The sequence below is a fragment of the Dermacentor silvarum genome, chromosome 7 (assembly GCF_013339745.2).
Source record: "Dermacentor silvarum isolate Dsil-2018 chromosome 7, BIME_Dsil_1.4, whole genome shotgun sequence".
NCBI classification, from domain to species: Eukaryota; Metazoa; Arthropoda; class Arachnida; order Ixodida; family Ixodidae; genus Dermacentor; species Dermacentor silvarum.
In genome coordinates this window covers 100,924,707-101,068,885 of record NC_051160.1, presented here as the reverse complement: position 1 = coordinate 101,068,885, position 144,179 = coordinate 100,924,707, and the positions used below count along the sequence as shown (strand labels likewise).

Below are 144,179 nucleotides of genomic sequence, written 5' to 3'. Positions count from 1 at the left end.
AGGAGTGCGTCCCAAGGGCGAATGTGCACACAAACCGGCGGCCGCCTTCGGTGGCTTCTTCTTCTTCTTCTCTTCATGCTCGGACGGTTCGGAGGTGTCGTGCTCGTCGTCCGGTGGCATGGATGCCTTTGACGGGGCAGCCTTGCTTGAAGCGCCGGGGCCGCTCGCAGGCCTCTTCGTCTTGGTGACGGCGGTCTGAGAGCGCGCTTTGGCCGGCGGCATGCCTCTTGCGCTCTTGCTCCCGCTCTCCGTGAAGACCGTCGACTGCGCCGGGAAAGAAAGAATCGTAGTTTCTCCCGAAAGGCGAAGTATGGGCAGCAGTAGCCACCTATTAGAATGCTACACGAAGTTAAGGCTGATAGCTTTGCGGCAGTATAAATGGCACTAAACATTCGCTTACTGTAGTGCTTCGGTAACGATGCAAATGCAGGACACGGGGCAGAGTATAATACAACCTGCGACGATGACAGGCTTAGTAACTAAGCACGCGTATCGTCATCAAAGAAACTATCAAGCGGCACGACGTCACGCACCACCCTTTGCAGGTGAGAGTTCCGTGATGCCTCCCTACTCTCTTACAATTTCGATGTAAACGCAAATGCAGGACACAGAACAAAGTAAGACGTGAGGAGGACAAGCTAAATTAAGCACTGTTGAACGCTTCACGTAACTGTTTTTCTTTTGTTTTTTTTTTAATCGTTAAGACAATTTTAACGCATTGGCATTCCCAGAGGGCTTCACACACTTAGCGGCGACTATGTATCTATCTACTTTTGTGTCGAAGTACGTTTGCACCGAACCGTTCTCCTACCTATCTCGGTCACTGGGTAGTCAGCGGTAGAATGCGTAGCGCATCGGTCGGCTGTGCTGAGGCAACAGGGTTCGAAACCGACAATTGGACCAACTAGGGTCACTGCGCATGCGCCACTCGGAATGTGCCGCTCTACAATCACAAAAGCGATCCCGTCGATTTCTCCGATGCTGAGCGAAATCGATCCCACGTCACAAAGGTTCCTCAAGCACAGCAACCCGACGCATCCGCAGGCTGTGCCACAAATGCACTGGGTAGCTGCCGCTCTCCAGTGAACGCCTTTCACGCCAAAGCTGTAGCGACCTGCGCCGTGAATGCACTCGGCATCTGCCGCTCTTCAATGAACCTCTCGTCAACCTGGGTCGCGGAGTATGCGCCACAGAGTGTGCGGCAAGCGAGGGAGCAGTTCTCAGCGTTCGCAGGTACCGGTGCGCAATGCTTCTCGTCTCGGAGGCCACGCGTGGACTTCTCGGCAGCGTCACTAGATGGCGCAGTGTGTCCACGAAGAAGCGCGAGAGAGGAGCCCCGGTTGCCGCGTGACGGGTTTCTAAGCGTTCGCTCGTGCCGGTGCGCCACGCATTTCGGAGGCCACGTGGAGGCTTCGTGGCGGCGATGCTAGATGGCGCCGAGTGATCTTAAGGAAGCACAAAAGAGGAGTCCAGTTGAAGTACATGCCTCACGCGTAACTCGTTTCGACGGTGGCAATACGCTGTGTCGCTGTACTGATTCAATGCCAACGCATTACCGTCGACAGTAATCGTGAGATGGGTCCTGCCGAATATATTTAAAATCAACCAGTGCAATTCTACTTCTTTAGGTATTTCACACTCAGAGGCGGACATTTGCACTAAAAATCGACAGGAATATTTGGCTAGTTAACAAAGTTTTGCTAATTAGCTCTCGAACTTATAACTTTGTGGCGCATATTCCGATTTACGAATTGTAGCCGGCGACTTCGAAATTCATATCCACTTGGAAGGAATTCAGATGATGACACCAGTTCCGTGATATGCGCTCCCAAAGTTTGTGAAAAAATCTACTCGTGTTCTAGTACTTTTTGAGCTTCTGTTTGTAACCAGGCGTTTCGTTTAAAAAAGTGAGTGAAACAAGAGTGAATTTTTGCCGCGCTTATCTCTAAACTGGGGCTAGTATCAAAAATCCATTACAAGTGAATGTGCCTTGGGAAATTGTTGGCTTCAATTCGTATATTTGAGTTATGTGCGCTAAGGTATTTAAGTCGATTAGGGACATTTCATAAATTTTTATTTGTTCATTTTGATTTCCAGTGTGATTATTGTCTGCCCGTTCGAGTAATTCAGCACGATGAGTAGATTTGCGCACGCCACCGGCGATTTAAAAAAGTCTGTTAACGTTAAAAATGCACCCGGTTTAAACAACTAACCCTACTTGGCGTATTAATCTAAAACATGAAGCAGACGCCGCGAGTGCGTTTGAGTGTCTGTTCGATATCGCTATGAAATTCTTCCACTCACTTGCTAGCCTTCCCATTTCATCACTTAGGGGATACCGAATCACTTAGGGGATGCAAGTTACTCGTTGTGCTAGGTCGCAATGGAAAGGGAATGGCTGCGGCGTCGCTCACCGGTGATCGGTTTTGACGAGCCCAAATGCCGAGGCCAAGTGCGCGCTGAGGACTCGGCACAGCTCCGTGTTCTGCAAGGGGCCGCAGGAGGGCGGGTCGAACCGTTCGGTAGTTCCTTCAGCTGCTCCTGCTTGGCGAAAGGCCTCTTCTTGTGTCCGCAGAGGCAGAGCGGTGCGATTTCAGCTGGCGACTTGCAGCTGTTTCTCTTCTTCTGGCAAGAGCACGCGGAACGCGCCCACGGGACGGAATCGGATGCTGAGCGAGCTAATTCTAATGATGATATCGCAACGCCATGGTCTGTCGCTGCAGCGCTGATCGGTGTGTCCGCTAGTTGTTGTAATCATGTGCATTGGGGCTAGTGAGCTCTGAATTTATATTTTCGGCATATTCTAGGCGTCTTTCCCTTGTTAAGCTCGTCATCTTGTGTGCGCACGTGCAACTTCATTTTTACAGCGAAGCTGTATATGGCTAGCCGATTCGTCGTCCGTCGCCTGTACGCAGAAACTATCATCATCAGCAATGGTTCGAGCATCGTCGTCTTCCTCTGCAGCTGGCTCGTTGGCGCCCTCGGCGCAATCGCGTGAACGCGCTCGTGCGACTGCTCCCGCGTTCGTCGTCGTCTGCTTCCACAGCTGGCTCCAGTTGCCGCTCATCATTCCAGCGTAGAATTTCACTTCTCTTCTGTCGTCGTAATGGGGAGGCCGCGTTTACGGGGGTATGAGCCATTTCCTAAGGAGGTATGACCCATTCATGTCTTACGTGACGGACAGATCTAGTTTTGAAGCAATTTAATTTTGAAGAATCGCAAGCGGCAAAGCGACAACGGCGAACTGCGGGCATCGTTGTTTTCTCCGTCGTAGCTGAACGTGTGTGTAATCTGATTTAGAAACACAAAGGCGTAACAACAATTGAGAAAGACTTTATTGTACCGTCGGGTTTAACCCGGTGATAAACATCGCGGCCGCATGTTTAAGCTTCGCTACTTAACCATCTATACGGAGTGCTTGGGCGGTGATTTTTTTTTCTGCCAAGGTATTTCGAGTGGTTCAAGAAAATTCTAGGAGCGTTTTCGCTTCTGTCACGTGCCCTTGAAATCCAGCGATCATCTTGCTCGGAATTTTTTTGTTGACTAGGGTCCGCGATTCTCGTTTCTGCATCTTGATGTTGCCTCGAACGCACAGCTGGACGTCGCACGGGAGTCGTTCTTTGCAGTTCTTTCCAGAATTGTTGATGATGATGTTGAGTCCTTTTCAACGTGGTACATGCCCACGAGAGGAATTGGTGACGCAGATGAGAAATTAAATGGGTATCTATAAATGACCAAATTTTGAAACAGCAAGAAAATAAACCTACTTACTGAGAAACTATAGCGAACTTTAAAAAAAGTCGCAGTTTCGCCCGAGCGGCGAAGCATCGATTGCGATAGCAAATTAGTAGAGAGCTATACGAAGCAAGAATAGTAGTTTCATGGGCCGTATAAAGCTGTAAACATTCACTTACTAACGAAATAGACAAGCACGGTGTTACGCGCCCACAGGTAAACATGCATGCACACATATCGCTCGATGACCGCCGCAGTGAGAAAGCGCGCCAGCAGCAGCGGGCAAATTGACCTTCGCGCTAGCTGTCTCTCGTCTCGCTTGAACGCGAACTAAACGTCGAAAGCACAGCGCATACGAAGCTACCGGCACTCGGCGTATGCACTTTGTCCCCATTGCAGATCGCCTTGAAGATAAGGCCCGCACGGGCGCGCACTTCACCCACATCGTAGATCGCTCTCAAGATACGGCGGCCGCGCGGCCGCGCTGTGAGCAGCAGCCGACGGAGAAGAACGCACCCCCCTCCCTCTCTATCGCCTCGCCCCCGTGCCTTGCGCACGAAAGAAGAACACGCGCTTCCGGCCTGCCTTCCTCCCACGCGTGCGCTAAATTGAGCCGCGATTGCTAGCTCACCCGCCTACGCTTTCACTCGCACACACAGCGTACGGCGCGCGGCGACAATTTTATCGCCGTCGGACTTTAAACGGAACCTCACGGCGACGGCGACAGCAGAAATGCGTTTGGAGTGTCCATATAATTGCTACCGGAATAAAATATAGCAATTAAAAGAGCATGCGACAGAATCTCAGCAGATAGATATAACCCCTAGCAATGTAACCGGCTTGGTGCTTTTATAAACCTATGGGTGCATTGCAAACACCCATGTGGCATCAGCCACACAGTACAGCTCCACATGATAATAAATTTTCAACAGTCATTGAGAACGCAAGATGGTGGAGAGGGAGTCTAAGAGATAATTTTGCAGAAGCGCTTTCATATTCCTTCTCTCTGCGTCACCTCTTCTTTATAATTTCTTCGGCAGAAAAGTTTTTACGTTAATCTGTGATTCAGTTCTACGGGATCATGGATCATGCAAACATAGAAATAAAGATACCGGCAAACGGCGGCCTCAAGAGAGCTCCTGAGATTTGAGAAAGTCTCCTTTGACAAGCCACGAGGGAATTGAAAATTTGCGAAAGTACGCCCCATTTCCCCCTCTCCCTGCGCAGGGTAGGAAACCGGACATTACGATTCGGTTACCTTCCCTCACTTTCCCTTTATCTATCTCTTTAATCCTCTCTCTATTCCTCTATGCGCAAGTACATTGTGCAAACAACGTACGTGTCATGATTTAGTATACTTTGATGGCGCCTCAAGTGCACTCAAGCGCATCAGGGGAGTCAGCTGGAACCAGAATGGCCTGGGGAATGACCATACTGGTTCCAGCTTTAATCCCTCCGCTGCCGCTGGGTGCGCTGAAGATCCTGCGTCCACTACTTCACTATAAGTTCCGATGCGCTCCTGAGGCTTTCATTTGACAGTATTACTTATTTTCACTCGCTCAGTGATCTTATGGAACCAAATCATACAGCAAACGTAAACTTCTTTCCGCAGTAGAGGAGCCAAATAAAGAAGGGCCGTGCGCAGAAGAAAAGGAAGTGGAGGACCCTACTGGAACGTACTGTAAAGAACCGTTGTAACCGCTTTTAACATTCACCTTTCAGTTAGTCTGACTGCTCGCTCGCATGGTAATCTGGTTATTGCAACATCTGCCTTTGTTTTTTGTGTGTCTTTCACTTTGCGTTTCTTGTTTTCAAATACGAATTTCCTTTCGCATACTCACTGCCACCCGATTCTTGGCCTACCCCCTTAGTCGGTGTGAGCCATGACTAAGGTTCATCATCATCATCATCATCATCATCATCATCATCATCATCATCATCATCATCATCATCATCATCAGAACAATTCCTGTGCCGCACCCCGCTATGCGTTCTAATTAAAACGTAATCACACTCTCGGTTCGATATACAAAGCGCAAAGTGATAAGTTTTGTAGCCTTTTCCTTCAGCTTTTTGATTTCTTCCTTACCTCTGTATTAGCAATAGAGTCAACCTATAGTATATTTCTGGGTCCTATTTATGCACTCACTTGTGTCGTCGATTTGGTTGGGTCCAGTGCTCCAACGTACAATTGCGTATTACGCAAGTAGGTATGCAACGAAGCATGCCTCACAAGCTCTAAAGAAGCCAAACAAGCATTGTGCACCGGATTCGCCTTGGTGTCGCATTCACGAAGCGTTATAGACATATGATTGGTTGTAGTGACAATAGCCCAAATTGTGAATACTGCCAGGTACCAGAAACACTTGATCATATATTTAGCGTTTGTCCCACGTACGCACAAGAACGACAGAAACTAGCCTTTTCCATTGTAATCGTCGATAAGAGGCCGCTATCAGACAAGTTTCATTTAGGTCCTTGGCCCAATGCAAACACCGCAACCCTGATAACCAGTGCCGCTGTAGCGTTTCTACAAGTCATTGGGCTGGACGCAAGGCTTTAGAGATGCCACAACGTTGTGAACTCGTATATGCGCACCTCCTCCTACTATCATCATCGTCATTCACCAGCCCTTTTCCTCACCGTCCCCTTTCCTCAGTGTAGAGTAGCAGACCAGAGAAAGTTACAGCTCAGGCAGACCTGTCTACCTTTCTATAAATAACTTTTTCTCTCTCTACAGTATATTTCTTCCGACATCATATAATAATCAATGGATGACTGCCGACGTTACTTTACCTTCACACCTCGGTTCCCTGTTGAGTGTTGACAATTACCAGACTGGACTGCTCACTCAGGTCAGACAGCATATTCCCTTTGTTGTCCTTGTCTCCATCCACGTCCATCATCGCTTAACTCTCTGATGTGCTCATATAGACAGTCTACTAACTTGCCATTTTCTTGTCTACCAATATTGCCCTTCCATATAAGTCAGCTACTGCGAGACTATTATTTCATGCAATCATTCCTCTCACCAAGACATGCTCCTGACAAGAGTATCTCACCTCCGTTCATCTGACACCTGTGAAATCTGTATGCTATACCAACGTTCTTTTCTATCTACTTTTCTTCTGTCGCAAACCTCTCTCAGATTCAGCCATGGAAAAGCGTGTTAGCTTTGTTTGAACTTTCAAGCCACGTTGGTGGCTTTTAGTTCCGCTCCGTTTCCACGTATTGTCGTGCGAGCAAATAAATTATCGAGAAAAATTATTCCAAATCTCTAAGCAAATTTATCAAACACCTTATATTTTTCTGTCTCCTTGCATGATTATGTACCTATCTAACCTGTGCCCCGCTCTTTGGCTTTTCTTAATATATGACCTCTGTTTTTGTTTCCAACAACATTCATGCTGTTCATAATTTTAGTAACACTTAGGGAACCGCCGCGAAGGCCCACGGGGTCTCTCAAAGAAGCTACCAATCTGCCCCCTAGTCGCCAGTCAACAGCTCCTCCTAGCATCTAGTAAAAATTAATGCCATCACGATTGCAACTACCTTTGGACCTCATCCGTCACAACTCTCTATTTATATCTACCATCACGAACTGCATGTCGCTTGCAAATTAGGAGGTCTTTATTAGCAGCGACAACAGTTATTTTCTTGTTTTTTTTTCGTTATTTTTTTTTTTACTTCCTATACTTGACCTGTAACTTCTGGTATGATGCATACTGCAATCCGTACTTTCGGACACAAATCCCTCAACTCATTCACCATTCTCGAAATTTCTTTCGCTCACCAATTCCTTTCCCCTCCAAAACGTTACATAGCCCAGCCATCACAAGACGATGTTACGATCTGCTTTATATTTACAAATGATGATGATGAGATGAGGTAACACTTGAAGCGGGTAGGGGCGCATGCCACCAAACTCACCGAAATTTCTCGAGAAAATTTAAACTGATTTCCAGCTTTGCACATATTTTGTAGTTACGGAGAATTTGGAACACTCACGGACTCTTCACATGCCGTGTGCTGCCTAAAGCTTTCCTTACTTTTTCTCATCGTTCTACAACCCGCTTCTTGGCAAATCCCCGATGTGGATTTGTGCCGATGCCTGCAATCATCGTCATCAGCATCACGTTATTTTTCAGACGTTTATCCGCGATATCGAAAAGAAGAAGAAAAGACCTGCCACCTCAGGTAACCTGTTCTCTTTTCAAACAGAAGCCACTAGAAAAGCTTAGCGTTCCACGCATCTCGACGTAGTTAGCCGTTCAAGCCCTGCTAACTTCGCTCTCTGCAGACACGAGGTTCCGTGGCTTAGGAGATGCACAGCAATGCCTATACGTGCTTGCGCATTTCGACTGTTGGTCATGCAGTGCATCGAAGCCGTGCTAGGACCAGACTCTTCTTGCGATATAGCGTTCTAGTGTGGCCTTAACGTTACAGTGAATGGCCTAGCTGCGAGGTATCGTGTGGGATGTTGCGCCATCAGATAGTTTCAGCATGCATCTACCTACCGCTCCGTCATTCATGCCGCTGCGCTACCTGCTTCCGTTTTGTGCATGTGGTGCTGTTGGCTAGCACGTTCTGCACCACGCTCGACAGCTTTGACACTTACGGAAAACAGAATTCTTAGACCCTGGTCCCAATCGACGTTAGCCAGAGTTACTCTAAGGTGTGCTTTTGTGAAGCGTCGCGACTGTGTGAAAGACATTCTGGCCGTTGTAAAGTGCCTTCCCCTTCACCTTCACTCTCCACCTTCATCTTTCCTTCTCTTCTAATGTGATCTGCATTTTTTGTTAACTTCAAGCACTTCTCGGTATGTCCGTCCCTATCTAACTGCATGCTCCAACTTGGATTACTTGGTATGTACCCCTGGGTATGTGCCCGAATCGACAAATTGGCAATAGACAACTTGCTCCATTGGGTGTGTGCAACTGGACACGTGACACTAGGTGTGGGAACGTCCTTGGCCAATTAATCCTCCCGAATGAGCATGTACCACTGGGTAAGTGCCCGGATGGGCAAGCAGAACAAGCGGCAAGGAGTTTAAAGTCGGTAACAGAAAATTGATGAAGTCAGCTATACAGAGAAGCGAAAAAGACAGCATCAAAAGCAGCCGCGAGTTCGGAGAAAGAAGAGAACACAGTGGGACCAGAGCGTGCATTGAGCGAAGAGCCTACCTACTACTGGTGATGATGGTAACGGTAACAGAAAATTGAACAAGTCGGCTACAGAGAAGTGAAGAATTTGGTGATATGGTGTGTGGCTACATTGCTTCAATGCTATTCGCATTAATGTCGACATTCAACGTGAGACGGGTTCCGCCAAATTTTTTCCCCCATTTTTTCTATCCTCTCCCCATCTCCAAGTGCAGAGAAACCAACGGGACTGTTACTCCGGTTAAGATCTCTTCCTTTCATCTCTTAATCTCTCATATACCTCGAATTTATCTTTCCATAGCACACGCGGTGCTGGCAGGAGGCAGAGACGCTTGCGGTATGCGGAGACACTGCTGCAGTATAGTTCTCTGCTAAAGCGTCTTTTAGCTATAGCGCGTGCTACACTCGTATTGCCGTAACGCTAAAACACAGGTAGACCCCTCCCTGCAACAGATTGAGTACTTCAAATTATTATGTGCCGACTGGAACGCCGTTTCTTAGTAACGCACATGCACACGCAGGACAAAAACGTGATGGGTCGATGTAGCAGTGGGCGAAGAAACACAAATGTGCACAGGACGTGGAGAAGCGAGAGCTCGTAAACAAAAAAGAAGCGACACAATCACACACGATTTAGTACGCACGCGCACGCTTGATGACTTGAAAGCGATGGTCAGGCTACACGCGTGCATTGCGACGTACTGCGTGATGTTCTAGAGGGTGTCCTGTTGGGCTAGTTGGTTGCATGCAGGATGTTTCAGCGAACACTTTCATTTTTTTTTATTTGCCTGTGGCAGATACCACAATTCTAGTCCGTGAGTTGGTCTACTCGAAAAGGTGGACATTACTTGCACAAAAAAATTGAAATGCATAATCGACAAATTAACAAAAATCACTGATTAAGCTTTTAACTAATTACCTTATGACACGTATTGCCATAAGATAATTATGATAACACGTATTGACTTATGGAACATACAGCCATATTCGAAGGTAATAGCGCGAACTAACGGGACAAGTTCAGCCACATGGTGCTGCTTTCGTTCTGAATACATGAGCTTACAGGTAGACCAAGGAACGTCGCTTACAGCGACATATGAAGGAACCATGTCTAAGTGCACAACCATATCGTAAAGGGGAGGGGGGGGGGTGTTTCAATCACCCCGCCTCTCCTGATGATTATTGCAGCGGTCGAGGACGGTATACGACATCGCGATATCGGCGTCCGGAAAGAGACAAGGCTAAAAGCAACAAGAATTCTGCCCAAGATACCGACCCACCGAAACAAAAACCTGCCAGACGATGAGGTGAAGGCTCCACAAAACTTCAAGAAGGACAGAAACATCGTTGTCTTTCCAACGAACAATGGTAACAACACTGGCATCATGGATCGAGGAGACCACTAGAAGAACGCGGATGACCTTCTTAATGTGAAGCGTACACCAGGATCAAGAAAGAGCCATTGTCACAAACCCAAAACCCGATGAAAAAAGTTCTCTAAAGTTTTCAGGCAACATCCAGAATTCAAAACCTTTTACTTGGGGCTGATGTGCAGAAACGGCTCCGCCCCAAGCTTCTATGGTCTCCCAAAGATTCACAAAACAGGAACAGATTTCACATGTTCACCCCTACGAGCCCTGTAAACCTACCTTCACAAGAAACTCTCGCCTCTCACTGGATAAACGGAAACCTACATTCGCCACTCAGGGCACTTCTTGAAAATGGCTTCCAATGCGAGTCTAACTGACGACAACGACATAATGGTGTCCTTTGATGTGCTTTCGCTGTTCACTAGTGTGTCTGTGCCTCTCGCGCTTTCTGTGACACGGTGTGCACTAGAACATGACCCCACACTGGAAGAATGCGCTTTATTAAACACATCTGTCGGCTATTGGAATTCTGCCTTTCAAGCACTTACTTCTCATTCAACAACCAGTTCTACCCACGGAATAATGGAGCTGCTAAGGTTCCGCATTCTCCGTCACAGTCACCGCACTTGCCATGGAGGACATCGAAAAGCGGGCGCATTGCACTTTCACCTTCAAATCTTAAATGTTTGTGCGCTACGTGGACGGTTGTTTTCGCGTGGTGAAGGCATCCTAGGTGAACAATTTTCTCGCGCACTTGGAGCTCCATAGAGCCTGCTATACAGTTTACAATGAACCGCTAAAATTCTGGTTCTCTCCCTTTTTTAGTTGTCTTCGCGAAAAGAAAGCGACCGAACTTGTCATTTTTCACATTCAGAAAACCGACACATACAGAACGATGCCTTCACTTTCATTCTAATCACCCCACCTGCCACAAGTTTGCTGTAGTGCGAAACCTCTTCAGGAGAGCCGAAACAATTTGCTCGTCCCTCACCTTCAGGAGGAGGAAAAGAACAGTAATCTGTGACTTTGAGATGAACGGTTGAACAAAGGCATTCATTCACGGGGACCTCTGCCAACGGAACGATAATAAATGAAAGACGGCGGCAGGCTGCCGATCCCCCCCCCCCCCTCCCCCTAGCTACGGCGCCGTGTCTAGATACCATACGTTCGAGGCGTCTGCGAGTTTGCATAGAGATTTAGATTAGGGGGCCCCAACCCTTGCGTCCCCCTAATCTAAAGCTTTCTACTAGCCTGTGAGCTGCGAGGCTCTGGGGTTGACGTCGCTCACAAGCCTCTCTCCATGGTCGGAAGCCACCACTCTCGTCCAAAAGGCCGCTGTTCAGTCGAAAAGGCGCACGGAATTTTGTACAAGCTTAACTGCATAGGATGCCCCGTGTCGTATACTGGCGAGACTAAAAACTTCCCGGAAAGAATTCAACACAAGAATGACCTTAATTCGCCCCTTAAACAGAGAACTCAGTGCGGTGGCAGAAGACTGCGAGTTTTTGACCACCACATTAGCTCTGACGGCGCGGTCGTCTTGGAGAGAGAAGACAACCACCAGCGGCGGCTCCTTTTGGAATCCTGGCATATCCAGAAAACGTCGTCTAACATCAATCGTTCGTCGGGAACACTTCCCGCTGTTTAATTTCAAGCTCTGGAAAACGTGTCTGCGTTCGTCCTCAAATTATTAAAAAGAACGTATAAAGCACTGCTACGCCTCACACCATCTCATCCCTGAAGCAGCCGGTCGGGCTTCGAAACGTCAGGTTTTGAAATTAAAATAAATTTTGGGTCAACTTTTAATTGCTTTTCAGTTAAAATGTCCCGGAACAGACAAGTAACTGCCAAATGTTTATCTTTAAAGCAGTTCTTTATATACTTTTTAGTAGAAAAGGAACTATTGTGACAGACGGAATGGAGCTAGCCAGGCGCGTCTTCAAGGAGTCCTAGCTCTCTCAGAACGATACGAATCGGAAGCCACTGTATCCTGGCATTCCCATGCATAAAACAGTTCCACAGCACCATATTTCCCTCTACGCAGTATAGTGAGAAAATATTATGGTTATTAGCGGAAAGACTGAAGACGGAATTTCACTTTTTGAACTTGGCTACCAAACCATGCTCATGACGTCTATCTTACGTCACAATTTATACGGTATTTTATTGTGTCTTGCTCAAATTTATGTCTACCAATGTTGCCAGTATCAGTCGTATCTCGCTTTCAAAAGCTTTGCTTTTCTCACAGAAACAAATGTTAACTAGACCTGACTGAACGATGCCAAAATCTGACGTCACGGCACACTGGTACCGAAATTTCAAGGTGGAGTCGCCACCTGTCTGTCACTTTTGCGTCCTATTCTCGCGTACCAAGCCTCCGACCTACCTATAAGTCCGACCTAATCTATAAGCTATCAGATAAACCTTATGTATCAATCAAAGTATATTGCTATCTCTTTAAATACGTTGCTCAATATTAAAGACCCCTTTTAAGATTTGTCGCCGCTGTTGCTCACATCAAGGGTGTCCGCTCGGATCAGTCCCAACTCAAGGCATCCACCGACCACTTCCGGTGTCACCTGGCGGCTTTTCGATGAATGTAGCGTGGGTACCAGCAACCCCGGCCAATCTGGGCACCCCGGCGCAGGCGCCGCAGTTCGACATGGCCTTCGACCAAGGCGCGCCCCCGGCCGCGGCCCCATTGACTGCCGGTGAGAGCCTTGGGTAGAGTTGGTGGGTAGAGTTGGTACCAGTGGGTAGAGTTGGTAGCGACTACGTCGCTTCGGTCCATGCGCCTTTTTAGAAATATTGCTCGAGGGTGGGTTCTGGAGGCAGGCAGTAAGAACTAGAGCTTCACGATGAATTACGCTAGCGAATAAAGTAAGCTTCCAGTGCTTCCTCAAAAAGAAAAAAAAAAAAAAACGACATAAACGTCTTGCTTTCTTCTTTTTCTATCGTTTAAGTCTTGGCGCGTTTTATGAGAGCAACAAAGATCGGCCTTTTGTCCAAATGGCCGCTAAAATTCCTGACACTAAGGCCTCCCCGACGCGACCGTACAACTCTAGAACACCACTTTTCCTTCACTTGCCAAAAACGTGTTTTGCAACGAGAGCGAGGTGTTGCCCAAATATTTATTTGTGCCGCACTGTCATGTTCCGAACTTTCTTTAAAATTGCCTAATGCTGTTTGGCCCCGTGGCTGGGGAAGTCGATGAGAGTGTGTGTGTATGTGTGTGTGTGTGTGTGGGGGGGGGGGGGAAGGGTAGAACGGGGTAAGGGTGGGGCACCTGCCGACTGCAGTAAACAGAATTTGCCAGCTGAAATAAACAGAATTTCATGTAAGCTGTCCAAATTTTTACAGAAGTTGCTCCAAAGCGAGAAATTATAAAATAAAATAAAGAGTCAGGATCACGACTTCAACTTGGCAATAAAAACAAAAAAATATTCCTTGCAATCTGCATCGAGTGGGAGATCTAAATCGGACAAAATTTGTATATTATTACACCGCTCCGTATTATAGCAAAACATTCACGAATTTGACTTTTGCAAAAATTACATAGGCAGCGTAACCAAATCAAGTGTGCTGTGAGCTCATTTATTATACATATATTTATCCACTGGAGAACATCTAACACATTAAGTTTACATAATTGCAGTTGTTTATTCACCTATTTTCTCACATTCTTAAGAAAAGCTCAGGGCTGCAAAGAAATCTGCTTGCTACAAACGGCAGAACGTATATTTCCTTCTCAAGCGTAAAAGGTTTCATTGAAATCATTCCACTCGGTTGTCTCTTGGCAGCCTTTCGTAGCTTCACTCGTAAATTATAGCAAAATAAAAATTGCTCACGAGTTACACATCGACTGCCACAAATAATACTTTGGCTAAATTAGTTATAAATAGGTAGTATATACTATTCATGGAATCTTCGCCGAGTTGCAGGGCTGGCGATTGTCTTATTATAGCAGCCTTCAAATAACTCCTAAGCCCACGAAGCCCGCGCCTGCAGTGGTTAGCGGGTGTGACGTAAATCCCAGCACATAGCCTCCAAGATTTTTCAGCGCAGCATCTGCAGCGGGAGCCTCCAATCTCGGAGGCAACGCAATGCCAAGGATCCGCGCGGGTTCTCAACGCTCTTGGTCAAGCCTAACTTCCGTCGAGCACGCCGTAATTGCTGCGTTTCTTTCTCTTTTTTTTTGATTTTAGTACAAGCGCTCTTGCTCGGGGCGGTGCCGCCGCCTACGAGCAGAAAAGAGAAGTACTGCATTATGACACTAACGCGCACCGACAGTGAACGCTTCGGTGGTTTCAGCACTACGACGCCTCGATGCCAGCATTCGAAGGGACGCTGGCATCAAGAAGCACTACCAACGCCACCTAGGTGGCGTTGGTAGTGGCGTTCACCGTACTCAGCACAGCGGAGCGTGGCCTCCGCAATTAGCTCTGAAAATGTTTCTGAAGTTGATCGCGGAGGCTGCAATTACGACGCGCTGTACGCGCTGATTTGACTCGGTGACGATTCAGTTACGTGCTTTGTCTTGCGCGTTGTATTAGTGTGTCAGTTACGTGCTTCGTCTTTCGCGTTGTGCTAGCGTGTGCAGCGTAGTGCAGCTTCCATATGCACGACGGTTGCTCATGGTCATCGACGTTGGTAGTCGTGATGGAGGAGACGTGCCACCAGGCGTCAGCGTGGGTGCATCAACGCCTAAGGGCTTTGAATTTTAGGTATCAACAACGCCTATTTTTTGCGAGATTTTTGCCACGCACCCAGTCCTATTTCGAACTCAAAAATTTGCGCGGGGGCTGCTCAATATCTGCCCTATCTGAAATTTTAGGCTTCGTACGCGGTCCAAAATTTAGTTGATATTGGCCTTGAATAAGAGCTTGAAATTGCCGCAAATTCTGCAAAATTATATTGTAGTGCGTTATCAAAATGCCACCACTTTCGCTGCTTGCCGCATGCGCAGTAATCGGAAAGAACACACTTAATGGCAAAATTCTTTAGAACAACTTTATTCTCAAAAATGTAAACGCAGCACCGTGGTGCCTCTCTTTCACCATATCCACTAATGTGTACTTTCTCCAAATTCTTCTTTTATTCTGGCAGGTGAGGGGAAGACGACCACTGGGTAAGCAAGGACATTGGTCATTTTAATTTATTTTATTTATTACTGCAAGCCTGATTACCTGAGCTTGATTCGGGAGGACTGTGTGTTACAGAAGTGAGTATAGTACGTCATTCGAGAGAATGAACAATACTGCTGTCAGGACCAATTCCATCCATAAACTATACATGTAGGCGTAGAAGAACAATGGCAAACAAATATTGCCATAAAGATTAAACGTAAGGTGAACACAATAGACCGCAATAACAGAACGATATAGTAGAAAGAACACAAGTGTCGCCAGAACACTGCCTAAAAATAGGGGGGCGCGGGGAAGGGATCTGAAAAAGTTTCAAAGGTGGGTACACGGCTATTATGAGGGGGGAAGCATGCAAATAAGTCGCTGCTTATCGCTAACCGAACATAATATCAGGGTCCTTATAATATTTAACAATGCGTTTGCACACACGAAGAGGAGAATGAGCGGTGGAGGAGAGGGAAGACGACAACTTTGTTTTTGGTCAGGCGACCTCGCCCCATGTAGTGCTTCAGTGCCAAGCCTTCTAAATCGAGATTTCTGGAGACAGATTATAATGTCCCCGGGATTTCCCTTTTGCTATGACACGTTATCGGCCGACTAGAGTGGCCCGCGATCCTGGAGATGGTGTAATAGTAAACAGCACTTTACTCCGGGAAAGTCCAACCAAGCAAATGCGCCAAAACCCAAACCCTAAAATAAAGTAGGCATAAAAATGTTTGTTTTTTTAAAAGCGTTGTGCATTTGAAGACGTAAATTTGTTGCAAAGAGGATATTGATGCAGGAAGAAGGCAGGCGCATCGGTATGAACTGGCGTGTATTTACAGAAGATGTAAATAGCGCCCAAGAATCAGCAACAGGTTTCGTCGTTCTCCTGCTCGAGCCACCTTCGTTCTTTTCCCCATAACATCAGCCTCCCGGCAGGGCAGCTCCGTCTCGGTGCACCTGGTTATGGAATATCCCTTAAATTGCGTATATAGGGCTTGAGTGTGGCAACGTGAACGACATCGCTGCTTATGTCTAGAAGAAGTGAAGACTTGCCTGCCGGTGCAGTCTTTTACGTCGCATCAGAATGTTGGCACAATATCTCGAGCGGACCAGAGTAACGAGAGAGGGGTTTTTCGGACACTCTGACACGTCACGAAGGTGTCCACAGGAGCACAAGAGTACCAGGGGAGAAGTGGATGTCTCGGTGCCGATGATCGTAACGACACTTTTGGGAACTTTACGGGACAGTCAGGCAATAACGAGCGATTAGCCGGGACTGGGCGGTCAGACAATAACATCATGGGCGTAAGCGGTTGGGACTGCAATTTGGAGGTGAGTAACGTGTCCATGTGCAATGTAAGGTCGCACCCTAACAAAAAGTAGAACGCTGAGAGTCAGGCGGTGTCGGGACGGGACATAATTACAAGCGATGGTACTTTATGGAAGAGCGACGTCCCAGTCACGCTGATCGTTGGTAACGGACATGGCAAGCATTTCAGTTAGCGCGCGGTTGAGGTGTTCGGTCAGGCCATTCGTTTCAGGATGGTACGCGGTAGCGACCTTGTGCTCGGTAGCAAAGGAGCGGAGCAGATCGTCGACGACCTTCGATAGGAAGTAGCAGCCATGATCCGTAAGTAATTGGTGATGGTAGCCATGGTGTAGGATTACATCGGGGAATGGGAAGTCGGCGCACAAGCGCGCGGCGAGCGAGCGCTTTTGATGCAAAAGCATCAAATGGCCCATTGAGCGAAAAAGCCGGCGGCGTCTGTAGCAGGGGAACGGCACCCGAATTCCCATTGGCTGCGACGCCACGTCACGAGCAGGCCTCGACGTGCTGGCTCGGGCAGCACGTACCGCACAGTTGTTAGTACAGCCATTTATGTACCACGTCTCTTCTCTGTTCGTCTTCTGACTGGTTTAATTCTCAAGGTACATTCACGGCCGCTGCTGGATTCACGCCAAACTCGAAGGACCGCTCAGCGGCGTTCAAATGGACTTTAATGCTTTCGCATTCGCAACTCATAAGAAGTGCGTAGGTGTCCTCGGATTTTCGTTTGGCGAAAGCAAAAACTCAGCACTCTCTCGTCAGTGCACCCGAACTGTAAATAGGCCAGCATGATGCTAGCCAGGCAAGCTGCGCGCACTCTGGTCTAGCAGCTTCAGCGTGAGATAGGACATGTTCTATTCCGGCGCCAAAGCGCGGCGTACGTCACCGGTCACGCTTTCAGGGGGCTTTAAATTGACATAACTGCACAGTGCAAAAGACGAGGACGGAAGACAGGACACAACAAAGGCGCTGACTTTAACGAAGCTTTACTTACGAAACCGCCAGAAATATATACTTTAGACATGAACAAAAGTAGAACTTGCGCATGACGTCACACTTCTCATGATCCCCTATCGCATAACAGCCAGATACTTAATTTAGTTTTTAGTAATAAGGGCAATAACAGCATGCTGATGCAAAGGTCACCCAACCGCTGTATCAGCCTATATAGAATCTCACGGGTGAGCTTATCTCAGTGTTTGGAAATTACGATACAATGTTCACACAGCCATTCAAGGTCATCTTGGCGTTCACTGCAGATACTGTGGTTGTGTGCCTGCATTTGATAAATGTGTCGTAATTTCCGAAGACGGAGATCAGCTTACTTGTGAGGTTACAGAGGCTGACAAGATACAGCGGATCGGTGACCTTTGCATCACCGTGCCGGCACGTCCATTGCCCTTATCAAAAACGAGATTAAGTATCTGGCTGTTATGCGATAGGGAATCATGAGAAGTGTGACGTCATGCAAAAGCTTTACTTTTGTTCATGTCTAAACTATATATTTCTGGCGATTTCGTAAATAACGCTTAGTTCAAGTCAGCGCCTGTGCTGTATCCTCCTTTCCCAGACCATATGTGGTATAACGTGGCCGTCTGGGGACAGAATTTGCATTGCGGATCTATGTCGTCGTAGAATCTATGTTTGATAATACATAAGGATTTGGAAAGGACAATGTTTGTAAGCGTCTCCATGCTACCTGCGTTGCCTTATCTAATTTGGGGCGCGTAGCAAAGGATTGAGTCCATATTCGGAACGCGCAGCGAAGCATTGACGGAACGCGCGGAGTGATAAATTGTCGTGACCGAACTTTTTGTAGCTTCCACAGCGTTGAACCTGATGTCTGAAAGGGAGTATAGGTATCTGCCACTTGAATGTGCTGCTCTACAATGACGAAAAAAAAGATCCCTTAAATTTATCCGATGCTGAGCGGAACGAACCCACGTCACAAGTGTTCCCCAAGGAAAGAAACCCGATGCATTAGCAGGCTGCACCAAGAATGCACTGGGTACGTGCAGCTTTTCAATAAACGCCTACCACGCCAACGCTGTCCAGAAAGAAGCGCGAGAGGGGATCTCGGTTGCCGCATGACGGGTTTATAAGCATTCGCACGCACCGGCGCGCCATGCATTTTGGAGGACACGCGCAGGCTTCGCGGCGGCGGCGCTAGAATGGCGCTGAGTGTTCTTAGGGATTAGGAGTTCCGCCGCAGAAAGAGGGAGTCCGAAAGAGTGGTCCCACTGCAGTGCCCGCTTCACACGCGCCTAATATCGACGGTGGCAATACGCTGTGTCGCCTTATTGATTCGGTGCTAACGCATTACCGTCAACTGTCATCGTGAGGTGGCTTCTGCCGCAATTTTCTTACTATATCCTTAGGTCCTGGCCATTGCCACGTTTTCTCGACAAGACGAGGTGTCTTTAATTACCATTGCGATGTTCATACGACGTCTACGAGTCACCTAAACGACCGTTTTCTTTATAGGAGTGGTAACAAGATACCAAGATCACAGATACACCAAATGCGTCTGAAGTCGACTAAGAAGACCTTGGCTTCAAAAATGAAAAATTGTCATCCACCCGGCAGGTGCACGAAGCTGCAAAGGAAGCCCGTGCGGGTTCCTCAAAAGCAACGCTTAGTAGTTGAAGAAAAATTCGTGCTAGTCCGGTGGTCAAACCTGAGACCAACGCCATTGTGAGACGGTCGCTCTACCACTTGAGCTAACCGGGAGGCTAGCAGATCGCAGGGCGAGGCCAAATTAATAGGCAAACTGAATATGTCAATATTCATTGGCAAATTATTTCGCAAATTCACCAAATCGTTTTAGACGTTTGGTTATCGGCGTCGTTCGTTTCTTAATTGTTATTAAGGTAGCGTGACTAAGACTATCACATAGGGAGATAAAACAAAGACAGCACTTGCTATTTTGAAAGACTACACACGTTTGTCCCTAGTATTGTTTGATGGTGTATAGAAACACATCTGTTTCGACGTGTTCAAAACGAACACCTTAATAAATGTATTTTCGTACCTTTTACAGTTTATTCACGTATCGGGTAGCATCGTGTATAATAAGTGATTTCTTCTGTAGTAATGTTTCAGTTAAGGGTAAGCCCTGTCGATATTTTCAACTGACCAGTGGTCCTTGTCTCCAAACTCGCTCTGTTGCAAACACTATATACAACTCGACGCTCAATCGTCTTTCAGCAAAACGTGTTGCTGTGGTTTCTCAGTCGCGAAACTTGTTTCTCGTTTGCGTTCTCCCTCCTCATCTATAGCGCTATGGTCCAGAAGAGTGCCGTGAAGCGAACCGTGGTCACTATCATCCTGCTTGCTGATCGTCTCAGCGATAATGGCCATGTTGCTGGTCGCCATCGTCGTCAGCGGCTTCGGTGAGATGCACCAACAGTTTTAACGCGGACAGCGTTAAGGGCCCTGTGTCGCAGAAAACCCGTCGTCGGCGCGGGCGCCGCATATTTCCCCTTCTAGCCCATGGCATAGAGAGAATGGCCTCGACTTTGGCAGCACTGACGCCATGATGCAGCGTACAAATGTCTATACGACATTCTGGAACGCTTTACAAGTAATTTTCTACAGAGCTCTAATTATCGGACCAAGATTAAACATTTATTGCATGTCATCCGCAACATACTTTGTACTTCAACGAAATATAAGCAACCTGCCTCGAATAGTCCATCGAGGAGACCGGTAAAACAAACTACTACACGCCTCGTATACAAGACGTGCAAAAAGATGTCGCTTTACGAAAAACAGAAAGGTAATTTAAGCCAAGAGTGTTAACAAACTATGGAAAGAAAACAAGAAATTATTATGTATCCGATATTTTTAATGAACTTGATGCAACACTCTATCATATAAATTCAAAATGTAAAATGATGAAACAAGTGAGGAAGTGGTATTCAACTGTTTATTGTAATATGTGATTTTCTATTTGTATGCTCACGTGACTGGAAAACGTAGTATTTATTCTTTTTGTGTTACAATATTTTCTTTTAAGTTGTATAATTTTGAACTGTAATTCTATAATGCTTCATATCTCTATTGAAAGATGTACCATCTGCTGCCTGGTCTTCTAACAATTGTTGCACGATGTGCATAGATTGACCAGCAAACATTATCTGTGAAAATGTATTTTAAATAAAATTTGATTTCATAAAAGAAATATGGAGAAGACGAGTCATCGGTTCTTGCATTTAACCCCAATCGAAATCTGGTCGCCGCTACCGCTATTCGATCCCGCTACTGAATTCGGACTTATAGCTCAACGCCATAGCCACTACGACACCACGGCGGCTAGTAAATATTTTCTAATATGTGTTCTCTGTTCAAGTTATTGGTATGTGATCTACCGCTACTAACTGTATAATTGTGCATTTCTGTATGTGAAAAGTTGTACCACTTCTACAGTGTTCTTCTTTCTGGGGTTTTACGTGCCAAAACCAGTTCTGATAATCAGGCACGCCGTAGTGGAGGGCTTAGGATTAATTTTGACCACATGGGGTTCTTTAACGTGCACTACCAGTCTTACAATGTTGGCATGCAGAATATTCTATATATGGCCGATAGTTTCGCCCTGCCATTCAGTTTCTTCTGCGCATACTAGAGGGCTTAATAGAGAGAACCGGGGCGAGGGGGTGGGGGACAGTGGGGGTAGTCGCCCCCTCACTCAAAGCTGCCCCCCCCTCTTCTCCCCTCCCACCACCCGTGAGACTAGCGAGTCCTTTGACTAGTTAGAGGGTGCTGCCTTCCTTCAACAAACGAAAGAAATTTTCTGGAAGCTTGTGACTTCTAAGACTATCGCTGTCGATGGTTTTTCTGCGTCGAGAGCGCTATCTGTTTTTGTCTGGTTCAAAGTATCGTCCATCCCGAAGTGGCTATCGAGGAGGGGAAGGCTGGTGCTCTATCTTCTGCAGCTCTTGCAGGAGCACGTCTCAGTGCCACGACTTTCGGATGCCTCTCGTTCTTCAGTGGGTAACATCTAAAAAAAGCCTTCGGCGGCGTTTGCAGAGGGATCCACCACAGCCGACAGTGCACTTGAGATGCCGCACCAACCGGATGGCGGAGTCAAAAAGGACGGAGTCCCCGCGGCCGAGACGCTCGCCCAGCCTAGGACAACAGGTTCCATCCCTTTTAGTGATTTTCAGACCTTTCCTAGACTATCCTTTTTTTTTTTTTTTGCGAATAGCCATTGCTAGCTATGTACCCTTGTTTTCGATAACGCTGAGAGGGGGGGGGGGGGGGGAGAAGAAGAAGAAGGAGCCTTGCGTCCTATTACTTTTGACAGAATTCGCACCGAATACATGCTGTGACGCAAGGATCGAGGACCGCGTTAATTTTTCTTAATCGATAATCGGATCCTTCACCAAATTGGCGATTGTATTTAAAATTATTTTATCAAAGCCAAATTTGCTGTGTATACGTAGATGGTACTTATTCCTTTTTTAAAAATCAGACTCTCTAAAGTTAGTCTATTTCCAAGTCAATCACTTGCCGAATTTCCACTTTGCCCTGTCTAACTTTTCTTTTTAAGCTTTTTCTGCCCTCCCTTTATCCGCCGTCTTGGTCAGTCCCGCGTAACAGTGGCGTAGCCAGAAATATTTTTCGTGGAGGGCACGCACTTCTCCGGGGACGTTGAGGGAGGGGAACTGGGCAGGCCGCATGCTGATTTCGGGAAGCGAATGGGGCTCAGTCCCTGGGTAACTTCCCTGCCTTTCATTTATCATTTTCCTCTTTCTCTCTCGTCAGGAGGGCAGGGGGGTGGGGGGATGTGTCCGATATGCCACCGATGATGATGTTTATTGGCATTCCCCTTTGAAACGGAGCAGGCACAAATAGTCCCCTAGACTGCTTGATTTAATCAGGTGTTACTACATCCATCGCTACCTGGCATTTTGCCTATCTCGATCTTAACTTTCGTATTTAATATATCTACTACTATACTGTACTATCACCCACACTTGCAATGACTCCGGTTCTATCAATCTCTTCCCTGCTTTATTTTTCCACCAATGCTCTAATCGTCTCTTACTTATCTCGACCTCTGACCGGGGTCGGTCAGCTCCTGGCTACGCCACTGCTCCGTAGTGGGTAAGCGCCATGGGATAAGAAGCAATCAAGCAAGCTCAATCAGCCGCGTAGACGAGGCACTTTACCGAGAAGCTCCCACCGTTGCTCGTAAGACGACGCTTAAAACTAAAAATTAACTAAAATCGCACTATCACTTCCTAAATCTCCAGTGTTACACGTTCCTTCACAACGGATAATCAAGCTGCAATACAAACAGCTCCTTCGTTCTTCTTTCTGGGGTTTTACGGGCCAAAACCAGTTCTGCTTATAAGGCACGCCGTAGTGGAGGGCTCCGGATGAATTTTGACCCCCTAGGGTTCTTTACCATGCACTACAACGCAAGCACACGGGCGTTTTGGCATTTCGCCTCCATACAAACAGCTCCTAACTCATGCGTGCGTGTGTATGAGCGCGCTCGTCGCACGCGCACGTAGTTACGCGTGTAGTTTAACGTTTACAAATGTTAAGCGTTATTGCTCGGCGCATGAGGCATCTGCATGCATCAGAACATTCTCGATTGTTGTAGCCGATGCTATATCTGTTGTCTGTGTCGTCGCCGAACCTCGCATAATGAGTGAATGCATGTGCGAGCAACGGTAATATATAAGTGTTGCGCATATATGGGTGATATACGAATATATATATATATATACACGGGGGATTCACGGTTACTCGAATGATCCCCCGGTGCTTCGCCCACTCATCATCATTCACTTCGTGGATATGCGGTAACCTTAAAAAATTTTGTTTGTTTGTTTGTGTTGCTTGTTTGAAGTAAACTGAGAACAGAATTTGCAATTTTCTTTTTCACTTTTGCTTAACTCGAAATAAGTCTTTTCTTACAACCAGCACACTCCGCTTATCTGTGTCGCAAAATGGTCTCCATGCAATGTTCTGCTCGATTGTTTTTACGCATCTACTCACGAAACGACACGAGCTATTTGCCTTTTCTCTAGCAACCAGCACGGCGGGCCGGCATTGCAACGCATTCATGTGTTTCGATATGCCTGTGTAGAGTCTATCGAAAACCATGGTGCCCAGAAGAGTATGTGAACATATATGTCGCTAATAAAAACGTTCTCACATTTTGCGTTGTGTTGCGTCAATTCTAGAGATTGCAAGCAGCTAGACAAGGACACCTCTTCACTAACTGTCTATATACTGGGCGCCAACATTTAGTGTACACACAGAATTACCTACTATACTGTGCATTGCAGATGTTTGTGTGATCTTACATTGCCTGTGTTGCCTCCATCAGCCGAAATATATTTGTATGTATTTAAATGGCCCTAATTATTGGCATAGCGCTTTGATGCGACACGAGCCACCTTTCAACTTGTATAGACGTACCTGCTTCAGAACGTCGTCAGATCAAGCGCGGCGTAAGCGCAGCCATTTTAGGAGAACAGTTCGTCGTGAATGCTCGTCAATTATGACGCAATGGGATATAATACTTCTCTACAAACATTGAATAATGAGCGCGAATAACTGTGCACTGTCAAGGTTTCTCTATCACAGAGAAAACGGTAAGTTGAATATGGTGAGTGGCCCCACAGTTCGAGCAACCTGGTAAGTGTACTGATCACTATTGTTATTTCGCTGCAGGTAGTGTGTTCTTAATTCGGCTGTACTAGATTCATTGGCATGCAAGATAATAACTGTTTGGGGCATTTTTTTTTTTGTTGCAGCACTTTCGTAAGTCTACTTTGATGCAGTCGCTTCTGATGAGAGCTTATAGGAAATCGCATTGTTGAGCCCGTTGTTTTACTTTTGCCGCCCGCAGCACCAAATTCGTCGGACAGGTAAGCATGAATTAATATTCTTTTAATGTGAAAGTATTGTATGTCCCCATTGTTTTGCTGATTGATAGTTGTTGGCGTAAACATTTTTTTTAAAAGAAGAAAACGTTGTTTAGTGTACGATCTGATACGCCAGGACTAAGGGTCAAGGGCATAAGTTTTTGCTGTTATTATGAAGAGAGTTTTGCCAGCAGTGCCCCATGCTGAAACAAGCAGACTTTTTACTATCGTGCAGACTTTGTCGTATGTGAAATCATGGCTCATTTTTGCGTAACTTCTACTTCATGGCTTTTATAGGCTCGTACAGATAACTACAGGATCTAGAAGCCTGAAAAGTCTCGTCGCCTTTTCTTTTTTTTTCTTGCCGAAGAGGACGGAACAGGAAGCGCTGCCACTGTATGCTTGTTGGCAGTTACAAGGCCAATCAAAGTATGGCAGTTCCTTATAATGACCAGACGCAGTGGTTTTGTGGATACACATAATAGCATATTGCACTACGTCCCCAAGAAGATGGTACTTAGCGATATTTAATAAGTCCCCTTTTTCTTCTAGTTCGTATTTCCCGCCAGTTCGTATCTCGCTCCTCATTCCGCAGCATCTACAATCCGCAGAGCCTAGAGCATGTAACAAATAAAATTACAATTGACAGACGGACGTACACGTGTTGAAAGCAAGGAATGTGCTTCATGAACGTGCGATTTAAGCATTTTGGATTTTTCATGCGTTCAACGTGTTCAACTTGCTCCCGCAGAGCGACGCTTCAGTCGCTCCAGAAGGAAACATGGCGCCGCCCTTATTTTAGCATGGGCTGCCCTGTGCCATAGTCTGCGATTACCGGTTCGTTTTAGCTATTTACTAATTGTGAGCTCACGCAGAACGCGCACGTGTGTGTCACGCGCGTTTCGGACTGTAGTGCAAGCCTCGTCATTTCGCAATGAGTATGTTCAAGGCGAAGATGTTGTCAGGTAAGATCAGTTTGACGCTCCGACGGGAGACGCTGTTTGCGTGTCAGGAGCCGATGCGTCCTTGTATTGATAAGCGAGTGGCGCTGTCGAGAGCTGGCTGTGCGAGGTGGTGATCGAAGTAGGGAACTACCTTATCAGCTCACTGTACGTGCGTTTAGGTTGCGTGTGCCGTTGAAACAGTGGCGTCATAAGAAGTCGTGCCATTCGCGATGCTTTAATAATCTTGCTGTTCTAGCTTTCAGCGTCCAAAGCCAGCGTCGAACTGAAAGTGCCGTCTTTCGTAGTAGGAAACTTCACTTTCAGTGCTTGTATGGCTTCTACCAGCGGGCTGATGGAGTGCGAATGAAGTTACTATCAGCAAAACAGATGGGAGATTTGTTTACTACTATTACGAATAATAAAAACATGTTAAAGTAGCAACTGTTCTAAGAGCGTTTACTCCTGCCGTGTTCTTTTTGTTTTACCTTTCTATTTTGTGTGCGAACACAAATTGTAGCGTAAATATATTTGTTATGCGTGATTTCTTCTAAATAATTGAGCACACCAGTCATTGGATAACTTGCTGGCAACTCTATCGGCATCTTTTCTAAGCTGCCTAAAAAACGATAAGAAATTGGGAACGACGTTATTTTCTTATGCAGTGCATTGGCGTAGTAAAATTGTATAAAAATAATTTCCTGTTTGTGTCGTCATTGCTGTCTGTAAACAACCAAATCATGATGTCGTACCAGTAGTCTAGTTCTCTTATAAAAAGGCTTGTTAACAGCGCTTAATAAACTTGTGAAGTGTATTTACTAATTGAGGGCGTCGCCTCACGAATATTTTCCGGCAAAAGAAGTTATAAATTGTCTTGTAGTTGTAGGCAGGTTGTACAAGTTCTAATTTGTCTTGTACTTGTTATGGGCATTGCTCTCTTCAACATCAAAGTACGTTCAGTTCAGAGTTACTGGCCATTGAAGGTTGCCTACTCCATGCCTTGATGTCCTTTCGCCTACTCTTGTGGTGTAGTAGAAGCCGTAGCAGTGCATAGTGATTACTGACAATGCTCCACCTATGTCTGCACCAGCAATCGGAGCTTTGATAACGGCGCAGCAGTTCTGTTCCCCACAGAAACATGGTGTCACCAGTATTATAAGTGATGAGATTCATTAGTTTTGTTCATCAGGCTTCGCTGCTTTTGTTCTCATTTTAATGGCTGGTTTTAATATAGCACACTAATGCTGTCACTAAATTTGGTAGTTGACGCATCACATTCCCTATCATTCCCATTGACTATACCGGGATAACTTTCATAGCAATAGACTGCTTACCTTCGCACCACACGTATTTTCAACATTCATTGCCCCGAGGGGTGTAAGCCAACAACTTTGCATCATGCAAGAATAGTGCATCTATCAAGTAAGACATTTTGTAAGGTATTGAGTGTCTAATGAAAATTCAGGTTGCTCTAAAGAAACAAAAGAGCACTCTATTGAATCCTTGTTGTGCCTTATAGTTTCATAATGCTGTAAGTAGTATGAGAGAAATTAATATGAAAAAATTTTTGCTGTAAAGTTCATAAAAAATGTAGGAAAAAACGTGAGCTGGTAAAGGAGGAAGCTTCAAAGAGTCGCTCTTCGCCAATGCTTGCGTGTCCCAAGATTCTGGGTACCTTCGTCTTTTATTTTTTTTGGTACAGGAACTGCGCCGCAGAAAATCTCGCTTTCGCCTCGTCACGGTACTTATCCCAGCCTCAAGTTCTTGTACAGAATAAATTTATTCTCGTCATTATCCTTCAGTTGTGCACACCAACAAAAACCAGTTCGAACTGGCTTGAACTTTTGCTTGTTTTTTTTAACTTCAGGAATGATCTGGAAGTGAACAATTTCTTTGCGCCAGAGCACACACGCACACACACAAGAATTATCACCTGAACACATTGTGCAATTTTTTGCATGCTTTACTCAACCACTACCAAAAAGTAATTTATCAAAACATGTTTAAGTATTTCTACTAAGAAGAAATTAATGGCTGCTCCTTGGCTTACACAGAGGTTTTTCCACAGTGACTACACAGATGTCATGATTGCAAAAGGCACTGGAATGTGCAAGCAGGCAAGAGGACAGACAACTGAACCTTCAGCAATGACAACATTGGCCATTATTGAGGCAATTGTGGAGCTCGAGCAGAAATATAGCTGAAAACGAATGTGATATGCCCAATAGGTACAGATGCAGCCATTTCAGGCGGTCATGTTATCAATAAATTGTTTGACGTTCTGATTTGTTCACATGAAATTACCTTGCAGGCCCAATTAGGATACATTAGGTATGGGTAGCTTTTTCCCGGGACATCAAGATGGAAAGAACATGTCGATTTTTAACAGAGAAAGCACTGTAGGAAAGAAAACACATGTTCTTTTAGTTTCTGTAAAAGAAACGAGCAGTGCAAGGCAAGAAGTTAACAGGGCAAATTATCATGTAAAGCAGAATAACAATAGCACATGGCAAAACTAGTTATTTAATTCACGATTCCACTTGCGTGTGATAAACTAAACGTGCGATAAATTAAGCCAGTGCACATAATGAGAAAACAGTGGAGTAATAAAAAATGTACACATCAGTAAACAAACATAAACAGAGTACATAACAAGGGTATGACCAGTCAATTAGCAGATGTCAACTCCTTCCGCATGCTTATAGCCCACCTCACCAACTCTGTGCGATGCACAGATCATGTCAGCCAACCAGAATAGTGACCTCCATTGTCGGCCTCTGATGGCCCTCTGTGCTACGCTGACTATATGGACGCATTGTGGAAACATTAGTAGCGCGCAATAGGCAAGCCCTTCTCTGGAACCGGCTGCCAGTTAAGGCTGATTCACACTAGCCCGGCACGGCACCAATTTTGGTCTGCCAACTGTTGGCGACAGCGTTTTCCTTCCTTTAAAGCGTTGGCCACAGCATTTTCCGTCCTGTAAACAGCTCAAGTCATCAGTCGGCAGACTAAAATCGGTGTCTTGTCGGCCTAGTGTGAATGAGCCTTTACTGGCTGCGCTGACAGGAGCCTTCCCTACAGTGCACGGAATTGGCGAGACGGAAGTATAGGTGTTTGGTGGAATTTGGTGCTGGTTTGAGTAAATGGATCTTACTGGGAAGGGGGGGGGGGTGCATTACTTGAGTGCATGGGACAAGGACGGGCAGAAGGGTTCAACACTACATTTAACACAGGTGCACACGATGCCGATGTCATCATGTAATCTGTGAGAAGCCATGTAGGTTAATTTGGGGACAGGCTAGATGGGCTTATATCGCCTGTCTCCATTGGTGTGTATCATGCAAAGGCCTCGGAACATGCTGTGTAACACGTAGTGAGTGTTTACTTAGTGGATGGGGTGGTTTCTTGCAGCTGTTATTCTTTGTTGGTAATGTTTTTGCTGCTGTATCATCTCTGCTCTGAAAAGGCGAACATCGAGTTAGGTGAAAGTAGTGAGGTCAAGCTGAACTGATAATGTTGGTGTTACAGAAAGCCCAAAGCATCATTTCTACTGCGAAGAAAGTTTTTGTGAATGAAAAAATGGCAAGCGTAGAACAGGATTAGTTCTGCTACTGCAAAAATACGGTACCAGTTCCTGATGATGCACATTGTCCCATTTGTATTTGGTAACTAGATGTCAACCAGCAATAATAATAATAATATAAAACATGTTGCACTGAGCGAACAAAGAGAGGTCATGTGGTTCTGTGTCGTATTTACTTTCTAAAAAAAATTATGTACCATGGATACTGCTCACGTTGCTGACATATATCTTTTTTGGCAGACACAAGTGAGGACGATACGGACAATGACCATGACTCGCCCAAAAAGGCACAGAGTTTTCGTCCTGCACAAGGTATGATGTGTCTGCTGCGTTGCGCCAAACATTGTGTATTGATGCAAACTGTTGGAAGCCAGATTTCTCAGTTTTGCCGACTTTGAATAAGAAAGAGCACGAAAATTAATGGCTTCATTTGCACATTATTAACCACTCCGAACCACAGATGGGTTTTTGAAGGAATTACCGATTTGCATTATATGTTAGGATAATAATATTTTGGCTTCAGTCGTTATATGTTTTAGCACTCTTATTTTAGTAACAGAGCTATTTAATGATGCGATGGCCGAAGATAAGCAACTGGGACACAAGATGTAGGCAAAAATACGCGTCTCTGAACTAACAAATAAACCTTTATTATGATATGCATCTGAAGGCAAACTTGTTAGTCAACCACTGTGTTGTGTCACCTTCGTCTCATGTTCCATGTCCCCAAGCGCTGGTACCGCATTACGCCAAACCAGCAAGCCCAATGCCTGTTGAGAGCTTTTTAACCAGTAATGTGTTTGTGAAGGAATTACCAATGCTGGTTACATGTTAGCATATTGCTTTCCTTGATTCACTCGTATGTTTTAGCAATCTTGTATAGAAACGTGCGAATATTCAAAACTTTCGGATAACGAATCAAGTATTGTTCTATTTGATTAGGTCTTTGAATCGAATGGTCGCTATTCATAAGTACGTAAATTATAAATTACCTTTTCAATGTTTCAAATCACTGACTGTCTGCGTGCAAGCGTAAAATTGGAGCCACATTGCAATAAATTTCATCCCAGTGCAGCCATAGTACTAGACATAAAAACACGTAGTGAAGCATGCTACATCGCAGAGGGAGCCAGACATTTCTGGCTAAGCTGCAACCATTTGCACTCACCAGTGGGTCTTCAGTATGCTAATAAACTGATTATTGCTTGCAGTGCTACATTGTGATTTTAATAAACAACGCGCTTCATGACGTACGTGGTTGTGCATTATTAGGGGCAACACACGAGCATGCAGCCGCACTGTGCGGTGTGCTGCATGATGCCGCCAGGAGAACTACTTGCGCGGGCACGTTGAGAGCCAGAGGCGGCGCCTACGGCGTGTCGTCTGCTACTCAGCCGGCGCGTCCACAAACGCCTGTTTTTCGTGTCACCGTACGTAAAGCGCTGAGTGTTTTATGGCACGCAGAACAACAAGCTGCCTGAAGCGGTAAACATGTAGTCCGAGAATAACTGTTCTTTATAGTGGTGTTGCTTGTTTCAATACTTGACAGCACACCGTATGCGTGATGGGTGTGCCTACGTGCTGCTCGTCTCAATTTACCTAATGAACTCGTGAAAAATATTAACACTGTCCAGTCCAGCTTTTCTATCCGTAGCGCTATGTGTTAAATGGGAAGGAGCAATGTAGTCGGCGAAGTTTTTTCTGAGACTGGTCAGTGACACAATGTAATGGTGTGTTAATGTGTACTTGTATTTTCATGTGAAGTAGTTTCGATGCCAAACACAACTTAGCCGTCCATTCATTAATACAGGAAGGTTGCATTGCTATAGTAAAGAAATAATTGGCATTTACAGTTCCTGATTTTACAATAAATGGATTGGCTGAGAAATTAGAGTGTACTAAGGCAAGGAAAACAGCGAGAGAGACAGGACATGCAAGGAAAAGGAGCAACGAAAATATTGTATGAAAGGTTCATGGTGTAATCTGTGACTCAGCTCCTCTGACTTTCGACATGTTATGAACACGGTCAAGGAAAATGCCACGAAGTCTCGCATCAACGCACCACATGTAGAACAGGTATTCTGAGAGGACTTTACTCTTTTGAGCAGTGTGTTGGACGATAGGCGATAACACCCAGCACTTCATGTACAGTGATACGAAAGACTTTTCTTTGGGCTTGCTACACCGGGATGTAAGCAAATTCACGACGCCTGCATCAGGTGAGGCTTTGCGCGTGCTGGCACAGTAGTAGACGACGTGCCGTAAGCTACCCCGCCCCGCCTTTGGTTTTCTACGCACATGTGTAAGCAGTTTGTCCTGCGGCCGTATCTGGTGCTCCACGGAGTGCGCCTGCGCGCTCGCATGTTTCCCCTGAGAGTGGATGAGTAACTAACATTGGGAATGTACTAAGATTTGAAAATCGCTTGTTATTTAACTGAGAGCGGCTGCCCATTAGTTGATGAGTATCCAATATTCGATTTGATTTGATCAGTTTCTGTCACTGTTCAATTCATATTCAGTTTGGTCTCAAAAATTACTACCATTTGCACACCCCTGCCCTTGTATTATAATAACAACAGCTGTTTAACCAATATTGAGTTTGCGAAGGCACTACCAAACTGGTGTTGCATGTTGGAATGTTAGTTTATTTGACTCACTGTTGTGTATTGTGCACAGTAGGGACAAAATGCAAGGTACTTTGTAAATCTGGTAATCACATGAAAAGAACTTGCAGTTTCTTTCTGTAAGTACAGTACTTTATTGTCTGTATTATTTTTTATTGCAAAGCTGCCTTCACTAAGAAAAATGAATGGTAAATTTTGTTGAATTTCGCAGATACTGCAGTGTCCTTGGGCAGCAGGTCTCATGCAGTTTTCTTTTTAATCATCAAAAAAGTATTTTCGGCCTGTTGAATAGATGGCAAGTTCAGAGAAAAAGTGCTAGCCACTGCTCACACTTTAAAATTTATTTTTTAGACGCCAATAAGCATTAGCCTTGTTTTGCTTTTTTAGGAGTTTTGGGAGATATGCTGCTGCCGTCTGACTTAACTGTAATGCTCACAAGTGCAAAGCAAGTATCAAATAGATAAATAAAAATAAGTATCTCAAATGTATAAACTTTTGGCTCACCCAACATCCAGCTTTGTGAGTGTTGGCCACTGGATCCTAGGCAGGTCGACATTCAGTACCTGTAGACAGCAGATGTGGCCATTGTGGCTTTTAAATGCCGCAGATGGTGGAATGATTAATTTCATTTGCTGTCAGCAAGTGGTGCATGCCAGATCATGCTCAGTACTCGAATCCAGTGGCCAACACTCCGTGGCGCTGACAGCTACGCAAGCCATACATTCGCTCTTGCATTCAGGTTAAAGGTGTACTGATACATATTTTGGAAGCTGTACAAGCTCTGTCACGCACTTCTCACATGAACAAGGATGACAGTTAGCAAATACGATGTTCATAAAAGATATTTTAATTTGATACTAAAGTTGGTCTTTGATGAGGCCATATGTCATAAACAATATTGTGATGTCATGATGCATTGACATGCAGCAAAATTTGCTGACATCGTGTAGCAGTAAGGATAGGTGTGGCGACGTTGTGGGGGGGGGGGGAACCATTGCTTTGCACATCTTTTTGGGCTGCGTTAATGTGTGGCAGATGGAGTGAGCCAGTGTAGTATCTTGATGTCGTGATGCAAATACCTTCGGTATAGAGAAACCGAAACTGGTTTGTAGAAACTACGATTCATGTAAATTATTTCGGTTGCTCTGTTGCTCGCCAGTGCGTTATTTCCTGGCGTTTAGAGGGTTTGAACCTTCATCTAACACACATGGAAAAAAATGACAAGTCAGAAAGGTCGTGTCAGGACTCTTTTTAAGATTCACGGCAGCATTACTGTAAGGCATGAGTGGTATTAAGTAATCAGGTTTTAATGCTGACCTGTCGCCCGGGTGCATTCTTATATAGTTCCAAAGAAGCAAGCATGCTCCATGCCAAAGCTGTGCGGCGACGATGAGGACGAGGAGGAGGAAGAGGAGGAGGACGGCAGCAACACCGACGACTGGGACGGCAGAACCGGGAATGATGAAACGGGTGAGCTGAACTTTTCCACTTTGGCAAATGATGGGATCTGTAGCATCATGCTGGAACAGGCTGCAGGCCATGCTGATGTTTTTTTAGTTATTTATTCTTATCGGCGGTACATGGGGGTGAGGACAAAAGGAGGTTATTGGTGCACTGTTGCTGAGGTGGAGACTATGCAGATGAAGCGACATGCTGCGGCAGCAACAAGTGGACAGTGTGACAGGGCCATGCGCGGAACGGAACTGTCCTACCTTTATTTCTCCCTTTGCCTAATACCCTGCCACAGTGTACAGTTAAAACTTGATATAATGAACACAGATATAATAAGTAACAATGGAAATGTCTTGATGATACAAGAGTAATGAATATATCCTTATAACAAAGATTGGATATAACAAAGTAAATAAGAAAACAAATCATCTGCTTGTAACGAATATCAGAGATAACAAAAGCATTTTCGTGTAGGATTCGACTTCATTATAACAAGGTTCGACTGTGTGTGCACGTGACATGGGTATGTGATGTCAGCAGGCAGGTCTTAGCAGCTTGCTTAGCGCCCCCTGCCCGAGAAGGCGTGCCTTTCAGGACACAACTGGCTTCCTGACAGGGTCCTGCACCTGCTTGGTGCAAGGGTAGTGTTTTTCAGTTCATACGAAGCAACAACATTCATTGCGGGAAAAGCGAGAACATAGCAAAATACAACCACATTGATAGACATTATCAATCCGCGTAGTTAAAAAAAAATGCCTTTGAAGTGAAACTGTAAGCTCAGTGTATGAGTACAGGAATGATATTTAGCCCTGACATTCACAACATTGTTGCCCAGTTACTAAGCAGGGTACTTCATCAGTGTTGAAAAGTGTCATTGGGCCCTTTTAAGTTTGAATGCACTGATCTTTAAAGAGCCTCTCACCAAGGTTGGACATTGCATCCTGTCTGCAAAGTAACAAACCTATGCACGGAGCAAAAGCAGGTGAAATTTCACACAAAAGTGAGCGCACCCTTCTTCTCGAGGAAGCCCCGCTTCCAGCCAGAGAGCCAAGGTCATATGCACAGATGCCTCTACGCAAGACACACTGCCTGCAACGTCACCGACCATAGCACATGACTTCGGTAAATCATTCAGTGCGGAACATGCAATGCCGTCACTGGAAGTTTGCTGCTCAGCAAAAAAAAGGGAGAGAAGGGCTGGTCACCTGAACGTGATGCGGTCCCTGTGCTACGGTATGGAAGAAAGCAGGAACAGAAGGCCGCTAGTGGACACTAGTAGAGGCAGTGGGGGGGAGAGTCTCTGTTGGCGACGCTTGCCTCCTGGCAGCATAGTAACACCAATATTTCAATTTATTCTATATGCTGTAATAACAAACCGATTTGAAAAATTATTTCAATAAAACACTTCTTAGACATGGCCTTACAACTTCCGGGTTATACCAAAAATTTGCAGTGGGGCCTGGTGAGGGGCCCTCTAACATACATAGTATTGATATTTTAGAAGGCTTTTGAACCTGGTTCAATGATAAGGTGTGCAAGATTATTAACATTGAATTAATGGAAATCTTTTTACATGTTGTTTTTATGTGGCTGTGTGTGCACTGAGACTTGGAATCAGTCACTTTGGATTTTATGACCACTATACGTCGAGACTAATGCCATACGACATCAGGTGTATCACTGAAAAATTGGGATGCTACTGGTCACTGTTTTTAAAAATTTTGTTCTTTGTTGTAGCATTCTTTAGAGCAAATAGAAAACATCCTTAAAGTTATTGGGAAAATACTGAAGGTAGTCTCCAGTGCCTCGAGCCTGCTTTTTTTCTGTTATTTTCTTAAAGCTCTCAATATAGTCATCTTTCTTAGGCCTAAATCAAACTGCAGCTCTGGCCTTGCAAGAAAGTTGGTTCCCTAAATAGATAAACAAAAATTTATATTTTGTTAAAGATCCCCTCGCTAAGTTTAGGCAACATGAACATACAAGCATAGTACAGTTAAACCTGCTTATAACGAACCTCCATATAACGAATTCCTGGATATAATGAAGTTTTTCTATTCCCTGCCATTACTCCATAGAAGCACATGTATTTGAGACCTCTACGTAACGAAGTGGCAGCGGGAGACCCCCTCGATATAACGAATTTCCCCCTCCGACAACCTAGAGATTTCGCGCCAAATTTTGTCATTTTTGCGCGAGCAGCAACACGAAGCACCTTCTCCGCCGCAACGGAATGCGAAGCGAGCGCACGTGTGTGTGCGTGCGTGTGCGTGCGTGTGCGAGGCGGCGGGCCTGCATCCCTCAACCCGGCGATCTTGCTGCCGTGGGCGTGATCTTTCCCCCTCCCTTCATTCAAACCTGATCCTGCCGCTTGCTGCAGCTGGCCTAGCCCGCCAAGCCGGCACTCTCTCCTTTTCCAGTTGATGTTGCCGACGCGCTGGTACACGCTGTGACACATCACACTCGATGAGCGCGGACACGCGCTGTCAAACGCTGGCGGCGGGTGGAAGCGCCGCGGGAGAAGCGAGCGAAGTGACCTTCGTGCTGTTTATCGCTTCAACGCAAACTGAGCGCCGAGAACAAACAGCAAGCACAAAGCTACAAGACTCTGCCCCAACGCTGATTGCTTTCAAGATACGGCCCGCGCGACCGCGCGCTGCCGCGCAGTACACAGTTGATGCCAGAGTACAGTACAACGCCGCCCTGCTATCCCTCCCCCTCGCTCCCTCGCTGGTGCCTCAAGCGCAACGGAAGAAGGCGCGCTTCCTCCCAGCTTTTCTTGCGCGCGCGAGATTTAGACGCGGTCGTCGGCTCCCCTCGCATGTTTTCACTCGCACATACAGCATACGGCGCGCGGCAACTGCGTTATCGCCCTTGGACTTTATAAGATATAACTATGAGCTAAAACCAATTTTAGGGCCACAACGCGTCATAGACACCATCTTTGTATAGCAAATACGGATCTCAAGGGCCATAATTTTGCTGGCGGAAACCGAAAATACGTCATAGTTGTCGCCCCCGGCACTCTGGGCGGCCAATGCCATCGTCAAGCCACCAAGCCAAGTGACATGAAAAGTCAAAATGGCCGCTCGGGCCGGCGCGGGGTGGCAGTTCGCAACGTATGATGCGGGAACAGTCCCACAGTTGCGACGCAACAGCGGGGTTACCAATGCATTGGACTCTATGGGAGCTGTGCGGGGACCGGCCGAAAATGAACAGCTGGGAAAACGCAGCCCCCGGGAACGTAACAGCGGGGTTCTACTGTAACACTACGACGCTACGACGCCATCGTGACGCTCGCTCTTCGTTTCCGATGCCTCGCGCTTGTGCGAAACGACACGCGTCCACGCATCCGGTAGCTAGTGTGACATCCCAAGGATGAGTGCTTCGACGAAAACGGGTGTGCGTTACAATTGAGGGCGCGTTAAAATCGAGTTTATACTGGTAAGCGTTTCTTTTTCGAATTTTCGTGCCGAAGCTGCATATAACGACATCCTCTTTATAACGAAGTTTTTCGGGAATTTGTCAATTTCGTTATATCCAGGTTTAACTGTAGATCACACACTGATGATTGTGTCTGCAGAGTATCAAACTGCTGCACAATGCAACAACAGCTGAAATGTAGAACAATAGCTCGTCGTGCACCTCTCCTCTTGAGGGAGCCCTGTTTTCTGCCGGTGAGTCAAGGTCACATGCATAAACGGCGCTACTTCAGATGCACTGCCTGCAATACGGCTGATTATGGCAAGTGATTTTAAGTAAATCATCCGATGCGGGATGCACAAAAGTGCCAGTGGAAGTACGCTGTGCAGCTGAAAAGAAGCAGAAGAAGAAAAGAAGGGAGGCGGGACCGTTGACATAAATGGGATGAACTCCTTTGGCTACAGTATGGGAAGAGGCCTGGAAGGGATGTTATTTGCAGACGCTAGTTGAGCCAGTGGGAGAGAATGTCGTTGTTAGCTGTGAAGCTTGCCTCCTGACAGCATCGGGACGTGACATTTCTTCTATCTCCTCTACTAATGAACCAATTAGGAAAAATTCTTGCAGTAAAGTGCTCTTTAGCATTTTACATGTGGTGAGGGAAAAGGGACAAACTTCAGGTACAGCCACTGCATTACTTTTTGTACTAGCTGCCATGCCAGGATGCTGTGTACGCTCGGATCACGGTTTATTATGCTACATGCTACTCTTTGGTTACTCAGCTTACTGCGCCCATTTTTGTAATTAGCCGGACATTTGCTGGCTTCTTACATGATTAACGCATTGCCACATTAAAGGAGTGTCTGGGAGCAAGCGGCATTGTTGGCCGTCAGCGCTGAGTTTGTTTGCATTTCCCATACCATCCATTTTCATATGTTTCCATCGAGGTTCATACCGTGAGCATCATGCGGCGACTGCATCAAATACAGGCATTTCTGAGGTCATATACTAGTATTTTGTGTGTGTGTATGTGTGTGTGGCCACAGGTAAATCAATAAAGGCTCCCCACAGCAGAGAAGACAGTGACAGCGGTGACAGCGATGACAGCAACGTCAGAAACACTTGGACCCAGAGGGGTAAGGACGGTGCTTGCGGTGGCCAGGCTTGCGTGAGTGGGGCTGATTTCGTGTGTGTGTGTTTTGCGGGCTTGTCAAATGCCTGGGTGGTGCTCTGTCTGTTCTATTGCTACTGCTGCTGCTGCTGGTGTTGTCGTTCCGCCACGTTTGTGCATTCTTCACCTTCTGCCCACCCTCTTACCCCCCGTGTGTGCGTCAGTCTCCACTCATTGTCTGAAGTGCTGTTGGTAATGTTCATTTTCTTGCGCTGAGTTTATTAACCTGGTGGTGGTTGGAAGCCCTAATGGTGTTGTGCCCATTACTGCGGTGTGTCTTTCTCTCGGCACTGTGTCTTTCAGATTTTTTCATTTCTCTGTGCTCTGTGTGACATGCTATATGAAAGATATGTGACTGAGTGTTGGGAGTCAGTCATTTATTTGTCTTTTCAAAGCAAGCAGCAGTGTTTAGTGGGGGCACTGTTAGCATCCTTTCTTTCCCCACCAAATTATTTGTTGTTCTTTTAGTCATAGTAGCATAGTTGTGACCTTGCTCTGTAGACGATGTTAAGATAAAGAGCACCATTGACTACTCATTTTAAAACTGTCACTTGTGTAGTTAGCGAAGTCTCCAGCTTGTACAAAGAGCATTCTTGATCTATGCCTGATGTGCCGATATGAATTGTGCTTATGGGAACAGTTAAATATTTGCTGCATGCTGGCACTGAGACATTTGAATACTGTCAAGCCCACTCATAATGGCTTCGAACTTGCAATTCGTGTTTGGTTAATGTGTGCAAAAATTACAAAACTGATAACTTAAAGTAGGCCATATGCACTATCTTAAATAGAAAATACATGTGTGAACTCGGAACTCTGTTATAGTACCCTTACAAGTACACTCTTTAGGAGCTTGTAAATTAACCCTCAAGTTATAAATTTGACTGATCTAAAAATAGGTGTGTAGATTGCCTTACACAGTTTAGGAAGTAATCTTGTGGCTGTTATTTACTATAGGAATTTGAATTTGACAGCACCTAAGAGGGGAGTGTCAATTATGCTATTATGAACTTGAGAAAGCAAATTTGGGGTGAAATATGCATGTGGCTTTAATTAACACCCTATAGCATATGATTTTGCCCAACAAATGTAATTTGTTTATATTCTTCTGAAAACTTGTGCTTCACAAGTACTGAACACTCTCCATGCGTCCATGCGTGTCCTCATGCGTTGCCTCCGCATTCATGCGTCTCCCATGCGTGTCCTCCGCATTGCTACAGAGACAATAAATTAACTCAACAAAAATTGGTGCAGCTATACATCGTTAGCTATTTCACATTCTGCCTCAATCTTAGGCTTGTGCAAATATTCAATATTTCTGAATATTCAATTGAATAATATGATATTCAGTATTTGCTTCGGTTGGAGTTTCAGTCTTCAGAATTTTAAAAGTATTCAGAACGAACGAGTGTAAGTTTGAAAACACGTACCAGCGACCGTTTCAGTTCCAGTAAGCAAGTTGCATTGCCACTGGCACAGCTCATTGTCGAGAAAAGCCAAATACGTGCGAACAATTTGTTTAGTTGCCGGCCACTTTTTTTGAACCTGGTCAATTATTCTGACATTCCCACGGCACCGCCACCTTCTCTAGTGAGCCAGTCTGTAATGGCGACCATGGTTTCGGATGCTGTAGGGTGTCTCGCTCGATATTTGGGAGGCACGCAAGATGTCGAAAAAATGGCGGTCGTGAAAAAAAGTACCGTGCCACTCAGGCTGTACCCGGTACACCCATTTTTGTCTACTAAGTTGTTTCTCTGCTTTGCAAGAGCCATACGGCTGCTGCGAATACATCTTTTGCTGACTCGGCACCAAACCGTAATTTTAGTTGCTGACAGCCAGCAAAGCAGAGCTGGCTAGGCCTCACAGCTGGCCAAGGTGGTGGGAGGTGGTAAATCGTCTTCAGGAGTGTGCCGCTCACCAGATTGCTAATCGGTAATAATAGGGCTTGAGATTACGTGCACGGGCTCTGCTGAGGACTCTAGAAGCTGGTGACAAGCCGACAACTGCAGCGAGTGTATCTAAGAAGTTCGTCTGTGCACCTACAAAGAGCACCTACAAAGAGCACATACAAAGAGATGTCATGCCAGGAAGACATAGCTAATATGTTAGACTTGATTTCATTAAAGAGACACTAAAGGCAAATAATTATTCACTATGGAGTGTTACATTGCTTTTCTAGAAATCTCGCAGCGTTTATTTTACCAAAGAGAGGACCTAGCTGGAAAGAAAGTCGCGCGCGACCTGAGGGACTGCACAATTATTCGACAATTTGAGCAAGATGGCAATTCTGGCTAGTTGGTTGAGTTTGTGTCGAAGTTTGTAGATGCGCTAGGTAAAACATCTGAATACTAAAATGGGATAAATGCAAATAGGACGAACAAACAGGACAGGATGCCACTGTTCATCCTGCGTTGTCAGAGCCTAGACAGGGTGCTACAGTTGCATGAAAAATGCTAAGTAGCAGAAGTGATCCAGTGAAATTGTCAAAACTGCACTTTCTTTAATGGTGAAATGCAATTTAGTAGCTTTCTTGAGATGTATGTTCTGACTAAAATTTGCAGATTGTGAAACCAGACTTCACAGCCGTGGTGTGTCTTATTAAGGCGAAAGCCTTATATGTCTCATCGTTCAGTCAACCTTCAACGTCCCTGAGCGAAAACCATGTCGTCGAAGCGAAATTGTACATGGTGACGACTCGGTGTAGTAATTCACTCACTACACCGACCCAGCATAGTGTCTTACCCATATGCAAACGCTCATGCAACAATTCTGATGGTGTGCGGGTCACCGTCGTCATTGTCTTCTACGAGTAAGCAAGCAACGCTCATGCAACAATTTTGATGGTACGCGGGTCACCGTCGTCATCGTGTTAATTAAGGCACAGTTAATTAAGGTAGCGTCAATTAAGGCACTTGAACGTGCAACCTTTGGTCGGAAAAAACAAGTAATAAGAGGTAACCACGCATTCGAATGAGGATGTCAAGTAATTTAATGAATTTCTCTTGAGCGCCTTCACCCTCTTTGGCGTATGCTAAAGTGCCTGTCAATTTTTCCATTTGTCATTTTCTTGCTTGTGAAGGCTTTGTAAAGGTAACGTTTTGGACATAACGTTTTGGTTGCCATTTTTGCTGAGAAGAAAAATTGTCAAGGAGGAGAGTGAGGGGGGGGGGGTTGTGACAAGTACTGTATGGTAAAATGCAAACAAAATGCAAACAAAATAAAGTGGCAATACCTAGAGTACAAACTTCGCTTGATTGAAATATATTGAAAGGCTTTATATCGAAAAAATCACATGCCACTTCGCTGCTGTAAAGGTGGATTACCAGCGAAGCAGTTTAGCACACGACGTAGAGGTGACACAGAATTTAGATCGAAGGTATGAGCAGATTTCATTTCTCTTGAGCAGCGACGGCAGTCAACCCGAAGGACGACACACGCACACACACTTTTAATTTAATCGCCGGTCTTGATCGGCGGCATACATTCGCGTGGAAGAGTACCGCCACCTCGGAGAGCTGGAGGAAAGTAGACACGCATGGCGGGACCGCCACACCGGGAGAGCGGAAGGAAACTAGGCACGCAAGCGCTTGGAACGACGACAAAGGGAGGTCGGTGCGAGCGTACACATGGCTGAAATGGGTGGCACAGTGGCAAATCTTTGAGAAAGCATAATTGTCTACCTGAGAGTCTACTGATTTTGAAAATGGTGCGTATTGATAACTAATCTACTGAAAATGCATATTCAAGTGATGAGACATATAAGCTTTTGCATAGAATGAAGCGATTTTGCATGATATTCGAGAGCTGAGTTTTTGCACATGGCAGATGGATTGGTGGGCACAAAAAATGCATAGAACCCTAGCCATAGATAGACAGCTTCGCTGTAATATAAACATATTTTAAATTAAGAAGAGACCAGCGGTAAAGCCAGTAGTCTGCTGAGCATTGTTTCCGTAGCCCAGGATTGTCTAGGGGCAGAACAACGAACAATGTGAGTCGATTTCGCTTATGTGGCTTGAACTGGTTGTGCCAGTTGACAGGATAATTGCCAACCAAGGGGGGCCACCGAGAAGATGATTCTACGAGAAGCAGAAGTTGCATTTGAATGTGTAAGAGAAGCAAGACTAAACACGAAAGGATGGACCCCTTAGTCTCAAAACTTCGAATAACACGACAGTTTCAAGACACTGAACAGTATACAAAAATCGGAATGAAGCTCCTTGCAACAATTCAGTTGTTTGCTATGTGTAAAGGCCTGACAGAGCTCTTGCGATGACTCTAATGTGCCAGTTTAGGAACAAATCTGAAAGCTAGCAGATGATGTGCCGGTGCGGCTGTCGAATCGGCAGTGGGCACCTTGAGGGAAAATTTGGCTAAATCGTCCGGTTGGCAACCGTATTTGGTCACCTGGAAATTCTAATCTCGCACTTTAGCTTCACTTAATTAATATTTGCCTTTAGTGTCTGTAATAGTCACTGTTTTATGCTGCAAGCCTTCATAGGTTCAGGAGCCGTTGTGGGTTTGATCGGTTTTGTGTTAACCATCAGTTTGTTGGCGAGTATTGGGGCATACACACTTTCATCTTGCATGGAGATGATTGGCATCCTAGTGCTTTGTTTTGTAGCAGAAGCTTTGATTCTTTGTTGCAGGAAACTACAAGGCCCCTGAGGTGGCAAGCAAGAAACGCAATCGTTTTGTACAAGGAGGCTCTGAAGGTGAGCAGTGTCTTGTTGGCCAGTTAGACCTTGGTCATGCACATTGTGTCCAAAAAGACTTTCTTACGCATGCAGGTTGTTGAAGGGACAGTACTGAGAAACACTAAAGCATTGACTAAGTATTCCTTCAAAACTCGTTATTTTCTTTTATTTTCTGGTAAGAGGTTCATTACTGGAAGAGAAAATGAATGCTCAACTTCCATTTTCTTAGTTTCACGCTAGAACTCTAGCCCAGTATGGCAGTGTGCCGTTGTGTATTTCAAAACATTTTCTCATATTTGCAGGAAACTACAAGGCCCCTGAAGTGGCAAGCAAGAAACGCAAGCGTTTTGTACAAGGAGGCTCTGAAGGTGAGCAGTGTCTTGTTGGCCAGTTAGACCTTGGTCATGCACATTGTGTCCAAAAAGACCTTCTTACGCATGCAGGTTGTTGAAGGGACAGTACAGAGAAACACTAAAGCATTGACTAAGTATTCCTTCAAAACTCTATTTTCTTTTATTTTCTGGTAAGAGGTTCGTTACTGGAAGAGAAAATGAGGGCTCAACTTCCATTTTCTTAGTTTCACGCTAGAACTCTAGCCCAGTATCGCAGTGTACCGTTGTGTATTTCAAAACATTTTCTCATATTTGAGCTATTATTGCACAGTACAAATTCTTGGAAACTTGCCAAGTCCAGTGTTTGGCTATTTTAGAAATCGGTGTAGTATATATTGTAGTTCAAAAAATTAGCCAGGCACAAGCAGGTAGCATCAAAATGCACCAGCTTAACGATGAGGCAGTGTGGGAACTTCAAGGCGATCTCGCCACCCGCCTTTCATGTTTTTTCTGGCTTGCCAAGCCTTCTGTTGCGTTAAGAGTAGCATTTTTGGTACTGCAGAAGGATAATTTACTAATACAGTTCAACTGACTTTTACCTTTAGTGTCACCCACTAAGGTAGCTTAGTGACTATGACGTGCTGCTGAGCTTGAGGTCGTGAGTTTGATCCCAGCCATGGTGGCCACATTTCGATGTGGATGAAATGCTAAAATAACTTTCCTTTTAAAGGCAGCTGGGTACTACTTTCGCGGTCCTGACATCGTGCGAGATAGACTAGCGAACGTGCCGATTCTTAGCGTGGTCAAAATGGTGCTCGTTGAAAGCAGCAGCAGCAGCCTACTGACGCCACCGCAAGATGACGCATATGCCGCTATGTCGCCTACGAGTCTTGATGATGACAGCAGTGAGCAAAAACGAACCTGAAACCGCAAATTTTATGCTGAAAACTTTGGGATCCGTATATAATACCAGGCAGAAATTTTACGTGGTAAAATTTAGAAAAAAACCTCGTATTATACGCGGGTTTTTATGGTAATCCTGAGCCCCTCACTACGGTGTGCCTCATAATCATATTGTAGTTTCGGCACGTAAGACTCCTTGATATTTTTTAATTTTCTTTAGTGTTCCTCCAATATGTGCTGGAAAAGTTTTGAGACAAATCTGAGACACTAGTATGAATAAAGTTTAGTAGTTGTCATAATGAATGCAAGCAACCAAACCACTTGAGAATCTAATGACATCATGTCCGACTACACTTCTCGGCCTGCAAAGAGGGACATTTCTTGTTGTGCCAGCGTAGATTATGTCTGGCTTATGTGTGTGTGTGTCGCTACTTCTTGTTTTGTAAAATGTTTTGATTACTTCTTTAGTAAGCTGGTCATGGAGTGTACGGTCGAGTATGATTTGACAAGGTGATGAGGGGTTTTGAGCTAACATGCCTGGTACTGGCTAGCTAAGACCTACTGTGGGACACATAGCATGTCACCACTACGTTATACACACAAAGCGTGGCCACAGTAGTTACGTTGACTCACTAGCAAGGCATAGCGATGACTCGAGCACTTGAATCAGGCAGGTGCAATAAAGGACTATGGCAGTGAGGTGGCAAACGCGGTCCACAGGTGAAAGCTTGTAGGAAGTCCACTCAGCCACCAAGGGCTATGGTAAGCTAAGTTCTATTCAGAGGGAGGCCATATTGCTCAGCGTCCGATAACCAAGAACAGTGCAGATAAATCTGCCAGGCAGATTTATGATGCTGCAGGAGAGATGCCAAGGTGACAGCGAGAAAAGGCCTGCTCCTGGGGCCGGGGTTTGTATGCATGGCTCACAACGTAACATGAGCCATACCTGTGGGCCGCAGGCTCCACATTGCACCGGGGCCAGTGGCTGTAGGGAATATACGCTAGCCCGAATAAGACCTAAATGGTGCCTCCTCGGTGATCGTTCAAACTGGGGACGGGAGTCGAAAGGGTTCCAGCTATGCATGAGTGCTTTTGTAGGTTGTTTTTGCCATGGGAACTAATATCACTTTTTCATCTTGGCATTTGCTTGTAGGTGTGTATGTTATTGTTGACTCTTTTACATTAACTCTTTCCCTACCATGGGGAAAATAGGTGTTGTTTCTGAGTTATGCCAGATTTTTTTTATTCTTGGAACTACTGCACTAAATGTTTTATGTATAGTATAGACCACTTATAACGTAACCGCCTATAGTGCAGGACCGGATATAGAACGGTGTTTTCAGACCCGTTAATTTTCCATTAGCACTCCATGTATACACGTATCGCTTATAGTGCAGTTGCGGGAGGCGAAATACCGGTTACAGTGTGGCTGCCTGGAAGTTTGACAGTCAACTGAGATGGAAAATGCTCAAGCCGCAGATATACTCCAACGTCACACGAGTGCGCACGTCGAGCTCCGCGACGTCACGGTGGCAAACAACCGGCGCGTCTTGCGCCATCGGGCATTGCTGGCGCGTGAATAGCTTCGTGAATATTTTTCGCCCGGCGCACCAAGCCGCGCTGGCCACGCATCCCAGCATTCCTCACGAGGTGCGGGTAGAATGACGTAATGGCGGGAGCACTTGAAAGCACGTTCGTCGCCGTGGCTCTCTGTGCATTAACAAGCATGGTGTCACGCACGCACAAGCACAGTGCACGCAGTGCAAAGCAGTGCACGGGGGGACTGTACCCCTGTCGCAGATGGCTTTCAAGATACAGCGGCCCCTGCGGGCGGGCGTGCGCGCTCAGAGTAAACGCACTCCCCCTCCCCCATCCGAGCCTTGCGCGCCACGGAAGACAGCGCGCTTCCTTCCCGCTTTCCTCCCTTGCGTGTGTGAGATTGAGACGCAATCACCGGCTCACCCTCGCATGCTTTCAGTCGCACATACAGCATACGGCGATGATTTTATCGTCCTTACACTTTATAGGCACCGGGCGGCCGTCGTAAGGCGCCAGCGGTGCGCCGGCGATATGCTGGCGAACAGCGCCGCGAACGGCAGCTGTCGGAGCACTGGCATGTGAAGCAGACGACGGGGCGAAGGCACTCGGTGCTTCCAGTGATTTGGCACTGTGGGTTTTAAGGGCTGACGCACCGGAAAACGCATTTTCGTGTGTCTGCTTTTGAGAAAGGTCATCACTTGTACGAATCAGATCACATTCGTGGCATCAGGTAGTATATAAAGCAGAAAACGAGAGCAAATTGCGATGTAAATGCGCCACGTGAACGGAGCTCACCGCGGCAAGCTAAGACGTGGAACTGCAGCAGTTATACTCCAGATGTTATTTTGCTGTGCGCTTTAACATTACCGCGTATTTAATCATGGAAATATGCGAATAACACAAAAATTAATGGCAGAAAAAAAAAAGAAGACATACGTCTTCCTTATTCTGTTTCTTGAGCTGCTTCGCCGATCGCACATGTGTCAGTAAGTTCCCGTTTTCTGTCCGTTGTAGTTCTTTTATCGTTGCAATGCTTCCCCATTCTTAATTGCTTATAAACTAGCCCAACCTTCAGTCACGGCCAATTTTGTATAGCTTAGCGCGACGGGAGCCGTCGGTGGCGGCGAGTGTGAACACGCCACTGCGTTGGCATTCGCTGTCGATGCACAGCACAGTCGTGTGCCGGACGCAACCAGAGTTGGGAATTGCTAGGAAGGAAAATGTACATTAAAGGAAGACTGATACACTGATAAGACGGCAAAATGACTACAAATCTGAGAGTTCGCCTTCGGTGCCCAAGCTCTGGAGCCGTTACACTGCGGAGGCGAAGACAGGCAAGTGGGACACGAAGCTCTTGCGTATGAACGGCTCTTTTATTAACGTTAGAACAACTGGAGCATAGCAAATCAGCGTCGGAAATGTACAATGCCCAGCGATGGAAGCACTGGCAGCGCGCGGCTGCCGCCGTTTTTCTTTTTTTTTTTTTCGTGCCACAGGTGAGCGCCGTGGGACAAATGCAGTCATAATGCGTTACGAAGGTTCTCGCTTTCACTCTACACCACAATGCATCAGTTTGGTGTCTCCAGCGCTTACAGTCAGTGCAAAAAGCGCTGGCGACCATGCGCTTCGAGTATCGCGTTTCAATTGCTGAGCACTGAACGCGCTGTTGCCTACGGACCGCACATATACAGACTTTCCGCCTGAAAAACCCGATGCCGCAATGAACAACGGTTAAGTTGAATGGCCTAACCAGCTTCAGTCTTGTTTCAGTAACTGTTGGTGCACCCAAAAACGCAACATGTTTGATCAGACTTGGTTTCACGGCAACGCCTGCTGCACGCGGCTCGGCCGCCACATGCCATTACATTCACGGCGCCGCCACATGAAGGCGCCACCGGTCCAAATTCATCCCGCGCCCGGTGCCTATACAGAACCTCGCGGCGACAGCTACGGCAGCTAGAAATGCGCCTGGAGTGTCCATATAGTTGCTATAGCAATAAAATTGTTGTTTTGGTTATAGTGCGGTACCGCTTATAATGCGCATATTCGCGACTCCGGTGACTTCCGTTATAAGCGGTCTACACTGTAATACATTAACAAAAGCAGAATGAATGTACTTTTCACGCATAAAGGTTTTATTAAGGAGATGTATGTCATAAAAAGATATAAATTGCCAAAATCAAGATTGTGTGATAAAATTAAACAAAGTTTGTAAAGGCATCCTTGTATCTAGTAATAAAAAAGTTTTTTACGACAATTATGAGATATACAAAATATATTGCCATCTAATAGGCACTGTCTCCGGAAAAATTTAAATTTTTAATTGAACAAGCATTCCGTTACAAAAAATTTAACTGCAAGCACTACAGTTGTGTGTGCTGGGCTCTGGCCACCAATGTTCCTGGCTGGTTTGCATCGTCGTGGCTTTCAATGTCAAAGTCCAATGAAAAGTCAGCATACTCCGACTCGCTGCTACTCGATGCATCGATAAGATCAGCCGCAGAGGCAGCAGAATCGCGAGATCTGCTATCTCCAGAAGAGCGCACACCACTTCCGAAGCTGGACAGTTTTCTGTTCTGCTGCGACGGTCGTGAAACTTCAGAGTGCATTTAAACATCACCGCCATGCAGGAAAAATGTGAACTGCTTGGGAAACAAAAATATAGTGCTCCTCCTTCACGTCCGATAGCACAGTGTGTCCGTGAGCGGCGCGGAAGGTCTCCAAACTGGCGTTTCAATCCATCGATAGCGGGCTAACAATGCCCAATGGGCGCGGTACGGAAAGAGTTAAGATAATGTTCCGTTGCCAGCGTGTTGGCGCGCTGTCTTTCTTTGGATGCTTCATTTTTTCTCGGTGCTTCTAATGTGGTTTAATTACATTTCATACTACGCTACTCAAGATGCATTTGCCATAAAATCTTGCGCATCGTACAGATTTGAGAACCGTTAACAACGACACTAGAATGGGCTATTATTAACAAGTGTGAGCTCTGCTACCTGTATGAGTGGGCATTGCTTCCTGTAGATTATAACTGCATGGTAGTACTGAATAAAAGAAGACAATGGGACAGTGCTCGTAGCATCAAACACCAACCAAGGTTTGCAGCAGAAATGCATGTCACATGAGTGAATTCGTAACGTACTACGCTGGGAGGTTGGGCCGAATGTTACATCATGCAAAATTAAGATTATCACCTGACACAACTACCTGAGAATGGCGCCTCTCCTTGCATCTCTAAGGTGAGATTCAACCGAGTCACTGATGCTGTGGTTGTGTGCCCTCGCAGGTAAATACACGAAGTACTCCAACAGTTTCTCGAATGATGACGACGAACCAGCTGAAAGTGGCTCGGGCGTTTCGATGGGTGAGTACGTTGTTGTCGCCTACTGAATTTTTTTTGCCGTGCATGGCATTCTGCCAACTAGCAGTCTGTGCAGAATGTGTGTTTAGTCAATTGTGCATTGTAGTTGCGGGAATGTGGCAAGAACAGACATTGAAACGCATTAACTTCGCAGGCATGGTCTAGTGACTGTTTTCGCGAAGGCGTTCTGTAACCTCAGTGGCTGTGACTTTTCGCTGCCGAGCAATGAGTCACGGTTTCGATCTCAGCCGTGGTGGCCCCGTTTTTTGCATCACTGTGGCAAATACGTATTTTTGGGAATTGGCCAAGAATGGGTATATATATACCCAGCAAGACAATGCACAGCATCCACATATTGGGGGAAGAGGTAAAAAAAGCATTGCATTAAGAGATAGCAGGACAGTAGCTTGGATTATAGAGCAAACACAGGTAGCTTATGTTTTAGTCGAGTGGGGTTGTGCAGGCCAAGTTTGGTGGTGGGCATAGAGGACGTTACCGGTGGTCAGTTAGAGTAATAGAACGGATGCAGGGGGAAGGGATATGCAGTTCAGAAAAGCACAGGATTAGGCGAAATTTGCAAGGCATAGGATGGGAGTCGATGGTTGCAAGGCAGGAGGAACTGGAGATCATTGGAAGAGGCTTTCAACCTGCAGTAGACTATAAGCAGGCTGATGATGATGATAATAATAATGATGACTTTTATGAATTTAGGGGCAGAGTGTTGGCCTTAATAGTGATGGCACTTTCTCCTGGCCAGCCTACATATTTATTAATTTTTCTGATTCATTTTTTTGATAATTTGCTTTTTTTCTGTGCAGGCAATTACAGCAATGTCTCAAAGAAGCTGATGGTAAGCATGACAGGGCGGTGTTCAGATTAAAAATTTTCTTTATAACCTGGTGCGCAGAAGCGATGATTTGAAAAAAACTGCATGCTAGTGCATACTCTTCCTAATGATTACAGGCGTTATGATTTTTATATCGCCAAGTATGAAGCAACTAGCCCAGTAAGGGGCATAGTGAGGTCTCGTTTATTTTAACTTGAATTATCGGATGTTTTTGTGCATCGATTAGAATGGAGTCGCAACACTACGCTTCCTATATGTCACCATTTAGAAGGTGCACAAAACAATGGTCTTCGGGCTGCATATGAGGTCACTGGCAGGAGCATTAACCCAGAGCGCTGGCAATGCACAAGTAGACGCCATTTCACGGGACGTGATAGAAAATTAGTAAGTAACGCTAATTAAGTAAAGTGTTTGACCAGAGTCCCAAGGTGCTACAGAATTCATTACAGAGGTAAGATTTCAAGAGCTGCCAACCTGTGATGGAACTGAAAGGTATACAGATGAGACCCTGGGAATGTTAGCTAGCGCCACTCATGTAATGCTGAACTGAGAGTTATACATGTTGGCTTATGGTTGATAACTTCTGTGAACCACTGCTACAATTTTATTGGACGAGGGCTTGGACTCTCTCACTTAAATACCTTCATATGTTGTGCGATAATCTGTTCAAATAAGCAAACAAACAAGAATAGTAATTGAGTGAATGAGGTAAATGTTAGACAGGATTGGCACTGCGACTGTTAAGTTATGGTACCAGCTTTTGTAATGCAGTGTGTCCCATTTATAATTGATAATTTGTTGTTAACCACTAACAGTGAAGAATTGTTACATTTTTAACATGAAACAAAATCAGCTTCACTAATTCTGTATTGTATTTTTAGAGAAAGTGTGATCAGGGGCTTCCTTTGCTCATCACTCTGTCAACATGTATTTTGAACCTGGTGGTCTCTGTGTGTGAGGTCTTGACCAAGTGCGTGCATAGCTGTAGCGGTTGGCAGAACATGATTTTCTTGAGGCCGTCGGCACACCTATGTAAGGGAGCATGTTCATAGTGAACAATTTTAATTGCACAAGAGTCATGTAGCCCCCTTGTGATCTTTTTCTGCAACGAAGTCACCTCTTGCCATAACAACATACAAATTTCTAAGAGGGTTATCTAACAACATAGACTGTTGATAAAATATGCTAAAGACAAGTGCAGAACAGTTTTGTGTTGTGCAGATTATCAAATGTTCAGCTTGTGAGAGGATACAGCACCTCATATCAAGGTTGCGGTCTTCGTTAAGACCAACATTTTTGGAATGTTTACTTAAGACACTATTAATTCGCATTTCCACATTTCGGCCACATTTCGATGCAAAATGAGAAATGCAAGAACACCTGTGTACCGTGCATAGGGCGCGGGTTAAAGAACCCCACGTTGTCATTATTAATCTGGAGTACCCCACTTTTGTGTGCCTCACAATCAGATCGTTGTTTCGGCATGCAAAACCCAAAAATGTAATTTTTTTTAAGCCCTACTTTTGATAAGACAAACAGGTACCCAGGGTCTCTTAGTGCCAATAGAGTCTACTGCATGGCTGTAGTTATGTAGCCCTTTAAAAATGTATCATGAAAGCCGTAATGAGATGTTATTGGACTTTTCATTTGTGGCCGTCAGGAAAGCATGGGCTACAAGGCTGGCAGTGGTCTCGGCAAGGACAACCAGGGAATTCAGGACATCATTCCTACGTCGAAGCAGCGAGGCCGACGCGGTCTGGGTCTCTCTATGGAGGGCCTCGAACCCAGTACGGATGTCAGCTGGGACTTTGATAAGGAAGAGGTGAGAAAGGACAGTGTACTCTTCTGCCTACATTTCCCACATTTCAGAACGTGTTGTCACCGGAACAGCATCTTTGGAAGACTGGGCACGCTATCTGGGCGAAATATATTTACAACAGTTGCCTTGTCAACTCGGTGGCTATGACATTCCACTGAACACAAGGTCGCGGGTTTGGTTCCCAGCCACGGCGGCTGTGTTCTGGTAGAGGTGAAATGCAAGAATGGTTGTGTACCGTGCTTTGGGTACACGCCAACGAACCTGAGGTGGTCGAAAATAATCTGGAGCCATGGCTTCCCTCATGGCCTACTCTGCAGCTTTCAGGACGTTAAACCCCAAATTGGAGTAATTTTTAAAGCAGTGGGTGCTCAGAATTGGCTGCCCTGCAAGGCCTCGTTCCAACTAGCAGAAATCCTTGCCCACGAAATTAAATGTCAGCCTTAATTTATATATATATATAATAGAAGCTTTCCTCCAGGTATTTTTTTCTAAATTAGGTTAGGTTTCTAATTAGGTAAATTAGTTACAAGCTGGCTCCTCAGTTACCATTTGAATAAGTTAGGAAATTAGTTTGTCGGCAAGGGTTTCTAGTTGGAACAGAACAATGCAGGGCAGCTAAATTCCAGAGTTACTTTTTGCAAATTATTCATTCACTAATGGTGCCACAGCTTCGGGCATTTTGGAGCGCTGGTTAGCCAAATTGTTACTTCCAACAACTGTGTTTCAATATTTCTAGTTGCGGATTCTTGCTGCTCACAACCAGAGGAAATGCTCGTTTTTGCCTTGTTTATTTTCAGCACCTCTTTACTTGTGCAGTAAAAAAACTCTTATAAACACATACGCTTTTGTGCTCCGGATCAGGTCGATGTGACGGAGCGGTTGGATTGGATTCCCGAGTGTGAAGAAGAGCCACCGGACATCAAATGTCTGAGGGAGTGGTCCTTGGAAGGAAAGGTGAGGGTGACTTACTGACGTGTAAAGTGCTGCTTGAACTGAAATGAGCATGCAAATGAAGATGGGGACTAGATAAGTGATGAGAGGGACAAACCTTTGGGCATTTCAAGGTGAACAGGCACAGCATCTCGGAGGGTGACTTGTGGGTATACTTTCATTTACGCGAGATTACACATGACTGACACCGCTGTCGTCTGTGGACGCCGAGGTGTCTACGGTGCCTTACGAATCGCCGGCCTCGCCCCTGTCCCGTCTCTCTTCCACCCCTCCGATACACGAGTCGACTGTGCCTACATCGGAGGGGTGGAAGGGAGCAGGGAGAGAGGGGCACAAGGCTGGCAATGCAGCAAAGTCATGCCGTGTGGGGCGTGTGGCACAAAGGCGGGTGTGGCGAAGGTGTGTGGCATGCAGGCGGATGCGGTGGCTCACATTCTTTTCTTTGAAAATTTTGCATTCGTTTTTCTTTCGGTGCACACACCCAGTAGCCAAATTTAACTGCTATAACCAATAACGCGGCATGGCAGCATTGTAGTAAGCGGTCTGTTTCACCATAGAACCCATACAAAAGATCATGGTGCATTGGCTGCTAATTGCTTACTACAATGGCAGAACATGTTGTTGGATATATTGTTAAAACCAGTAACATTATAAGCGGGTTTGACTGTATCTTAGATTTGACCGAAGTGGTGGACGAAAATCACAAGCCTCAGTTAATGGGGTTCACAGCTACAACTGGTCCAGAAAAGTGTTCAATTTAGGGTAATCTAACCCTCATGTATTAGTAACAAGCTTTATTTAGCAAGTTTTCAATATTTTGTTGTCTTGTGTTCAACTTCAAATTATTCTTCTGTCAGAGTTGCTTCCTGTGTCATCTGCAGTGTTGCTGCAAGTTATCAGATGTTGAGTTGGCCTTGATAAAGCATTTCTTTTCCATGGTCACCTGAGAAACATATTAACTGGGTTCTACTGTATACCATATGACCTTTAAAACATTTCCTCGGCATATGAAACTCCTGATAAATGGAACATATTTTCACATTCCCATGATGTTCTAGGTGTCCAGATAGCACCATATTGTGCACTGTCTCTGCGACAGTGTTAAGAGAGATCTGTGCCACTTCGCAGGTCACACGCCGTTGCATGGCCAAGGTTTAAATGTCATACGTGTGTTCCAAGTGGTGACCTTGTCTTTTTCTTGCCTTTCTCTTCTTTTCTTTTGACAGAAAAAGCTCACCATTGATGATGAGACCTGCTTCTGTGATGAGGAGGTGCTCAAAGAAGTCCTCGACTGCAAGGTAATACAGTGTAGACCGCTTACAACGTAAGTCGCCGGAGTCGCGAATATCCGCACTATAATCGGTACCGCACTATAACCAAAGCAACAATTTTCAAGGCCCGCACATATGCAAAACATGTGCACCGAGCCGCCACGCGTATGTGACAGTCGAGGAATGTGTAGAATATTTGCATTCAATTTACAGTATAGAATCTCGTTAATTCGAAATAATTCATGCGGCGGCGCCTCCGACCGGCATTGTAAAAGCTTAGGAGAGACCCCTCAATGTCGCGCGCGAACAAAACAAAAAAAGAAAACAAACAAAAAAAAACGCGGCGGAAATTTCACTCTCTCTCAAATGGCAAGGTTGCCGATTCTGTGTTGTGCCAGAAGATGCGTGTACGTGCCGATGTCTCAGCCACGCGTAGAAAATGGCAGTGAACCCTTCTTTCCCCTTTATGCTTCCTGTACTTTCTAGTCACGTGTTGACCTTGCACGCTGCGGCTACGGCGCAGAGGGAAGCAGCGGCGCTGTCCCAGGCCGGCCAACGAAACTGCCCACGCCAGCAAATGCCCGCTTCACGATAACGGCAGAAAACGAAACTTCGTGGAGCTGGCGCCAGCTGGAGCGGCGGCGCCTGCATTGCGGCGGGCGCGCACGGCGACAGTCGAAAGTCAGGGAGCTACGAGGGAGGGCGAGGGGAGCCACCGAAGCGACGGAGTTGCCGAGGCGAAATCCGCTTCCCTGCCGCCCTCCTCCCTCACATTCCACGGTCTCCGCGTGCGCCTTTCGCCGTGCTGTGCCGGCGCCGCCCGCTCCCTGAAGTTTCGTTTACTGCCGTTATCGTGAAGCGAGCGTTGGCCGGCGTTGGCAGTTTCGTGGTCCTCGCTCGCTATGTGCGCCGTAATATTTCACGACTCGCACTCAAGATTCTGGTTTCAGCCTCACTGGTTGTTCGTTTGCACCACGTGCCCTTCTCCTCCACTTCGTCTCTCTTTCTTCCTGGAGTGCAATCCTTGGGGCACCCGTTTGAGGGGAGCGTTCACCGTTTCCACTGACTTCCGTACTCCCAGGCAGCCGTACTGTAACCGGTATTTCGTTTCCCACAATTGCACTATAAGCGATATGTGTATACATGGAGTGCTATGGGAAAATTAACGGGAGTCTGAAAAGACCGCACTATATCCGGTCCTGCACTATAAGCGGTTACGTTATAAGTGGTCTATACTGTACTGGTTTCCCATACCCTAGTTTCACTCTCGCCGAGACGTCTTTAATAAGGCTGCTCTGTTTTCTCTCTGTCTCTCATCTAATCTTGCACTAGTAATTTTGCGCTGGTCACTATACGTGCCCGCCTAAAATGTACTAATGGTTAAAACACAGTTGCGATGAATTCCTGACCCAGTCTCCATAGAGCCCAACGTATTAGCTGACTGTTTAAGCCGTAGTGGCTCGTTGTATGACTACTGTTCAGTGCGTACTATGATCACTTTTTGTTGCGTAAAGTTAACTGCGTCGCCTCAATTCCGGTGTGCCAAAAGCCCTGTGTGCCAGTACAAAAGCCAGCACAGAGACCAGTCGACCAATTATTTCTGCTTCACGCAGTGTGTGGCAATGCCTATAGGGATAGGCATCAGAAATGTACAGAGGTGTGGTGGCAGCCGATAGCAAAAAATATAACCATCGATGGGCACGCCTGTATGACTTATCCCCGGTAATCTTATCGCGATAAGCATCTTCAGCTACCTGCTCAGCAGGGTGTCTGGCGCAGTGAGTAACGATGTTGTAAACCTACTGCACGCTTATAATAGGCGAAAACTCAACTGTTCCGCTGCTCTGCCATTCTCTGCCGCCTCCTTGATCAAGCCGGACTGATGGGGACCTGCTTCAAGGGCATGTCACTTGCAGAAGCGAAAGCACCCTGCTGTTGGCACGTTGGCTCAACAAGATTTTGCGCCTCAACTCAATTTGCTGCATCCCTGCTTAGCCAGGAGTGGCGCAGACACGAAGAAACCTCGCTGCACAGGCGCTCACGCAAAACGAAGGTACAGGTCTGCTGGCAAACACGCACGCGTACGGTACAAGGGCAGTATGCTCGGGCAATCACTTTCAGAGATACTTTCACTTTCACGAGACTCGGCATTGGGTGCATCCAAGCATACGGCCGTGCTGCCCCAGCAAGCGTCGCGGTACAGTGATGGCAGTGAGCTTGGTAGTTGATGCACTGCACACAAATTGCACGGTACAATCAGCACCATGCGGCATCAGGTGCTGGTGTTTCGGACAAATGCGCACTTACGCATCAGGGAAAGCCGGGCGAGTCGTATGCACAGCTGCCAAATCTGCCGCTGTATTGCCTGTCAAAGTTTCGAAATGCTCCTCTGGTATCTCCTTTGCGCTGTCACATGGTCATGTGAGACAGCCATAATTTCTGCAGCACTTTCGAAAAAAGAAATACCCTCGTAGTACGTATTTTGGCCAACATTTACTGCAGCATCACATTTATTTCTTAGTTGGTAGCGCCTGCACAGATCAGGAGATGCAAATTTGTATTTGGCAGGTTAGTGCGTACTATCGTTTAGTGTGTAGTTATGTCGCGTTCCCGCCAGCTGCGTACTTATGAGGTTTCACTCAACTAACTCAAGAATCCAAAACCAACCAGCTTGCCTAACAGCATTACTCCTTAGTACCGATGCTTCTATTATTGTAAAGGGAGTAGCTTACTTTGGCTCTTTCATCCTTTTTTACTGTTGGTTGGTGATCGGTGGTTGTAGGTTCATTGCGAGTATAGAAGTGGCTGTGCAAAGAGTGCATGCTTTCGTTCAACTGAGTGGCAGGGCATCGCCAAACAGCAACTATTATATCTCTTTGAAATGCACGTGATATCATGCTCGGGTGCGGGAGAGGAGAATGACAGTCACCTTCCAGCCACTGGAAACACAAATATGACGGATGAGCTTATTTGTGTAGCCACCTATGCAAAAGACTTCTGTTAATACTACTCCAGTTGATTCGGCTTTTCGGTCAATTCGATCCCTACCGAAGGTCCCGGACGGCGCCCATACATTTCTGTCGACTTCCGATATTTCGGTCTCAAAATTGGCCTTCGCTGGATAATTCGAACTTGAGTGGTCAGCTTTGCCACAATACAGCCGTGTGATAGAGTGACGCATATGCACTTTATTGCAGTTAAACATACCAATAACGGTAAGGTGCCACTGTCTCGATACATAGTACGCGTTCCGTAATTACACAGGCACGCACACGCTGTCTCAGGTCACAGTATGAGCACCTAGACGCCTAATAAGCATACTGGAAGCCATCTGGGGCTGTTTTCGACATTTCTGAGGTGATTTGAGCTCTTGTTTTTTGCCATGCAGACCATTAATGGGGCCTAGTAGGCACTCCTTAATCGTATATGCGTGTGCACGTGCCGTGCATCGAGAAGTGGAGAAAAGTCATCTGGTGTTTTGGGAAAGTTATCGAAAAGGCAGGGGCAAGATGAAAAACTCTGTAAGTCAAGGGGACGTTTAAGGCCAACAATTGAGCAGTGGTCTATCTAAAGCTCTGTACGATATGTTTTCGTACGCCACGTTTCCGGCTGCTAGATTCCATGTAAAAAAAAGGCCCATGGCCTGTACGATCAACAGCAGTAGCTGCCCACCATGGCAGCTTCCCCACAGTACTCACCCACTTGTGTCGCGTGAAAATGCCGGCAGTGCACTCAGTTTCCTATTGTGGCAATGCAAATCTCCTTGCAGGTTGTCACATGCTGTATTCGCAGCTGTCACTGCCAACCCTATTGCGATGAGCATCTTCAACTACTGTCACCAACGGATAATACGGACAGTAATAATACGGACATGCTGGTTATTTGGACAGCTCCGCAACACTGCCACTAGTGCCATAGACTTGAAGTACCATATTTACTCGATTGTAACGCTAGTTTTTCCAGATTTTCGCTACCTGAAGTCGATCCTCGCGTTACGATCGAATACTGAAATTCAAGTTGTCTAAAAAGTGCAATGATGCACCCAATTCTAATCAACAAGTGAAATGTGCGAGTGAAAGTGCGCGAGGGACGCGCTTTCACGGAGAGCGAACGCACGGCAGAGAGCAAACGCGACGTCTCCATCGCACGAAAGGCCGTGGGGGAATTGGAGGGAGTGGAGGCAACGTTTAGCTGCGACACCAAATGCATATCTAGCGACCGGGCGCAAGGGGAACTGGCAACTCAGTCTCGCACACGAAAGGCGGAAAGCAAGAAGGCAGCGTGGGAGAGAGGGAGTGCGGCTTCTACTCTGGCGTACTTTGCGCGGCTGCGGGCTGTCGCGCGCACCTTATCTTGAAAACGATCTCCACACGGCTTTGACCTTTGTATGTTCTGTGCTTTCGCCGCTCAGTTTCTATTGAAGCGATAGACCGCACGAACGTTTGCTCGCTGCTGTTGCCGTGCTTGCTCACGCCAGCGTTTTGGCAGTCGTCTGCGGTCATCGAGCGTCATCTATTCTTGTTTGCTTGTGCGGGCTGACACCATGCTTGTTAATTCAGTTAGTAAGCGAATGTGTCCAAGTTTATGCAGCCGATGAAACTACTATCCTTACTCCGTATAGCTCTCTACTAATTTGCTATCGCAATTGATGCTTCGCCTTTCGGGCGAAACTGCGACCTTTTCATGCATCCGGTGGTCTCGCGTTACTTTAGCAGTTTTCTTCTTCATTGATTTTTTTCTTACTGGACGTAACAAGTCACCCCTTGCGTTACTTTCGCGGTTTTATTTTTTCTTGATGGACGCAATGAAAAGTCACCCCTCGCATTACAATCGTGGTCGCGTTACAATCGTGGTTGCGTTACAATAGAGTAAATACAGTATAGAGGACTGAAATTTCGGACACCTTACAGCATGCTGTGTGATAATTTGTATTCCGACTGCACGACTATGTGCTGATTTGGCCACCGAGCCAAGCAAAAATGGTGATACAGTAGAACCCCGCTGATACGTTTTTCACGGGACCGTAAAAAAAAAAAAAAAACTTAAGAGCCGTGAAACAGGAAAAATTGAGAAATGGGGAGTAGTGTTGAACTGCACACAATATTATTTTAATTCTTATGTGTGAATAAAAGCCGTAGTTTCGCCCGACAGCCGAAGTATCGATTGCGATAGCAAATTAGTAGACAGCTATACAAAGTAAGAATAGTAGTTTTATCGTCCGTATAAACTTGTAAACATTCGCTTATTAACTATATTAACAAGCATTGGGTCAGCGTCCACAGGCAAACATGAACAAATCACACTCGATGAGCGCAGACACGCGCTGTCAAATGCTGGCGTGAGGAAGAAGCGAGCGAAGTGTCCTTCGTGCTGTTGTCTATCGCTTCAACGCAAACTGAGCGTCGAGAACACACAGCACGCACAAAGCTACGAGCCGCCGACGCACCTACACAGCGCAGACTCTTCCCCCAACGCAGATCGTTTTCAAGATACGGCTCGCGCGACCGCGCCCCGCCGCGCAGTAAGCAGTTGATGCCAGAGCACAACGCTGCCCGCTATCCCTCCCCCCTTGCTCCCTTGCCGGTGCCTCGACCGCAATGGAAGAAGGCGTGCTTCCTCCCTACTTTTCTTTCTTTCGGGCGCGAGATTTAGACGTAGTCGTCGGTTCCCCTCGCATGCCAGACGGTCTACCCGAAACCGAAGACCACCGCAGAGACTGGGTTACAAGGGCAACTTTGTGCAAGTGCCGTAAACTGCTTACCAAGATCTCAGTTGTACTTTAAGTGGAGCATTTTAGGTTGTTCCTTTCATTATAAAGAAAAGAGGATGTATCGTGTTTGATTAATCAGCAGTTGGCGATGTACACGTGCTGCACAGTGTCATCACTGCGCGTGTGCGCAGTGTAGTCTTGCCCATCTCCTCTTTCCCTTTATTCTGGAATGTACAAAAGGGAGCGCTGAGTAAACTCTGAGGTTCTTTGTTGCGTAGAACTCGTCTAGTATAGTTCACTGAAGGCCGCACAACGAAACATTATCGTCGATGGTTGCTGCAGAATTTTTTGATGCGAAGCATTCTTTTCTTGTTACCAGCCACATTGCGGTAAGTTAGTAGATTGTTGGCTCGCCCCATTTGAGGCTATTTCAATAAAAAGAATGTATCTGATGGTGGTACTTAACATTGTAGCTGTTATTGCCATGCCATCGCCGTCATTATCACCCCATTGTTGTTGCTGTTGTCCTTGTAATGTCGTCCTGCCACCGTCGTCTTGTCATTATCGTCACACGCACTTTTACATCACACACACACTTGCTTGCCTTACGTGGACCCGTTGGGCCATCTGGCAAGACTTTTCACTACTCCAAACAAGGCTAGCTAGCCTGCTGCCTGCTAGATGCTTTTCGTGACATTGACTTCCACAGTGCATATGGCCTGCATAACAATATCAAGAAGAACGAAAAATCCAATCGTTATAACCTATCATCACTATATCTAGACTGCCGTATATATATATACCTGCGAAGCTCCGGGACCAAGTTTGTCACTTGCGCTAAGATTAGACGTTTGAAAGTAAGCAGTGAAAAATGAAACGTTTAATAATACCTCTAAACAGCATGTCCAGCGTTAGGCACGCTGAAATAGTCAGAAATCTGCACTTGCTTCTGTGGGAGTTTCAGATTCACAACCTCGGTGTGCATCACGTCCAGCTGCTGCGCGAACACTGCCGGCAGTAATTTGGCAAGCATGAAATCAATGAGCAACTCGATTGGAGTTGGCGTCAAAGACGGACCATTGTTAATCTTGTCGTCACTGCCGCTGCTGTCATTGCCTCTATCGCACAACACCGCCATCTGTCGCGACAACGATAGTCCTGTTGGATTTCTCTTCGCAAAACGAGGCATCACTATCTGCACTCAGAAACTCCTCTATCAAAGCACCACCTGTTTCATCGTCAGTAGCAACGTGCTTCCAGAGCTTGGTAACGTCAGCAGCTTCCAACGTGTTGGTTTCACTATCATGGCCGGTTTCGTCATGGCGCCTAAAGTGATAGGCACGGCTCTTGGTTGCAGCTGTCATGATCGCGGCGCTCCTGCGCGGGTTCCTGCTTCTTTGAATGTTGCAAATTATGCAGCTTCATCTCCAGTGACACAGCTTTGTGCTTTGTCGGCACCTTCTTCTACTAACTGAGCTGTCTGCTGCTTTGGGTCTGCTTCTGCGGCATGTTTCCGCGCTTGCAGAAGGCCGATTTACATTCGGCTGCCCAACGCTGCAAACCGCACCGCATGTTTGCGGTCGTGTGAAAAATTGCACATGTCGAACACTTCTGCACAAATTTCGGTTTACACCATGTGCATGCGTGCGATTTGGCTTGTGGCGCTGGGTGGCTTGAGCGTAAATCGACCCTAAATCGGTCTTGAGAGAGTGTAGAAAGGCCTGGTGTCACTTATTTATTTATTTCAGCAACATGCACTTAGTTTATTGCTTTTTTTTGTCCTTTCTCCAGGCTTGGAGCATAGTTCCAAAGAGCACAATCGTGGACACGAAGTGGCTGGCGCCATCTTGTGGCGTGCTGCGCGAACTCGCAATGCTCTCCGTAGCTTTCGCAGTCGACGCGTGGGCGGGACGCGCTGTGTGGTAATGGCGGCAGATATGAACTCGCTTAGGCAAACTTTTGATTCATCTTGGCATCGTTCGTTTAAGAGGAACTTAGCAACGCAAATGTCACAATTATTCTCCGTGGAAAACGCCGCCCAGAAGGCAAAATTTTGATCGTTATATCCGATATGCCTTGAATAAAATATTGGTACGTACATATATGCTATTTTTTTCTCATAGCCCTAATGCATCAGTTTCTACTCTCGAGTCGACTCATCTTTATATGATGTATTGTTACAAGTGGACTGCACTGTACTTGTACTTGATATGTATTTTGTGTTCCACCTTCCGTTTTCATTTCAGAGTGTGTTTGACAGGCTAGAACCGGAGGAAATGCGGCGAGCAAGAACAAAGTCGAATCCTTTTGAAACTATTCGTGGTGGAATCTTTCTGAACAGGTAGGTTTCTCCCTGTCGTCAGTGTGAATAAGTATCGAAGGTCACTATACAAGCGTAGGCAAAAAGGTGAATGTGTTCATAATAGCAGTGCAGCATGCTCTATAACCTTTTTAATTGTTTTGTCCTTTCTTTCATGATTTGTTTTATTTGTTTTTATTTTCATAACATGCAGTCGGCCCTTGGTATATCAAACCCAGACATACCGAGTTATTGTCTATATTGAACAATCATAACGTCCCCTTCCAAATCGTGCAGAGGTATAGTGTTGTACGATGCCTGCATTGAATCCCCTTTTATCGCCACATTTAATATAGTGCTGTACCATGCCCCCTGTAAGTACGCTTCTTCTAATGGGCCCATGATCATTTCTTGCTCTCGTAAGTATTCACTGCTGACAAAGAGGCGCTGTTACGGATGATGCCGTCAAACAAGACATTGAATTTGAAGGACAGTACATGCCATAGAAGAAAAATGATCGAGGTGCATGTCTAGGGCAGCAAATCAGTAGCCTACACCACTCTAGGGTTATTACAACTCCCATACTTACATGAAGCATAAATAAACAGTTGACTGGCTAATTTGACTCCGGTTAATTCGACCCTGACCGACGGTCCTGACTAGCGCCCATGCATTTCTATGGGCCAAAAATTTCGTTATTTCAATCCTAAAATTCATCTTCGCCGGATAATTCAATCTTGACCAGTCAGCACGCACATGCCTGACCTCTTTGGTGACCTCAATAGCGATCCCTTTACTGCCAGCGCCTCTCTCAACAAAGCTTAGGGGCCAGTGAATGTATTTAACACACCTCATTTCCCATCGAAAACACCATTTTTCCACCTGCCCTTGGTAAGCTTTTCGAGCAGTAACGGTAGCTCACAATGTCTGACTACGGTACTTATCTGATTTCAAATCGTGCTTTCTTTTTCCAGGAAACCAAGCCGAAAAACGTGTTTGTGGTAGTCGTATGCTTTACCGCATAACACAGCTGTATTTGGGCGAAGCTGATATAAGTTGCAGTGAAGCTGACTTTAGGAAACGCCCACCACTTTGCAACACATATTAGACCCTTGCCCATTTTGTTTGCTAAAAAACCGGGTGCGCATTAGATTTCTACTTTTCTTAGGAGCTTTAATGTTATCTCTATGTTAGTTTTCTACTTTAGACAGATAAAAAGCGGGTGCATTTGATTTGGGTGTGTTTTAGAATTGGGCAAATGCTGCCAAATGAATCAGCTCTGTGTTTTTGTAGTTTTTTCTTCGCCTTGTTTAATTTGACCCGCCAGATAGTTATATCAATTTTGTCGGTCCTGTCAGGGTGGAATTAACGTAACCCGACTAAATATGCAAATGAATAAGAAAAGAAGTGAGTAGACATGACCATGTATGGCTCATGCATGTGTCTGGCTACTTCAACATTCTGACCAGCATGCTCTTTGCTCTGCAGGGCAGCCATGAAGATGGCCAACATTGATGCTGCCTTTGACTTCATGTTCACCTCTCCCGTGGATGAAAATGGGGTGAGTGGGCACATCCATTTGTCCTGCTGATGAGGAGGGGTCAGAGGGATTGATCTCTTTATTGGCTTATCTGGAACAACTGTAGTGGTAGTGCTTATGCGGGCTTTTGTAAGCGCACTTCAGCGTAATCTTGGATCAGCTTATGCCATGCATGCTGCCGTAGTAGGTGCTAATGCCAAAGATGGAAGTTGCAGCCGCCACGTGATTGGAACTTTGCCAGCTCTTAGTCGCGCTTCTAGGTCGAAGGTGAGCTTGCCTCCAAGCAATCTGAGCTGGAGCATGGTACTGTGAAAGAACCAGCCGAATGTGCTTTGAGCGCTCGATTTAAACCAGCCGAATTAAGGCACGCTACTAGAGCACACTGGAGCGCTTGAACAAGGCAAGCCGAATGTACCATAAATCTTGAGTGTTCAGTTGCCTTGACTCTTCTCACATATTTACTGTATTTACTCAGCTCCAACGCGCGCCTTTTTTTTCTTGAAAACCTAACTAAAAATATGTGTTGAAGTCAAGTATGATGCGTAAACTGCAGTAAGTGATGTTAAAATCATGCACCCCAAACGCAAAGGCCTTTGGCATACTGCAGGTGTCAGAAGCTCTTGTAAATGCCGAAAGTTTGTCATCATTGGACACCATTGGACACAGCTAGTGTGGGACGAGTGATGGCTGGTCCACTGTGGCTTGGATGTAACCGATTTTTTTTTTTTCTGAGTGAGAGCAAATCATTATTTTTCTCTCTTACCATGAAAATCTGTTGAGGGAAGTCAAGGGAATTGCATTCTGTGTCTTTTGAAGTATGAAAATTGGGGTGTGCATTACAATCGAGGGCATTGCATCCTCCATTTTAGGCCTTGAAACATTGGATGTGCTACTGTCCATGGCACTTCGTATCTCCTTCAGTCTTAAATTAAGATGTGCTGTCAGTAAATGTGTTAGTCGCATAATCTTATTCCAAGGTGCTGTGGAATCTCTTGAAAGAAAGCAATTTAGAAAAGATCACAAGAAGATTCTTTCAGCATTATATATTGAGTCCTTACAGTTAGAAAGTAATTCAGTGAGTAAAAGTAAGTAGTGTGCAGTCAGTAAGGTCATTTTTTTTTCTTAAAAAGATTTGAATAACTGGCCCAGACCCATATACAAGGTAATTATTGCCTGCAGATATTTTGAGGAACAACAAACTACTGCTTCATTGCTGATGGAATGGGGCTTGTCGAACGTCCCATCAAACATGGTAGTGCCTTTAGTAAAGTAATTGTGTGCAGCAATACTTTGCAGTCTGACGTGAACTGCAGTAACATTGGGTAAGTCGAGCTTTCGACTGACTTGCAGCTTAGTTTCAATGTTCTTTTTCCTTGCCACTGTTTGACAAAATCGGCAAGAAGATTTGTGGCCGTAAATGCAGACGCCCTAGCTGAAAAGGATAATTGAGTAAATGTGGCAATTCTCACTTCAGGACCCTATGGTGGGTCCCGATGACCTCCTGTACTTCGCCGACATCTGTGCGGGGCCCGGTGGTTTCTCGGAGTACGTCCTGTGGCGCAAGGGCTGGCAGGCCAAGGGCTTCGGCTTCACCCTCAAGGGCCCAAACGACTTCAAGCTTGAGGACTTCTTTGCAGGATCTCCAGATACCTTTGAACCACATTATGGTAAAAGCGTTGTGGGTGCTTTATTCATTCCTAGTATCATCAAAATTTATACTGTCATTTTCCGTTAATTCAACTCGGACAGGACCATTGATATTAATCTAATTATCCGGTGGGTCAAATTAAACAAGATGCAGAAAAATGCGAAAACACCGCTGAATAATTTGTCAGTGCAGTCAACGTCCGATTTTTCGGACTCCCTAGGGGCCATGATAACGTCCGAAAAGTCGGCTGTCTGAAAAAAAATGAATGCATACCTTTTACTGCCCCCAAGCGCTCAAATTGCCACAGGTATGTCCGAAATAGCACTAAAGGCGTGCCAGTACAATTATTAGGTGTATTGGTGCTCGTGCTGTGATAGTAGATGGCGGGGAGCATGCGACAAAACACCGTGTCCCGTGTACAGCCGTCAGATTGGCTGCACTTTTGGTTATGATTCACTTCTTCGCAATACATTGCTATTTCAACACCGAGCACAATTGTTGCACACGAGACTATCATGAAAAACGTGCTTTCGTTCATCAACAAGCTTGTATGCTGAGGCGCCAAGCTAACTTTCGGGAACTGCCGCATGGGGGGGGGAAAGGAGCCCGCGGCGGAAATTTCCTTCTCTCTCATTACAAGGTCGCCGTTTCTGCATCGCATCGGAACAAGCGTGTGTCGCATGTTCTAAAACCGTTTTATGCCGAGCTCAGCCACGCGGATCGAACCCTTCTCCTCTATTTTCTAGCCATTGACCTTGCGAGAATTGCCACAAAGATAACGGAGAAAACGAAACTCGGCGCTAAAATAAGCTGGCGCCATCGAAGGTAGAGAGCTAACGTTGAGTGGCGCATTTCCCTGTTTCCTCATTGAAAAACGGGAAGCGACCGTTAGCTGGCGTAGGCCGAATATTTCAGCGACCGTATAACACTTGTATTGAGGTGAAGCTAACTTTCGGGAACTGGCATTATGAAATGTGTCGCATAAATTTTATGCGCTTCGAAGCCATTGGCGAGAATTACAACGACGGAGGCGCGGCGCCATTAATAACAGTGGCGCATTGTTTCATTGAAAAACACGGCACCGAACAGCGAAAAGCTTGGTAGCGAACGTCGAAGTAGCTAGGCCTTGCGTTGCCGCAGCGGTGGCTGCCAGGGCGATCTGCTTGCAAGAGCGCGGTTGAGGCGCCGAGATAATTAAAATGGCCGGTGGTGATGGCTCGATTAACGCCGTTTTGGACCTGCGGTCTGGCAACAAGTCGGAAAATCGGACAGCATAGGTTTTGTTGCCACTTATACGTTGACTCTATGGGGTATGTGGTGGTGCCGTGAAGGCGTCCGAATTATTGGGCATGTCGAAAAATTGGCATCTGGAAAATTGGTCGTTGAGTGCAACCTGAAAATATTTAAAATTCGAAGTCGGATTAATGTAAGTCTTCTGTATAATAAGTTGAATCGTGACTTGAAGGGGCGAGCTTGCTCTGAAACACCCTCGCAACTTGCCTTCTCATGTTTTCCAGGCCTTACTCCCCACATGTGAGCGCTTGAGTGATAAGAAACTGCTTGAAAGGTGCCAATGGGGTAAGACCCAAAACAGCAATGAGAGCTTCCAATCAGTGTTCTGGTTTCTTGTACCAAAGGAGCGCCATTTCTCGCACTTCGCTGTAGAGGCTGCTATGGTGGAGTTGGTGCTAAAAGTCAATGCAGGCAATGTCAGAGCATCAGTGTCCATACTCGAAGAGCTGAGCCTCAACCCCAGCAAAGTAAGCAATGACCGCAGGAATGAGAAAGACCAGCGGCGAATGAAGGCTTCAGTATGGAAGCGTGCACTTGTTGAAAACATGAATCAAGCCTTGAAAAAACGCCACACAGGGAACAGTTTTCAAGCTGACTATCTGCCATTTGCATACTAGCATGTTACGGCTAGCATTTCATGATATTCCTGCAGCAGTCGGGCTCGTGCTAGAGGTCAACCAGGTCCTCTCGAGTAGACATTGAGAGAGCGGCGCCGATACATCCTCTCCCACTTTTTTGCCGACTCACTGCATGAACTTTTGGGACAGATCTCGTACACTCGTTGTTTGCCATAAAACACGAATCCAGGGAAAACTTCAAACGTGCGTGACGCAGGAGCGTTCTTTCATGCTATTTATTGCATGTTGTGTCTTATGTGCAGGTGTGAAAGGTGACGGTGACATCTTTCTTCCCGAGAACGTACGGTCATTCTCCAAATTCGTCAAGGAGAGCACGGACAACCAGGGAGTGCACTTTGTCATGGCAGATGGTGTAAGGAAGCACAACTTGATAATTTCCTGACATGATGTGTGAGACTGTTCTTAATACGGTCACTGCGGCGTGGGTCTCCAATGGGTCACGGCAGTTATTCCCCCTGTGCAGCTGTGCAGGGCTTTCTTGCTGTGCGCAAGCGATGTCTTTCCTAGAGATCAGCAAAGAGAAAAATTCTTGTTGTTTTTGATCAGATGCGACATGGTGCCTTCTCTCTGAACCTTGAGGAAGTTTCAAAGGGGAGCAGCTCTCTGATGACTTACCAGTGGGTCACGACGAGCCAGGGGAATACAAGTGACCCACCCGTCGGGTCACGATGCATGGGAATCGAGACTACAAATACTGCTGCCCCAGTGAGGGAGTTGACTTTTACCCCTCACGATAGTCCAGGGACTAACGCATTGCACTGCTGAGCTCGAGGTTGCAGGTTCTATTTCGACTGGGGCTGTCGCATTTCGATAGGGGCGGGGGGGGGAAATGCACATACACTCGTGCACCTTGATTTAGGTGCACCTTAGAGAAACACAGGAGGTCAAAAATAAGGCGGAATCCCCCACTACGGTGTGCCTCGAATTCATATCATGGTTTTAGTACGCAAAAACTCCAGAACCTACTTTAATTTTTGGCCAGCATGTTTCTGTCGGTCATAGTGATTCATCATTCTCTACTACAAACAGCACATGAAAATGCAGCTTGCTGTCGGTATGAATCACAATGAAGTTGGTGATTCATACCGACAGTAAATGGCGTGAAAAAACATGGGGACGGAAATCAATCTGACGGGACAAGTTCCTCACTACACAAAAGCATTTTTTTCATTGAATCACGACGACTTGTGCTAGGATGCACAATTAGATGAAACATATAAACTACCAGCTGCCACTAAAATTGGAGGATTGAAGACAAGGTCTGTGCCTCGTTGTGTGTCAGTTTGTTGTCTTTCTTTTTTCTCACTTGCGTATGCACTGAACGTGAGTAAACTTTATTGAAATTTGTAGTACAGGTGAATGAACACTTTGAACAGCCGAGCTGTTTAAGCCGGCCGTTATTCAGGCCGTTAGTCATCGTTTGGAATGTTAAACCACAATAATTTTCTTTGATTTGTTCTTAGGTTTTTATTTATTGACAGGTGTACTTATTTACCCTTCTTCGGTGACCCCTTTTTCACCGACTAACAAATGTTAGTTATCGCTCGGTGCAGGACATGCCTACATGTATCGGTAGGTTCTCAAATGTTATCGATGGTTCGGTCCGTTGTCTGTTGTCACCGAACTTTCTGTAAACTGATTGTATGTGCGACGCGAATTGTATAGTACTTTCTGGAAAGCACGCGGGCACCAGGGATTACGCTGGAACTTTCAATGAGTCATGTATAAAAGCCAATGCGCTTCACTCGCTGATAAAATTTCGACGGTCACCTGTGCTCTCCGCTATCATTGTGCTTTAAGTGTCACTTGCTTTTGGGGGCACAGGTTCGCCCAATAAAGAGGTCATTTCGTGATTCACAGTTTTCGCTACTGTGTTCTTCACCATCACTACAATGTGACGGTATTCTTGCCTTTGATTTTAATGTCTTAGTGTAAATGTTCTTAAAGCTCTATCGCCCTTTTGGAGTTACACATATGCGTATCTGCAGAGCAGCAGCTAATGGGCCAATCGTCGTAGCCTCATAGTGGTTGTGCTTGACAATTGCCAATCTGCCTGAAAAGTGTTATGGGATTTCTCTCTAATACGAATAGTGTTTCATACATATGCTGAAAAAATGTTAATTCCTAAGATGTCTGTTTGAATTCAGCACCCTGTGGTTGAATTGGGTGTGTTACAAAAGGTAGTGAAAAATCTCTATTCTTGTCCATTGGCCTTATTTATAGTATACCTGTAAAGAATACTAACTTCTCTAGTGACTCTCGTTCATGTTAGAAGAATGTTTATTGGCACATTTTCTTTTTCTTTTTTTGTATGTGGAACAGGGGCGTAGCCAGAAATTTTTGTCGGGGGGGGGGGTTCATCGGCCCGACCGGGGGGGGCAGGCGTCTGCTTTCCACTACGTGACGTGATCGATAATAAGTATCGGTAGTTTAAGCACACTCTATGCATGTATATCAAAGACATGGGACCCCCCCCCCCCCCCCGCCTCGCGTGTGTGTGTGGCACTGTGTGCTTGTGACGAAATTAAGTAAAAAGTAATGTAAGCTCCGTAAAATACAGTAAGTATGACAGGTACAGTGGGCGTTTGGAGCAACCGTCTCTCATCGCGCCACTGAATGGACCAGTCTTCGAAAACGCATCATTGAGACGACCCGCCCGATCGGAGAAGACATCATTAATTGCTAATCTCCGTTAAGCGTAGATGGCGTCGTCCTCGTCGGGGCGAAGTGCGTTTCACACGTCAAGGACGGCTATACTTGTGAAAATGCACGTGTTACCAGGCTATACCTACTCCCATAGCAATAGCTTGTTCGCTGCGTCTTTGCGCTAGAAAACTTAAATGCGCGCAAAAACGAGTAATGCTTTTTTTTACGAAGCTTTCGTCGCCTTGCATTTCCTGCGGCAAGTGCATGGGCCGCTGTGTCTTCCGCTATGTGCGAGCGTGCAGCCGTCATTTGCCTTTACGTCAACAGATTCAGAATTGTACAGAATATTTCACCGCACTGCATAGTTATGGCATGTGTACGCATTTTAAGTAGTGCTTGCGAGTCATTTCTGCTTCACTTAGGCCGGTGCAAACAGGAAGTGGCCTTGTACCTCACAGAATCTCGACTGATTGGTGTACTAGTGATGCAGGAATGAACTCCGGTCTTGTTCAGTGCATAGTGCACATAATCAATTTCCCAGGACGCGTGAACTCCGACGAGAACTGTCAGCGCCTGCAACAAGAGTTTACTTACGCTGTACTGCGCACAGCAGTAATCCATGCTTGTCGGCTGTCTGTTTCGTGCATTCTGTTGCGAGTCGGTGGAATTTCACTGCTGGCATCAACCCTTTCGTGTGTACATTGCTGGTTTGGGATTCCACAACACAACAGCAACTACCAGCCTTTCGTAATTGCTGGTTTGGGATTCAGCAACACAACATTAACTACCAGCCTTCCGTAGGAGCGCAATCGCAAACGTGAGGCGTTTTGCGCTGCAGACTATGGCTACGTTCACATTTGGGAAGCGGCAAGCGGGTGGAGAGGCCAAAGCGGCCAGAAAATTTTTTTTTTTTTCCGCGCATGTCCAAGTTCCCATTTGTTTTGCTACCACCGCGGCCGCGCTGCCGCTTTCGTCCACATTCATCTAGTCTGCGTACGTTTGTCGGCGTGGTGGCGCTCATTATCGCATTATTTCGAGCGGTATGTTCATTCACTGACCCACCCGTCATCAAAAGTGATCATCTTGCGCAATCTCGCGTGTCATCTGCGACCTTCGGTAAGTTCCTCGTTGGCGTTCTGTAATTCTCCTCACACGGGCGCGGTAGCGCTGTGTCACAGGCTGCTGCCTATAGGCGTGATTATATTTCTTTAATAGCTTTTATTTACAAGTTGTAATAACATTTCATCATTTCGTATTATTTTCGGCGCCTCCAGGACACGAAAGCGGCAACGGGAACACCAAAGCTAAAACCCGGGCTGGCCCTTGTGTTGAGGCTCGCCGAAGCCTGCGCGTCCTACGTGAGACCTACGCTTCCAATCTATCGTCGCGACGAGAAAAGCACCCCGCGACTTCTGCAACATACCGTGCACGTGCGAGGAGAATTATGGAGCGCCAACGAGGAATCTGCCTAACTATTGTCTTCCATGGAAGTGGAAGAAGAAATGGCTTTTATACTTCTACCTACTTGTTTTCTAGAAATGGACAATGAATAAACGGAAGACAAGAAAACCTCGGAAACGGCAGTGGTGGGTTCGCCTGGCTTTGCAAAAGTGTAAGAAGTTGGGTCACGCCAAGGCTTCGTTGCCGCACCTCCTGTCGCGTGACGTTGACTACTATCGCGAGTATTGCTGACAGTACGTTTGAGTGCCACTCTTGTCGTAGAGCAAGGGGTGGTTCTTGATCGCGTCGATCAGCATTACAGCCTACACTTTTGGTGCCATGTTCAATGTTACGACCGGAAGTTTACATGCTAGTGTAGCTTCCGGTCGAGCAGAACGACTTTCCGCCGCGTTTCCGCTTCGCCATGGCGAAAAAATCGGTCCGAGACCAATTTGGCTCGCCGCTTGTTTTTCTGCCTGTTTTGCCGCCTAGGCGGGCGGATTTTTGCAAGATTTTGCCGCTTCCGACAGCTTCGAGACCAAGTTCCTACGCGAACGCGGCCTAACCGGCACCTGAAGGGAAGCGGCGGAAATGTATACCGGAAATTTCGACCACCTGGGGACTTTAACGTGCACCTAAATCTAAGTAAACGGGCCTCGAGCATTTTCGCCTTCATCTAAAATGCGGCTGCCGCATTTGTTGCTGCATTTGTTGCAGAATGCGGCCGCCACATTCGCGCCCAAAACCTCACAGAGTGTCAAGGCCTTGACAAACACCGTGACAGTTTTTTTTTTCCGTATGCAGACATGATTCGCTGTAAATTACCAACCCAAACGGAAGCGCCCAGGAATGAAAATGTGAAAGTAGCACCGGTTTCTTGAAATATGTCTGCGCGAAGCGACGAGAGAAAAGGGTGGGTTAGTGGGGGGGGGTGCAAAAAATTTCGGGGGGGGTTTGAACCCCCCCAACCCCCCCCTTGGCTACGCCACTGATGTGGAAAACAAAAAAGCTGTCAGATTTGGTGACAGAGTTGGGAAAAACTGTCTTCTGGTTTGTATTTAAACATAAATATTACACTGAACAAACCAAGTAAAAATACGAAAGACGAGCCGTTTACTAAAGCGCTTTATTGACACAAATTCAACATGGCTTAGTAAAGCCTTTTTTAAAATTTAATTATGGTGAGAAATATTTCAAATGCCCCTGTTGCAACACCACCTTTTTATTATTTTTTTGTTGCAGGGCTTCTCAGTAGAGGGCCAGGAAAACATCCAAGAAATATTGTCTAAACAACTTTATCTGTGCCAATTCTACATGGCACTGTCTGTCTTGAGAACAGGTGGGCTCTGTTTGTTCATTCAGCTTTTTGTTTTTAACCTTTTGTTCGTGTTTACTTGCCCTGCTGCATTTTTGTTTTTGCATCATTTGGTGGGGGACTTCAATCACATGTGTGTAACAGCCACATGGCGAAACCAAGCGACAATAAAACTAAAAAAAGTGTAAAAGAAATAAAATGTTCTTTTGAAATTGAAATGTAAAAATAATCACGAAAAGGGGGAAATAAAAGTGGACAAATAGACAGTTCGCTAGTGGGAGAGCCTGAACCCACAACCTCCGGGTCGCACGCATTGTGCGGAGGTTGTGGGTTTGGCTCCCACCAGCAGCAAGTTGTCGTTTGAATGAATTTTATTTCCCCTTTTATTATTATTTATATGTTTCCTATGGATGATGCAAGCATGTCACCCAACTTGGTGCAGTGTGGTAGAAGCTATGGGTCATGTCAGCCAACCAGAAAAGAGAACCAAAATAGTGATCTCTCCATTTCCAGCCTCCCATTGCACACTCCATGTCACACCGACTGAATGGAAGCTCCACAAGGGATTAGAAACAGTGGGAAAACCCTTTCTCTGAGAAACAGTGCCAGTTCTCTATACTGATTGGCTCACACAAGCCCTAGCCTGTGCTGCACAGTACAGAGTTGGTGATGCAGAGAGTACTGCTGTGCGCAGTCAAATCCTGATAATTCGAACTCGAAGGGGCCCAAAAATTTGTTAGAATCGAATGGAGTTTGAATTAAAGGAAGCTTATTGAATGGCGGACTTGCATACAGTGCTGAGTTCCGGAAGTGTGACTTCACTGCGGCACATGCTGACGTGAAGCCACACTTCTAGGCAGAAGTTTAGCTGCTGTGAAGCTGCACATCAAAGCAAAATTTGCATGTAACCTTCACTCCGGCTTTATTGTGTAATCATAAAAATTTTGTTGCTGGTTACACGTGCCAAAATACGGTACTTGCTACGGGAGATGGAAGCAGCAGCCACTTCGCGGCCACACTGCCGGGTCGGAAGTGCCGCCGTGTGATTAGGCGCTCTGCTAGGAGCATGGTTGGCGGCACGGCATGTTACGCATTCGAATTACGAGGCGTTATCACGCATTGAAGTACACGTAATTCAGATAGGACCACAGCGTCAGTTCAACTTAACCAGAAGTTTGAATTGCGCAGGTTTGAATTAACGAAATTCCACTGTGTTTAGTCCACTGATTACTATGAAGTAAAAGATTGAAGATTAGCTTTAAGAGGTAAAATGTGCAGAGGTATCTTACTTAAAATTAAGAGGAAGAAGCAGAATTGGGCAGATCGTGTGAAGTGCATTTTCATCAGTGTGCTTTTCCAAATCGCTCTCTGTCGTTTAGGTGGCCACTTTGTCTGCAAGCTGTTCGACATCTTCACCGGTGTACAGTGTCGGTCTGATTTACCTGATGTACCGGGCATTCAGGCACGTCTGCATCTTCAAGCCCAACACAAGTCGACCTGCAAATTCTGAAAGGCAAGTTAAAAAAAATGGACGACTGTGCAGCTGCTTGCATGGCAAACTCAGCGATGGGGGAAGATGTGTTAAATGGAAAAGCGGAATATCCTAGATCAGGGGTTCTCAAGCGTGTTCGTTTCAGGGAACCCTGCTAAGCTCCATGAAGCGCCAAGGAACTCCTCCCCCCGAATTAACTGAAGTAAAATGTCCTAGTAACTGAATGTCGAATTATTGAGATTATCAAGAAAACAATAACTGGGCCGGTATTTTGTAGCAATGCCTTTCTGGTAATAGTGCCTTTTCGCGCTTATCGTGCTTTGTCAGTGGTCAGAGCGACGGTCCACTCGCGTTATCAACGGGATCAGCTGGCCGTGAGCGGTGGATGATAAGAGTAGTATAGAATAAGTCATAAGGCATCGCTACAAAATCGCGGCCCTGAATGCTTACACGTCAGCATGCTTTTATTTACTGAATGAATCGGCAAATCCTGTTTCTATTTCGCACAAGACCAGTGCGAAAGCTGAAGTTCTCATCATCTCATGACTGGTTAGAGCTAGCAGCGGCAAAGGCCTTGCAGACACTCTTCGCAGCGCGGCCGCGGCGCGCATTTTCATCTGAGACACGCTTTTCGCTACCGCCCGCACATCCCGATTATTTTTTCGCTATTGAGCTGGTCGCCAACAAACTGTCCATCCATCGCGATGTAGCCGGTGCTCTTCATCTTCGACAGCTTTGCACCGAGTCAAAGCGAAACTACTGCATGCCGCAACCGCTGCGGACGAAACCGCGGCCGTTATCGACGCGATCGTGGACGGTGACCTTGCGGTTCAGGAGGCAGGCAGCCGACGCATGCACCAAGTGAAAACGAAACTGCCGTTTGCTGCAACAAGTGCGCACGAAAGACGCGATCATGGATGGCGACTAAGCAGTTGTGAAGGCACGTAGCTGACACGCGCACCGAGTAAAAACGAAACTATTGTTTTCCGCAACCGCTGCGGACGAAACTGTGGTGGCTATCGACGTGATCATAGATGGTGCCTACGCACTTACGAAGGCACGCGGCTAGCCGCCAACGCGGTGTTACGTGCGGCGATAAACGCAATCATAAATGCTTTGAGGGACAATTAGGCATGGAGCGTTCCGGCGTTACTGAGTAACGTATTGCGTATGATTGCCACTGAGGAACATGGCGATGCAGGACTGCTTCGTGGTGTGGCTTCGTTTTTGCTCTTTTGCGGCGCCCATTTGCGGTGCTCCGCGCATTAATTTTTTTATTCTTCTGACGTATACATCAGTGCGCACGCTATCGGCACCTGCCCTACTATCTACAAATAGGAGAAATGCACATGGTGATAAGTTACGGCCTCTGAGACTCAAGTGCAAAAGCTTAGGCGCGCTGCCCGTTTTCGGAGGTTGGGGGGCTACAAGCTGCTTGCGGATTTATTGCGCAGTTCGCGCGTTGCCGTTACGCACTGTGATTTGCTTTATGCGACTCGGGCATGTGTAATGGAGGTTCCTTGGATCAAATGCACCTCGCGTTCACCATCTTAGCCACATGGCGAGCGCGGAACCAGGAAAAATTTATCACTAGCTCGCGGGACCCCAGGGTTCCCCAGAACCCACTTTGAGAACTCATGTCCTAGATAGATGTGCAAAGCTACAAGTTGTTGTTTGATTAGTTAAAAATGGTGTTTAACATCCCTAAGCAACAATGGGGCTAGGAGGGACCTCCATTGTGGAGGGCTGCTGATTAATTTTGAGTGCCTCAGGTTCTTTAATGTGCAAGTAAATGTAAGCACTCGAGTGTGTTTGCATTTTCGCCCCATCGAAATGATGCTGCCGCACTGTGAATCGAACTCCGGACTTAGTGGTCGGCAGCAGAAAGCCGTTGTTTGTAGTACTCGGAACTCGTTGCAACTGTACTGTTTTCCTTTAGAAGCGCTTGTTTGTGCTAACTCCTTTGTGGCTGTTTAAGGTTTATTTGGTGTTTATTCCTGTTGATTACATTGCTACTTTTCAGTATGCTGATTATTAAGTTGTAACTAAACCTACAATAATGACTTGCGGCATAATCGGTATTAATAATAAAGTAAATATATAAAACCCACCCGTGTTTTTTCAAAAGAGAGCTTTGCAGCTGAGTGAAAATTAGTCCTGGTTACATGGATAGAACTGAATGCCATTGCTTTCTAGGGTAGTCGCTCTCTACAATGTGAGCTAACCAGGAAGCTATGGCAGATGGTACAGCATGGGCAGAAATTCTCAACTTTAAGTGCAAGGAGCATAGAATAAACGTTAAAGTGCGGAGGAACTTGTATGGGTTTCATTGTGTGTCGCCTTATGTTGTGTATGGGTGAATGCCAGGCTTTCCCTATCGTGAAACTTGCTCCACCTTCAAGGTGTCAGGCCAGTTGATGCATATTGGCTTCAGGTAAAAACTGCACAATGAACTGTGGGCAAAAGCAAGACACTGAAACGACAGGCACCTGCTGCAGACACAAAATCGCAGACACGAAAGTTGGCACGTGTCTCTCATTTCTGTGATTTTGTTCTTTTCTTTTTTTAATTGTTTTTTTGTCCATGCTTCATTACACAGCTTTTACTTGTTGCTCCACCCTGCATTGCTTTCTTTGGTGAGGTATTCCAAAGTACCCTGCCTAGGAACACTTAGTAAGGGCTTCACCAGTCGCACCAGATGCACTGCACATTGCATGTCTCTCTTGGTAGGGGCAAAGTACTGCAATAACCTGTGTAACATTAACATGAATACAGTCGCACCCACTTATAATGATACCGGTTTTAACAATAGATCAGTTATAACATTGAGGAGCCGCTGCACCGTCAACTTTTATATGTTTTCTATGGTGAAATAACCCGCTTACTACAATGCCCCCATGCCGCATTATCGGTTATAAGGATGAAGTTTGGCTACTGGGTGTCCATGCCGAAAGGGAATTGAATGTGAACTCCTTGAAAAGAAAAAAAAATTGAGCCGTTGCACGCCGCCGCGCACTGTTTTCCATCCTTCTCCGCATTGCCAGCCTCACGCGCCGCTTTCCCGTCACCCTTCCACCCCTCCGAACACGAATGGGCTTCACCCATAGCTCTACACCGCGCCACCCTCCGAAACACGAATGGACCGCGCCAACTGTGCTGACAGTGCAGGGTTGGCGGAGCGCCACAAATGTGCGACACAATAGAGGCAAAATGGCGTTAGTGCCTATATTGCCACGCGTTAGTAACTGACTGCCTGCCTTTTCCTCTCGCGACAATATGTTCCTTTACAGCCTTTATTGCATTTACCGCCGTGCATAGCAGCGCGTTGGCCGCGTGCCGTCATGACTGCGTAGTTAAGTCACTATTCATGATCGTGTCGGTAGCGGCTGCGATTTCGTCCGCAGCGGTTGCAGCAAACGGTAGTTTTGTTTTGACTCAGTGCATGTGTCGGCTGCACGCCCTCAGAACCGCAAGGTCACCATCCATGATTGGGTCGACTGCGGCAAACAATAGTTTCGTTTTTGCTCAGTGCAAAGCTGTCAAGGATGAAGAGTACCGTCTACATCGCGATGGGCGGCGACCTGGCGACACAGGCGAAAAAATAATCGGGATGTGCACGTGGTAGGGAAAAGACGCGCGCCGCTGCCGCACTGATACCCTCAATAATTTGACATTTTGTTAATACAGAAATGTTTTCGGTCCCGTGAAATCCGAATTAACAAGGTTTTACTATAGCAGTGCCATTCTGGAACATCGACAGCCGCGACTTGTTACACATGATCAGAGCGCGCAGGAAGCAGAGCTAAACAGTTTTTTTTTTTTTATTGCGATAAAGACTTGTCGTTAAGGCAGTTAAGCAAGCCAACACAATCAGCAGCCGGATGGAGGAAGGAGGTGTTGGGGGGGGGGGGTAGGGCCCTGGGTTCCCCCACAACAGCTCTGTCATTTCCCTATACAGTATAGACCACTTATAATGTAACCGCTTATATGCAGGACAGAATATAATACGGTCTTTTCAGACTCCCGTTAATTTTCCCATAGCACTCTATGTATATGCGTATTGCTTATAGTGCAGTTGCGGGACACAAAATACCGGTTACAGTGCGGCTGCCTGGAAGTTCGGCAGTCAACCTAGATGGCAAACGCTCACCTCAAGCCACAAATACCGTATTTACTCGAATGTAACGCGCACTTTTTTTCCGATAAAACAGGTCCAAATATTGCGTGTGCGTTAGAATCGAGTACGACCCTAAATCTGCGTTACTATATAGCCGTCGGCATTCCAAATGGCCGCCTTACACGCACTTCAAGCCTAGCTACTCTCAAGCCTAGCTACCATAGCTTCCTCCATGTGCTGCAGTACACGTGCTTAGGCAATAGTCTACTGTCTGTCTTCACGTGCTCTGTGTCTGCTCTATCAGCATGAAGTAACGAGTTCATCATGATGCCGCATTTAAAAGGAAAGTGATCATGTGTGCGGAGACGGACGAAAATCGGGCTGCATCATGGGCGTTCGGAGAATCCGAAACTTGCGTTCGGGACTGGCGTACACAGAAGGAGAGGATTTTTGCCAGCAATGCAATGCGGAACGGTTTCAATGGACTACTTCGGCGATACTTCGGCGATACGATCGCCTTGGCCCTATTTTGAAAGCAATCTGTGACGGGGAAAGTCCGCTGCGTGCGGTGTTTTCGCTGCTTATAGTACATCAGCGAGAGGCATGATAGCACAAAGGTCAATTTGCTCGCCGCGCTTCGTCACTCGAGCGTTTTGACAGTTCGTTTCCGCAGTCAACGAGCGAGATGTTTTCGTGTTTGCTTGTGTGCGCGTAACACCGTGCTTGTTAATTCATTTAGTAAGCGAATATGGAACCTAGAGCACGGTGACAGCGACGGCAGAAATGTGCCTGGAGTGTCCATTATCGCAATATAATAGTTGCTTTGGTTATAGTGCGGTACCGCTTATAGTGCGGATATTCGCGACTCCGGCGACCTACGTTATAAGCGGTCTACACTGCATATATATATATTTTTCTTGCAACCCGGTTATAACAATTATCGGTTATAACAATGGAATTTTCGTGGCACTTGGATATACTTATAAGTGGGTTCGACTATAACATTGAGGGGGCAATTTTGGTGCTGTTGGCACCAGACGTGACATGCTGAACTTGAGTTCTTCCTTATATTAGGGATTATAATAGGGATTATAATAGTAATAGGAATATAGAATAGGGGCACACAAGCGCAGGGTGCCCCAACGAGTGATCACTTTGAATTTCAAGGTTACCTGAAGTGGACGCCTTTTTGTGTAGGGTTTCAGGCTCGCATTAACGTAAAGCGTTCGCAGTGCTGTTATGGCTGCAGAATTAAATTATAAAAGCAGCATTAAAGAAACAAAATCGGGAATTATTGCAGTATGTGCACTTGTTACAAGCTCAAAGCTATGTGAAATGTCAAAACTTCATCTCGACCTAGTCAGTTAATACTTAAAGCAACCATAGTGTTAATGTGACAGGTGCAAGAAAGATGACAGGACGAACGTCACCTTTATTGTGACCATCGTGTTAACGCTACGATTTTTGCTTGAAGTAATAATTGCTAAGGAGGCAGCGCTTAGCTAAATAATCTGTCTTTGAAACATTTGCCGCTAAGGCAATTTTGGTTTTCTTGCCGGAAGCAACTCAAAAGCACCTGCCACAGTCAGCCGAGGCAACCCCAAATTAGGCTACGCCAGCCATATCATCTTGCTTCCAGCATGTGAGCTCTTGATTGACAAACAAACTTGAAAATGGCTGTGATTTATTGTTCAATCTTCTTCATTTACATTTGGAGTCAAAGGGATAACATCTATCAGCATTTTTTGTCACCAACGTTACCAGTTACTGGGAAATTGAGTCAGATTTGGTGCTAGGTAGGAGCCGTCACTATGATGGATGCCATTATGTTTCTCTAAACAAAGCTTAGGGGCACCCAACTATGAATTCAGACAGCAAGGTTTGCGTTTAGCACATGTGCGATAGCGAGATGCTATTCATTAGGAGCACCCTAGGCTTGGGCGTCCTTCTTCTAAAACTCCATAATCTCTGCCAAAATATTGTTAACTCAGTGCATGTTACCATTATTGGTTATCAGTATGAACTAGAGAATTTATGTTGCCGTCTTTCGATCTTCCACCATTTCACATTTAATTTGTGTGTTCTAAAGCTTGTCATACAAAGCTGTGGTTTGTCTTGGAGGTGTCCTCTGACTGCCCTCCGACTTGGTACAAGTAAAGAACTACTCATTTTGGGAATGTGCAGGTACATCGTCTGCAAGTGGCGCCGGCCAGACGCCAAGGACATTGAGGACTACATGTACGAGCTGAGCTGTCGCTTCAAGGAGATTTCAAGTGTCATGAGCCAGCTTGATATAGTCGAGGTTGTGCCTCTGGAAGTCATCAACGACGACGCTGTGTTCGCGAAGTACATCCGCGAGTCCAATGACAGGTGGGTGCGTGTGTCAGGCTTCTGGCAGATTGGTGAAACAACTCGACAGGGACATCACTTGGCGGCGAATTATGGTTTTGGTGCACCGTCTTATAATTAATACACTTGCAGCTCATTAGAACGAAGTTGCAGCCAACATGGAAGTACCTTCGTTATATTCGTCGCACGAATCTATTCTTTGCATGCTGATGTTGGCAAGCAGCATTTAAGATTTACTTCATCATATGCAATAATTTGTTATATTCGTTTTCGTTGTATTGAGGTTCAACTGTACTACAGTCTGCTCTCGTTACAACGGACCCTCATAATCTGGCAAAAAATGTTTGTTTTAGCCGAAGTCCGTAATATCCTAAATGCCTCACTTCCAAAACTTTGGTCATGATGTCTAACAACGTTGTTGCAAAGACTGAGTGACATACGAGGTCTGATAAAAAAAGTATCCGACCTTATTTTTTTTTCGCGAACACCTGATGGATATTGTCACGAGCCTCGAGGAGTAGCCCGGAAGGTTTAATAAACGTAGAGCTGGCTCTTGGAAGACGCGACCGTCGGGGCTGGCTCGAGCAGAGAAGGGGCGCGCGGTCTTCTTTCTTCTCTTGGGCTCGACCCACTCTTGCCCTCGACCCACTACCTACAGGTGGCAATATCCCCCCTTACAAAAGCATCGCCTCGATGCTAAAAAAAAGAATAAGTGTAGAAGACAAAGAAGAAGAAGGCAGGCAAAGCGAAAGTACACACAAAAAAAGTAGCCATCACGCCGGCACAGTCAATGAACGAAGAAGCAATCTCCCAAAGATTGAAACAAAGAAGGGAATGAGAGAAAAAAAAACTAAAACAAAAAAAAGTTACGGACGCGCAATGTACGGCTTCATGCGCACAACATGAACTATGTCTTAGGTCGGTTGTCTTTGTGTCCTATTCCGCGTCTGCGATGTTGTGTCCAGAGCAACTTCGTAGTTTACATCACTGACGCGGCGGAGCACTTTATACGGACCGAAATACCGGCTCAGCAGCTTTTCACATTGGCCACGACGGTGAACGGGGGTCCACACCCAAACTTGGTCCCCGGGGTTGTAGGACACGTCCCTGTGGCGGATGTTGTAGCGTCGTGCGTCTGCCTGCTGCTGCTGGCCGATATGCAGCCTTGCGAGCTGCCGAGCTTCCTCAGCACGCTCTGCAAATTCCTCGGCGTCAGTTGTAAATAGGTCAGCGTCTTGACACGGCAGCATAGCGTCCAGCATCGTCTGGACTTCGCGACCGTAGAGAAGGCGAAAGGGCGTGAAGCGCGTCGTCTCTTGCACGGCGGTGTTATACGCGAAGGTCACGTAAGGCAAGATCCGATCCCAAGTTTTATGTTGAACGTCGATGTACATTGCGAGCATGTCTGTTACCGTCTTATTCAGTCGCTCTGTAAGTCCGTTGGTCTGCGGATGGTACGCGGTCGTCTTGAGATGCCTGGTGTTGCTCAATTCAAAAACTTCGTCCATAAGCTGCGCTGTGAATGCTGTCCCTCTGTCTGTTATTACAGTGGAGGGAGCACCGTGACGCAAGACGATGTGGCGCATGAAGAACTGCGCTACCTCTGAGGCCGTGGCTCGTGGGATCGCCTGCGTCTCAGCATAGCGTGTTAAATAATCAGTCGCGACGATCACCCATTTGTTGCCGTCAGCCGAGAGAGGAAACGGTCCGAGAATGTCCATGCCGACTTGGTCGAAAGGCGTGTGAGGTGCTTCAATTGGCTGAAGTAAGCCAGCCGGTTTAACGGATGGTGTCTTGCGGCGCTGGCATTCACGACAGCCTTTAACGTACTGTTTGATGCTTGCCGAAAGCCCGGGCCAATAGTACATTTCGCTTACTCTAGCGAGTGTTCGCGAAAAGCCTAAATGACCAGATGTCGGTTCGTCATGGCAAGCGAAGAGGATGTCGTCGCGCATGTCCTTTGGAACCACCAGGAGGTAAGCACGGCTGGTCGAACGAGCATTCTTCTTATAAAGCACGTTGTCTCGGAGACAGAAGGACGTCAGCGAGCGGGACAGATGGCGTGGTATGGTTGTGTCGCGGCCCTCTAAATGATCGATGATCGGTCTAATCTCAGCATCGTCACGCTGCCGTCTGCTCAAGTCCGACGAACTAATGGCGCCCAGGAAGCCGTCATCATCCTCTGTTTCCTGACTGGCAGGATCAATGGGTGCGCGGGACAGCGTGTCAGCGTCTTCATGCTTACGGCCAGACTTATAAACGATGGTGATGTCAAATTCCTGTAGCCGCAAGCTCCACCGTGCCAGTCGTCCTGAAGGGTCGCGCATGCTTGCCAGCCAACAGAGGGCATGGTGGTCCGTCACTACTTTGAAGGGACGACCATAGAGATAGGGGCGAAACTTGATGATCGCCCACACGACCGCGAGGCACTCTTTCTCCGTAGTCGAATAATTCGCCTCGGCACGGGACAGGGAGCGGCTGGCATACGCTATAACTCTTTCCACTCCATCTTGAAGCTGAACGAGCACTGCGCCAAGGCCAATGCTGCTAGCATCGGTATGCACCTCAGTATCAGCATCATTGTCAAAATGTGCAAGAACGGGTGCTGACTGCAGGCGCTATCGTAATTCAGCAAAAGCCGCCTGTTGCTCGTTATGCCACACAAATGGCGTATCGTCCCTTGTAAGGCGTGTCAGGGGTTCCGCTATCTTCGAAAAGCCTTTAATAAACCGGCGATAGTAGGCGCACAAACCCAGGAAGCGCCGGACGGCCTTCTTATCGGCAGGAGCTGGAAACGCGGCCACAGCGACCAGCTTGTCTGGATCGGGTCGGACCCCTTTGGCGCTTACTACATGCCCGAGGAACTTGAGCTCTTCGTAACCAAAGTGGCACTTTTCGGGCTTAAGTGTGAGGTCTGCCGATCGGATGGCTTCTAGCACACTCCGTAGGCGGTGAAGATGCTGCTCGAACGTTTCGGAGAAGATGACCACATCATCCAGGTACACAAGACAGGCCTGCCACTTCAGTCCAGTAAGGACAGTGTCCATCATTCGTTGGAAAGTAGCCGGGGCTGAACACAAGCCAAAAGGAAGCACTCGAAATTCATAGAGCCCATCTGGAGTCACAAAGGCTGTTTTCTCTCGGTCGCGTTCATCTACCTCGATTTGCCAGTACCCGCTTTTTAAATCGAGAGAAGAAAAATAGTGGGCACGCCGTAGTCTATCTAACGAGTCGTCGATACGCGGCAGCGGGTGCACGTCCTTTTTAGTCACGTTGTTGAGCTTGCGGTAGTCGACACAGAAGCGTAGCGTTCCGTCTTTCTTTTTGACAAGAACGACCGGAGACGACCACGGGCTGTTGGAAGGTTCGATGACGCCATCGTCAAGCATCTCCCGGACTTGCGTACGTATGGCTTCACGTTCTTTTGCCGACACGCGGTAAGGCTGCTGGTGTATCGGGCGTGCGTCTTCGTACGTGATGATCCTGTGTTTAGTGATGGAAGTCTGGCGTACTTGGAAGAATGTGCGAAGCATGTCCTGAATTCAAGCAAGAGCTTGCGCAGTGCTGTCTGGCTATCGGTGGACAGTTCAGAATTGATGTCGAGATGGCCCAGAGACGTGTCTGCTGTCTCCACTACTTCTGTCGTGAAACAGTTGTTAACGTTTGCTACTGCGTCTGCAAACGCTAATGAAGTGCCGTGGAACAGGTGTCGGTGCTCGTAGCTAAAGTTGGTGACAAGCAATTGCGAATGACCAGCACGAATCTGTATAACACTTCGAGCCACGCAAACACCTTGCTTCAGTAGGTGTTCCAAGTTGCTTTCGGCCACCGCTTCGCCATCGCGTAAGCCACAGCATGTGACGTCGACGAGGACACTGGCTCGTGGAGGAAGCGTTACACTGTCTGCCGAAACACGGAGTACGTCGTCGCGCCGTTGGCCGTCTTGCACGTCGACTGCTCGTTCGGAAGAGAAAGTGATACGACGCTCTTGCAGATCGATAATCGCGCCGTACTCCTGCAGGAAGTCAACCCCAAGAATAACGTCGCGGGAGCATTCGCGTAAGACAAGGCAGCTCGCTACGAATGTTGATCCTTGAATCTCAACTCTAGTCGTGCAGGCGCCCAGTGGAGTAACGACGTGGCCGCCAGCCGTCCGAATCTGCGAGTTATGCCAGGGCGTGATAACTTTCTTCAGCTGCGTTGCTATTTTCCCGCTTAGAATCGTGTAGTCTGCGCCGGTGTCCACTAAAGCACTAACGGCATAACCGTCAATAGTCACTGGTATATCGAGCGAAAGCCGGTCGTCCCGTTCAGCTGCAGGTGATGTCGGATCGGTAGGTTTCCGTAACTGCGTCCGTCGGAGGTCTTCAGCGCTTCGACCGTCAGCGACCTCGCCCCCAAAGATCGCCTCAGTTAATTTTCCCGGCGGGGACTGGTCGACCGCTCGGGAGAATACCGCTGGGGCGGAGGTGAAAATCGTCTCGGAGACGGCGATCGCGACTGCCGCCTGGCAGGCGGTGGCAAGCGCTGCTGAGAGAGGTAGTCCTCAATATCCCGGGGTCGCTGGCCGTATCGGGGCGGCGGCGAGTATGCGGAAAAGCCGCGAATCCCAAGGCGCCGGTATGGGCACTGGCGGTACAGGTGGTCAGCTTCACCGCAGTGGAAGCACAGAGGCCGATGATCGGGTGTGCGCCAAACATCCGACTTCCGAGGGGGCGGGCGTCTGTCGTCGACGTGGTGAACCGCTCGCTCCAAATGGTGGGCAAATGGAGCGGCATGAACAACGGGCGGCGTGGTGTACCCAGCGTCGTAGTACGGTATTGGCTGTGCCGACTGAACTGACACCGTAGGAACAGCACGAACGAACAGCGGCGGAGAGGAAGCAGGGCGCTTCAGGGCTTCCGCGTAGGTCGCACGGGGGTATTCAGGAGGTACTGGCGCGGCGTTAGCAGGAGGCAAGGTGTCACGAAGGGCCTGGTGCAGTTCGTCCTTTATAATGCTTGCTATGGAGCTTACCGTAGGTTGCGGTGTTACAGCGGCCTTTTGCAACTCTTCACACACTACAGAGCGGATGAGTTCTCGCAGAGAGTCACCGTTGCTTCCTATGGCCGCGAAAATGTCAGCAGTAGACATGCTGTTCGCTTGCCGCTCATATAGGTTCGAGCGGTGCAGAAGCATTTTTTCCATGGTCACGGCTTCGGACAAGAACTCCGCGACCGTCTTCGGAGGGCTCCGTACGAGGCCAGCGAAAAGTTGCTCCTTGACCCCGCGCATCAGATGACGTAACTTCTCCTCCGTCATCCTTGGATCCGCTCGTCGGAAGAGGCGCGTCATGTCTTCGGCGTACGTGGTCACAGTTTCGTTTGGCAACTGGACGCGGGCTTGAATCGCTCGTTCCGCTCGTTCGTGGCGATCGGCACTGGTGTAGGTCTCCAAGAGCTGCCAACAAAACTCGCGCCACGACGTCAGTTGCTCCTCGCGGTTCTGAAACCCCGTACGCGCGCCATCCTCCAGGTAGAAGTAGACGTGTCGGAGTTTTTCCGTTTCATTCCATTCGTTCACGGAGGCCACGCGCTCGTATTCAACCATCCAGTCTTCGACGTCTTCGAACACTGTGCCGTGAAACGTCTTCGGGATTCGTGGGCTCTCAAGTGTGTACCGGTTCGACATCGTGCTTCCCGTACCGGTTGGGGTGGTTTGAAGGGAAGCGCTGATCATACCGGTTGATGTGGTGGGAACTGTAGCGTTGACGACTTCTGGAGACAGTCCCCTGATCCTGCGGCTGGCCCGATGCACGGGAGTGTCGACAGGCACTGGATTCGTAGCGCGGATCCTTGGAGGGGTCTGCAACATCCGTGAAGACGCTTACCCAGCACCTCCACCAGTTTGTCACGAGCCTCGAGGAGTAGCCCGGAAGGTTTAATAAACGTAGAGCTGGCTCTTGGAAGACGCGACCGTCGGGGCTGGCTCGAGCAGAGAAGGGGCGCGCGGTCTTCTTTCTTCTCTTGGGCTCGACCCACTCTTGCCCTCGACCCACTACCTACAGGTGGCAATATGGAACAAGCGCGCTTGCATCAGCCGACCTTGAACCTTCGTGCGCATGCTCAAATTTTTTCCTGCTTGCCGATAGCATCAGTCGCTGCGACGCAGCATTTGAGTGAGGTAGCGCGCAGTGCTCTCGTCAGCTTTTTATTGCAAGAAGAGTGGCAGAGCGACTGGAGCAGCTCTACTGCATCAAATTTTGCAAGAAACTGGGTGACAGCTTAGTGAAAACCATTCGGAAGATTCAGATGGCTTTCAGTGACGATGCTATGAGCAGCACACAGATTAAGGAGTGATACCAGTTTAAAGACTGCCACACATCGTTGGAGAGCGAGCCACGCTCCGGTCGGCCATCAACATGCCAGAATGACCAGGTCATTGCCGAAGTGAACACTGTGGTGATACGGGACCGTTGTGTGACTATATATCCGAGAAATTGCGGAAGAGGTGGGCATCAGCTCTTTTTCTGCACATCCCATTATGACCAAAGATTTGGCCATGAAGAGAGTTGCGGCGAAATTCGTGCCGAAGCTGCTCACAATGGAGCAAAAGCAACTTCGTGTTGAAGTCTCACAGGACATGCTGGATTCCACAAACAGTGACCCCGACTTCATGAACACCGTAATCACTGGTGACGAGTCTTGGGTGTACGGGTACGACTCGGAAACCAAATCCCAGTCACCAAGACCAAAGAAGGCCTGCCAAGTGCGCAGCAAAGTCAAAGTGATGCTGACTGCTTTCTTTGACTCCCGCGGTGTGGTACACCACGAGTACGCACCACAGGGTCAAACAATCACCAAAGAGTACTACAGGGATGTCCTCCGTTACCTACGTGATGCTGTGCGGCACAATAGTCCGGAGTTGTGGTGAGCAGGAAATTGGCGCATCCATCACGACAATGCTCCTGCACATTCCTCGCACTTGATTGAGACTTTTTTGGCAAAAAACCAGACTCCTGTAGTTCAACAGGCTCCTTACTCTCCTGATATGGCCCCCTGCGACTTCTGGCTGTTTCCCAAAATCAAGACGCCATTGAAAGGAGCGCGATTTCAGACAAGAGAGGACATTATGGCTGTAAAGACAGCTGAGCTAAACTCTATTCCGAAAGAGGCCTTCTCGGAATGCTTCCAACAATGGCAGCACTGCTGGGAGAAGTGTGTGGAGTCCCAAGGAGACTACTTTGAGGGTTATTAGGTTTCCAACGCTCCAGTTATGCCAGTTTTTTTTCTTCGGCCAAAAGTCTCCTCCCGGGTCATCACATGCTGCATTCACTTCTATTGCCATCAACCTTATCTGTTTTACAGTGCGTGGGTCATAGTGCGTAGTGCTGTTGGTAGCTTACTACATGCTTTTAAAAAGTAGGTGATAATCCAAATGCACCGCTGTTCCCTGCTGCGGCGGCGCGATGTGAGATTCACATTTTGCTCCGATGGCATCCGGCATCCGGTGTTGCTGAACAGCTCAGTTTCGTTTCGGTTTCCTGTCACCGTCCTAAAACACTACGCAATCGAAAAGCCACAAAATGCATCTCTGGCCGCCAGAACCCCACCAGTTTGACGGGCTTCGGCGTCTCGTGCGGCAACGATTTGCACCACGGTTCGCATTACGTCAATGTCAACTACAGTTGAACCTGTCAAATTTTTTAGTTGCTTTGGATCGTTTTTTTTGGTTTGTACGGTTTTTAATGCATTGTTTCGAAAACATTTGAACGAGGTTCTACTGTGTTAGGCAAAAATTACCGTATTTACCAAGTTTCAATACACCCCTGAACCTAACGTGCACCCATTATTTGCTTGAAAGTCAGAAAATAAAAGTGCGCCTGAATGTAACGTGCCCCAAAATTCCCCCCACATTCGCGATCAGAAAAAAGTGAGACGTGCAGAATTTATCTTCTCAGAAGAGAATTTTTCTTTTTCAATGTGCTTTCATAATGAAAGCAACACGGCGTCATCACCATTTGAGCTTCATTGGCCACAGATACCAAGCACACAGGGGCAATATTCTCAAGTGATCACTCTGATTACTGCTATCACTTTTGCAAGATTTTATGTGACTCTGCATTGGACTTGTCGAAGTATACGACCAACAGCATTCCTGGCATCGTGTGCAGATAGCTAGCTTGGCATAGCGCCAAAAACTCTGCCGGCCGTATACGCCAACCATCTAGTGCCGAGTCACGCAAAATTTCACGAAAGTGATTGTATCTCCAAAAGTGATTGAGCATACTGCTCCAGATCGTAGTTGAACGCATAATGAATCCACAGCAAGCTTCAGGAACACAAGTGTGAAAACTTGCTCTGTCACCATCTTATGATGGGGATTATGGTGCGTCTGACAGCTCTGATTGTAAGCTGGTGCCAACGCTAAGAACACGGTTTTAGTTTCATGCCCGATCCTAATGTGCTGGCAATTTTCAGACCCATTTTATAAAAAATAGAATAAGAAAAATGGTACGCGTTAGATTCAGATAAATACTGTAGCTCTCTCTGGCCTTCTGCGTTTTTGCCTGATTCTTTTGCATTTCCCAACTTGCACATCTAGGCTAGGACGTATCCAAGTCACAAATCTCATGAAGATCAAGGCCTTTGCACAGAACAGGTGAGTTCTCTTTCTCTTTATGGTGTCACCAGTAGTTCTAGTATAATTGCGTTATAGCTGCTCATCCCCCCAAAATGTAGACAGTTGCTAGGAGAGATAAGAAGAATGCTCATTGCGTGACATGTCTAACAATACTGGCGGTGCTGTTATGTCAAATCTAGCGATTTTTAAAACCATGCTTACTTGTTGGCAAAGCAAAAAGATAGCTTGTTGCACCTTCATTGGGCCATATAAGAAGATTATTCCTTGGCAATAAGGAAGGACGGGGTTCTGCAGTAATGAAGAAGACAAAAATACTTCGACACGGTGCATCAGCTCAGCAGTGCCTCTTTTTTGTTTTTCAGCTAATAAACACCAAACAAAAGGATAACAAGCACTGGCTTCCGAGCGTTGCACGCGCTATCGCTCTCAGTGCTATGCGCTTTTCATCAAACTGCTTGCAATGCATTCTCTTTTTTTGTTGTTTTGTTTTTCCCCTGGCTGTGCAGCATAGAATTCGTAAGGTGTTTGTTGTAACCACAGCATTGCTGCAATTGACATTGACACGTTTTTATGTGCTTTGTGGTGTTCATGTCACAACTTGCGTGATGCGCAAGTTTAGTGGCATCTTCATTCTTGTAACCCACATCATGTCTAGCGATCGTGCTTATTTTTTTCTTTTTTTTGCCCCGTGCAGTGAGTTGTACGAGAAAAGGCAGAGCAACCTTCGGAAAGAATGTTTGAAACTCTGGAAGGTGTGTATTTTGTAGCAGCTTATTCACCTGTTTCCTCTGCTTATAGGTTGAATGGCTTGTGTCCTAGGTTCGGGACGTAAGGGGTCACTGAAACACTTTTTAAGTGCAGTAAGAAATTGTTTCCAATTTGTAACTTTTGTGAACATGTGTACCATGTGTTAACCGACTGCGTTGCAGCAGGGAGTTTTAGGGTCTCGCATAACAGACCACTATTTCTCTACTGCGGCTTTTGAAACCCCTGCTCTTTTTGGCCTTAGGCAACATCACTGATAACATTTCACGAAGCACGGCGGCACACAAACGCCAGCCATTGGGCACTGCATACCCACTTTTTTGAGATCTCGCAAATGGGGAAGCGATGGTTGGTAATGCATCCCTCACGTCTGTCACAACTGTTTTTGTCCATCTCGACCACCTTTTTTTTGGATGGTCGAGATGGACAATTTGTTGTGCGACATAGTACACTTTATCTCAGGTATTAAAAAATATCGTAATCATTTATTTTAAATAAATTCAGTGTGCTAACGACACTTGCTTCAGTAATATGTTTTCACAGGACTCGAAAAACGGGGGTGTGACTTGGAGAAAGCTTAACTTAGTGCTTCGGAGGAGGAATAATGCTACAATACCTTATTTATTCGAATATATGGCGAGGGTTTTCTCCTCAGAATTCTTAGCCTCAAAGTAGCCTCTTATACAATCGAACCCACTTATAACAATATTCAAGTGCCACGAAAATTCCATTGTTATAACCGATAATTGTTATAACCCAGGTTGCATGAAAAAATGAATAGGGGAGTGGAAGAGCTGTTGTCAGAAAACTATAATGGCGGGGATGCCAGTGCACCTCGCCACCAGCTTCCTCCATCCGGCTGCTGATTGTGTTGACTCGTTTAATTGTTTAACTCTGCTTCCTGTGCACTCCGATCGCATGTAACAAGTTACGGTTGTCGGCATTCAAGAATGGCACTGCTATAGTAAAACCTCGTCAATTCGGATTTCAGGGGACCGAGAAAATGTCCGAGTTAACCGACTGTTGGATTATCGAGGGTGTCAAAAAAACAATAAACAAATGTTTTCTACGTCAACACGCTTTTATTTGCTGAATGAATCAGCAGAATCCTGTTTCTATTTTGTACAAAAGCAGTGTGGAAGCTGTAATTCTCGTCATCTTGTGACTGACTGATTAGCGCTTGCAGCGGCGAAGGCCTCGCGACTTCTGCCACAGCATGGCCGTGGCTCGCGTCTTCATCTGAGATACGCTTATCACTACCGCGCGCACATCCCGATTACTTTTTCGCTTGTGTCGCCAGGTCGCTGCCCATTGCAATGTAGACGGTGCTCTTCATCCTCCACAGCTATGCGCTGAGTAAAAATGAAACTATTGTTTGCCGTAACCGCGGCCGCTGTCGACGCGATCATGGACGGTGACCTTGTGGTTCTGAAGGCGCGCGGCCAACGCATGCACCAAGTCAAAACCAAACTACCGTTTGCTGCAACTGCGGACGAAACCACTGTCGCTGTAGACGCGATCATGGATGGCGATTACGCAGTCATGAAGGCACGCGGCCAACGTGATGCTATGTGTGGTAGTAAACGCAAGAATAAAGGCTTTAGAGGCACAAAGCGTTCCGGCGTTGCTGTTGTTGCATTGAGGTTCATTCCAGTACGATTTTCACTGATGACTATGGTGATGCGAACTCTGTCGCTTCGTTTCTGTGGACGCTCGCTTTCTTGAGTCAAACGAGTAATTTCAATTCATGTAAGGCTAACTAGAATGAAGGAAGCAAGTGCGACACCTCAACACCACGGTCTACCAGGTTGTGTCCCTCCCTGTGCGACAGGTGGCTTCGTAAAGCCTTAGGCCTAATGCGTCGCTACCCTGACGACAACCGACATCCAAAAACAACACCCAAAATGGGCGCAATAGAGGCAGCCGCGTGGAGACGTCAGCTCAGTGAGGTGGTCCTACCCCGCTCGGTGCACACAGCATGCGAGTTGACAGCGCCCACCGTCCCTGACGGTGTCGGAGCGCCCAGTGCCAGGCCACAATACCAGACAGCCCGTAGCGGCATCCGTGGCTCGCGGCCACCCGGCTACCAGAGCCGCGACTTCCAAAGTCAAAGAGATAGAAGAAGCTATTTACATAAGAAATTCGGACCACCCACGAGGCTTCCGTACTCACTCGCTTCAGGCATGCCAATGCTTTGCAGGCGCTAGGCCTCGCTCTCCCGGGATGCAGACGTGGCTCTCATACCGACAAGTGTTCTTCAAAACACTCGCGAAAAGGCTTAGCATGTTGAAAAGTTCAAACACGCTACAACAACCGTCGCTTAGCTCAAGAAAGCACGCTGCCAACGCTAGCGATGAAAATCCACGCTAGGAATACGCTTCGGTTCAAAGAAAGGTTGTCTCGAACTGTGCAAAACTGTCAAAACTATCGTCCGATGCCCCAAGAGCCCCACGTTGGGTGCCAGATGTGGGGTCTCACACGTGCTCTTGGGACAAAGGAACGACAATACAGTAGTGCAAACAGTCAAAAGGGCATTTATTGCACCTTTCATTCACTAATGCATGCTAGCCGAATTACTACGCATAGAACATTCACATGGGCGCACGACAAATCAAGGAAGTCCGACTTACTGCGACCGGATAGCGAGCGAATATGTTCGCCCCATGCTATGACATCATCGCCTAGTCATTCACGTGTACTGTCACGCAAACAGTGGCACGTTCGAACGATCCGTGTTCTTCTATACTGGTGTCCTGCTCCTAAAAAAAAATAAATTATGGGGTTTTACGTGCCAAAACCACGATCTGATTATGAGGCACGCCGTAGTGGGGGACTCCGGAAATTTAGACCACCTGGGGTTCTTTAACGTGCACCTAAATCTAAGTACACGGGTGCTTTCGCATTTCGCCCCCATCGAAATGCGACCGCCGTGGCCGGGATTCTTCTGCGCCCAAGTAACCCTGCCGCTAGGTGGCCCCAGCGCGCAACACTAGCGCCATCTCTCGTAATACGCTGCCGCCGTAACACCACGCAGCGAAGCCGGATTACAGGAGACGGGAGCCGGTATTTCGTTTCCCGCAACTGCACTATAAGCGATACATGTGTACATGGAGTGCTTTGAGAAAATTAACGGGAGTCTGAAAAGACCGCACTATATCCGGTCCTGCACTGTAAGCAGTTACGTTATAAGTGGTCTATACTGTATATACAAGATATCTATTGTAACTTTTCGTGTTCTTTTGCACTTCTCTTCAATGTGATAATAGCTACATTTGTCCATTTCAATTAATTATATGTAGTTCACCACGTGATGTATTATTCAATAGCTCTGTGACCTAATGCTGACCCAGGTCCAAGATACAGGGGGCGAGAGCTTTGTCAAGCTGCCTAAAAGTGGCTTTTTCTCTCACTCATGTTGTGTATTGCAGATAAAATAAGCTACTACTACTACTACTACTACTACTACTACTACTACTACTACTACTACTACTACTACTACTACTACTACTACTACTACTACATCCTAATCACACTGTAGAGAGAAGAAAAAGAAAGAACCGATAGGCAGGCTGTGGGGGGCCTTGAGGGGAAATGGGGAAAGAATTTCTTCTAGAGTATATTCCTTGAAATGCATCGCACCCATTTCAGTGTGTTGCTCAATAATATGTTTTTTTTTTATTTAATGGCAAACTAAATGAAAATGTATCAATATTATTACATAACACATTGCTGCTGCCTGCTGTGTTGCTGTATCAACTCGTGATGACAAAGTGGAGAACCGACAAATGACAGTAAAGAAGAAAGTTTGGTCACAGCTACACATCCTATGATTCCTGTCTGTGCTAGTTAACATTAAGCATAGAGCCGGCTTGCAATAATTCAGATGTATATTTCAATACGCCGCTCAATTGAAACGACTTTAAAATTTGGTTGACCCACTGTGTTTTCAATGCATTTCAAGACTGCTTCATTCAAAGAAAGCTATCAGTAAATTTAAACTTTCTGGCTTCTCAGCCAAGAGCAGTATGCAAGCTGTGCAGGGATGGTTTAGTGATGCAGGTTTAGTGACGAACGTTCATTATTTGATTCCATTCGGTTATATTCGATTTTCGCACACCCCTAACTTCAAGTTCTTACAAGTTTTCAGCTTTCAAACACTGGCTTATTGCCCTATTAATTACCAACAATGGCTCTTGTGCAAACATGGATTCATTGATGTATATACACCTCTCTGAATATGTGTTATTTGTTGTATGTATATGGGAAAAACTGCATCACTTTTTGAAATTGAATTTAGACTCCGTACGGAAATTCCTCGTGATGATATCATTTATTAATCATGCAGGTTCCAGACCTAGCGCGGCTAGACCCCAAGCGGCCTCCTCCTGAAGCAAAGCTCAAAGAACTGACACAGGTTGGATTTCTGAAAGCATTTTTCTTGCCTGCATCACTAGCTATAGATGAGTTGCAGCAAAACGTAATGAAGATATGATGATGCTGCTGCAGTCGATCCCGGATATATCATGCTCCGATACATCGAATTATTGTCTGTATTGAGCAGCTGTAAAATTCCCTTGAAAATCCCATGCAAAAGTATAGCGATGTACTATGCTTACTCCGAAGTCTCGTTCACCGCTGCATTCAATATATCGAACAATGTGCACGCCGTGGCCCTGTGAGTGCGCTGCTCGTGACGGCGATGCGATCACCTCGATCGCGTTGTCGGAAATATTTAATGCTGACACATGCACCCGGAGTTTCACGAAGATAGAAGAATCGCAAGAGCGAGAGCTCTCCACAAAAGATTCAGTAGTGCTAGGGACGTGGTCTATGTGGATGCGGCGGAGTACACAAATAGAGTATGTCGATAGTTGCTACCAGTCTAGAGGGTGACTCCAGAGTTAGTGGCACTATAAAAACAGGAAAGGCTGAGGTGGCGGAGGAGGCTGCCTTAGCACTGGCAATAGCCTCCACGGAGGCCAACATCATAGTCGGCGACTCCAAGACCGCCGTCAAGAATTATGCCAAAGGAAGAATCTCGCCGGAAGTGCTAAGAATTTTAGCCAACTTTCGTGAAGATCGAGATGTTTACATTATATGGGCACCCGCACACTCCTCCCTTCCCGGGAACGAAATAGCGCACAACCTGGCTCGAGAACTGACGGACCGAGCAGGTGACACGCGAATACTGGGAACGGAGAGAGACCGGATGACCAGCTTTACCGAAATAACCAAACACTATAAATTGGGCAGGGCTCGTTTCCCCCCGGCACACTCCTCGCTAAGCAGACGGCAAACGACAGCATGGCGCTTGTTGCAAACAGAAACATATCCGAACTTGGTGGCCTACCACCGTTACTATCCAGAACTTTACACCGATAGATGCAGATTCTGTCAAGAAAGGGCGGACTTACAACACATGATTTGGGCTTGTCCTGGAACACCCACACAGAATAAAACGCACAAGACCAGAGAGCAGTGGGAGACCGCGCTGCTCAGCTCTGCACCGGAAGACCAAATTAAGGCAATCCAGCAGGCCGAAGATGCCGCCAGAGCCCAAGGGCTCGAGGCCGTCATCTAGGTAGAGAGGCCTAGGCCTCACAAATCTGCTGTGCAAAAATAAAGTTTATTCCTCCTCCTCCTGACACATTTTAAACGGCACTGTTTTAGCAGATGCTGTTAAACAACAGATTGAATCTGAAGGGCAGTACATGCCATGGAAGAAAACTGAGCAGGGTGCTTTCGGTTTTGTTTGATACGCATACGGAAGGCTCAAGCAAACTGCACCTGTTCATTATCGGCAAGAGCAGATTGCCACTCTGCTTCAAGATTGCGAAAGGCGTCCCGGTTGGATACGCGTTCCACAAGAAAGCTTGGATGACACCAGATCTTTTCACTGAGCGGTGACGACACAGAATGCCCCACTAAAGGTGCTACACCGCCGTGTTTGTATTCTTTAGACCAGGGGTTCTCAAGCATGTTCGTTCCAGGGAACCCTGCTATGCTCCATGAAGCACCAAGGAACCCTCTCCCCTCCCCCGAATTAACCGAATTAAAATGGCCTAATTAATGAATGTCGAATTTTCGAGGGTATCAAGAAAACAATAAACAAATGCTTAACTACGTCAACACGCTTTTATTTACTCAATGAATCAACAAATCCTGTTTATATTTAGCACAAGACCAGTGTGGTAGTTGAAATTCTCATCTCTTGACTTATTGGCGCTAGCAGCGGCGAAGGCCTCGCGCGCGTAAATCCCGATGATTTTTTCGCCATTCAGCTGCTCGCCAACAAATTGTCCATCCATCGCGATGTAGCCGGTGCTCTTAATCTTCGACAGCTTTGCACTGAGTCAAAGCAAACTACTGCTTGCCGCAACCGCGGCCGCTATCGACGCGATCATGGACAGCGACCTTGCGGTTCAGAAGGCAGGCGGCCAACGCACGCACCAAGTCAAAACGAAACTACCGTTCGTTGCAAGAAGTGCGGACGAAACCGCGGTCGCTATCGACGCTACCATGGTTCGCGACTACGCAGTTGGGAAGGCACGCAGCCGACGCGCGCACCGAGTGAAAACGAAACTACTGTTTGCCGCAACCGCTGCGGACGAAACTGCGGTGGTTATCGACGCGATCATGGATGGCAACTATGCACTTACGAAGGCACGCGGCATGCCACCAACGCGGTGTTTTCCCCGGCGATAAACGCAAGAATAAAGTTTGTAAGGGCACAATTAGGCACGAAGCGCTCCGGTGTTGCTGTCAATCACGTGCTGTGCACGATTACCGCTGAGGACCATGGCGACGTGGACTGCGCCGCTTCATTTCGGTTCGACGGTAGTGCCGTTCTTACTCTTCTGCGGCGTGTATTTGCGATGCTCCGTGCATTTTTTTCTTTATTTCTTTTATTCCTCCAACGTATACGTCAGTGCGCACTCAATTGGCACCTACGCTATCTACAAACGGGAGAGATGTGCATGTTGGTAGATTACGGCCTCCGAGATTTAAGTGCAAAAGTTTAGGTGTGCTGCCCGTTTTCGGAGGTTGGGTGGCTACAAGCTGCTTGCGAATTTATTGCACAGTTCGCGCGTTGCCGTTACGCACTCTGATGTGCCTTTTTGACACTCGGGCATGCGTGATGGTGGTTCTGTTGATCGAGCGCACCTTTTTTTCGCGGTTTTAGCCACCTGGTGAGCGCGCGACCACGGAAAATTTATCAGTGGCTTGCGGAACCTTGAGCAGGGGTCTGCGGAACCCCAGGGTTCCGCGGAACCCACTTTGAGAACCCATGCTTTAGACAATTGAGAGCTCTCTGCGAACAGCATTTTAGGATTCTGTGAGCGGCCAAAACGAATCCACCCTCAATCTACACGTGGACGGACATTTGCATTACAGTTTGAAATTAACAAAACCACCGCACGCCACGTCCACACGTTGCGGAAAGACCCCCCATTGCGGCAGCGGCGCGCAAGGCTTGTGCATCGCTGTGCAATTTGCAAGTCCACGCTGAACTCATTGCATTCGTGCTCACTGGGTTTCACATGAGTGGGAATGGACTCGGGCGTTCTTCAAGCTGAAAGCCTCTTTGAAAACTAACAGCGTATGTGTAGTGACAGCAGTGACCAGTGCAGGAGCTGGAGGTGAAAGGCCGAGAATGAAGGGACGTACCGGCTGCGAGGCCTCGGAGTGCTGAGCGGCACGCAAGAAAGGACGCGCAGACGTTTTAGGGTGGCCGAGACAAGAAGACAACTGGTTTCGACAGGAAGTTGGTTTCGAAGCCCGCCACAACAGTTCGCTTGGCTCGTTGCCCACGTACGACAATCGGCCGTTTAAACTTATTAATTATTGGTGTTGTATAGACAAGCGGCCAATCACGATCACACTTGATTCACAGAACAAGAAGAAGAATTAGTTTAACGATTTGAAAATGTGGAGAGGTCGGCTGGAAAATGGGACATCTGGCCTGCTACTCTACGTAAGTACAAGTGCACTGATGGCGGCACGGCGCATATCCATACAGGCTTGTTTCCTTCCACAGTGCATCACTTTCTACGTTATCTTGGATAAAAACATGCAACAAGTGCTTCGACGTGCGCGAGGAACGCTGTGGTCTCACGTTTGGGCAACGCTCGCAAGCTTTTAGGGTTAGCATTGCGATCAGTATATCAAAGACCATTCCGCAGCGCGAGCAACTTGCAGCATTCATGAGCAACAATTATGTCGACTTTCGTGCATTCGACACCGCCTTGGACAAGCGGACCGGCAAGTTCTCACTTTTCACCATCTGAGGAAACTGTCCGGATACGTGCGGAGATCTCATATAGGCTTCAGATAAGCATATATTATATTTCAAATTATCGATAAATTGAACTATTTCGTGATCCCCTTTGAGTTCGATATATCCCGGATTGACATTGTCACTTTTGCTGTAGTCAAACGCCCTCATTCTGTGATTAGAGAAAACTAATTTGTTGGCCTAATTGTTACAATTGAAGTCAACTTCACTGTAAACAGCTTGGTCACATGGTGAGGTCAATCTTGAGAGCAAGCTCGGTTTACTGAAGTCCTGTGGCAAGCTGAACATTCTGGAGACCTTTGTTTAGTTTCCCGTAGATTCATGAGGAGTGCAAACCATGTACTAAGTTCTAAGTTCAGCCAGACAGTGATTTGAAAATTGTTTCCATGTGCCTACGAATGTGTACTGCAACTTATACTGCATGAAATAATGTGAGCCTTAATGCAAGTAGGTAATATTGTGCTAGCTATTACTGTTGCTTTCTTGTAGTTCAGTCATAACTGCCAATTTTTTATCCTCCATGAGATCAGCAGAAAATCAGTACGAGAGGGAATCTTAATCTCCACTGCCAAACGAACTAGTAAAGTCACAGACCAGAAATTCAGACATGCTCTGTTTTCCAGACAGCTTCGCAGCACCGCCACAGGTGTCGCAGACCTAATGTTTAAGGACGACCGAAATTTCGGACACCTTACCATGCACCTTTTGATAATTGCACAATTGCCATCTAATTTAGCCACAGAGTTTGCACAGAAAGAGCTACTATATTTTTGTTTTGATGTGTCGTTGGCATGGTAACCAGTGTCTCCTCAAAACTGAAACAAGCAGAGCCTAGTCCGTTTGCTGGCCATGCTCAAACTGCAGGACAAGACAAGTCAAGCTGTTGAGTTCGCATTGTTAAGTCCGCATTGTTCATCATACGAACTTTGCCTGTCCAGGATTTGTTCATTTACATGTCAAATAGTGACGCAGACATGCGCGACTTGTTTGATTTTCTAGCTTCAGATCATCAAGCAGCTTGAAGTGGTGCCAGCTCCATCGTCAGTGTCTGCACCAACGAAGGCGGCGATTAAGGGAGGGAAGTGCCAGACAGTGACTGTTGCAAAGAAACCCACAATCATTCGGCTCTCAGAGCACACTCGACCTCTTTCTTAAGTTGCCAAGGGAAATAGATTTGGTGCACGCGTTGGTGCACAACTTTCGTCAATTTGAAGCAATGGTGAGACGATGGTCAAAATACGAATTGACCAGGTCGCAGGCAAGCATAGCAAAACGTTGACAACTTTTTTTTGGGGGGGGGGGGGGGCACCTGTAGAATGATGTCATTTCTGGTGAATCCAATATTTTGGACTTTGGATTATTTGTACGCTTAGGCTGTTCCTGTCAAGGCCAATTTACCGTCTTGCTGTATCACAGTTATCCTAGTATTGCAGTTAGAAACCCTCCATTGCAAGAGCGAACAACATTATGGGGTTGAAGAGGACTGAACGTATCAGCCAGATGCATTGGAATATATTAAAACACATTCAGCACCAATGACACTTTGTATCTTTCCGGAGATTAGTTGCTGCTGTATCTCCAGCGAATGATCTACTTTGACAATTGCAAATGTTGAGAAGTTGACTTAGCACAACTCTAAATTTGTGCTGATTCTGTGGCAGATGTAATGGACTATGCACATTGTTTCATCGATCTACCTTCTTTGCTTTCTGTGCTTTAGAACGAACTGGCGTACTTTGACAAACGCCCTGAGGAGCTCAAACCCAAGTTTCTCGAGGACATCAAGAGCATCCATGACTACCGGTGTGTCGTATGTGGCGAGTGGAAGCCCAATATTCCGGACAGCAAATATTTCTTCCTCAGTGCAGGGGTGAGTGCATTTTTCAATATTTTAGGCTAACTATTTTTTCAGCATTTTTTTTAGCAATGAGAATAGTCCATAACAATTGTTATAAAGGTTGATTATTAAGGTTAGCACTCAACACAATGGATAATTTTTTTTTGCCATCACTGAAGCCATATCCTTCTGTTGGTGACACAATGAGTAAATACAGGCAGTCGAAATGAATAAAGCATTTCTAGAAGCGACCACAAGGGGGCTCACTGTGGCACTGTCATGGATTGTAGCCAGTGGAATATGCAGCAAATTATAGTTCAGCATTTAGCTGTGCATAAGAAGTACTACATATGAAATATTATTTAAATTCCGGCTGTCGGAACAGCTTGGTTGTTCTTCTCACATACTGCTTGCTCAGACCACTGATTCCTTGATCACCCGCTGAAGTGGCGCCAGTTGGCTGGAAAACGTATCATACGATCGCAGTTTCACGATGTACTGAGCGTTGGTACCAAGTGACTGTTTTCGGGGAACGTATTAACTGGCAAAAAAGAAGCGGTAACTGTATTGGGTCATTTTTTTTTGTGTTCTCGATCGCGAACATTGGTACCGGGAAATCGTTCGAAACAGGATCATATCCATGAGGTTCTACTGTATAGTGGCATCCGAAATTTAACTTGCTGTGATGCGAAAATTTCATTAACATGTTTCATAAAGGTTTCGGTCAGTGGCTTCGACTGTAGTATTATTTATATTGTAAGGTTAGCAGGTTGTTGACGTGTGAGTACTGTTTCATGCCTCTATTATGATCACCGCGTACGTCCACACTGCCACTTGCAGCGCAGGCAAGTCTATCAGTGGACGGGAAACTCTTCGGACCAGTGGAAGAAAGTCACCGAGGGCCTCGAACTCCCACCAGACACGCTCTTCTACGGCGAGATGGTGCAGGAGTTTTCGGGAGAGGTCAGTGCTTGCGTATGGCATGCACTACACGTCAGGTTTTTTTGACCTTAGCTGAAGAGAGTGCTGAAGTATTGAAAGCCTAAAGATACCCTCACCTTGCAAAAGTGCTTTGAATGTGGAACACAGGGAAAGAAATAGGTACAAGAAACAGACCTTCAAAATATCTTGCACAGTCCTTTTCAATTATAAATTTTTTTTAATAATTGCATCATTATTTGCCGTAACGGGGATAAGTGCGCACAGGAGATTATGGAGGCAGTGGAAATTTATTCTGGCAGAGAGGACTGCATCAGCACTCCATCCTCGTCCGTATCAAACAAAGAACTCTTGTATCTTGCACACGCAATCTAATCATGTTGACGAAAACATTATCTGTTGTGTCTGCGTATTGTTACCCTTTCAATAAACACCACTTGGAAGTAGCGCCATATTTTTTGTTCCTGTTTTATTGCCTATGTCTTATTCGTAAAGCACTTTTTCAATTTTGCTATGACTTGCCAACCCGCCCAAGTTCGCACCCTGTTGTTTTGCTGTTTACTTGACTGGCTCACTGAGAATGTTTTATATGGAAGTGCCGCTTGCTTCATTTTGTTTTGGGCACTGGAATTAGCAATATAGCAAACACTGGCTATAACAACTTAAAATAACAACTTAAATCATATATAATGAATACCTCTATATAACGAACACAATTATACAAGCTATTTGATACAATGAAGTAAATCTTCATGGCATGTTTTATTCAGTGAGTATTCTACTGCCAGAATGAAACCATATATGCAAGATCCGAGATAATTTTGGCTACAAAGAAATGAACATTTGCTTGCTGAGCAGCTCGAAGTATGTTTCCTGGTAGAAAAATGTCAAATGCTGATCAGATACGGCTTGATACAGCATGCAAGTGCATTTTAGCACATGTCTCGACTTGGCTGGCTCCAGTGTTTTCGCCAACGTTACGATTTATTGTGATAGCACCAAATGCCTGGCTACATATTGAGGATGATGCAAAGCATGTTTTCAATTTTAGCACTGGTTGTGTGCCATGCATTGAAACGGTGAGCTGCTGATGGGCCATTACAATCAAAGGGAAACCCATTGCTGGCCCGTCAGAGGCATTCTTGTATTTCTTCCGCATGGACATGATCTCAACTTTTTTTCCTGCCGATATCAGTACGTACGCTTATAGAGCTATTGGATATAATAATGGTATTTTTGGTTGAAGGTGGAGACCTCATTAAAATGAGGTTGCATTGTGCAAAACAGTTTTTTGTCTAATAACAGCGCTCTTCACAGAAATAACGTAGGCAGCGGCGCTATGTCACGCTGCAGTGCAGTCGTCACATAAGCAAGAGCATTGTTTTGTAATCATGCTGCCTTGGAGATGGGCATGGTGCAGCTTTGTGTCCCTTAGCGAGACGCTTTAATGACGCATTTGTCAGCCCAGGTTTAGGCATAGCCCTTCCATGCCTACATTGCAGCCCAGAATTGAGGCATTAGGCATTACCTTCAAATTTTTTGTGCCCACTTGTCACAAGCGTTAATGTCCCATTTGAGTGCCGAATTTTCATTTGTACGTGCCATGGTTATGTCAAACATTTGCAAGCATCAACGAAAATGAGCGTACTTATGATTGATTGCGTACAACTCAAGGTTCTCTTGACTTAACGTACTCCACAAAAGCAGTAGTCAACGCGAACTGTCCTAGAGAAAGTACTATAGTGAAATGGATATTGTGGTGTTTGAAGGCAGCACTGGCACTCGATTGTGTAGTGGGTTCTCTCTTGTTTTGTACGGTAATGATTTATACCAGGCGAGTTTCTGGTAATGCTCAAGTGTCTTGCAGGTACACTACATTTGATACAAATGATTTCGATGTCATGCCTGAAAGATCGTCTTTTTTTTTTTTAGCATAGAGCGCATATTTGTACGCTCATTGGGGCTCGACAAAATTTCTGAGTTCTGACAAGTGCTGACAACTCACTCAAAGGCTGTGTGTGGTAGTAGAGTGATACAGTGTTAAAAGAATGTTCTACCTCTGGATTTTTTTCAGCAAGCCTTATCAGTATTCATTGCAGTTGATAAAATCATGTGTAGTTGCCAAAATAGGCCTGGTTGATTTGTGGCCAAGATGTGGTACAGCGAAAACAAGGTGCTTAACAAAGATGATAGAGATTTCATTTCAGAGTAATTTATGGTGATCCTCGTAGTGCAGGTTCTGCTGCTTAATTAACTGCTAGTATGAGGGTTGCTGTGTTCCCATATCTCTTGAAAAGGAACATCCTGAAATTCGCCACTTTCACTTTAGTTCCAGTAAACCGTATTTATTTGATTATAAACCGGTCATGATTATAAGGGTAGGGTGCAATTGAGGGGACCCAAGAAAAAAAAAACTTGAGTATGCATGCCAATATAAGGCTTACAGAGTAGCCCACGGATTACCGTGACTTAACGGGGATCGCCTGAAATACTGAATTACTAACAGCCATAATGCAGAGTGGCGACCATGAAATAGGGCGAGGGGGAGGGAGCTTCAACAAGAGAAGTGAGATTTATATGCGAATTTTGCTTTTAGGTGTAGTAGCTTCACGGCAGCGGGCATTTTTCCTTATAGTGTGGCTTCACGGTGCAAAACGTGCGTTGCCGTGAAGCCACACCTACAGTCAAAATTCGCATTTAAGGCTGGAAATGACTTCAAGGCTAAAAATCCTGGGGAAAAGCCTTGCCTTATATTCGAATATATATGGTATATTCACTTTTAAGATCCGTGTAAGTTAAGCAGTATGTGAGCCTCGCACACAGGAAATTCTATTGCAGTAAAAAACAATAAAGGAAAATTTAGTTACCTTAGGAAGCTTGAGGAAATGCTATTGCAGTAAAAAAAGAATAAAGGAAAATTTAGTTACCTTAGGAACCTTCTACATGCAATGAAAGTGTTACATTTTTTTTAGGCCTGTTTTTCTGTTATATTGTCTAGTTGTGTTTTTTATTTGAACGGTTCATCAGTATTGCTTGCTGCCACACAAAAATTAGAAGGGGAGTGAAGAAGAGATGTTTAAAGAGGTTAGAGCCATCAGCACCATATTTTTCTTATTTTGTCTTAGTATCCTTTTTTATTTTTTCAGGGTCGATATCAGAAACGTTTCCACACGATCCACATCATTGACGCTTTTGTTTTGGGCAAAGTATATGTCAAAGATAAGCACTATGAGGAGAGGTAAGTGGCATCTGATGTTTCATATCAAATTTTCTTCGCATTCATCCAGCTCTCAAAGGCAGCCAAGCCATTCCATTTCTCTCCACTTTGATTCCATGTAGTCACGCCACCAGATGCTGGCCAAAAAAAGAAGTTGGGGAGAAAAGATGGCTGAAGGAGGTGTTTTAAGCAAGTGTAAAAGGAAAACATCACTGATTGTAGCGTAAATAAAACTACATGACTAGACTGCCAAAAACACGAAATGACAGACTACAAGCAGAAATCGCTGCTTGTTATGTTGGCTTCCACTGCGAAACCTAGCTTGCATTACCTATTTCGTTTTTGCATTTCTTCGCAAACTTTTATCTTTGTCTCACTTCTAATACTTTGCGATACTTTGTTTAGCAGACGGAGAATAGTAACAAAAATTTAACAGTTGGTTGTCGCGAAATATATGGTTAGATTCAAATACTCCAAAATTCCGAATAGTAGTTTTTTTTTCTAATACAAGTACGAACAGTGATTGTGTAATATTCGAGTCTTACTTGAAACATTGAGTATTTGCCTGCCCTAGTTACTACGCTAGCCTTTCCGGTTGTATTTAAAACCTCTCTTTCTCTGTGGGATGATGATCAGCTCTCATCTAGTCAAATTGGAACTCAGATATGATGTAAGTATGTAAATCTATGCCGTAAGTATCTGTAGTTGTTAAATTAACCAGTACCTGTTAATGAATCATGTATCGGAAACTATGATTGGCAACTGTGCACACATATTCTAACGAAGAATATTCAGTTGAACTTGTGATATCCGAGGGATGCTTTACTGCGTACAGTTAAACCTGCTTATGACGAACCTCCATATAACGAATTCCTGGATATAACAAAGTTTTTGTATTCCCCACCGTGACTCCATAGAAGCACATGTATTTGAGACCTCTACGTAATGAAGTGGCAGCGGGAGACCCCCTCGAAGTAACGAATTTTCTGCACCGACAACCTAGAGATTTCGCCCCAAATTTTGTCATTTTTGCCCGAGCAGCAACCGGAAGCACCTTCTCTGCTGCGGCGTAATGCGAAGCGGCGGCGTCGCGCTTGGCGCGCTCGAATTCACGGTGACTGCGAGGTGAGAGCGAAGCGCTCGTGTGTTTGCGTGCGTGCCAGCGTGCGTGACGCGGGCCTGCATCCCTCGACCTGGCGATCTTGCCGCCGCGGGCGTGACCTTTCCCCTTCCCTTCATTCAAATTTGATCCCGCCGCTTGCTGCAGCTAGCCCAGCCCACCAAGCCGGCACTCTCCTTTTCCTGTTGACGTTGCCGAAGCGAAAAAAAAAATTTTTTTTTCATCGTGCTGGCAGTGCCAGTCTTTCACTACTGCACAAGTCTCTGCACTTCACTTCACTAACGTGACACTAGGTGACACTATACGACGGACGCTATGCGATGCCATCGTGTCGCTCGCTCTTCGTTTCCAACGCTTCGCGCTTGTGTGAAACGACACGTGTTCACGCATCTAGTACCTGGTGTGACATTCCAAAGATGAGTGCTTCAATGAAGAAACGCAAAGTGTTGACCTTGTCTGCAGTTCGCTTTGAAGATAAGCCCGCGCGGGCGCACCCTTTTTCCACATCGCAGATCGCTTTCAAGATCGGCGTTTACTTCGGCGGCGGCCGCCGCCGAATTAAACGCCTCCCTTTCTCGCCTTCCCCGCCGTGCCTAGCGCGGAAGCGCGTTTTCGCCCCCCCCCCCCCCTTCTGCCTCGCGTGCGCGAGATTGAGTCGGCTGACCCCCGCAAACTTTCACTCGCACATACAGCGTACGGGGGGCGCGGCGACAATGTTGCCGTGTTTGGACTTTACACGGAACCTCAAAGCAACGTCCACGGTGACGGCACAAATGCGCTTAGCAATAAAATGTGCTTCTGCGCGGTTACTACTCCGACAGCGACAGCAAATTCGCCCCCCCTACTGGCAGCTTTTCCGCGTTACCGGGAACTTATCTCGAAGGCCATGCTTTTGTGCACGGCAATCGGCAACAGCTGTATGAGCAGGAATTACGTCATGGCGGCCATGTTGTAAGCTCATTATCGCTGGCGTCGCAACTCGAGAATCGAACGTCTCCGCACATGAGATTTTGCCAATTTGTGTCTGTGCATGTAGAACAAGAAAAATAGTATGCACTAACTATTTGGTGGGCATTGAGCGACTACGGCTTAAGCGGTCAGCCAATACATAGGGTTCAATGGGGGCTGGGTCCCAACTACGTTTACACCGCAATTACGCATTAAGCGGATACGTGTTAACGAGGTTTGACTGTACTATCCTTACTTCGTATAGCTGTCTGCTAATTTGCTGTCGCAATCGATGCTTTGCCTTTCGGGTGAAACTGGGACTTTTTTCTTCATCGCAACTTTAGTGTATTGGGAGTAAATCTTGAGCGATACTACATACAGTAAGCATTCCTTTTTTGAATTTGAAAGCGCACATGATGCCATGCCATCTTGGCACGTCCATTCCTTGCACACGCTGCAAGTTACCTCTAAAACAGGGCATGTGGGCTGTGCATGCACTCAGCTGTGCTGACAGCCAGCCATATGTAGCTGTGGCTGCACTAGAAAAGCAGACGCACGCCAATCTCTGTGTGTGTCGTCTTCTTTTTCTGTCGTGCTGCATATTTTAATCATGAATTTAAACTAACTAGCCTGTCAATATACCTAATAAGAATTTCATTAAGAAGTTTTGATAAATGTGTACAAGCCATTTGCTTTTTTCACTGATGATTTCATTGTTTATATTTCCCAGGATGAAATGGGTTCAAAAGTTTGTCAAAGCCTTGTCAAAGCCAAGTCGGGCTGACTTGACGCCTCTTCGAGCCAAGGAGGTTTTCAAGCTTCGAGATGTGGAGTCACTCTTCGACCGGTAATGCCATGTTTGTTCATTACTTTTTTTATTAAAGAAAGGTTACGTGCCTATTTGTCAAGTGGAATGTCTGCGAAGGTACTAAGAAGTTGGCATGCATTTGCTGTAGACACTTGCCTGGTTGACAGATACATTTTGCTTAGACAGTAGTTTTTTTTTGCAAAGTAGGAAAAGGAATCACATGCAGGGCCGTATTGTCCTCGTGTTCGCAGGTATCAAGGCTATCTTCAGCACATGTGAACACATATCACGGAGTGGTTTCACATAGCATTTCTCTCCGCATTTGTTTATAATTTGTGGGATAGGCTCCCTTTTAGGCGGACTCTGCTGAGCTGATTGTTGTTTCTCCGTCTAGTTTGCCACCACCATACTAATACTTTACTTTCATGTTGGTACCAGGATCACCTTGAAGCTAGAGAAAGGTGCGGCCCGAAACATGCGGCTCAGCTGCACGGTCCCCAAGGAAGGGAGGGATCGGGAGGAGAAGCACTTCTCGGCCACGGGTGTCCTCTTCTTTCGAACCACCAGGGGTAAGGGAGAGTCACTTTCAGTCTTGCAGCAGCTGTAAGTGTCCATTCCCACTTGGTTCAGTGGCCATGACGTTCTGCTGCTGAGCACGAGGTCACGAATTCGATTCCCAGCTCGATTTCCCGCTGCACTGGAAGTATTTCATTAGAGGCAAAATGTAAAAGCTAGGGGTGGGTGAATACTCGAAGTTTCAAATACAAATAGAATATTACACACTAACTACAGTAGAACATCGTTCATATGTTTTGGGAAAAAAAAAACATGAGAAAAAACATAATAACAGAAAAAACATGCGATTGATTGGAAGTCGCTAAGAAATTGACAGACTCAACTGTAGTTGACATCTACGTCAGGCGAAGCATTGCACGAGTCGTTGCAGCACGAGAAAAAAAATGCCAGCGAGCTGGTGGGGCTCGAGCGGCCCTGAAACGTGCGTTGTCGTTGTTACTGCTTCGGCAAGCTTACTTTTGTGCTCCTCGGATTCGGCCTGGGTAAACAACTTGTTCAAGCAGGGCATTTTGGCTGGAAGTTTTGAGGTGCCCACTCGGTGTGAGTCGTCGTGGATGTGCGTCGAGCTGGTAGGGCCCAAGCGACCCGAGACGTACATTGTTGTTTTCCCATCGCATAGTGTTTTGAGACTGCGGCTTGAAATATAAACGAAATCGAGCTGATGGGCAACACTAGAATATGATGCCTACGATGCCGCCAGAGCGATACATGCGGCAGGGAACCGCAGCGCATTTGCATTATCGTCTATTAAAACCGTGCAGTACACGTCCAACAACGCTACAGCCCACGCACTGTGGAACAGATGAGTGAACATGCTTTTTGCATTAGGATTAGCGGTGATAGCTGTGAATGCAGTGTGCGACAACCCAGGAGAAGATTTGCTCATACCGCAATAAGAAACTTTGTGCCCACCAGTGTTTTCACGTGAGACGGGTGGGCAAGTATTGCGGAGAAGCTGCTGCAGCGGGCGACTTACTAGTCGTGATCACGCGAACGTTTCGCCTTTTACATGGGATCTAGCGGCCAGATAACGTATCGTACGATCGCAATTTGGTGATCTACTGATCGTTCGTGCTAACAGATAGTGTTTTTCGGGAATGTATGAACCGGTAAAAAATAAGCATAACTGTATTGGGGAATTTTTCGTGTTCGAGATCACAAATGTTGGCGCTGGGAAATCGTTTGTAGCGGGATCGTATCAACGATGTTCTATTGTATTCGTATTCAAAAGAGAAATATATTCGGTGTTTTTGAATACTATAATTCACCAAATATTTCGTAAGAGCCTACTGTTAAAGTCTTGCTACTCTTCTTTGTCTGCTAAACAAAGTAGCACAAGTTATTAAAAGTGACTCAATGACAATAATTTTTGAAGCAATGCAGCTGCACAATGAGCAATACAAGCTTTGTTTTTGGTTTTGCAGCAGAAGCCAACATGACAACCTATGAGTTTTGCTCGTAGCTGTGTCATTTAGTGTTTCTGGCACTCTAGTCATGTAGCATCCTCTTCACGCTACAACTAATAGGGTTTTCCTTGCAACAGGCCCCTTTACATTTGTTTACAGCACAGAAATCCTCCCGCAGTATTTTTTTTTCTGCATCGTTTGATAATTATTTTTGTCAGCCATTTATTTAGTGTTTTTGGAAAGCTAGTCACACTAGCCATTCACTCTTGGATAGCCTGTTTGCAAACCAGGCTCTCAAGTTCTTATGTGGCTATTCGTGTTGTTTGTTTTATTTACTGTTAGTGATCTTGTTTAAAACTGATCCTTTGCCCCTGATAGCTATCTTTATTGCACTAGTACCGAAATAAATGTGTTTGCTGTAAATATATGTGTCTGCATTAGACTATTCGAAATTTCATTCGATATTCGATACTTAGTATTAATATTCGATTTGTATACCAGAAATTGAATATTTGTGCCCCTTTAGACTAAAAACGCTCTTGTGCTTATACAGTAAAACCTTGTTATAAGAGACACTCAAAGGACCCGGGAAACATGTCTCTTGTAACCAAAAATTTTTAAAACACCGGAGAGTCGGACTAGGTCACTTTATTATACATCAGCATCAAAGTGTGTTTTACGCATCTACAGGAAATTGCTCAGTATGACTTAAAAAAGTCATTAGTAGTAGTTCGTTTTTTAGTGACTGCAGATTGTATTGGCTTCCTTCCCAACTTCTGGAGGTAAATTTTTTAACTGCGCTAACTCACGCTGGACACGAGGCAGACAAGACGTGCGCATACTCGCAACTGAACTTGTCAGTGTGAGTTAGCGCAGTTAAAAAATTTATATCATGCATGTTAACCAACTAGCCCGACTTGGAGCTCTACTTCTGGAGGTAAAGCACTACTTTACTTTTCAAACCTTCCTGTTGCTCACAATACCTTTTAAGTGCTCTTAGATGTTCGTCAGCCTCAACTGCCGACCCTCTCTGCTCTAATGACAAAGTATCACAGAAAGTTCCGTGCAATTTGCAGTCGCAACCTTGCGAAAAATGACATTCGGCTGCGGAACGGAAAAGAATCGAGCCAAGGGAATGAAAAGTGCAGCGCATGCCGGTTGGTACGACGTTGGCCGCGTTGTGGGAGCATGTCTGGGTTGTGTCTTCTAAATAGTGAGGGATTTACTCTAGGGACCTAAACGCTTGTCCTTAGTAACCGAATGTCTCTGGTAACCATGTCTCTTGTATGCGATGTTGTTAACGTGGCGAACATAGGAAAGCCAACCAAACCATTTTCAAATGTCTCTTATAACAGAGTCTCTCTTGTAACCATGTCTCTTGTAACGAGATTTTACACCATTTCATACTTAGCAGGCAACACTGCGGGAACTATGCAAGTAGTGCGATCATAGAAGGCTCACTCCACATGTGTCGCGGGCGGTTGTTTTCGATCATAACTACACATTGTGGATGTCGGGTTATGTTGAATGAGTGCACTTTTATGCTTCCAGGCATGCGGCGTACAACATTTTGGGTGTAAGTGCAAGACCCGCGCTATGGCCGCTGGTGGCAGAGACGTATCATTCCACTAATGCAGTGGTAAATAGGCTCAGATCAGAGACGCCTTGCATGTAGCAATTATGTCATATTTTGCAACGTCAAAGTATGACATCAAATGTTACATTGAAAAACATGATGCATATCTATATATAGTTGTTTCATATGTGACTTGCCATTTTTTGGTCAGAAATGCGAGCAGTGAAGGGACTCTCTAGCCTTCATAGCATTGCCTGCTAGCTAAGTTATTTTACAAGCCACATAAGTAGCAGCAGAGTTGTATCACATATTTTCGACGCTCCAGGCACTTGCATGTGTCGGAGGGTGAACTAGTGAAGTGCTGTTAGTTTGGGCATGGGCCACAGTCGATGGGCAATTGTAGCGGGATGGTTTGTAAAATGTGGAATGTCAAAATAATGGACTACAAGGCAGGTGTTGTGTTGTCCATAAACTGCAATAAAAAGCTGATATTAAAGATGATGGGCAATAAGTGTAAGTGGGTAATAAGCCATGGCTCAGTGGTAGAGTGCCCGCCTTGGCTGTGGAGGTTGTGGGCTCGATTCCCACCGCCGCCAGGGCACCCACTGGTTCAAATAGGTACAAGCGTACCCCGGCCTGGCGTTCGGCTTCCTTCAGGGGTGATACGCTTGGGAAAGGTGCCTGCGCCCTGAATTCCCGTTGAAACCCTCGTGAGCACAGAAAAAAAGTGATGGCTCCCATGGCGGCCACTTTCCATGTGGCGCCCCAAGCACCTATTGAGGTTGGGGCGCCTTCAAGTTGAGGACAAACACCTCTTCTCAAGCGTTGAGGTCGCATGATGGCCGAGCACCAGGCCGGGAACGCGCTTGTACCTATTTTACCGGTAGGTGCCCGGCGGCAGCACTTGCCTCCCACAGCAGCGGTGGATGCTCTTCAACAAGGTTGTCTGTGGTTGGACAAGAGGTGCCCAGAGACAACTCCTGAAATCTCTACAGGGCCCTCTTTCCAGTTGTGAACCCCTACGACAGCCGAGCACCAGGCCAGGGAATAAAAAGAAAGAAAAATAATAAAAATAAAGAAAAAAATAAAAATAAAGAAAAATACGGCAGGTTCCCGGCGGCACTGAGATTTGAACTCGGTACCTCTCGCATACAAGGTGGATGCTCTACGTAGACTCTAGACCACCGCAATCTTTAGGCCACCGCAACATTGCTCTCCCTAGTCACAAAGGACCTAATAAAGAAACGGCAAAATATGAAAGTGTCAAACTCGAGAGATCAGATAGAATTCGTTGAACTGTCGAAACTGATCAACAAGAAGAAAGTAAGGGATATCCGAAATTATAATGTGGAAAAAATTGAGGAAGCAGTAAAATATGGACGCAGCATGAAATCAGTGAGAAGAAAACTTGGCGTAGCACAAGGCAAAATGTATGCACTGAAAGATAAGCATGGTAATATCATCAGCAATTTCATTGACATAGTAAAAGCAGCAGAAGAATTCTATACTGACCTGTACAGTGCCCAGAGCAGCCAAGCTACTTTCATTCGAAGTAGTGATGAACAGGATACAGAGGCTCCTTCTATAACTAGCGATGAAGTTAGAAGGGCCTTGAAAGATGATCAGGGGAAAAGCTGCTGGAAAAGATTGAACAACAGTCGATTTAATAAAAGATGGAAGCGATATCATGCTTGAAAAGCTTGTGGCCCTTAATACGCAATGCCTCACGAATTCAAGTGCACAAAAAAGCTGGTAGAACGCCAACATTATACTCATCCATAAGAAGGGAGACGTTAAAGAATTGAATAATTATAGACCCATTAGCTTGCTTTCAGTATTGTATAAAATTTTCACCAAGGTAATTTCCAATAAAATCAGGGCAACACTTGACTTCAACCAACCAAGAACAGGCTGGCTTCAGGAAGAGATATTCTACGAAGGATCATATCCATGTTATAAATCGGGTAATAGAGAAATCTGCAGATTACCATCAACCTCTCAATATGGCTTTCATAGATTATGAAAAAGCATTTGATTCAGTGGAGATAACAGCAGTCATGGAGGCATTGGGTAATCAAGGAGTACAGGAGGCATACGTGAATATCTTGGCAAATATCTAAAGGATTGCACAGTAACCTTGGTTCTCCACAAGAAAAGTAGAACAATACCTATCAAGAAAGGAGTCAGGCAAGGAGACACAATCTCTCCAACGCTATTCACTGCATGCTTAGACGAAGTATTCAAACTCTTAGACTGGGAATGCTTAGGAGTGAGGATCAACGACAGGGAAGGCTTAGGAGTGAGGATGAACAATGAATATCTTGGCAACCTTTGGTTTGCGGATGACATTGTCCTATTCAGCAACAATGGGGACGATTTACAGCAAATGATTGAGGACCTTAACCGAGAAAGTGCAAGAGTGGGGTTGAAGATAAATATGCAGAAGACAAACAATGTTCAGTAGCCTGGCAAGGGAACAAGAATTCAGGATCGCCAGTCAGCCTCTAGAGTGTAAAGGAGTATGTTTATCTAGGTCAATTACTCACAGGGGACACTGATCATGAGAAAGAAATTTACAGAAGATGGTTGGAGTGCATACGGCAGACATTGCCAAATCCTGACTGGGAGATTGCTACTGTCGTTGAAAAGAAAAGTGTAGAATCATTGCATTCTATCGATGCTAACATATGGGGCAGAAACTTGGAGGTTAACAAAGAAGCTTGAGGCAAGTTAAGGACTTCAGGAATTAATCTCAATTTTGTTTACAATGTCTTTTTCACGCTCGAAAAGCCATTTCGGCACGGACATTGCAAACTCGGGCTGGATTTCGTAAAACGCCCATGCCTCTGGAGCCACATAACGCAGGGAGCCCCGTCCGAGCACAAAGTTTCAAGGGCTTTTCGATGGCGAGCGGGCGCGTCGCAGCATCTCATGGCAGCCGCAGAATCTGCGGAGCGCATGGATTTCAATTCCGAAACTTTGTGGGTATAAAGTTCTCATGAACTCTTGATGCAAAAGGTGCACTGACATTTCCAAAGGCATGCTTAAGATTTTCACTATAAATTTTCAATTTAATTTTTTCGGTTTAATGTTCTTATTAACTTAGGCCAACATGCGCCCATGGGAGCCCTCGCGTCCAAGTCGTTCCAGAAATGGAAGCACGCGCTCGAAATCTTCCACACGCACGAAAATACTAAATAATAAATACTGCCGTGACTGTCGGCTGATGTGTCCCGAGTCCACCAAGCAGCGACTTTTTCTTTCATTTGTGAATCTGTTTGAACCGGTGATCGTGGCTCTAGAGGAGATAAAATTAAATGGCAGTAGCAAAAGTCTCGTTGAAACGAATAGTCTAGCTTTGTCACTTTTGTCACCGACATTCCTTGTGAGCCTACATGCGGATGGAGGCAAAATGCAAAAACGCTTGTGTGCTTGCGTTGTAGTGCACGTTAAAGAACCCCAGGTGGTCAAAATTAATCCGGAGCCCTCCACTACGGCGTGCCTCATAATCAGAACTGGTTTTGGCACGTAAAACCCCAGATAGAAGAAGTGAGCCTACATGCGGCAGAGCAAGTGTTAGCAGTGACTCTGCCTCTGGCAAAGAACCTGCCGACCAGGAACATCGACATGAGCGCCGTCATTGACGACATAGTTGTGGTACAGTCGTTCAATCGAAAATGACTGCGAGAATGCGATGGCTTCATTCTCAAAAATATTTGCACAAGTACAGGAACTGGCAAAAAAACTGGATGTGGAAATCCCCAGCCGATGAACCGGTGTCCGACAGCAGGATCGTGGGAGCGTTGATTAGAAAATGCTGAGGAATATTTCCGCAGAACTGTGTTTACTCCATTCATGGACTACATATTAGCACAGTTACACGAACGGTTCGAAAAGCACAGGACAATCAAGATAGATTGTCCGGTGCTTTTCGAACCGTTGGTGTAACTGTGCTAAAAGCACAGGACTTTTCTATCTGGATTACCACCAAGCTGTATCTTTGCATTTCTAATGCATATTTTGCAGAACTCTTGCTTGTTATATGTACTCTCTGTTGCGACTATAATTTCCGTGCAATTACTCACAATACACGAACGGTAGCAGCTGCTCCTGCGCAATACATCAGAGTGAAGGACAGCGTCATTGAGGTTTTTCTCTGGCCGTTGCATATGTACAAAAATGTAAACAAGGTTCTTGAATGATGGAGATTCATCAAAATATTTTACTTCAACTTGTTCATTTCATGGCCTTTACGTTTTTTGTATCAGGTGCATGCACTGCATTGCTGGTTTCGAACTGATACAGTTCTAAAGTTCGCGTGATATTTTCTTTACTTATTAAATAGACAAAAAACATGAGAGCATTGATATCAGTTATTTCTCCTGCAATTTTTGGGACACACGAACATATTTTTATGAAAAAAATACATATATTACTTGCCTTGACAGTGCCTAGTGCTCAAGAATTTCATTGCAGCATCTAATGTGCATTGGCAATGCAGGTATTATTCACGTATTTGATCCCTCGACAAATTCTATAAGGAGGAGGCCTCGCCGCAATGTGAGCCCCCCCCCTCCCCGAATAAAGTTTCTGGCTATGGCACTGAGCTAGACGTACGTCGCAGACACGGACAAGAAAGAACAAATCCCATCGGACGTTCGAGAGTCCCTCTGCGTCGCACCAGTCCTGCGCAACATGCATCTAACACAACATGTGACAACAGCACGACGATAGCCACGTTGTAGACGATCACATGATGGCAATGACATGATTTCTACACCAGTCATTGATGTGCGCCCATGACATGGGGATTGTTGTGTTCTACATAGGTAGTGGACGAGTGTGTGTTAGTAGTAGTAGTAGTAGAAAACTTTATTTGATGTTTTGTAGTGAAGTCTCAGAGGGTGGAGCCCTCAGTCCAGGGCCACATTTGCTGCTGCTATCTGGCTGGCCCGGTCGATCAGGTATCGCTGGTCGTCGAAGGCTGTGCTGGAAAGAGCGGCTTCTCACTGGGATGGGGAGGGGTTGGGTATTCTAGTTAAGCCGGGTGATTTCGAGCATTCCCACTTAGAATGGAGTGTGTGTTAGAGAAACGTGGATTGTGATGTTATCAGCAACTACGTTTCATACAATTGTACATGCATATTGCTATTTCATGCGTATGGTAAAACGGTGATGACGTTTGTACTTTGGTAAAGAAATGTTAAATCTTGATCAACTTAAGTAATCATGAAGTCTGTACAACGTCGCACAGCTTCTGCATAGTATAAACTGTTACTAGGAATGTACTCGGCCAATTGTGCTGGTCCTGGAGATATTGCAGTCTAACACGTCATCTTGAAATGCAAACTGTCACAAGGAAAGAAGACTACAAAGCGGCGTGAGCCGAGTGTGTTAAAGAGCTGGCTGGCTTTGGAACGCGCGAAACATGCGTGCGGTAGTGGCCTAATTGTTAGAGTACCGAGCTGCTATGCTCGACGGCAGAGGTTTGATTCTCACATCGGTCGCACGTTGTCTAAGTTTTCTGAGAGCGAGGTGAGACAGGAACCTACCTACCTACCGCAAAGTGCCAAGAATGAGGCAGAGAATGCTCCGCATTACAGATGACGTGGAAATTGAGAAAGTCGGACTTTTCTAGTGTACTGTTGACAAAAATCAGTAGAAAATCGAGTGTCAGGAAGTGTTATCGCACTCAAGAGTGTGCGAATGTCTGCTGACGCAACGCCACCATTTTGGAACCATCGTGAAGAGGAGTGATCTTAAGCTTCAGATAGCCACAGCGCCGTATATTGCCGTGCAGAAATAACAGCAAGCAAAGTGAACGAAAACTGACAAATTAGCATTGCAATTCGTTACTGCTGCTATGCGGACGGGAAGCGCTCCTATTGGCTGATGTAAATTATAATTGCAGTGCCTGTTTCGTGCACAGTTTGACAGAAGCTAGCTGTTCATTTTTCTTTTTGTCCCGATGAAGTTTGGCAATTGCTCTAGGACGCATTGCTGGTTCGTGTTAGTTTCGTTAGTGATTACAAAATGCAAAATTGGTGAATTAACAATTCAAAATGGCGAACTGGGCGTATTGGAAAAAAAGAGAGTAGGGCGAGTTGCGTGTACCTCCACCCCCCTTCTCAGTCACAAAATTTCCACCCCTCAGGAATTTCTGGGGAGAACCCTATTGTGAACCTATAAATGCTGAGTGTGCATTAGATTTGTGGGTGCATTAAAATCAGGTAAGTACTGCCAAATGTGCCAGTGTTGTGTTTGGATCATTTTTCTGTCTTGCTTTTTTTCTTGTTTGTCCCACCGGATAACGTCGTTAGTCCTGTCAAGGTTAAAATAATGGGAGTCGACTGTATTAGAAAGCAATGGCTGACTCGCGCAGCTCTACAATGTGCCGATAAATCCAACACAATAGTCTTCCTAATCCACCGTTCCTGTTCCCATGCTCAGTCATGGATGCATCTGCCATTCTGGCCAATATAAACTTTTCCGTACTTGAGTGGTATCCTGCAACGAATTCAAGAAAAAAAAAAACGAGGAAAATAACTTCTAGATTTCGTATGAACGTGACAGTGGTATAAAACGATACCTATCCATGCATAGAATACGTAGCAATAATCAGCAACTAAGGATATAATCAAAAACAAGTATAATTAGCCATGAATGGGGGGGGGGGGGGGTGAGGCCTTAGGCCTTGTGGTAGTGCGATAGAATGGCAACAATAGCGAGGCTGGGGGCGCATTCAAGAGCATGACATGCGGAAAAAAGGAAAGGGTAAGCCAAGTTTCGACGCTAAACAAGACAAGGTCGATGTAGCTGCGCATGAAATACGATATGAATAAGATGCAAAATGATTGAATAATGAAGAGAGAATAGAGAGATATAATTAACATTTAATCATAAAATGATTGGAACCACCATGTATATTGACCTTGTCTTCTTTAGCGTCAACACTTCGTTGAACCTTTCTTTTTTTTATGTTCATGCCTATTTAAAAATAAATCGGAACTAATTTTCTGGGTGGCCCTTGCATCGGTCAATCACTCGCACAGTATGAACTTCAGTACTGCTGCTAATACGATATGAATAAGATGCAAAATGATTGAATAATGAAGAGAGAATAGAGAGATATAATTAACATTTAATCATAAAATGATTGGAACCACCATGTATATTGACCTTGTCTTCTTTAGCGTCAACACTTCGTTGAACCTTTCTTTTTTTTATGTTCATGCCTATTTAAAAATTAATCGGAACTAATTTTCTGGGTGGCCCTTGCATCGGTCAATCACTCGCACAGTATGAACTTCAGTACTGCTGCAGGAGCAGCTTTTACCCACTCCCTTTGTGTTATCTATGTTTATGCAGAGCCATGGCATGAAGAGTTCAGCATGAGTTCACAGCGCACCTACTACTTCAACACCATGACGAGAAAGAGTGACTACGAGATGCCCAAGCATGGGTGCGCAGCCACTTTTAAGGACTGCTTCCAGACGGCCGTGCTTTGGCAGTGGGTTCCAGGCCTCCGAATCCTGCCACCCCGATCACCATCTGAGACCTGCCCCAATGATGGCCGTGTCCATCGCATGACACTCGTCAACTTTGTCAAGAAGAGACTAGAAAAGTGAACCATTGGCATGGACTGCCATGAGAATGTACATTGACTGCGTGTGCTGAAAGCAGAGTGACGACGAATGAAAGAGTCTGGCATGTGATGCGATCCACTCATCTGTTTTGCTTATTTTGTTCACTTTGTGTCCACAGGTTGATGTAATTAAGCTCGATGGTTGGATGGTCTTAAACGAAATATCACTGATTCACCTATGAAAAGACTTGAAGGGCAGTACTGCAGCAGAGCAGGCCATTAACTGTTTTGCACATGTTGTGATCAGGGTATCTTGGACTACAATTAGAAAAATAGTAGTGAGTTATGGTAGTAGTAATGGAGTTACTGTAGCATACAGCCTAAATTTATAAAAACGACGAAGATGCAACACGTGTCAGTAGTAGTAGTAGTAGTGCATATTACTGTTGAGAAAATGGAAAAGTGGGATCGCAGGCATCATAGCTGTGTCACATTCATGCGGACACCTGAATGGTCCTCCAGAAGGGCAGGGTGGAGGAAGAAGGCATGAGGGGAAAGGTGTTTAAAAAAAGACGCATAAACAAATAAATGCACGCACTCAGAATATGTTAAGTTGCCCACCCCTGTCAATGTCATTGCTGGACCTGTGCCCATCATGAAGCTAAACTAGGCTGACAAATGCTCTAGCATACATGAGGCATGTGTCCAAACTCATCTGCGTACACTAGCGTCTAGCATTTCCTACTCCCCCAGATTGATACTCTAACCCCCCAGTAATACACTGCAGATATGGAATTAAACAGCAATATACATACTGGATGATCATTCTTAAACTATATGGAATTTTTAAAAATCGCTTGTGGCAAATAGCATAATTCTTGTCCTTGAGCTGGATTATTCAAAGAGGTGGACTTACTAGGTCCACTTACTAGCACGAGAAATCGAAACACATATTCAACTGATTAACAAAATTTTACTAATTGAGTCCTAGTTATTTGTCTTACAGCACATATTGCAATTTACAAAGTGTTGCCGGTGAGCCTGCAAGACTTATCCACTTGAAATTAATTACCAAGATTGCACCAGTTCCGAGATATTTCCCAGATTGTGGGATGAAATACAAGGGCATTCCTGTTACTTTTGTGCTTCAATGTAAAAAAAGTAAGTGGAACGACAGTTCATTTTTACGGCGAGTTTCATGGTGTGCGTCTCCACACTGGTGTCATTGTGGAAATTCATTCGAAGTGGACATAGCACGCGACAGCATGCATGGCAACTGCTGCTGGGTAGAAGGAACAGCAAAACACTTTGGCAGTTACGAGGCGTTTTGCAACGGTGGCGCAGGGAGCCTCCATACACACACACTATCAAGGCTGTAGGCGTGCGTGTAAAGGTTCCCTGTACAGTGGATGCGTCACACCTCGATTGGTGCACGACGTGTGACCGACGGGAAACCATCGGCGTTTGTCAGCAGCCAGTGAAAAAATTAGCAGTTTTGCTCAAAGGTGCAACACTGAAAGCATTAGTCAGATTTAGCGTTACGCCGAATGCGTCTCGGGAATTCGCTGAGGAGGAGCACCGTCAATGGAGTTCCAGGCATCGCTTATCGATGGTGCACGAGATGAAAGCGAAGAAAAGCTATCGGCTTTTGTGAACGCGCAAAGATAGGATTAGGTAGATTTACCTAGACGTTTACTGTCTATTCCGCTCAGACCAGTGTATGCACCACAGTGGGGCTTGCGCACAGCTGCTCAGCAGGAATGCTAACGTGCATGGTGCGCTATGTGTACCATGCACATTGATGATGAGCATGGGAAGATGAGTACCGTCAGATGGGCACATCAAAGGAGGCCTAGTTGAAGGGAGCTTTCAGTCAAGGGATTCGGCATTTGTCCTTTAAAATTTGAAGGGAGTACTCTCGAGCCTAGAGGACACCTGACAGAAGAAAAAAAATTCTGTATAAGTATGGATGGAGCTGATGGATGTTGGTAGATGTTCACCTTGTAAATACGGAACTTCAATTTTTACTTGTTAAAAACTAGTTTAACTGTAATATAGAAATTTCTAAGCACAAAACACTTTTGTGATCATGAACACACCAGTACAGCAGTGCCGGCACACCTGTTGTCGCCAGCAGCAACATTGCTGCTACATGGGTGCCATGTGCCATTTGGTAATCGGCTGCTACGCATCGAAGTGTGCTTGTTTTTCTTGTTTGTTTTCTTTCTGCGCGTGTTAGCTTGTTTCGTGCCTCGTCACTTTTGCGTTTTAGAATATGTTGCGGTTTCCAAAAGCTTCAGTGGAGACCATCTGGAGACCGTGTAGCACTGACACGTGTCTCTTGAACTAATATTCCTTTGATAGCTCTGTCCTTAACTTCAAAACACCTTTGATATGCCCATGTGACTGGGGTATAAACCTCCTCGCGTTGGCGGCGCACGTGCATCGATATCCTGACAGCATGGCAACGCCAACAGCAGCAGTGCAAACGCGCCTCGAGAGTACGTTTAATTGCTATCGTAATGAAATGTGCCTTGAAGCACATAATTCTTTTGATTGTTTCTTTGCCTTCCTAGTCCGGTATTGCCGCGTCTGCTTGGTCGGTTTCTCGCTGGATAAGGTGGGCTGATTCCAGAGCCAGTAAACATAAAGTGGACCGTTGCCTTGTAAAGGAATTGTAGCTAGGGAATTTGGTGATGGGCTTGTGAATGAGTGAGGGGACAATGTGGTGAAGAGGTAAGTGGGGCGGCGCTTGTGCATATACCTCATTTCACTTAACCAAGATGGCGTACCTGAGGCTAGAGCCATATCTTAGAACCATCTAGAACCATCTTACACACATATACAATGCATTGTATATGTGTGTAAGAAGTGCTCATATGAGTGGTTTAGTCGTGGTGTGTTCGAGATGTATTCAGGAAGCCCTTACGAAAACGGCAATTATCTTCGGATATACTATGAGAACGCCCTGAATATATTTAGTGTTGTCTGAATTGGGGACTCTCTGGTGGTCGCTTCATTTTCCCAAGCTATGAGAAGGTAAGTTATAAAACCAACTAAGCACCGCCGACATCCTGTTGTTAATGCGAAAGCATTAATGTCCAATCGAACGCCGCTGAGCAGCCTTTCGAGTTTTGCGCTGCGAGTAATGTTTTCGAGTTTTGCTGTGGGGTATGTTATCGACTTTTGCGATTAAATTGGTGCGGGTCATCTTTTCGTACGGTTTCTACGTTAGCATGTTGGCTTAGACCCAAATCATTTGGAGGGTATTGCTTAAAAAATTGGAGGACGCTTAAGCTTCGCCTTTAAAAGTAGAACGCGATAGCGTTATCGGGACCCATTCGCACCGCATCAATCGCATACGGCAAATAGGCTTCATTCACTGCAACACTGAACGTGGGAAAGCCAGCTTACAAAGACCAAGCTTGCACCGATCCCCTTAAAGTCAGCTTCACTTTTAAACTGAGATGCATTGCTGGAAAGAGTTTTTCCAGGGGTAATATAAGTGGTCCTATATTAAAATGTGAAGGCCCTAGCACCTTTTTTTTATTTTGTTTGCTATTGCCGCGACGCGCGCACGTCTGGTAGAAATACTGGAAAAGGGGTTTGAGTTTCCTCGCAGCAGAATTAGGTTTTATCGTACATTCAAATTACAATCCGACGCCAATTGATAAACAATCCGACGGCGAATCCGACGCCAAATGGTAAAGTCGTACTTTACCATTTTTTGACGGATTTCACTGTGAGAAATTCAATTTTTGTTCACCAAAACCTTGCACCACGTGGAGGGCGTGCGCAGTCGATGTGGTTGGATGATTTTATCCGCCACCCGCGATCACACGCTGGTTGCCGATGCAGGATTTTCTGTCACACGGGGCCCTATACGCTATCGCGTTAAAATCAAGGACGCCGCATGCCGCCGACATCCTGTGCGCAAGCCGGCAGGCGCGCGCAGCAGCTAATCCCAATGGGGGTGAGAGAGATACGGGCCTCGCGCCGGCTTCCTAGAGCGAAACGGCAGCACCCGCTCGCGCGCGAGGACGACAACCCGCAGCGTCGCGTCGTCGTATCTGCTCCGTCGAGGCACGCTGGTGACGTGTCTTCGCGGCGGTGGGCTCACGCAACACCTGGAGCAGCAGGTGTTCAGATTCGCCCTCTTTGCTTCGTCGAGGCACGCTCGTGACGTGATGTCGCGGTTAGTGGGAATTTAGGTGCCGCTTCGCTGATACGGACGCCGGCTTTTCCGTCCAATGGGCCGTGTTATGCTTTCGCATCGAAATAACTTTCTCCCAATTGTACGGTTACTGTTCTTGTTTCTCCCCCCAACCACCCGCTTCTCTGCTGATTTCATGTAGAGGGTGCTATCGTGTTCATATCTGAATGAGCGGAAAGGAAGACGAAATCGCGTGGTGGCACGATTGCTCTAAATTAATCAAACAACGCTTCACTCAGCATGCATAGGCTGCTCTTTGTTTCGGAATTCGAGCGAGAGGTACCGGGGACGCTGGAAGCTGCTCGTGTAAACGTGCAGAAGACTGCATCCAGTGCTACTCCTGTCCTGGAACCGATGCACGAACTTCTACTGTCTCTGGTGCCCAAGCCACTAGTAGGTGCCTTCGAGGACGTGAGCGAGCCCGCAGTCAAAGTAGAAAGAGTACCGGACGTCATCGGTGGCCCCTATTGGGGAGCGAGAACCGCACCGCGTACGGCTAGAGTCCTCAAGGATGCAAAGATCACGGAAAGCGATTGGCTCGACAAAGGAGCGAATCGCCGGTCTGCGCAAAAGGAACCCGCCAGTGGCAGTGTTTTTAAGGAGGAAGATCGTGCCGGAAAGCGTTCCGCTTTCGTGCCATCTCGTCGTGCTGCTTCCCAAGCCATTACGCCGTCCTCCGAAAGCTTCGGACCTGTCCAGGAGTCGAGCTCCTCGCCAGAACGCTGCGAACCGCCGTACATGGCCAGTGTCTTCGGCGAGGACATTGATACTGACAATGTTCTCTCGTTCCTGACTTCCGGCTACGTGCCTCCGCAGAAACCGGAGACAGCGATATTTACCCCGAGTCTTGTTTTGGGGGGTGGTGGCTCTTCCGGGCCTATCCGCAAGACGCCGGAACTCAAGCGTCTGCTGACGTCATCGCCACTAAGAACCGAGTCGTTTCCGACCAGCACAGGATGGACGATATGGGACAGGCCGCCTTCCATCGAGAACACCATGACGCCACCGGAGGAACCGAAGAACATTACCTGGATATTTATAGTCATGGTTGTGGTCGGCGTCGTTTTGATGGTTACGATGTACGTCAGCTACGTGGTCAACATGACTCGCTTAGAGAAAGCGAGGGCCACGGCTATATCGAAGCCTACGTTCCCAACGGAAGAGATGTGGTGAAGTTGTGACGAAAATTTGTTCCTTTTATTCCTCTGAAAATTTATTCGAATAAACGCGTGCCGTACGGAAAACAGGTGTGACGAGTCTCAACGTTTTTGGTAGGTGCCTTCTTCGCTTTGGTCCATTTGTTAGGTTACGGTATGCTAGCAGCCTTGCTATTAATTCTGTTCATCTTTCGAGCCAATTAAAGTGTGCACAATTTGTGCTACGTAGATGCTCACGCGACTTGAAGTATGGCTACGTGGCGCCATCGGTCAAAAAGATGCCCCACATCTGTCGCGAGTGCCATAGTGGTGCTGGCTAACATCAAAGGGTTACACACACATAAATACCCAAAATTCACAGGGTCTCTTATGTTATCCCTAAGACGACTTCTAGGCGAAAGCTCAAGTGCTGATGCATTAAAGACGGACCATGGCGTACACATCCCCTTTCATTCGCTTAGTCATCACTTAATTCGATTACTCAACCTCTTCATTTGCTTACTCATCCTGTTGATTCGCTTAGTCGTCCTCCTTAATTCGCCTAGTCTACTTTGCTTAGTCATCCGTCTTAGTTCGCTGAGTCCAGGCGCGGATCCAGGGGGGATGTCCGGATGTCCTGACCCCCCCCCTGAGATTTCTGTATCGCCCCCTCGCTGATAGTGGGATGGCCCTGTCACAAAAAAATATGGCCACCAGCATTCTTCAAAATTATTTTCGTGAGTACCAGTGGTATCTGCCATTTAGAAGTAAAGGTAGCTCGCTCACAAGCTTAGTTGTACTCCGTAGGGGTGTGGTGTCGCGAAGTTGCCGTAGTTAATTTTTCTCATGAACACCTTGGACCTCCTGGCGCCGGCCGTGCCTTACTCGTATCGTCGGTGACGTCGAATAAACGATAGGACGTCCCTTTTGCCAAGCACGCCGATGTCCGCGCGAGCGCCTTCGCGCCTGATCAACATAGTTCCGCATTGGGGTGTCATCGGTTGCCTCAATTGCTGTCATCGGTTCCGCCACCAACCTGTTTAATGAAAGAGACCTCGCTGGAGTGTTCATATATAAATAATAACAACTAACAGCTAAACAAAGAACTACGCATAGGCAACTTTTTTTTAAAAACTGTAGCACTCATTGTGATCACGTTACACGTTGACAACATCTAATAGAATCATATAGTACCGTTCGTACGCTACAAGTTTTTCATTGTAACTTCGCAGTTTTATTGCCGTACATTAGGCATAGTAGGGTCAAAGCCGCCGGATACGTTTATCTGAGTGGGCGTTCTCGCGGAGCGGGGTGATGCCTCGAGCAGCGGCTGCGAACTGGGGGAGCGGGACGTCAGCGGCCAACGCCAGCGCGCGGGCCTAGGATGGCATCGCGTGGTTAGAGCAACAGGAGCAGATGCGCGCCTTGTGTAAAAGGATGACATCGCGTGGGAAACAAAACATGAAGACGCTGGCTCACGCTCTCGGCTACTACGCCACATCGTTCTTCTTGTAGGTGGCGTCGTGAGTATTCATACGCGGTTGATTTCCTTCAATGATTTCCTTTAGGGAACTCATTGATCATTACATACTAGCCAGGGCTAGATATCCGGCAGCACATTGCTCATTAAAAAAGTGGCAATCAGTGGCTTGGCGGCTAATACAAACCAATACTTTCCCCAACCCCATTGCCTTCAGTCACTATCACCCAGACGTATACACAGACATATGTAAACATTGTAACAACCGAGCAGATCACATAATCTGGGCATGCCCAAAGAAACAATATAATAATAACTGTTCGAAACCACAACAATCCAGTTTAATAATAAGAAATGAGGAGCAATGGGAGACCGTGCTGCTCAGCTCGGACCCGGATGTTCAAGCAAGAGTAGTCCAAATTAGAGCACTGCACGGGCTCGGGCTTACCCGAAAGCCCGGGCCCGGCCCGGCCTGTAGGCCGGGCCGGGCCGGGGAGAACAGTTTTTTCACGGGCTCGGGCCGGGCTCGGGCACGGCGTGTGCTTTTTGACCCGGGCCCGGGCCGGGCTCGGGTTTTTTTGACGCGGGCCCGGGCCGGGCTCGGGCTTTATGGTGGTGTGCATGTAACGTGCAGCGAGTTATTCTCGGGCGTCTCAACTCTGAAAAACATTATTTTTCAGTCTCGGGCCGGGTTCGGGCCGGTTTCGAGTCGGGCTCGGGCCGGGATCGGGCCTAATGTAAAGGGGTGGCGGGCCGGGCCAGGCGGGTAACGTAGATTATTTCCGGGCCCGGGCCGGGCCCGGGTCTTGCCATAAATGTTTTGATCGGGCTCGGGCGGGCCGCCCAACGTAAAAAATCGGCCCGTGCAGTGTCTAGTCCAAAGGGCTGAAGACGCCGCCGCTTCTCAGGGGCTGCCGGCCGCCGTCTAAAGGGGGGACGGGGGAGGCTTCTAGTCATTACCCCCTCCTCTAACCACATTTTGGGCAAAATAAAGTTATTTCTCTCTCTCTCTCTCTCTCTCTCTCTCATACGCGGTGATTCGCATATCGTAAACAACCAGCGTAGTGGTTGCCGCGTTGGAGCGGAGCGTTAGTCCTCCAAAGCAAACGAAGGTGTCTCAGCCGATCACAAAGAATCTTCTTAAGGAAATCAAGGTGTCCCAACAGAACTCCAAAGACGGACCCGTGCTTACGCATTTATAACGAACCTGCGACAGATCATCCCAAATTTTATTTTAAGAAACAATACAGGCTAGAGATACTGGGTGTTCAAAATTAAGCTTTATGGGTTTCTTAAAATTAGGCACTGGGAGGCACGTGAAGACCACCTGCGCAAATAAGTTGTGTGGCCAGGGGGACACAAAGTGACATAATTATTGTTGTCAGCAGCCGAATTAACTAAAATTGAATAATTAACTTTTTATTGACTGCAGTAAGTGTGTATGTTTCTATTCAAAAGTTAGAGGCAGTCGTGTTTCTACACAGTTTCACTTGGAAGAATTCTTCTAGCATGTCTATGCTCCGAGATATCCAACTCCAAATTTTAACTGTCGTTCGCATGATTACGCATGCAAGAGAGTGAGGATCGGCGCAAAGCTCCTCCCTGATGTGACGCGGCTGTTGAGTGCGGCGTTTAGTCTGACAACGCGGCGGAGGCATTAGCAAAGATAACTGCCCCCCTTCCCCTCACGGCTGGCGAAATAAAAAAAATCGAAGAACCCGTAACCGCTGTCGTAACACGCGACCGCGCAGCCTGTAAAGATGGTGGCAGCTGCCATGCCGAGATAATGGCGCGAGCGGAGAAGCCGAAGGCAGTGCGCGTGCGAAATGGTGACTAGACGACCGGGAATGGTCCTTGTTTGGGCTACGCAATTAAAGTGACTGCTGATTTCCAAGTATTGTAAGTTTTATTGAAATCAAAAGCAACAACTGCACCATCAACAGCAGAAACCTTTTTAGCTATGCTAACGAATATTTCGTACTGCCGCTTTAACAACTTTGGTGTTGTCATGCACAAATCTCATGGCAACACTTAACCCATCAAGGTGTCAATGCCCTAAAAATGTTCAAAATGCCTCCCTTCCCCAGCAACGCAAAGCATAAATCGCTCTCGCGTCGATAACTCTGCGTAGTACAATTGAAATTTGGAGTCGGATATCTCGGAGCACGAACCCGCTAGAGTAATTCTTCCGACTGATACTGTGTATAAACACGACTGCCTCTAAGTTTTCAATACAAACATACCCACTTACTGCAGTCGGCAAAAAATAATTATTCAATTTTAGTTAATTAGGCTGCTCACAGCGATAATTGTCATCTCAGTTTGTGCCCCCCCCTGGCCACATAACTTAATTGCACAGGTGGTCTTCGCGTGCCTTCCAGTGCCTAACTTTAAGAAAACCATAAAGCTTAGTTTTGAACAACCTGTATTATCAGGCACAGCCGCCAAGCACATGGCTGCATTGGGTAACCTCCTTTTCCTATAAGCTCGGAGAAACCGATACCAGGCTTCGCTATAGGGCTTCTTCCTCTTTCTTGGGTTTTACGTGCCAAAACCAGTTCTGATTTTGAGGCACGCCGTAGTGGAAGACTCCGGATTAATTTTGACCACCTGGGGTTCTTTAACGTGCACTACAACGCAAGCACACGGGCATTTTTGCATTTCGCCTGTATCGAAATGTGGCGGCCGCGGCCGGTGGTGGTGGTTACAACATCTTTATTGCAAATCATGGTGGGGTCTCAGGGTGGCCCCTGTTGGGGGCGACTCCCTCGGCCCAAGTGACGATTTTTAGTTGTTCCCTGAGATCGGCGGCAGTCCTAAGTAAGGTCTCCCAGGTAAGTTTGGAGGGGGCTGGCAAGAGCGTATTCGGGGGAGGAAAACCCCTACATCCCCAAAGAATGTGGTCTTGTGTTGCCAATTCGTTCATGTTACAATTTTGACATATGGGGTTAAATTCCCCATTTGTGAGAATCGCCAATCTGTGCGGACTCAGAAAAGAGTCTGTCTGAAGCTGGCGAAGGACGGTGGCCTGCGCTCTGGTAAGGTCCCGATGAGGCGCCGGGTATGTACGCCTCCTTTCTTTATAAAAGTTTGTTATTTCATTATATGTGGTCACCACCTCACTCAGAGAATCCGAGTCAGAGCGGCGCGCCTCCCGGCTTGTTAACCCTCGGGCGATACGGTGCGCCTCCTCGTTCCCAGGATTTCCCGAGTGGGCGGGGACCCATACGAGATTAATAAGTCTGTCCGCTTGATAAAAAGTGTGGTAATAATTAGTTTATGATTTGCTGCGTAGTTTTGCTAACAGTGCCTTTAGTGTAATTTAAAATCGCGCTTTTGGAATCGCTAACGATTGTATGAACGAGGTCGTTCGTGATGGCTAGAGCGATAGCTGTCTCCTCCGCCTCAAGGGCGGAGAAGGCCTCCACCGTGGCCGCGTTTAATATGCGGCCGCTCCCGGTCACTACGCTCACAACGTATTTTCGGTTACCCTGCGCCGCCGCATCCACATAGGCAACAGAGTGGTCGTCTTTGTACTTATCCCACAACTGCTTTGCCCTGGCTGTACGACGGTTGTCGTGCCTTCCTCTGAGCATGTTTTTAGGAATAGGTTTAATGATTAGCTGCCGCCTTGTGATTTGTGGCAAGGGGGTTCGTCCCACAGAGGCGATTGTGGGATTCAGGCCCAGCTTGTCTAGTATGTACCTTCCGGCCTGTGTACCGGACAGGCGGAAAATCTGGGCCGTTTTGTGCGCCTCGATTAGTTCTTCTATAGTGTTGTGTATTCCTAATCTCAATAGTTTGTCCGAATTAGTATATTTGGGTAGCCCCAACGCTGTTTTGTATGCTAGACGGATTAAGGCGTTAATTTTGTCCTTATCCGCTCGCCTTAGGTGGCAGTAAGGGAGGGAATACACTATGCGACTGATCAGAAAGGCCTGAATCAGCCGACATAGGTCCTCCTCCCTCATGCCTGTGTGTCTTGTTGCGATTCTTTTTATCAATCCGCACATTTGTCGGATCGTCGATTGCAGCCCGGCTATAGCCTGTGCGTTGCGGGTGTTGTGTTGTATGAGCATTCCCAGCACCCGGATGGTCAGCACAGGCGGGACCGGGCCAGACTCCATTCGAACCGCTATTGTGGAGGCCTGCTGTTGGCTGTCTGTTTTGTCTGTTCTCTTTCTGATAATTAGTAGTTCGGATTTCTTGGCAGAGCATGTTAGCCCGTTTAGTTTAACGTAATTTTGGACCGTGTCTGCAGCCGTTTGCAGTGCATCTGTGATTTCGCCATCTGAGCCAGTGTTTGTCCAGATTGTTATGTCGTCTGCATATATTGAATGGCTAACGTGGGGTATTGCATCTAAGAGGGGTGGCAAGTTTCTCATGGTAACGTTAAAAAGGAAAGGTGAGAGAACTGCTCCTTGCTGGGTTCCTCGTGTTCCTAAGGTGAAGCGTTCGCTCTTAAGGTCGCCCAGATGAATTTCTGCAGTTCTTTCCCTGAGGAAGTTTGCGATATATGCGAAACTGCGTTTCCCCACGTTCATCTGGTTCAGGTTAGTTAGGATTGAACGATGCGTAACACCGTCAAAGGCCTTGCTTACGTCTAGCGCTAGTATGGTCCTTGTGGCTCTGATAGGGCCTGGCTGCAGGATGTCGTGCTGTAATTGCCACATGGTGTCCTGTGTGGAAAGATTGGGCCTAAATCCCACCATCGTGTGAGGGAATAGCCCCTCCGTCTCAGCGTATTCGTTTAGCCTCGTGAGTATAACATGCTCCATGATTTTTCCTAAGCAAGAGGTCAAGGAAATTGGTCTTAAGTTTCCTAACTCGAGCTTTTTGCCCGGTTTCGGTATAAAAATTGCTTTTGCGTGCTTCCAGCTGGGAGGGATGGTGCCAGCTTTCCAATGAATGTTGAATAACTTCGTAATTTCTATGATTGAACGGTCATCTAGGTTTCTGAGCATCTTATTTGTGACCCCGTCTTTACCAGCTGCAGCTGTGGTCTTTATGCTATTAGAACAGCTCGGACTTCAGCCTCCTCAATGTCTTTATCGAGGGCTTCATTTTCTTGCCCTGTGTAGGTATTTGAGACTGGGAAGTCTTTGTCGACGTTGAAGTAGCGATCTTTCAACTCTTTAATGAGAGTGTCGTCATCTCCGGGGAAGGAATGAATAATTCTTTGCATGTTTTTCCGCGATGCAGACTTGGTTTGATTAGGGTCGATTAAGTGCCTAAGCAGGAACCATGTGTTTTTATTGCCCAACTGTCCGTTCATTCGATCGCAAAGCTGATGCCAGTGTTCCTGACTAAGGAACTGGCAGTGCTGTTCAATTTCCCTTTCTAATTTTACGAGCTTTTTGCGAAGGATTTTGTTATGTTTTTGTGACGACCATCGCTTTTGTATGCTCTTCTGTGCTTCCCATAAGTGAATTAGTCTCGAGTCCGGAGTGGGGCCGTCATCTTCCATTTCCGTCTCTATGGTTGCATTACTGGCGTCTTGAAGTATGGTATCGACCCATTCTTCGAGCTCTTCGAGGTTAGAGGTGGGTGCGGGAGTTCGTTTATCGCGAACTTGACGAAAAGCGTCCCACCTGGTATGCAGGATAGTAAATTTACGTTTCCTGTAGCCCTTTAGAAAGGCCGTGATAGTTAGAATGTAGTGATCACTTCCCACGTTCATTTCAGTATTCTCCCATGTGGTTTTTGCAATGTTTTTGACGAATGCTAGGTCGGGGGACGTGTTTCGACTCACACTATTGCCAATGCGTGTGGGGCGCTCCGGGTCGTTTAGAAGGGTGAAACCATAGCCTTGTGCTGTTTCCCAAATCTTGTTGCCTTTATTTTCCCCCTTTGGGTAGCCCCAGGCTGAGTGCCGGGCGTTAAAATCGCCCAGCACTACGAGTGGTGCTTTATGGGCGTGCTTATAGGCGTTGATCATCAATTTGGATGCGGATGGACTTTTGTCTTTTGGGGGACTATACAAATTTAGAACAAAAAGAGATTGATCTGCTCTTTTATTAGGTAGAATTTCAATGAATGTGTACGCTACCTCGTCACATTCCAAGTCTATTTGAATTGCTGTCAGATTTCTATGCACCATGAGCGCTGTGGTCGGAGAGCGGCCGCATCGAAGAACTTCCGTGTAGGTTGCATAGCCTGTTAATTTGGCTGCAATGCCAATTTCTTGGAGTGCCAAAACGTCGGGTTTTTCTTGCGAATCTTGAATTGTTAATTCTAGGGCTCGACGTTTTTGTTTGAACCCTCTGCAGTTCCATTGCCATAAAATTATAGGTGCTCCAGCCATCACGAACGCCTGTGAGGATCTAGCCGCGCCGCGCCGACGCTGTGCGATCTGATTGGTCCCCCTGCCGAGTGTCGAGCATCTGACTTTGACATCGAAGCTTCAGATGAGTCATTGTCTCCCGACAGATGCAAGGGATTTGCGGGCGGCTTACGTGCCATGTCAAGGCCTGTATGGGTAGCAAGTGCCTGCACTGTCTTGCTCAGGATAACAATGTTTTCCGTTTGTTGCTTAATTTGCTCGGTTAAATTGCTCATGTTATTTAGAATGTGCTCAAATGCGGTTTCTAGTTGAGCTACACGCGCATCCATCCCTTCCGATTTACCTTTCTTATCACCTGTTGATTCTGTTGGGCCAGCTGCTTTCCGCTTTTCGCCTTTAGTTACGTCAGTTTCCATATTTTCTGCCTCACTCGGAGCGCAAACCACTGGTCTGTTCGCACAGAGATTCTGCGAGGTACTAATTGGGGTTGGTTTGTTTTCGAGTTGTCGAATTTTATCATTAGCGGCAGCCAATTGTTGTTTTAGAAATTTTATCTGCTCTGCCAGCTCCCTCACCTGTTGGTCCTGTTGCTGTTGTGGCTTGCTTTGCTGGGGCCTTGTGGGGGTGCCCTCTTCTCGGGCAGCTTGGCTGATCTTGTAGCCGGAACGTTCTTCCCTTGTCTGCGTCGTTGTCCGTCCGTTGCGTGATTGCTGCTCGGGCGGTGTCTCCAATGAGGTGGTCACTTGCGGTGTTGTTTTGTCGCGGAGGTTAGGTTTACCGCTTCCCCAGGCTACGTGCTTGGCAGGTTCGTCTTGCTGGGATGTGTTTCCTCCGGAGGTGGACTGGTCAATCTCTCTGCTGTGCAGAGGAGGGAATGACTCGGAGCGGTCTCGAAAGACGCCTTGGGTTCGCCCTCTTGAGTGGGAACGCCTGGTCTCTCCGGTGGTCTGGGTGTCGCTTTGTGACGTCGTTTTCTTGTTCTGTTTTGGTTGTATGAAGCGCCTTTTGCAGTTTCGACTACCCGTTGGGTGTGTCCCATGACAAACGACGCAGAGTGGGATGCACGTCGGTTTCTCTCCTTCCGGTGGAGGTGAGTGCTCTTCCCCGCACCTTCGGCATCTGGGGATTTCTGGTCGGGGTTGTGGACATACGTCGGAGCGATGTCCTAATTTCCGACAATTGAAGCAAGCTTCCGGCCTCTCCCTGAAGGGGTACACGTTTAGAGTGAAACACCGATAACGTATCAAGGACGGTAAGTCTCGGCCGGCGAAGGTGATCACAAAGTGTTTTGAATTACCGAGTCTTCTTGCATTCACAATAGGTAATTGCGGGTTCTTGTTTGCTATTTCATCGTGAATGGCTTGGTCCGTTTCGTTAGTATAGGCTCTGTAGACCAGTCCCCGTATGGAGTCGTCCGGAGCCGGTACGTACGCCGATACTGGTATGTCGATGTTATGCTCTTCACAGCGTAAAGATTCAAGAGTCCGGTAAGCGTCCGCCCGCGTTCTATCGGGTGTACTAATGGTGATGGTGTTTTTGATCGGGTGCACTCTCACCTGGTCGGCTTAGCTCGGCTTGCGCCTGGTTGATTTTGGATGTCGCGTAGATCGCCTCCAAGAGTGCGATAAGTCCAATGTTGGTCAGATTCACGGCACACTTGGGTCGCAACACAATTTTATAGTCCTCCTCGGGCAGTCGAGGCATGGGCTTCCGTCGCGGTAGCTGCGGCGGACGCGACTTATTCTTGGAGGCAGCCGAAGCACCGGCGAGGCCTAGTTCCTCGGTCAGCTCGGTGGGGTCGGTTTTCTTGCGACCGAAGCGCTTTTGGAGGTCTAGCGGGTCGGCCGGACATTTCGGGTGCTGCCACGTACCATCACGTAGCTCCGCGGGGTCGATTTCTTCGCCTTCGACGGTGTAACTCATCACTGCTTGCTCGGAGACACTGGCTGCGTCGAGCGGGCGAGCAACGGCGTCTCCGTTGTCGCGCTAGGCCTGGGTTCGGCGTAGCTGTGAGGTGGCGTGGCGCCTACCGAAAACGGCGAAAATCGCCGAAGAATCTTGGTGCCGGTTCCTCCAAATGGTCCGTATGGGTGTCGGAACACACAAGGAAAGTCCTTAGTAAATTTGGTGAAGCTGCGTGAGCCGGTTGCGGAAAAAGATCGAAAAGGTGCGGACTGCATGCCGGGATTCGATCGCGCGATCTCGTGCTCAGCAGCGCGACGCCTTAGCTGACTGAGCCACCACGGCGGGCTACAGGTGTTGCTCTAGCCGTATAAAACGGGGGTTTATCGTGAGCAGAAACGGTGAATTTCGGTAAATGATGAAGGCTACTATCATCATCATCATTGACAGAAGCTGACCCCCCCTCAGAAAAAACCTGGATCCGCCCCTGGCTGAGTCATTCTCTTAATTCGCTTACTCATCATCTTAATCCGCTTTGTCACCATCTTAAATCGCTAAGTCATCAATCTTAATTCTATAGCCCTTAAATCGCCTGAGTCATCCACCTTAATTCGCTTAGTCATCCTCTTGATGCGCTTTATCATCCATCTCAGTTCACTTTATCATCCATGTTAATTCCATTGCCTTTAACTCGCCTGAGGGGTTTTTGTACCCATCGTGTCATCGACGCGTTTTCGCTCGAGGACTTTGTAGGTCGACTGAACGACGAGACATAAGGCTTTCGCCAACAGCTGCCGCCGTAGCATATTTGGTAGGGCATCGCACGTGTATGGCGAATGTTGTGGATTCGGCTACTAACGGCGGCAAGTTGTTTTTTCGTCCACTTTCATTTCGCTTTAATTTATCGCTTCTACATGAAAACTGTGCGCAAGTTCTATACTTTTCTTGGCTTCATACAGCACTTGTTATTAGCAATTTATAATAATTGTTATTGAACAAGGTATGTGACCATACGTCAAGTTCACCATTTGAATGGTGCTTTACAGACCTCAAAATTGAGTTGGAAGACGTATTTCCAAATCATGGTAAACTACTGCCTAGCTGACATATTACAAGACCAGCTATAGTCCGGTACAACTTGAGAAGGCACGCACAGGCATTTGCCCCTCAAAGCCTCTACCAATGGGCGCGCACTCTAGACGGACGTCATGAGCCGGACGGCCGGTGAGCCCGTCGACGGAGAAAATGGCAACCCGCGCTTCGACCTGGGCTGAGTGGCGTCAGCGGGACTATTTATTTAGTCGCAGAGGCATTCGGCTGCCGCGCCTCGGTCATCTGTAAGTTGTACTCCCCCCCCCCCTCCCCCCTACTATAGCTACTGACAACATGAGGCAACAACGAAATGCCTCATTAGCTGCTACTGACGCTTCTATGTGCAATGAGAAGGCAGGAGTGCGGATCCTTTCTGAATCTCTCAAATGATCCTACTCTCTCCACCCTCCTGACTTCACACCCATATTTACGTAGAGTTATTAGTGATTGCAGCAGCACTACGAAAACTTCCCCAAAATGCCCATTACGTGTTATTAACATTGTGACCGACTCGCTGTCTGCAGGTATGCACAACACTTACTGCATCCTCAAATTCGAGAATTCTGCTAACATTTTGTTGAATGGTTCATCCGTACTTAATGCAAGTTTAATTGCTTTGGGCACCGGGGCACCGTGGGTTGCATTTCAATGAAATGGCTGATTCGCGTGCACGAGCATCCCTCAATTGCCCTGTGATCTCTGTTTTGTCGACATCTGTTTACGTAACCGTGGCTATAGGTGCACAAATTTGTCCATATGCAAAATTCCACAAAATCTACTCTAGCATTGCATCCGGAATTGCATCATCTTTGTTTCGCGTAGAATAAAAGATTCCGCGGTACCTATCTCACGATGACAGTCGGCGGTAATGCGTTTAGCATTGACTTAATTCAATGCTAAACGAATTAGCAGTCCTCCTGCAGTACACGCCTCATACGTAAATCGTTTCGACAGTGGCAATACGCTGTTTCAACAGTGACAATACGTTGTGTCAATATAGTAACTATTAAATCAACGCAGCGTATCGCCACTGTCGAAACGATTTATGCATGAAGCGTGTAGTGCAGGGGGATTCCTCTATCGAGGTTCCCTAAGAACACTCGGCGCCATCAAGCGACACCGCCGCGAAGCCTGCGCATGACCTCCGAAATGCATGATACGCCGGTGCATGCGAACGCTGAGAAGCGCGTCATGCAGCAACCGGGCTCCTCTCTCACGCTTTCTTTAACAGCGGAGCTGTTAAATCCGGCCGTAATCTGTGCCGCCTTCCGTTGCGTTGCATATAGCAACCACCTCGCGGAGCGTCGCGCGCTATGCTCCGGAGAGAGAAAGAAAATGAGAGCGCTATGCTGAGAGAGAAAATGAGAGAGAGAAACAAATTGTAGGACGCCATCCGCGTTTCCCCGCATTAGCGCCGAACGCTCGCGGGGTCCGTGACTGCAGCATGCGCCTTTGTCGGCGGCTCGGCCAAGCTCCCACCAGCTGCGCGCTATTGCGCATGCGCCGTGACGTCATCCCGGCGTGTCGTTTGCTGCGCGCCGCCCGTACACTGCGCATAGCTTTCGGCCCACTTCCCCTACGTAAGCTCGGACTGCAAGTGCTTCGCGAGGCGTTCCCCGATGCCACGGACCACGAGTTACACTTCGTATAACTTAGCATCACTAAGCCAGGACTCCGCTGTGTCTTCAGCCTTGCGCCACTAGTGCAAGCTACCTCAGATTTTTCTTTCTGGACACGCTGAGCCATCTAGTGGCACTGCCGAGACGTCCATGCGTGGCCTCCGAGACAATAAGCGTGGTGCGGCCGTGTCTGCGAACACTGAGAATTGATCCGTCCCTTGCCGCACACTCAGTGGCACATTCTCAGTGACCCAAGTTGACGAGAGGTTCATTGAAGAGCAGCACATACCCAAATCGAAACGTTTGGAAAAGTTCACGAGGCGACCAATGGTGCAAGCGTCCGGGAGCAGTGACACGTGGAGCACGTGAAAGGGACGGTGTCAGCGCGCTGAGGAGCTAGAGTGCTCGAGCTGCCTTTATGGAGCCCTTCTTTTACGGCAAAGCTGTATTTGGCTAGCCGATTCGTCCGTCCGTCGCCTGTACGCAGAAACTATCATCATCAGCAATGACTCGAGCGTCTTCGTATTCCACAGCTGGCTCGCTGGTGCCCTGCGCAGCCGCGCGAACGCGCTCGTGCCACTGCTCCCGCGTTTGTTGTCGCCTTCTTCTACAGCTGGCTCCGTTGCTGCTCATCATTCTAGCCTTGAATTTCACTTCTCTCTGTCGTAATGGGGAGTGAGTGAGTGAATAAACTTTCATCATCATCATCATCATCATCATCATCATCAGCCTATATTTTATGTCCACTGCAGGACGAAGGCCTCTCCCTGCGATCTCCAATTACCCCTGTCTTGCGCTAGCGTATTCCAACTTGCGCCTGCAAATTTCCTAACTTCATCATTCCATCTGGTTTTCTGCCGACCTCGACGGCGCTTCCCTTCTCTTGGTATCCATTCTGTAACCCTAATGGTCCACCGGTTATCCATCCTACGCATTACATGGCCTGCCCAGCTCCATTTCTTCCGCTTAATGTCAACTAGAATATCGGCTATCCCCGTTTGTTCTCTGATCCACACCGCTCTCTTCCTGTCTCTTAACGTTAGTGCCTAAGATTTTTCGTTCCATCGCTCTTTGTACAGTCCTTAACTTGTTCTCGAGCTTCTTTGTTAACCTCCAAGTTTCTGCCCCATATGTTAGCACCGGTAGAATGCAATGATTGTACACTTTTCTTTTCAACGACAGTGGTAAGCTCCCAGTCAGGATTTGGTAATGCCTGCCGTATGCACTCCAACCCAATTTTATTCGTCTGTAAATTTCTTTCTCGTGATCAGGGTCCTCTGTGAGTAATTGACCTAGATAAACGTACTCCTTTACAGACTCTAGAGGCTGACTGGCGATCCTGAATTCTTGTTCTCTTGCCAGGCTATTGAACATTATCTTTGTCTTCTGCATATTCATCTTCAACCCAATTCTTACACTTTCTCGATTAAGGTCCTCAATCATTTGTTGTAATTCGTCTCCATTGTTGCTGAATAGGACAATGTCATCTGCAAACCGAAGGTTGCTGAGATATTCGCCGTTGATTCTCACTCCTAAGCCTTCCCAGTCTAACAGCTTGAATACTTCTTCTAAGCATGCAGTGAATAGCATTGGAGAGATTGTGTCTTCTTGCCTGACCCCTTTCTTGATAGGTATCTTTCTACTTTTCTTGTGGAGAACCAAGGTAGCTGTGGAATCCTTGTAGATGTTTGCTAAGATATTCACGTATGCCTCCTGTACTCCTTGATTACGCAATGCCTCTATGACTGCTGGTATCTCTACTGAATCAAATGCCTTTTCATAATCTATGAAAGCCATGTAGAGAGGTTGATTGTACTCCGCAGATTTCTCGATTACCTGATTTATGACATGGATATGATCCATCGTAGAATATCCCTTCCTGAAGCCAGCCTGTTCTCTTGGTTGGCTGAAGTCAAGTGTTGCCCTGATTCTATTGGAAATTATCTTGGTGAATATTTTATACAATACTGAAAGCAAGCTAATGGGTCTATAATTCTTCAGTTCTTTAACGTCTCCCTTCTTATGGATTAGTATAATGTTGGCGTTCTTCCAGCTCTCTGGTACACATCAAGTTGTGAGGAATTGCGTATAAAGGGCCGCAAGCTTTTCAAGCATGATATCTCCTCCATCTTTGATTAAATCTACTGTTATTCCATCTTCTCCAGCAGCTTTTCCCCTGGTCATGTCTTTCAAGGCCCTTCTAACTTCAGCGCTAGTTATAGAAGGAGCCTCTGTATCCGGTTCATCACTATTTTGAATGAAAGTAGCTTGGCTGTTTTGGGCACTGTACAGGTCAGTATAGAATTCTTCCGCTGCTTTTACTATGTCATCGAAATTGCTGATGATATTACCATGCTTATCTTTCAGTGCATACATCTTGCCTTGTCCTATGCCAAGCTTTCTTCTTACTGATTTAATGCTGCGTCCATATTTTACGGCTTCCTCAATCTTTCCCACGTTATAATTTCGAATATCCCTTACTTTTTTCTTGTTGATTAGTTTTGACAGTTCAGCGAATTCTATCTGATCTCTTGAGTTGGACATTTTCATCTTCTGTCGCTTCTTTATTAGGTCCTTTGTTTCTTGGGAGAGCTTACCTACTGGTTGCCTTGGTGCCCTACCTCCCACTTCAATTGCTGCTTCTGAGATCAACCTAGTTACGGTTTCATTCATTACTTCTATGTTGTCTTTATCTTCCTTTTCTAAAGCTGCATATTTGTTTGCAAGCACCAGCCTAAATTGATCTGCTTTTACCCTTATTGCCTCTAGGTTGGCCTGTTTCCTCTTGACTAATTTCACTCTCTCTCTCTTCAAATTGAGAGGAATCCGAGACCTCACTAACCTATGGTCACTGCACTTAACCTTACCTAACACTTCTACATCCTGCACTATGCTTGGATCGGCAGAGAGTATGAAATCTATTTCATTCCTTGTTTCTCCATTAGGGCTTTTCCAGGTCCACTTCCTGTTGCTGCGCTTCTTGAAGAAGGTATTCATTATTCGGAGCCTATTCCTTTCCGCGAATTCTACTAACATCTCTCCTCTTGCATTCCTAGAATCGATGCCGTAGTTGCCAATTGCTTGCTCACCAACCTGCTTTTCCCCACTTTTGCATTGAAGTCGCCCATGACTAAAGTATACTGAGTTTGCACCTTTCTCATTGCTAGTTCAACATCTTCATAAAACTGTTCTATTTCTTCATCATCGTGACTAGAGGTTGGGGCATAGGCTTGTACTACCTTCATTTTGTACCTCCTATGCAGCTTTACTACGACAACTGCTACCCTCTCATTTATGCTGTAGAATTCATCAATGTTTCCCGCTATGTTGTTATGCACTAGAAATCCTACCCCGGATTCTTTCTTATCTGGAAGACCTCTGTAGCAGAGGACGTGGCCGTTAGTCAGCACTGTGTAAGCCTCACCAGTTCTTCTAACCTCACTAAGGCCAATAATATCCCAGGAAATGCCTGATAATTCTTGAAATAGTCCCGCTAAGCTAGCCTCACTCGAGAGGGTGCGCGTGTTGAACGTTGCCAGGTTCAGTTTCCATTGGCGGCCTGTCTTGACCCAGGGATTCTTAGCACCCTCTGCCGCGTAGCAGGTCTGACCGCCGCCTTGGTCAGGTGCTCCGCAGCCACTGGGAACTGAGGGCCATGGGTTAATTGTCGGAGTCATGAGGGAGGTAGTGGCCGAATACTGCACCAGGGAGGCCAATTCCTGTTCTGGTGAGGGAGTGACTTTGATGAAGCTTTGTGGGCCTTCCTAGTTTGGTTGCACCTGAACTAGTATAGCCCCACTAGCTCTCGGCGATATATTTTTTTTCTTGCCGGTGTCAGGCACCACTCCATGCCTGAAAATGTGGTGGACCGGAGTAGGATTCGAACTTACGACCTTCAGATTTGAAGCCGGGTATTCTACCTCTGCTCCACGCCACCACTGAATAAACTTTATTATGAAATAAATTACCGAGCTGGCTTCGTGTGGGGCTTATCTATGGCCGACGCCTCTATTTCAGGGCTCCTCTGGCTTCCGCAAGCCCGTTGGCTCTTCAGACCAGGAGGATCTGGTCCTCTAGGTCTGAGCTGACCAGCAGTGCCTCCCACTGACCTCTATTTGGATTTGGTATCTGAGGTTCTATGTTGTGTGATGTACACGCACTCCCATGTTATGTGGTACAGGGTTGGTGTTAACCTGCACCATGGGCATATGTCTCTGAACGCTGATGGATGTATCTTGTGTAGTTTATGTAAGCTGACGAGGGTACCTGTCTGTAGCCTACGCAGGTGGGTGGCCTCTTCAGTCTTCAGTTTCCTGTGAGGTGCTGGGTAGAGGATACGATTCACTCTATAGTAGTTTAATATAGTAGAGTAGTCGGGATCGATGTGCGTTAGGTCTCCTACAGCGGATGTGTTGAGGGCCCGGTAGTTAGCGTATCCTCGGGCGGCTCTATCGGCATGTAGATTCCCTGTGATACTTTCGTGCCCTGGTGCCCATGTTGTCGTTTGGATAAATTCTATTTGGAATTCTTCTTTGAGTTTGGTCAGAATTCGGTGTGCGTTCGTACCAACCCTTCCTCTTTGGAAATTCCGGCATGCTGTTTGCGAATCTGTTAAGATTGTCAGCGATTCCATTGATTTCCTTCTCTCTTGATTAGCGAGTGCAATGGAGACTTCCTCCGCGTCCGTGATAAAGCTGGGGGATATCGACCCGCTGGAGCTTATTGTTCCTCTGCAGTCGGTAACCACTGCTACAGTGTACTAGAACTACACTGTACCACTGCTGCTGCTTTTATAGCGTTGCCTGTGTAAAGTGCGGCGTCGGTAAATCGGTAAAGGGGGAGACCGCGTTTGCAGGGGTATGAGCCATTGCTTAAGGGGGTATGAGTCATTCATTCTCTTACCGTGACGGACAGATTTAATTTTGAAGCAATTTTGAAGAATCGCAAGTGGCAATGCGACTACTGCGGACTGCGGGCATACCATCAGTGACGTCGTTTTCTCCGTCGCAGCCGAATGTGCGTGTAACCTCATTATGAAACACAAAGACGTAACCAATAATTGTGAAAGACTATAGTGTACCGTCGGGATTAACCCAGTGATAAGCACCGGGGCCGCGCACGTTTGAGCTTCGCTGGTTAACCATCTGTACGGAGTGCTTGGGTAGTGATTTTTTTTTCGTCTTTGCCCGAGTGTCGTGCGCATGTTTGAGTTGTGAGCTACATCTGGGTGCTTTCGCTTCTTGGAATTCCTTGGAATCCTTTTCCCTGGGTAGTGCATTACCACGAAGGATAACGTGCTTTGCTTCGTTTGTCCCAGCCGAGCTGCCACTATGCGATGACCCATAAATACTCCTGAATAAGCCTGCTTTCCATCCATATTTTTGGGGAGCACAGCACCAGTAAACCAGAGAATACTCGTTCTGTACCTTAGTGTACCCCTTGATTAATGTCGTACCAGTACCTCACATTGGTCTTAGTGTGGTACAAAACTTCGGCATGCAGCTGAGGCCTGGGTTGGTAGGGAATTGCCAATTTTTTTTGCAAGAGCAACATTATACAATACGTTTTTAGTTGCCGAACTGATTTATATGCCTCAAGTCCTCCACTTTGTCCAAAGAAATATTTAACTATTCCATAGGATTGTCTGGCGCTGTGGGTGGGAGCAAATGCGACGCGATAACTTGTTTCTCCTGCTTAAAAGTAGTGGTGTTGGCCATGCACATTTGTTTATATGGCAATAAGTCTCCCGTTTTCTATAATTTCGCGATGTTACACACCCGTTTTTACGCGAGATACTGCCTTCCCTTGTTGTATCCTCATTTTTGGAAAATTGTTCTCTGTCGGGGTTCCAAAATAATTAATTGATGGTGTTCGCTTTCTTCAGACTAGATTTTCAACAGCCTAATTATTCAACTCAAGTCATAAGAAGCTGGTTAGAGATGTTATTTACGCGTGCTTTCCCATGGCAGTATGCCGTTTTACACTTGGTAATCATCAATTGTCTGATATCTTGAATCGCGTTAAGAAAATATGCGATTCTTAGGGAGCAAAGACATTCTTTATTAAACTCAATACCTCGATCGACGCTAACTGCGACGACATGGCAGAAGACTCAGGGATTCTTTGTTCCTTGGGACACAAATTGTAGGTTGTGTAAAAAGGCAGAAACTATTGATAATTGCTACATTGATTGTTGTGACGCAGTATTTTGGGGGGATGTTCCAAGGTAAATATACGTGGTAGCGAAGCTTCCATAGAAGCCCATACGTTCATAACATGGCGGTTTATCTGCGGGTCATGGGGCTTAGCGCCATCTGTGTGCGGAGGGAACACTTCCGGCGGAAGGAAAAATAATTTGACGTCATATCCGTTAAAAACAGAAGTGACGTCATTTTGTTCTCAAATGCGCGAAATTTGTTTGCGAAGGCTGGCCATTAGAGCTGTATATTCAAATGCCCCGCCATTCGACTTGATGGGCGTTTCGAGCTTTCAGCGCGGAAAGCGATGCAGGAAAAGTTCAGCCGTACGGGTGTCGAAAGCGCATCGCTGCACGTAACATACTTTCTTTGGAGGCCGACGAACGCTTTGGGCGTAGAGTGCTCGTCCTTCCGTCGGACTCCAAGCCCGTCAGCCACCACTGTCCCACGAAAACAACTAAAGTGAACAACTATCTCGCGGTCGCAACTCACCTTTTGATTGAACAGTTTAAGAAGAAACAATGAAACTACCCGCGCCACCAAATTTAGACAAACGTCGACAAGCAAAGCAACACAACCTGTGAGTGGGGCGTGAACTTTACGAGCGCGCCTTTCTGTCCACTTCAAGAGCTGCATTGCATTGCAATTGATAGCGGCGTCAACGCCCGCCGCTATCGGTGGGCGGGCGCTCTTACGGTGGGCGCTGAAAAAAGGTATTTATTGATAATGATCAAGTAAAATAGAGTGGATCTTTTCTTGCCTTGCGTATATAAAATTATTAGGAATTGCATTTTCGTTGAATGAATTTAACTGTATCTCGCTTTATTTATAAAACGCTTTTTTTCCCCCAATGTTTGTTCCCTCCAAACATAGTCGCGCTTCAATCGCTGCTCCCATAACCACCCTTGCTGATGTCGGTGACAATTCGTTCTGAACCGCTTTTCGCCCGAAGCTTCGCGACCATTTAGATCAACCTTGGATGTTCTACAGCGAACATTGAAGAATAATTAAAGGTTAGCGATGATGATGATGATTTATTGGCACCCCCTTGTAAACGGGGTGGTGAGAAATTTCCCCTAGCCTGCTTGATTTAATCAGGTATACTGTACATGTTTTTCATTCTAGCATTTTCGTATACATGTCCATAATTTTTCTTTTTCGCTTAAAACGTTTCTATCTTCCTAGTCATATCGCTATCAGATACCTTGATGTGACAAACGACAGAACCTTGCCACATATTCTCTTATTCTTTATTGGACTGCATAATATCTGGAGTGCAAGAATGATAGACATACACGCCGAACCACCCCCGAGCAACGAAGAACATCTTCAGGAAGAAATAATTCTAATGCGCCGGATATAAGGGAGTGTTCTAGTGAATCTCTTGGCTGGTGTCACTTATTTGATTTATGTTTAAGTTCGCCTGATTATAGACTTGTGCGTTTAGTGTGATCGCTACGGCTTTGCTTCCCTGTAATGAAGAAAAAAAATTGCGGCAGAACCCATCTCACGACGACTGGACGATAATGCGTCGGCACTGAATCAATATAACGAGGCAACGTATTGCCACCGTCTAAATTAGTAAAGTATGAGGCGTGTACTGCAGCGGTACTGCTCTTTCGCGCTTCCCTAATAGGGTGCCTCGATGCCAGCGCCGTCGTTCAGGGTGGTGCCAACCTTTGACCGCCCCCGCGCCGCCGCTTTCTCGCTGCGACGCCTTATTGTGTCACAGCGAGCCGTTGCGATTGCTTGGTGCCGGTGCTGAGTTCGAGGCACAGTGCGCGCGGATGCTTCGCGGACGCTTCTACTTGCTAGACAGTGTTCAGCCGCATGACTGACAAGCTATCAAGTGCATCGTGTCGACATGACGGGCTGTTGTGTTCCCAAGTGCGCCGGATCGACGCGTAAAGGACTGCGTTGTTTTCGCTTCCCCCGGGACCCAGAGCGACGGAAGAGATGGGAAGCCCAAGTAAAGCGCGATCACTGGAAGGCAACGGATAACTCCTGCATTTGCGAGGTAAGTGTCAAGAATGTTTAGACTACCGCACCGTGTTTTTCATTTAAATAAGAAAGTATTCTCTGATCCTCGCTCACGCACCTACGTTCGCTCACGAACTAAGTAAGCACTGCACCGATGCTGTCTGAGTAGCGTATGGTTTGCGAGCGCGCGTCGCATAGGCTTTTTTCGTTTTGATGGGCGCAGTCTGTACCCTTATTTTAAGGACTGACGAAGATGCTTAGCCGCGAAATAGTCTTACATTAGCTACGAATCGTCACGTAAGCCACCTATTTTCCTTTTTCACGGGAAGCACACATCGTGTTTGTCTGTTGTTTCTTTTTTTTTTTTCTTCTTTTTTCGGTACTGGTTATTTGGGACTAAAGAACGCAGTGCTTCGTCTGGGGAGAGCGGCTGTTTTGTACTTGGTAAGCGAAACATTGTGATTTTCTCTGATTTCTCAGGAGATATCGTGCGGACCTCAGGGTGTTACGTTACATAGCTGATTTTTTAGACTTTTACATATTTGTAGCGTGGTGATCGTAAGCCGATGGTCATTCAT

At 46.5% G+C, this 144,179-nt stretch overlaps 1 protein-coding gene across 1 annotated transcript; it reads left to right on the top strand.

Moving 5' to 3' along the window:
• Positions 1–25,364: 25,364 nt before the first annotated feature.
• On the top strand, positions 25,365–117,834 carry LOC119458317 (cap-specific mRNA (nucleoside-2'-O-)-methyltransferase 1-like). Its single transcript, XM_037720148.2, is given in 28 exon segments — positions 25,365–25,574; positions 29,374–29,445; positions 33,102–33,227; positions 37,673–37,762; positions 42,447–42,512; positions 42,797–42,862; positions 48,555–48,632; positions 49,448–49,479; positions 51,137–51,298; positions 52,157–52,249; positions 53,473–53,544; positions 61,474–61,568; positions 63,015–63,087; positions 64,541–64,733; positions 66,888–66,997; positions 71,974–72,070; positions 73,426–73,463; positions 73,465–73,559; positions 79,840–80,025; positions 88,588–88,644; positions 89,321–89,378; positions 93,737–93,805; positions 99,408–99,557; positions 100,365–100,487; positions 103,610–103,701; positions 106,479–106,595; positions 106,995–107,125; positions 117,483–117,834. Coding segments are annotated over 28 exon segments (2,832 nt in total). The 5' UTR covers positions 25,365–25,543; the 3' UTR covers positions 117,743–117,834.
• Positions 117,835–144,179: the final 26,345 nt, after the last annotated feature.